A 142,216-nucleotide genomic window follows, 5' to 3' on the forward strand; every position below is an offset into this window, starting at 1 on the left:
ATTTTTTTCTAGATTTTTTTTCTAGATTTTTTTCAAGATTTTTTTTCTAGATTTTTTTTCTAGATTTTTTTCTAGATTTTTTTTCTAGATTTTTTTTCTAGATATTTTTCTAGAATTTTTTTCTAGATTTTTTTCTAGATTTTTTTCTAGATTTTTTGTCTAGATTTTTTTTCTAGATTTTTTTTCTAGATTTTTTTTCTAGATTTTTTTCTAGATTTATTTTATAGATTTTTTTTCTAGATTTTTTTCTAGATTTATTTTATAGATTTTTTTTCTAGATTTTTTTCTAGATTTTTTTTCTAGATTTTTTTTCTAGATTTTTTTCTAGATTTTTTCTAGATTTTTTTCTAGATTTTTTCTAGATTTTTTTCTAGATTATTTGTCTAGATTTTTTTTCTAGATTTTTTTTCTAGATTTTTTTTCTAGATTTTTTTCTAGATTTTTTCTAGATTTTTTGTCTAGATTTTTTTCTAGATTTTTTTTCTAGATTTTTTTTCTAGATATTTTTCTAGATTTTTTTTCTAGTTTTTTTTCTAGATTTTTTTTCTAGATTTTTTTTCTAGATTTTTTTTCTAGATTTTTTCTAGATTTTTTTCTAGATTTTTTCTAGATTTTTTTCTAGATTATTTGTCTAGATTTTTTTCTAGATTTTTTCTAGATTTTTTTTCTAGATTTTTTTCTAGATTTTTTTTCTAGATTTTTTTTCTAGATATTTTTCTAGATTTTTTTTCTAGTTTTTTTTCTAGATTTTTTTTCTATATTTTTTTTCTAGATTTTTTTTCTAGATTTTTTTTCAAGAATTTTTTTCTAGATTTTTTTCTAGATTTTTTTTCTAGATTTTTTTTCTAGATTTTTTTCAAGATTTTTTTTCTAGATTTTATTTCAAGATTTTTTTGCTAGATTTTTTTCTAGATTTTTTTTCTAGATTTTTTGTCTAGATTTTTTTTCTAGATATTTTTCTAGATTTTTTTTCTAGATTTTTTTCTAGATTTTTTTTCTATATTTTTTTTCAAGATTTTTTTTCTAGATTTTTTTTCTAGATTTTTTTTCTAGATTTTTTTCTAGATTTTTTTTCTAGATTTTTTTTCTAGATTTTTTTCTAGATTTTTTTTCTAGATTTTTTTCTAGATTTTTTTTCTAGAATTTTTTTCTAGATTTTTTTTCTAGATTTTTTTTCTAGATTTTTTTTCTAGATTTTTTTCTAGATTTTTTTTCTAGATTTTTTTCAAGATTTTTTTTCTAGATTTTTTTTCTAGATTTTTTTCTAGATTTTTTCTAGATTTTTTTCTAGATTTTTTCTAGATTTTTTTCTAGATTATTTGTCTAGATTTTTTTTCTAGATTTTTTTTCTAGATTTTTTTTCTAGATTTTTTTCTAGATTTTTTCTAGATTTTTTTTCTAGATTTTTTTCTAGATTTTTTTTCTAGATTTTTTTTCTAGATATTTTTCTAGATTTTTTTTCTAGTTTTTTTTCTAGATTTGTTTTCTATATTTTTTTTCTAGATTTTTTTTCTAGATTTTTTTTCAATAATTTTTTTCTAGATTTATTTTCTAGATTTTTTTTCTAGATTTTTTTCTAGATTTTTTTTCTAGATTTTTTTTCTAGATTTTTTTTCTAGATTTTTTTTATAGATTTTTTTCTAGATTTTTTTTTCTAGATTTTTTTTCTAGATTTTTTTTCTAGATTTTTTTCTAGATTTTTTTCTAGATTTTTTTTCTAGATTTTTTTTCTAGATTTTTTTTCTAGATTTTTTTTCTAGATTTTTTTCTAGATTTTTTTTCTAGATTTTTTTTCTAGATTTTTTTCTAGATTTTTTTTCTAGATTTTTTTCTAGATTTTTTTTCTAGAATTTTTTTCTAGATTTTTTTTCTAGATTTTTTTTCTAGATTTTTTTTCTAGATTTTTTTCTAGATTTTTTTTCTAGATTTTTTTCAAGATTTTTTTTCTAGATTTTTTTTCTAGATTTTTTTCTAGATTTTTTTTCTAGATTTTTTTTCTAGATATTTTTCTAGAATTTTTTTCTAGATTTTTTTCTAGATTTTTTTCTAGATTTTTTGTCTAGATTTTTTTTCTAGATTTTTTTTCTAGATTTTTTTTCTAGATTTTTTTCTAGATTTATTTTATAGATTTTTTTTCTAGATTTTTTTCTAGATTTATTTTATAGATTTTTTTTCTAGATTTTTTTCTAGATTTTTTTTCTAGATTTTTTTTCTAGATTTTTTTCTAGATTTTTTCTAGATTTTTTTCTAGATTTTTTCTAGATTTTTTTCTAGATTTTTTTCTAGATTTTTTTTCTAGATTTTTTTTCTAGATATTTTTCTAGATTTTTTTTCTAGTTTTTTTTCTAGATTTTTTTTCTAGATTTTTTTTCTAGATTTTTTTTCTAGATTTTTTTTCAATAATTTTTTTCTAGATTTTTTCTAGATTTTTTTTCTAGTTTTTTTTCTAGATTTTTTTTCTAGATTTTTTTTCTAGATTTTTTTTCTAGATTTTTTTTCAAGAATTTTTTTCTAGATTTATTTTATAGATTTTTTTTCTAGATTTTTTTCTAGATTTTTTTTCTAGATTTTTTTTCTAGATTTTTTTTCTAGATTTTTTTTCTAGATTTTTTTCTAGATTTTTTTTCTAGATTTTTTTTCTAGATTTTTTTTCTAGATTTTTTTCTAGATTTTTCTCTAGATTTTTTTTCTAGATTTTTTTTCTAGATTTTTTTTCTAGATTTTTTTTCTAGATTTTTTTCTAGATTTTTTTTCTAGATTTTTTTTCTAGATTTTTTTCTAGATTTTTTTTCTAGATTTTTTTCTAGATTTTTTTTCTAGAATTTTTTTCTAGATTTTTTTTCTAGATTTTTTTTCTAGATTTTTTTTCTAGATTTTTTTCTAGATTTTTTTTCTAGATTTTTTTCAAGATTTTTTTTCTAGATTTTTTTTCTAGATTTTTTTCTAGATTTTTTTTCTAGATTTTTTTTCTAGATATTTTTCTAGAATTTTTTTCTAGATTTTTTTCTAGATTTTTTTCTAGATTTTTTGTCTAGATTTTTTTTCTAGATTTTTTTTCTAGATTTTTTTTCTAGATTTTTTTCTAGATTTATTTTATAGATTTTTTTTCTAGATTTTTTTCTAGATTTATTTTATAGATTTTTTTTCTAGATTTTTTTCTAGATTTTTTTTCTAGATTTTTTTTCTAGATTTTTTTCTAGATTTTTTCTAGATTTTTTTCTAGATTTTTTCTAGATTTTTTTCTAGATTATTTGTCTAGATTTTTTTTCTAGATTTTTTTTCTAGATTTTTTTTCTAGATTTTTTTCTAGATTTTTTCTAGATTTTTTGTCTAGATTTTTTTCTAGATTTTTTTTCTAGATTTTTTTTCTAGATATTTTTCTAGATTTTTTTTCTAGTTTTTTTTCTAGATTTTTTTTCTAGATTTTTTTTCTAGATTTTTTTTCTAGATTTTTTCTAGATTTTTTTCTAGATTTTTTCTAGATTTTTTTCTAGATTATTTGTCTAGATTTTTTTCTAGATTTTTTCTAGATTTTTTTTCTAGATTTTTTTCTAGATTTTTTTTCTAGATTTTTTTTCTAGATATTTTTCTAGATTTTTTTTCTAGTTTTTTTTCTAGATTTTTTTTCTATATTTTTTTTCTAGATTTTTTTTCTAGATTTTTTTTCAAGAATTTTTTTCTAGATTTTTTTCTAGATTTTTTTTCTAGATTTTTTTTCTAGATTTTTTTCAAGATTTTTTTTCTAGATTTTTTTTCAAGATTTTTTTGCTAGATTTTTTTCTAGATTTTTTTTCTAGATTTTTTGTCTAGATTTTTTTTCTAGATATTTTTCTAGATTTTTTTTCTAGATTTTTTTCTAGATTTTTTTTCTATATTTTTTTTCAAGATTTTTTTTCTAGATTTTTTTTCTAGATTTTTTTTCTAGATTTTTTTCTAGATTTTTTTTCTAGATTTTTTTTCTAGATTTTTTTCTAGATTTTTTTTCTAGATTTTTTTCTAGATTTTTTTTCTAGAATTTTTTTCTAGATTTTTTTTCTAGATTTTTTTTCTAGATTTTTTTTCTAGATTTTTTTCTAGATTTTTTTTCTAGATTTTTTTCAAGATTTTTTTTCTAGATTTTTTTTCTAGATTTTTTTCTAGATTTTTTCTAGATTTTTTTCTAGATTTTTTCTAGATTTTTTTCTAGATTATTTGTCTAGATTTTTTTTCTAGATTTTTTTTCTAGATTTTTTTTCTAGATTTTTTTCTAGATTTTTTCTAGATTTTTTTTCTAGATTTTTTTCTAGATTTTTTTTCTAGATTTTTTTTCTAGATATTTTTCTAGATTTTTTTTCTAGTTTTTTTTCTAGATTTTTTTTCTATATTTTTTTTCTAGATTTTTTTTCTAGATTTTTTTTCAAGAATTTTTTTCTAGATTTTTTTCTAGATTTTTTTTCTAGATTTTTTTTCTAGATTTTTTTCAAGATTTTTTTTCTAGATTTTTTTTCAAGATTTTTTTGCTAGATTTTTTTCTAGATTTTTTTTCTAGATTTTTTTCTAGATTTTTTTTCTAGATTTTTTTCTAGATTTTTTGTCTAGATTTTTTTTCTAGATTTTTTTTCTAGATTTTTTTTCTAGATTTTTTTCTAGATTTTTTTCTAGATTTTTTTTCTAGATTTTTTTTCTAGATTTTTTTTCTAGATTTTTTTCTAGATTTTTTTTCTAGATTTTTTGTCTATATTTTTTTTCTAGATATTTTTCTAGATTTTTTTTCTAGATTTTTTTCTAGATTTTTTTTCTAGATTTTTTTTCTAGATTTTTTTCTAGATTTATTTTATAGATTTTTTTTCTAGATTTTTTTCTAGATTTTTTTTCTAGATTTTTTTTCTAGATTTTTTTTCTAGATTTTTTTTCTAGATTTTTTTTCTAGATTTTTTTTCTAGATTTTTTTCTAGATTTTTTTTCTAGATTTTTTTTCTAGATTTTTTTCTAGATTTATTTTATAGATTTTATTTCTAGATTTTTTTCTAGATTTTTTTTCTAGATTTTTTTTCTAGATTTTTTTTCTAGATTTTTTTTCTAGATTTTTTTCTAGATTTTTTTTCAAGAATTTTTTTCTAGATTTTTTTCTAGATTTTTTTTCTAGATTTTTTTCTAGATTTTTTTTCTAGATTTTTTTTCTAGATTTTTTTCTAGATTTTTTTTCTAGATTTTTTTCTAGATTTTTTTTCTAGATTTTTTTTCTAGATTTTTTTCTAGATTTTTTGTCTAGATTTTTTTTCTAGATTTTTTTTCTAGATTTTTTTTCTAGATTTTTTTCTAGATTTTTTCTAGATTTTTTTTCTAGATTTTTTTCTAGATTTTTTTTCTAGATTTTTTTTCTAGATATTTTTCTAGATTTTTTTTCTAGTTTTTTTTCTAGATTTTTTTTCTATATTTTTTTTCTAGATTTTTTTTCTACATTTTTTTTCAAGAATTTTTTTCTAGATTTTTTTCTAGATTTTTTTCTAGATTTTTTTTCTAGATTTTTTTTCTAGATATTTTTCTAGATTTTTTTTCTAGTTTTTTTTCTAGATTTTTTTTCTATATTTTTTTTCTAGATTTTTTTTCTACATTTTTTTTCAAGATTTTTTTTCTAGATTTTTTTTCTAGATTTTTTTCTAGATTTTTTTCTAGATTTTTTTTCTAGATTTTTTTCAAGATTTTTTTTCTAGATTTTTTTTCTAGATTTTTTTTCTAGATTTTTTTCTAGATTTTTTTTCTAGATTTTTTGTCTAGATTTTTTTTCTAGATATTTTTCTAGATTTTTTTTCTAGATTTTTTTCTAGATTTTTTTTCTAGATTTTTTTTCTAGATTTTTTTCTAGATTTATTTTATAGATTTTTTTTCTAGATTTTTTTCTAGATTTTTTTTCTAGATTTTTTTTCTAGATTTTTTTTCTAGATTTTTTTTCTAGATTTTTTTCTAGATTTTTTTCTAGATTTTTTTTCAAGAATTTTTTTCAAGATTTTTTTTCTAGATTTTTTTTCTAGATTTTTTTCTAGATTTTTTTTCTAGATTTTTTGTCTAGATTTTTTTTCTAGATTTTTTTTCTAGATTTTTTTTCTAGATTTTTTTCTAGATTTTTTTTCTAGATTTTTTTTCTAGATTTTTTTCTAGATTTATTTTATAGATTTTTTTTCTAGATTTTTTTCTAGATTTTTTTTCTAGATTTTTTTTCTAGATTTTTTTTCTAGATTTTTTTTCAAGAATTTTTTTCAAGATTTTTTTTCTAGATATTTTTCTAGATTTTTTTTCTAGATTTTTTTCTAGATTTTTTTTCTATATTTTTTTTCTATATTTTTTTTCAATAATTTTTTTCTAGATTTTTTTTCTAGATTTTTTTTCTAGATTTTTTTTCTAGATTTTTTTCTAGATTTTTTTTGTAGATTTTTTTTCTAGATTTTTTTCTAGATTTATTTTATAGATTTTATTTCTAGATTTTTTTCTAGATTTTTTTTCTAGATTTTTTTTCTAGATTTTTTTTCTAGATTTTTTTTCTAGATTTTTTTCTAGATTTTTTTTCAAGAATTTTTTTCTAGATTTTTTTCTAGATTTTTTTTCTAGATTTTTTTTCTAGATTTTTTTCAAGATTTTTTTTCTAGATTTTTTGTCTAGATTTTTTTTCTAGATTTTTTTTCTAGATTTTTTTTCTAGATTTTTTTTCTAGATTTTTTTCTAGATTTTTTTCTAGATTTTTTTTCTAGATTTTTTTCAAGATTTTTTTTCTAGATTTTTTGTCTAGATTTTTTTCTAGATTTTTTTTCTAGATTTTTTTTCTAGATTTTTTTCTAGATTTATTTTATAGATTTTTTTTCAAGATTTTTTTCTAGATTTTTTTTCTAGATTTTTTTTCTAGATTTTTTTTCTAGATTTTTTTTCTAGATTTTTTTCTAGATTTTTTTCTAGATTTTTTTTCTAGATTTTTTTTCTAGATTTTTTTTCTAGATTTTTTTTCTAGATTTTTTTCTAGATTTTTTTTCTAGATTTTTTTTCTAGATTTTTTTTCTAGATTTTTTTCTAGATTTTTTTTCTAGATTTTTTGTCTAGATTTTTTTTCTCTAGATATTTTTCTAGATTTTTTTTCTAGATTTTTTTCTAGATTTTTTTTCTAGATTTTTTTTCTAGATTTTTTTCTAGATTTATTTTATAGATTTTTTTTCTAGATTTTTTTCTAGATTTATTTTATAGATTTTTTTTCTAGATTTTTTTCTAGATTTATTTTATAGATTTTTTTTCTAGATTTTTTTCTAGATTTTTTTTCTAGATTTTTTTCTAGATTTTTTTTCTAGATTTTTTTTCTAGATATTTTTCTAGAATTTTTTTCTAGATTTTTTTCTAGATTTTTTGTCTAGATTTTTTGTCTAGATTTTTTTTCTAGATTTTTTTTCTAGATTTTTTTCTAGATTTATTTTATAGATTTTTTTTCTAGATTTTTTTCTAGATTTATTTTATAGATTTTTTTTCTAGATTTTTTTCTAGATTTATTTTCTAGATTTTTTTTCTAGATTTTTTTCTAGATTTTTTCTAGATTTTTTTCTAGATTTTTTCTAGATTTTTTTCTAGATTTTTTTTCTAGATTTTTTTTCTAGATTTTTTTTCTAGATTTTTTTTCTAGATTTTTTTCAAGATTTTTTTTCTAGATTTTTTTTCTAGATTTTTTTCTAGATTTTTTTTCTAGATTTTTTTTCTAGATATTTTTCTAGAATTTTTTTCTAGATTTTTTTCTAGATTTTTTGTCTAGATTTTTTGTCTAGATTTTTTTTCTAGATTTTTTTTCTAGATTTTTTTCTAGATTTATTTTATAGATTTTTTTTCTAGATTTTTTTCTAGATTTATTTTATAGATTTTTTTTCTAGATTTTTTTCTAGATTTATTTTCTAGATTTTTTTTCTAGATTTTTTTCTAGATTTTTTCTAGATTTTTTTCTAGATTTTTTCTAGATTTTTTTCTAGATTTTTTTTCTAGATTTTTTTTCTAGATTTTTTTTCTAGATTTTTTTCTAGATTTTTTCTAGATTTTTTTTCTAGATTTTTTTCTAGATTTTTTTTCTAGATTTTTTTTCTAGATATTTTTCTAGATTTTTTTTCTAGTTTTTTTTCTAGATTTTTTTTCTAGATTTTTTTTCTAGATTTTTTTTCTAGATATTTTTCTAGAATTTTTTTCTAGTTTTTTTTCTAGATTTTTTGTCTAGATTTTTTGTCTAGATTTTTTTTCTAGATTTTTTTTCTAGATTTTTTTCTAGATTTATTTTATAGATTTTTTTTCTAGATTTTTTTCTAGATTTATTTTATAGATTTTTTTTCTAGATTTTTTTCTAGATTTATTTTCTAGATTTTTTTCTAGATTTTTTTTCTAGATTTTTTTCTAGATTTTTTTTCTAGATTTTTTTTCTAGATATTTTTCTAGATTTTTTTTCTAGTTTTTTTTCTAGATTTTTTTTCTATATTTTTTTTCTAGATTTTTTTTCTAGATTTTTTTTCAAGAATTTTTTTCTAGATTTTTTTCTAGATTTTTTTCTAGATTTTTTTCTAGATTTATTTTATAGATTTTTTTTCTAGATTTTTTTCTAGATTTTTTTTCTAGATTTTTTTTCTAGATTTTTTTTCTAGATTTTTTTTCAAGAATTTTTTTCAAGATTTTTTTTCTAGATTTTTTTCTAGATTTTTTTTCTAGATTTTTTTCTAGATTTTTTTTCTAGATTTTTTTTCTAGATATTTTTCTAGAATTTTTTTCTAGATTTTTTTCTAGATTTTTTGTCTAGATTTTTTGTCTAGATTTTTTTTCTAGATTTTTTTTCTAGATTTTTTTCTAGATTTATTTTATAGATTTTTTTTCTAGATTTTTTTCTAGATTTATTTTATAGATTTTTTTTCTAGATTTTTTTCTAGATTTATTTTCTAGATTTTTTTTCTAGATTTTTTTCTAGATTTTTTCTAGATTTTTTTCTAGATTTTTTCTAGATTTTTTTCTAGATTTTTTTTCTAGATTTTTTTTCTAGATTTTTTTTCTAGATTTTTTTCTAGATTTTTTCTAGATTTTTTTTCTAGATTTTTTTCTAGATTTTTTTTCTAGATTTTTTTTCTAGATATTTTTCTAGATTTTTTTTCTAGTTTTTTTTCTAGATTTTTTTTCTAGATTTTTTTTCTAGATTTTTTTTCTAGATATTTTTCTAGAATTTTTTTCTAGTTTTTTTTCTAGATTTTTTGTCTAGATTTTTTGTCTAGATTTTTTTTCTAGATTTTTTTTCTAGATTTTTTTCTAGATTTATTTTATAGATTTTTTTTCTAGATTTTTTTCTAGATTTATTTTATAGATTTTTTTTCTAGATTTTTTTCTAGATTTATTTTCTAGATTTTTTTCTAGATTTTTTTTCTAGATTTTTTTCTAGATTTTTTTTCTAGATTTTTTTTCTAGATATTTTTCTAGATTTTTTTTCTAGTTTTTTTTCTAGATTTTTTTTCTATATTTTTTTTCTAGATTTTTTTTCTAGATTTTTTTTCAAGAATTTTTTTCTAGATTTTTTTCTAGATTTTTTTCTAGATTTTTTTCTAGATTTATTTTATAGATTTTTTTTCTAGATTTTTTTCTAGATTTTTTTTCTAGATTTTTTTTCTAGATTTTTTTTCTAGATTTTTTTTCAAGAATTTTTTTCAAGATTTTTTTTCTAGATTTTTTTCTAGATTTTTTTTCTAGATTTTTTGTCTAGATTTTTTTTCTAGATATTTTTCTAGATTTTTTTTCTAGATTTTTTTCTAGATTTTTTTTCTATATTTTTTTTCTATATTTTTTTTCAATAATTTTTTTCTAGATTTTTTTTCTAGATTTTTTTTCTAGATTTTTTTTCTAGATTTTTTTCTAGATTTTTTTTGTAGATTTTTTTTCTAGATTTTTTTCTAGATTTATTTTATAGATTTTATTTCTAGATTTTTTTCTAGATTTTTTTTCTAGATTTTTTTTCTAGATTTTTTTTCTAGATTTTTTTCTAGATTTTTTTTCAAGAATTTTTTTCTAGATTTTTTTCTAGATTTTTTTTCAAGATTTTTTTTCTAGATTTTTTGTCTAGATTTTTTTTCTAGATTTTTTGTCTAGATTTTTTTTCTAGATTTTTTTTCTAGATTTTTTTTCTAGATTTTTTTTCTAGATTTTTTTCTAGATTTTTTTCTAGATTTTTTTTCTAGATTTTTTTCAAGATTTTTTTTCTAGATTTTTTGTCTAGATTTTTTTCTAGATTTTTTTTCTAGATTTTTTTTCTAGATTTTTTTCTAGATTTATTTTATAGATTTTTTTTCAAGATTTTTTTCTAGATTTTTTTTCTAGATTTTTTTTCTAGATTTTTTTCTAGATTTTTTTCTAGATTTTTTTTCTAGATTTTTTTCAAGATTTTTTTTCTAGATTTTTTGTCTAGATTTTTTTCTAGATTTTTTTTCTAGATTTTTTTTCTAGATTTTTTTCTAGATTTATTTTATAGATTTTTTTTCAAGATTTTTTTCTAGATTTTTTTTCTAGATTTTTTTTCTAGATTTTTTTTCTAGATTTTTTTTCTAGATTTTTTTCTAGATTTTTTTCTAGATTTTTTTTCTAGATTTTTTTTCTAGATTTTTTTTCTAGATTTTTTTTCTAGATTTTTTTCTAGATTTTTTTTCTAGATTTTTTTTCTAGATTTTTTTTCTAGATTTTTTTCTAGATTTTTTTTCTAGATTTTTTGTCTAGATTTTTTTTCTCTAGATATTTTTCTAGATTTTTTTTCTAGATTTTTTTCTAGATTTTTTTTCTAGATTTTTTTTCTAGATTTTTTTCTAGATTTATTTTATAGATTTTTTTTCTAGATTTTTTTCTAGATTTATTTTATAGATTTTTTTTCTAGATTTTTTTCTAGATTTATTTTATAGATTTTTTTTCTAGATTTTTTTCTAGATTTTTTTTCTAGATTTTTTTTCTAGATTTTTTTTCTAGATTTTTTTCTAGATTTTTTTCTAGATTTTTTTTCTAGATTTTTTTTCTAGATTTTTTTTCTAGATTTTTTTTCTAGATTTTTTTCTAGATTTTTTTTCTAGATTTTTTTCTAGATTTTTTTCTAGATTTTTTTTCTAGATTTTTTTCTAGATTTTTTTTCTAGAATTTTTTTCTAGATTTTTTTTCTAGATTTTTTTTCTAGATTTTTTTTCTAGATTTTTTTCTAGATTTTTTTTCTAGATTTTTTTCAAGATTTTTTTTCTAGATTTTTTTTCTAGATTTTTTTCTAGATTTTTTTTCTAGATTTTTTTTCTAGATATTTTTCTAGATTTTTTTTCTAGATTTTTTTCTAGATTTTTTCTAGATTTTTTTCTAGATTTTTTCTAGATTTTTTTCTAGATTTTTTTTCTAGATTTTTTTTCTAGATTTTTTTTCTAGATTTTTTTCTAGATTTTTTCTAGATTTTTTTTCTAGATTTTTTTCTAGATTTTTTTTCTAGATTTATTTTCTAGATATTTTTCTAGATTTTTTTTCTAGTTTTTTTTCTAGATTTTTTTTCTAGATTTTTTTCTAGATTTATTTTATAGATTTTTTTTCTAGATTTTTTTCTAGATTTTTTTTCTAGATTTTTTTTCTAGATTTTTTTTCTAGATTTTTTTTCAAGAATTTTTTTCAAGATTTTTTTTCTAGATATTTTTCTAGATTTTTTTTCTAGATTTTTTTCTAGATTTTTTTTCTATATTTTTTTTCTATATTTTTTTTCAATAATTTTTTTCTAGATTTTTTTTCTAGATTTTTTTTCTAGATTTTTTTTCTAGATTTTTTTCTAGATTTTTTTTCTAGATTTTTTTCAAGATTTTTTTTCTAGATTTTTTTTCTAGATTTTTTTCTAGATTTTTTTTCTAGATTTTTTTTCTAGATATTTTTCTAGATTTTTTTTCTAGATTTTTTTCTAGATTTTTTCTAGATTTTTTTCTAGATTTTTTCTAGATTTTTTTCTAGATTTTTTTTCTAGATTTTTTTTCTAGATTTTTTTTCTAGATTTTTTTCTAGATTTTTTCTAGATTTTTTTTCTAGATTTTTTTCTAGATTTTTTTTCTAGATTTATTTTCTAGATATTTTTCTAGATTTTTTTTCTAGTTTTTTTTCTAGATTTTTTTTCTAGATTTTTTTCTAGATTTATTTTATAGATTTTTTTTCTAGATTTTTTTCTAGATTTTTTTTCTAGATTTTTTTTCTAGATTTTTTTTCTAGATTTTTTTTCAAGAATTTTTTTCAAGATTTTTTTTCTAGATATTTTTCTAGATTTTTTTTCTAGATTTTTTTCTAGATTTTTTTTCTATATTTTTTTTCTATATTTTTTTTCAATAATTTTTTTCTAGATTTTTTTTCTAGATTTTTTTTCTAGATTTTTTTTCTAGATTTTTTTCTAGATTTTTTTCTAGATTTTTTTTCTAGATTTTTTTTCTAGATTTTTTTTCTAGATTTTTTTTCAAGAATTTTTTTCAAGATTTTTTTTCTAGATATTTTTCTAGATTTTTTTTCTAGATTTTTTTCTAGATTTTTTTTCTATATTTTTTTTCTATATTTTTTTTCAATAATTTTTTTCTAGATTTTTTTTCTAGATTTTTTTTCTAGATTTTTTTTCTAGATTTTTTTCTAGATTTTTTTTGTAGATTTTTTTTCTAGATTTTTTTCTAGATTTATTTTATAGATTTTATTTCTAGATTTTTTTCTAGATTTTTTTTCTAGATTTTTTTTCTAGATTTTTTTTCTAGATTTTTTTTCTAGATTTTTTTCTAGATTTTTTTTCAAGAATTTTTTTCTAGATTTTTTTCTAGATTTTTTTTCTAGATTTTTTTTCTAGATTTTTTTCAAGATTTTTTTTCTAGATTTTTTGTCTAGATTTTTTTTCTAGATTTTTTTTCTAGATTTTTTTTCTAGATTTTTTTTCTAGATTTTTTTCTAGATTTTTTTCTAGATTTTTTTTCTAGATTTTTTTCAAGATTTTTTTTCTAGATTTTTTGTCTAGATTTTTTTCTAGATTTTTTTTCTAGATTTTTTTTCTAGATTTTTTTCTAGATTTATTTTATAGATTTTTTTTCAAGATTTTTTTCTAGATTTTTTTTCTAGATTTTTTTTCTAGATTTTTTTTCTAGATTTTTTTTCTAGATTTTTTTCTAGATTTTTTTCTAGATTTTTTTTCTAGATTTTTTTTCTAGATTTTTTTTCTAGATTTTTTTTCTAGATTTTTTTCTAGATTTTTTTTCTAGATTTTTTTTCTAGATTTTTTTTCTAGATTTTTTTCTAGATTTTTTTTCTAGATTTTTTGTCTAGATTTTTTTTCTCTAGATATTTTTCTAGATTTTTTTTCTAGATTTTTTTCTAGATTTTTTTTCTAGATTTTTTTTCTAGATTTTTTTCTAGATTTATTTTATAGATTTTTTTTCTAGATTTTTTTCTAGATTTATTTTATAGATTTTTTTTCTAGATTTTTTTCTAGATTTATTTTATAGATTTTTTTTCTAGATTTTTTTCTAGATTTTTTTTCTAGATTTTTTTCTAGATTTTTTTTCTAGATTTTTTTTCTAGATATTTTTCTAGAATTTTTTTCTAGATTTTTTTCTAGATTTTTTGTCTAGATTTTTTGTCTAGATTTTTTTTCTAGATTTTTTTTCTAGATTTTTTTCTAGATTTATTTTATAGATTTTTTTTCTAGATTTTTTTCTAGATTTATTTTATAGATTTTTTTTCTAGATTTTTTTCTAGATTTATTTTCTAGATTTTTTTTCTAGATTTTTTTCTAGATTTTTTCTAGATTTTTTTCTAGATTTTTTCTAGATTTTTTTCTAGATTTTTTTTCTAGATTTTTTTTCTAGATTTTTTTTCTAGATTTTTTTTCTAGATTTTTTTCAAGATTTTTTTTCTAGATTTTTTTTCTAGATTTTTTTCTAGATTTTTTTTCTAGATTTTTTTTCTAGATATTTTTCTAGAATTTTTTTCTAGATTTTTTTCTAGATTTTTTGTCTAGATTTTTTGTCTAGATTTTTTTTCTAGATTTTTTTTCTAGATTTTTTTCTAGATTTATTTTATAGATTTTTTTTCTAGATTTTTTTCTAGATTTATTTTATAGATTTTTTTTCTAGATTTTTTTCTAGATTTATTTTCTAGATTTTTTTTCTAGATTTTTTTCTAGATTTTTTCTAGATTTTTTTCTAGATTTTTTCTAGATTTTTTTCTAGATTTTTTTTCTAGATTTTTTTTCTAGATTTTTTTTCTAGATTTTTTTCTAGATTTTTTCTAGATTTTTTTTCTAGATTTTTTTCTAGATTTTTTTTCTAGATTTTTTTTCTAGATATTTTTCTAGATTTTTTTTCTAGTTTTTTTTCTAGATTTTTTTTCTAGATTTTTTTTCTAGATTTTTTTTCTAGATATTTTTCTAGAATTTTTTTCTAGTTTTTTTTCTAGATTTTTTGTCTAGATTTTTTGTCTAGATTTTTTTTCTAGATTTTTTTTCTAGATTTTTTTCTAGATTTATTTTATAGATTTTTTTTCTAGATTTTTTTCTAGATTTATTTTATAGATTTTTTTTCTAGATTTTTTTCTAGATTTATTTTCTAGATTTTTTTCTAGATTTTTTTTCTAGATTTTTTTCTAGATTTTTTTTCTAGATTTTTTTTCTAGATATTTTTCTAGATTTTTTTTCTAGTTTTTTTTCTAGATTTTTTTTCTATATTTTTTTTCTAGATTTTTTTTCTAGATTTTTTTTCAAGAATTTTTTTCTAGATTTTTTTCTAGATTTTTTTCTAGATTTTTTTCTAGATTTATTTTATAGATTTTTTTTCTAGATTTTTTTCTAGATTTTTTTTCTAGATTTTTTTTCTAGATTTTTTTTCTAGATTTTTTTTCAAGAATTTTTTTCAAGATTTTTTTTCTAGATTTTTTTCTAGATTTTTTTTCTAGATTTTTTGTCTAGATTTTTTTTCTAGATATTTTTCTAGATTTTTTTTCTAGATTTTTTTCTAGATTTTTTTTCTATATTTTTTTTCTATATTTTTTTTCAATAATTTTTTTCTAGATTTTTTTTCTAGATTTTTTTTCTAGATTTTTTTTCTAGATTTTTTTCTAGATTTTTTTTGTAGATTTTTTTTCTAGATTTTTTTCTAGATTTATTTTATAGATTTTATTTCTAGATTTTTTTCTAGATTTTTTTTCTAGATTTTTTTTCTAGATTTTTTTTCTAGATTTTTTTCTAGATTTTTTTTCAAGAATTTTTTTCTAGATTTTTTTCTAGATTTTTTTTCAAGATTTTTTTTCTAGATTTTTTGTCTAGATTTTTTTTCTAGATTTTTTGTCTAGATTTTTTTTCTAGATTTTTTTTCTAGATTTTTTTTCTAGATTTTTTTTCTAGATTTTTTTCTAGATTTTTTTCTAGATTTTTTTTCTAGATTTTTTTCAAGATTTTTTTTCTAGATTTTTTGTCTAGATTTTTTTCTAGATTTTTTTTCTAGATTTTTTTTCTAGATTTTTTTCTAGATTTATTTTATAGATTTTTTTTCAAGATTTTTTTCTAGATTTTTTTTCTAGATTTTTTTTCTAGATTTTTTTCTAGATTTTTTTCTAGATTTTTTTTCTAGATTTTTTTCAAGATTTTTTTTCTAGATTTTTTGTCTAGATTTTTTTCTAGATTTTTTTTCTAGATTTTTTTTCTAGATTTTTTTCTAGATTTATTTTATAGATTTTTTTTCAAGATTTTTTTCTAGATTTTTTTTCTAGATTTTTTTTCTAGATTTTTTTTCTAGATTTTTTTTCTAGATTTTTTTCTAGATTTTTTTCTAGATTTTTTTTCTAGATTTTTTTTCTAGATTTTTTTTCTAGATTTTTTTTCTAGATTTTTTTCTAGATTTTTTTTCTAGATTTTTTTTCTAGATTTTTTTTCTAGATTTTTTTCTAGATTTTTTTTCTAGATTTTTTGTCTAGATTTTTTTTCTCTAGATATTTTTCTAGATTTTTTTTCTAGATTTTTTTCTAGATTTTTTTTCTAGATTTTTTTTCTAGATTTTTTTCTAGATTTATTTTATAGATTTTTTTTCTAGATTTTTTTCTAGATTTATTTTATAGATTTTTTTTCTAGATTTTTTTCTAGATTTATTTTATAGATTTTTTTTCTAGATTTTTTTCTAGATTTTTTTTCTAGATTTTTTTTCTAGATTTTTTTTCTAGATTTTTTTCTAGATTTTTTTCTAGATTTTTTTTCTAGATTTTTTTTCTAGATTTTTTTTCTAGATTTTTTTTCTAGATTTTTTTCTAGATTTTTTTTCTAGATTTTTTTCTAGATTTTTTTCTAGATTTTTTTTCTAGATTTTTTTCTAGATTTTTTTTCTAGAATTTTTTTCTAGATTTTTTTTCTAGATTTTTTTTCTAGATTTTTTTTCTAGATTTTTTTCTAGATTTTTTTTCTAGATTTTTTTCAAGATTTTTTTTCTAGATTTTTTTTCTAGATTTTTTTCTAGATTTTTTTTCTAGATTTTTTTTCTAGATATTTTTCTAGATTTTTTTTCTAGATTTTTTTCTAGATTTTTTCTAGATTTTTTTCTAGATTTTTTCTAGATTTTTTTCTAGATTTTTTTTCTAGATTTTTTTTCTAGATTTTTTTTCTAGATTTTTTTCTAGATTTTTTCTAGATTTTTTTTCTAGATTTTTTTCTAGATTTTTTTTCTAGATTTATTTTCTAGATATTTTTCTAGATTTTTTTTCTAGTTTTTTTTCTAGATTTTTTTTCTATATTTTTTTCTAGATTTTTTTTCTAGATTTTTTTTCAAGAATTTTTTTCTAGATTTTTTTCTAGATTTTTTTTCTAGATTTTTTTTCTAGATTTTTTTCTAGATTTTTTTTCTAGATTTTTTTTCAAGATTTTTTTGCTAGATTTTTTTCTAGATTTTTTTTCTAGATTTTTTGTCTAGATTTTTTTTCTAGATATTTTTCTAGATTTTTTTTCTAGATTTTTTTCTAGATTTTTTTTCTATATTTTTTTTCAAGATTTTTTTTCTAGATTTTTGTCTAGATTTTTTTTCTAGATTTTTTTTCTAGATTTTTTTTCTAGATTTTTTTCTAGATTTTTTTCTAGATTTTTTTTCTAGATTTTTTTCAAGATTTTTTTTCTAGATTTTTTTTCTAGATTTTTTTTCTAGATTTTTTTCTAGATTTTTTTTCTAGATTTTTTGTCTAGATTTTTTTTCTAGATATTTTTCTAGATTTTTTTTCTAGATTTTTTTCTAGATTTTTTTTCTAGATTTTTTTTCTAGATTTTTTTCTAGATTTATTTTATAGATTTTTTTTCTAGATTTTTTTCTAGATTTTTTTTCTAGATTTTTTTCTAGATTTTTTTTCTAGATTTTTTTTCTAGATTTTTTTTCTAGATTTTTTTTCTAGATTTTTTTTCTAGATTTTTTTTCTAGATTTTTTTCTAGATTTTTTTTCTAGATTTTTTGTCTAGATTTTTTTTCTAGATTTTTTTTCTAGATTTTTTTTTCTAGATTTTTTTCTAGATTTTTTTTCTAGATTTTTTTTCTAGATTTTTTTCTAGATTTATTTTATAGATTTTTTTTCTAGATTTTTTTCTAGATTTTTTTTCTAGATTTTTTTTCTAGATTTTTTTTCTAGATTTTTTTTCTAGATTTTTTTTCTAGATTTTTTTTCTAGATTTTTTTTCTAGATTTTTTTCTAGATTTTTTTTCTAGATTTTTTGTCTATATTTTTTTTCTAGATATTTTTCTAGATTTTTTTTCTAGATTTTTTTCTAGATTTTTTTTCTAGATTTTTTTCTAGATTTTTTTTCAAGATTTTTTTCTAGATTTTTTTCTAGATTTTTTTTCAAGATTTTTTTTCTAGATTTTTTTTCTAGATTTTTTTCTAGATTTTTTTCTAGATTTTTTTCTAGATTTTTTTTCTAGATTTTTTTTCTAGATTTTTTTTCTAGATTTTTTTTCTAGATTTTTTTTCTAGATTTTTTTTCTAGATTTTTTTCTAGATTTTTTTTCTAGATTTTTTGTCTATATTTTTTTTCTAGATATTTTTCTAGATTTTTTTTCTAGATTTTTTTCTAGATTTTTTTTCTAGATTTTTTTCTAGATTTTTTTTCAAGATTTTTTTCTAGATTTTTTTCTAGATTTTTTTTCAAGATTTTTTTTCTAGATTTTTTTTCTAGATTTTTTTCTAGATTTTTTTCTAGATTTTTTTCTAGATTTTTTTTCTAGATTTTTTGTCTAGATTTTTTTTCTAGATATTTTTCTAGATTTTTTTTCTAGATTTTTTTCTAGATTTTTTTTCTAGATTTTTTTTCTAGATTTTTTTCTAGATTTATTTTATAGATTTTTTTTCTAGATTTTTTTCTAGATTTATTTTATAGATTTTTTTTCTAGATTTTTTTCTAGATTTATTTTATAGATTTTTTTTCTAGATTTTTTTCTAGATTTTTTTCTAGATTTTTTTTCTAGATTTTTTTTCAAGATTTTTTTGCTAGATTTTTTTCTAGATTTTTTTTCTAGATTTTTTGTCTAGATTTTTTTTCTAGATATTTTTCTAGATTTTTTTTCTAGATTTTTTTCTAGATTTTTTTTCTATATTTTTTTTCTATATTTTTTTTCTAGATTTTTGTCTAGATTTTTTTTCTAGATTTTTTTTCTAGATTTTTTTTCTAGATTTTTTTCTAGATTTTTTTCTAGATTTTTTTTCTAGATTTTTTTCAAGATTTTTTTTCTAGATTTTTTTTCTAGATTTTTTTTCTAGATTTTTTTCTAGATTTTTTTTCTAGATTTTTTGTCTAGATTTTTTTTCTAGATATTTTTCTAGATTTTTTTTCTAGATTTTTTTCTAGATTTTTTTTCTAGATTTTTTTTCTAGATTTTTTTCTAGATTTATTTTATAGATTTTTTTTCTAGATTTTTTTCTAGATTTTTTTTCTAGATTTTTTTCTAGATTTTTTTTCTAGATTTTTTTTCTAGATTTTTTTTCTAGATTTTTTTTCTAGATTTTTTTTCTAGATTTTTTTTCTAGATTTTTTTCTAGATTTTTTTTCTAGATTTTTTGTCTAGATTTTTTTTCTAGATTTTTTTTCTAGATTTTTTTTCTAGATTTTTTTCTAGATTTTTTTTCTAGATTTTTTTTCTAGATTTTTTTCTAGATTTATTTTATAGATTTTTTTTCTAGATTTTTTTCTAGATTTTTTTTCTAGATTTTTTTTCTAGATTTTTTTTCTAGATTTTTTTTCTAGATTTTTTTTCTAGATTTTTTTTCTAGATTTTTTTTCTAGATTTTTTTCTAGATTTTTTTTCTAGATTTTTTGTCTATATTTTTTTTCTAGATATTTTTCTAGATTTTTTTTCTAGATTTTTTTCTAGATTTTTTTTCTAGATTTTTTTCTAGATTTTTTTTCAAGATTTTTTTCTAGATTTGTTTTCTAGATTTTTTTTCTAGATTTTTTTTCTAGATTTTTTTTCTAGATTTTTTTCTAGATTTTTTTCTAGATTTTTTTCTAGATTTTTTTTCTAGATTTTTTTCTAGATTTATTTTATAGATTTTTTTTCTAGATTTTTTTCTAGATTTTTTTTCTAGATTTTTTTTCTAGATTTTTTTTCTAGATTTTTTTCTAGATTTTTTTCTAGATTTTTTTTCTAGATTTTTTTTCTAGATTTTTTTTCTAGATTTTTTTTCTAGATTTTTTTCTAGATTTTTTTTCTAGATTTTTTTCTAGATTTTTTTCTAGATTTTTTTTCTAGATTTTTTTCTAGATTTTTTTTCTAGAATTTTTTTCTAGATTTTTTTTCTAGATTTTTTTTCTAGATTTTTTTTCTAGATTTTTTTCTAGATTTTTTTTCTAGATTTTTTTCAAGATTTTTTTTCTAGATTTTTTTTCTAGATTTTTTTCTAGATTTTTTTTCTAGATTTTTTTTCTAGATATTTTTCTAGAATTTTTTTCTAGATTTTTTTCTAGATTTTTTGTCTAGATTTTTTTTCTAGATTTTTTTTCTAGATTTTTTTCTAGATTTATTTTATAGATTTTTTTTCTAGATTTTTTTCTAGATTTATTTTATAGATTTTTTTTCTAGATTTTTTTCTAGATTTATTTTCTAGATTTTTTTTCTAGATTTTTTTCTAGATTTTTTCTAGATTTTTTTCTAGATTTTTTCTAGATTTTTTTCTAGATTTTTTTTCTAGATTTTTTTTCTAGATTTTTTTTCTAGATTTTTTTCTAGATTTTTTCTAGATTTTTTTTCTAGATTTTTTTCTAGATTTTTTTTCTAGATTTTTTTTCTAGATATTTTTCTAGAATTTTTTTCTAGATTTTTTTCTAGATTTTTTGTCTAGATTTTTTGTCTAGATTTTTTTTCTAGATTTTTTTTCTAGATTTTTTTCTAGATTTATTTTATAGATTTTTTTTCTAGATTTTTTTCTAGATTTATTTTATAGATTTTTTTTCTAGATTTTTTTCTAGATTTTTTTTCTAGATTTTTTTTCTAGATTTTTTTTCTAGATTTTTTTTCTAGATTTTTTTTCTAGATTTTTTTCTAGATTTTTTTTCTAGATTTTTTTTCTAGATTTTTTTCTAGATTTATTTTATAGATTTTATTTCTAGATTTTTTTCTAGATTTTTTTTCTAGATTTTTTTTTCTAGATTTTTTTTCTAGATTTTTTTTCTAGATTTTTTTCTAGATTTTTTTTCAAGAATTTTTTTCTAGATTTTTTTCTAGATTTTTTTTCTAGATTTTTTTTCTAGATTTTTTTCAAGATTTTTTTTCTAGATTTTTTGTCTAGATTTTTTTTCTAGATTTTTTTTCTAGATTTTTTTTCTAGATTTTTTTTCTAGATTTTTTTCTAGATTTTTTTCTAGATTTTTTTTCTAGATTTTTTTCAAGATTTTTTTTCTAGATTTTTTTCTAGATTTTTTTTCTAGATTTTTTTTCTAGATTTTTTTTCTAGATTTTTATTCTAGATTTTTTTTCTAGATTTTTTTCTAGATTTTTTTTCTAGATTTTTTTTCTAGATTTTTTTCTAGATTTATTTTATAGATTTTATTTCTAGATTTTTTTCTAGATTTTTTTTCTAGATTTTTTTTCTAGATTTTTTTTCTAGATTTTTTTTCTAGATTTTTTTCTAGATTTTTTTTCAAGAATTTTTTTATAGATTTTTTTCTAGATTTTTTTTCTAGATTTTTTTTCTAGATTTTTTTCAAGATTTTTTTTCTAGATTTTTTGTCTAGATTTTTTTTCTAGATTTTTTTTCTAGATTTTTTTTCTAGATTTTTTTTCTAGATTTTTTTCTAGATTTTTTTCTAGATTTTTTTTCTAGATTTTTTTCAAGATTTTTTTTCTAGATTTTTTGTCTAGATTTTTTTCTAGATTTTTTTTCTAGATTTTTTTTCTAGATTTTTTTCTAGATTTATTTTATAGATTTTTTTTCAAGATTTTTTTCTAGATTTGTTTTCTAGATTTTTTTTCTAGATTTTTTTTCTAGATTTTTTTTCTAGATTTTTTTCTAGATTTTTTTCTAGATTTTTTTCTAGATTTTTTTTCTAGATTTTTTGTCTAGATTTTTTTTCTAGATATTTTTCTAGATTTTTTTTCTAGATTTTTTTCTAGATTTTTTTTCTAGATTTTTTTTCTAGATTTTTTTCTAGATTTATTTTATAGATTTTTTTTCTAGATTTTTTTCTAGATTTATTTTATAGATTTTTTTTCTAGATTTTTTTCTAGATTTATTTTATAGATTTTTTTTCTAGATTTTTTTCTAGATTTTTTTTCTAGATTTTTTTTCTAGATTTTTTTTCTAGATTTTTTTCTAGATTTTTTTCTAGATTTTTTTTCTAGATTTTTTTTCTAGATTTTTTTTCTAGATTTTTTTTCTAGATTTTTTTCTAGATTTTTTTTCTAGATTTTTTTCTAGATTTTTTTTCTAGAATTTTTTTCTAGATTTTTTTTCTAGATTTTTTTTCTAGATTTTTTTTCTAGATTTTTTTCTAGATTTTTTTTCTAGATTTTTTTCAAGATTTTTTTTCTAGATTTTTTTTCTAGATTTTTTTCTAGATTTTTTTTCTAGATTTTTTTTCTAGATATTTTTCTAGAATTTTTTTCTAGATTTTTTTCTAGATTTTTTGTCTAGATTTTTTGTCTAGATTTTTTTTCTAGATTTTTTTTCTAGATTTTTTTCTAGATTTATTTTATAGATTTTTTTTCTAGATTTTTTTCTAGATTTATTTTATAGATTTTTTTTCTAGATTTTTTTCTAGATTTATTTTCTAGATTTTTTTTCTAGATTTTTTTCTAGATTTTTTCTAGATTTTTTTCTAGATTTTTTCTAGATTTTTTTCTAGATTTTTTTCTAGATTTTTTTTCTAGATTTTTTTTCTAGATTTTTTTCTAGATTTTTTCTAGATTTTTTTTCTAGATTTTTTTCTAGATTTTTTTTCTAGATTTTTTTTCTAGATATTTTTCTAGATTTTTTTTCTAGTTTTTTTTCTAGATTTTTTTTCTATATTTTTTTTCTAGATTTTTTTTCTAGATATTTTTCTAGAATTTTTTTCTAGATTTTTTGTCTAGATTTTTTTTCTAGATTTTTTTTCTAGATTTTTTTCTAGATTTATTTTATAGATTTTTTTTCTAGATTTTTTTCTAGATTTATTTTATAGATTTTTTTTCTAGATTTTTTTCTAGATTTATTTTATAGATTTTTTTTCTAGATTTTTTTCTAGATTTTTTCTAGATTTTTTTCTAGATTTTTTCTAGATTTTTTTCTAGATTTTTTTTCTAGATTTTTTTTCTAGATTTTTTTTCTAGATTTTTTTTCTAGATTTTTTTCTAGATTTATTTTATAGATTTTTTTTCTAGATTTTTTTCTAGATTTATTTTATAGATTTTTTTTCTAGATTTTTTTCTAGATTTATTTTATAGATTTTTTTTCTAGATTTTTTTCTAGATTTTTTTCTAGATTTTTTTTCTAGATTTTTTTCTAGATTTTTTTCTAGATTTTTTTTCTAGATTTTTTTCTAGATTTTTTTTCTAGAATTTTTTTCTAGATTTTTTTTCTAGATTTTTTTTCTAGATTTTTTTTCTAGATTTTTTTCTGGATTTTTTTTCTAGATTTTTTTCAAGATTTTTTTTCTAGATTTTTTTTCTAGATTTTTTTCTAGATTTTTTTTCTAGATTTTTTTTCTAGATATTTTTCTAGATTTTTTTTCTAGATTTTTTTCTAGATTTTTTCTAGATTTTTTTCTAGATTTTTTCTAGATTTTTTTCTAGATTTTTTTTCTAGATTTTTTTTCTAGATTTTTTTTCTAGATTTTTTTCTAGATTTTTTCTAGATTTTTTTTCTAGATTTTTTTCTAGATTTTTTTTCTAGATTTATTTTCTAGATATTTTTCTAGATTTTTTTTCTAGTTTTTTTTCTAGATTTTTTTTCTATATTTTTTTCTAGATTTTTTTTCTAGATTTTTTTTCAAGAATTTTTTTCTAGATTTTTTTCTAGATTTTTTTTCTAGATTTTTTTTCTAGATTTTTTTCTAGATTTTTTTTCTAGATTTTTTTTCAAGATTTTTTTGCTAGATTTTTTTCTAGATTTTTTTTCTAGATTTTTTGTCTAGATTTTTTTTCTAGATATTTTTCTAGATTTTTTTTCTAGATTTTTTTCTAGATTTTTTTTCTATATTTTTTTTCAAGATTTTTTTTCTAGATTTTTGTCTAGATTTTTTTTCTAGATTTTTTTTCTAGATTTTTTTTCTAGATTTTTTTCTAGATTTTTTTCTAGATTTTTTTTCTAGATTTTTTTCAAGATTTTTTTTCTAGATTTTTTTTCTAGATTTTTTTTCTAGATTTTTTTCTAGATTTTTTTTCTAGATTTTTTGTCTAGATTTTTTTTCTAGATATTTTTCTAGATTTTTTTTCTAGATTTTTTTCTAGATTTTTTTTCTAGATTTTTTTTCTAGATTTTTTTCTAGATTTATTTTATAGATTTTTTTTCTAGATTTTTTTCTAGATTTTTTTTCTAGATTTTTTTCTAGATTTTTTTTCTAGATTTTTTTTCTAGATTTTTTTTCTAGATTTTTTTTCTAGATTTTTTTTCTAGATTTTTTTTCTAGATTTTTTTCTAGATTTTTTTTCTAGATTTTTTGTCTAGATTTTTTTTCTAGATTTTTTTTCTAGATTTTTTTTTCTAGATTTTTTTCTAGATTTTTTTTCTAGATTTTTTTTCTAGATTTTTTTCTAGATTTATTTTATAGATTTTTTTTCTAGATTTTTTTCTAGATTTTTTTTCTAGATTTTTTTTCTAGATTTTTTTTCTAGATTTTTTTTCTAGATTTTTTTTCTAGATTTTTTTTCTAGATTTTTTTTCTAGATTTTTTTCTAGATTTTTTTTCTAGATTTTTTGTCTATATTTTTTTTCTAGATATTTTTCTAGATTTTTTTTCTAGATTTTTTTCTAGATTTTTTTTCTAGATTTTTTTCTAGATTTTTTTTCAAGATTTTTTTCTAGATTTTTTTCTAGATTTTTTTTCAAGATTTTTTTTCTAGATTTTTTTTCTAGATTTTTTTCTAGATTTTTTTCTAGATTTTTTTCTAGATTTTTTTTCTAGATTTTTTTTCTAGATTTTTTTTCTAGATTTTTTTTCTAGATTTTTTTTCTAGATTTTTTTTCTAGATTTTTTTCTAGATTTTTTTTCTAGATTTTTTGTCTATATTTTTTTTCTAGATATTTTTCTAGATTTTTTTTCTAGATTTTTTTCTAGATTTTTTTTCTAGATTTTTTTCTAGATTTTTTTTCAAGATTTTTTTCTAGATTTTTTTCTAGATTTTTTTTCAAGATTTTTTTTCTAGATTTTTTTTCTAGATTTTTTTCTAGATTTTTTTCTAGATTTTTTTCTAGATTTTTTTTCTAGATTTTTTGTCTAGATTTTTTTTCTAGATATTTTTCTAGATTTTTTTTCTAGATTTTTTTCTAGATTTTTTTTCTAGATTTTTTTTCTAGATTTTTTTCTAGATTTATTTTATAGATTTTTTTTCTAGATTTTTTTCTAGATTTATTTTATAGATTTTTTTTCTAGATTTTTTTCTAGATTTATTTTATAGATTTTTTTTCTAGATTTTTTTCTAGATTTTTTTCTAGATTTTTTTTCTAGATTTTTTTTCAAGATTTTTTTGCTAGATTTTTTTCTAGATTTTTTTTCTAGATTTTTTGTCTAGATTTTTTTTCTAGATATTTTTCTAGATTTTTTTTCTAGATTTTTTTCTAGATTTTTTTTCTATATTTTTTTTCTATATTTTTTTTCTAGATTTTTGTCTAGATTTTTTTTCTAGATTTTTTTTCTAGATTTTTTTTCTAGATTTTTTTCTAGATTTTTTTCTAGATTTTTTTTCTAGATTTTTTTCAAGATTTTTTTTCTAGATTTTTTTTCTAGATTTTTTTTCTAGATTTTTTTCTAGATTTTTTTTCTAGATTTTTTGTCTAGATTTTTTTTCTAGATATTTTTCTAGATTTTTTTTCTAGATTTTTTTCTAGATTTTTTTTCTAGATTTTTTTTCTAGATTTTTTTCTAGATTTATTTTATAGATTTTTTTTCTAGATTTTTTTCTAGATTTTTTTTCTAGATTTTTTTCTAGATTTTTTTTCTAGATTTTTTTTCTAGATTTTTTTTCTAGATTTTTTTTCTAGATTTTTTTTCTAGATTTTTTTTCTAGATTTTTTTCTAGATTTTTTTTCTAGATTTTTTGTCTAGATTTTTTTTCTAGATTTTTTTTCTAGATTTTTTTTCTAGATTTTTTTCTAGATTTTTTTTCTAGATTTTTTTTCTAGATTTTTTTCTAGATTTATTTTATAGATTTTTTTTCTAGATTTTTTTCTAGATTTTTTTTCTAGATTTTTTTTCTAGATTTTTTTTCTAGATTTTTTTTCTAGATTTTTTTTCTAGATTTTTTTTCTAGATTTTTTTTCTAGATTTTTTTCTAGATTTTTTTTCTAGATTTTTTGTCTATATTTTTTTTCTAGATATTTTTCTAGATTTTTTTTCTAGATTTTTTTCTAGATTTTTTTTCTAGATTTTTTTCTAGATTTTTTTTCAAGATTTTTTTCTAGATTTGTTTTCTAGATTTTTTTTCTAGATTTTTTTTCTAGATTTTTTTTCTAGATTTTTTTCTAGATTTTTTTCTAGATTTTTTTCTAGATTTTTTTTCTAGATTTTTTTCTAGATTTATTTTATAGATTTTTTTTCTAGATTTTTTTCTAGATTTTTTTTCTAGATTTTTTTTCTAGATTTTTTTTCTAGATTTTTTTCTAGATTTTTTTCTAGATTTTTTTTCTAGATTTTTTTTCTAGATTTTTTTTCTAGATTTTTTTTCTAGATTTTTTTCTAGATTTTTTTTCTAGATTTTTTTCTAGATTTTTTTCTAGATTTTTTTTCTAGATTTTTTTCTAGATTTTTTTTCTAGAATTTTTTTCTAGATTTTTTTTCTAGATTTTTTTTCTAGATTTTTTTTCTAGATTTTTTTCTAGATTTTTTTTCTAGATTTTTTTCAAGATTTTTTTTCTAGATTTTTTTTCTAGATTTTTTTCTAGATTTTTTTTCTAGATTTTTTTTCTAGATATTTTTCTAGAATTTTTTTCTAGATTTTTTTCTAGATTTTTTGTCTAGATTTTTTGTCTAGATTTTTTTTCTAGATTTTTTTTCTAGATTTTTTTCTAGATTTATTTTATAGATTTTTTTTCTAGATTTTTTTCTAGATTTATTTTATAGATTTTTTTTCTAGATTTTTTTCTAGATTTATTTTCTAGATTTTTTTTCTAGATTTTTTTCTAGATTTTTTCTAGATTTTTTTCTAGATTTTTTCTAGATTTTTTTCTAGATTTTTTTTCTAGATTTTTTTTCTAGATTTTTTTTCTAGATTTTTTTCTAGATTTTTTCTAGATTTTTTTTCTAGATTTTTTTCTAGATTTTTTTTCTAGATTTTTTTTCTAGATATTTTTCTAGAATTTTTTTCTAGATTTTTTTCTAGATTTTTTGTCTAGATTTTTTGTCTAGATTTTTTTTCTAGATTTTTTTTCTAGATTTTTTTCTAGATTTATTTTATAGATTTTTTTTCTAGATTTTTTTCTAGATTTATTTTATAGATTTTTTTTCTAGATTTTTTTCTAGATTTTTTTTCTAGATTTTTTTTCTAGATTTTTTTTCTAGATTTTTTTTCTAGATTTTTTTTCTAGATTTTTTTCTAGATTTTTTTTCTAGATTTTTTTTCTAGATTTTTTTCTAGATTTATTTTATAGATTTTATTTCTAGATTTTTTTCTAGATTTTTTTTCTAGATTTTTTTTTCTAGATTTTTTTTCTAGATTTTTTTTCTAGATTTTTTTCTAGATTTTTTTTCAAGAATTTTTTTCTAGATTTTTTTCTAGATTTTTTTTCTAGATTTTTTTTCTAGATTTTTTTCAAGATTTTTTTTCTAGATTTTTTGTCTAGATTTTTTTTCTAGATTTTTTTTCTAGATTTTTTTTCTAGATTTTTTTTCTAGATTTTTTTCTAGATTTTTTTCTAGATTTTTTTTCTAGATTTTTTTCAAGATTTTTTTTCTAGATTTTTTTCTAGATTTTTTTTCTAGATTTTTTTTCTAGATTTTTTTTCTAGATTTTTATTCTAGATTTTTTTTCTAGATTTTTTTCTAGATTTTTTTTCTAGATTTTTTTTCTAGATTTTTTTCTAGATTTATTTTATAGATTTTATTTCTAGATTTTTTTCTAGATTTTTTTTCTAGATTTTTTTTCTAGATTTTTTTTCTAGATTTTTTTTCTAGATTTTTTTCTAGATTTTTTTTCAAGAATTTTTTTATAGATTTTTTTCTAGATTTTTTTTCTAGATTTTTTTTCTAGATTTTTTTCAAGATTTTTTTTCTAGATTTTTTGTCTAGATTTTTTTTCTAGATTTTTTTTCTAGATTTTTTTTCTAGATTTTTTTTCTAGATTTTTTTCTAGATTTTTTTCTAGATTTTTTTTCTAGATTTTTTTCAAGATTTTTTTTCTAGATTTTTTGTCTAGATTTTTTTCTAGATTTTTTTTCTAGATTTTTTTTCTAGATTTTTTTCTAGATTTATTTTATAGATTTTTTTTCAAGATTTTTTTCTAGATTTGTTTTCTAGATTTTTTTTCTAGATTTTTTTTCTAGATTTTTTTTCTAGATTTTTTTCTAGATTTTTTTCTAGATTTTTTTCTAGATTTTTTTTCTAGATTTTTTGTCTAGATTTTTTTTCTAGATATTTTTCTAGATTTTTTTTCTAGATTTTTTTCTAGATTTTTTTTCTAGATTTTTTTTCTAGATTTTTTTCTAGATTTATTTTATAGATTTTTTTTCTAGATTTTTTTCTAGATTTATTTTATAGATTTTTTTTCTAGATTTTTTTCTAGATTTATTTTATAGATTTTTTTTCTAGATTTTTTTCTAGATTTTTTTTCTAGATTTTTTTTCTAGATTTTTTTTCTAGATTTTTTTCTAGATTTTTTTCTAGATTTTTTTTCTAGATTTTTTTTCTAGATTTTTTTTCTAGATTTTTTTTCTAGATTTTTTTCTAGATTTTTTTTCTAGATTTTTTTCTAGATTTTTTTTCTAGAATTTTTTTCTAGATTTTTTTTCTAGATTTTTTTTCTAGATTTTTTTTCTAGATTTTTTTCTAGATTTTTTTTCTAGATTTTTTTCAAGATTTTTTTTCTAGATTTTTTTTCTAGATTTTTTTCTAGATTTTTTTTCTAGATTTTTTTTCTAGATATTTTTCTAGAATTTTTTTCTAGATTTTTTTCTAGATTTTTTGTCTAGATTTTTTGTCTAGATTTTTTTTCTAGATTTTTTTTCTAGATTTTTTTCTAGATTTATTTTATAGATTTTTTTTCTAGATTTTTTTCTAGATTTATTTTATAGATTTTTTTTCTAGATTTTTTTCTAGATTTATTTTCTAGATTTTTTTTCTAGATTTTTTTCTAGATTTTTTCTAGATTTTTTTCTAGATTTTTTCTAGATTTTTTTCTAGATTTTTTTTCTAGATTTTTTTTCTAGATTTTTTTTCTAGATTTTTTTCTAGATTTTTTCTAGATTTTTTTTCTAGATTTTTTTCTAGATTTTTTTTCTAGATTTTTTTTCTAGATATTTTTCTAGATTTTTTTTCTAGTTTTTTTTCTAGATTTTTTTTCTATATTTTTTTTCTAGATTTTTTTTCTAGATATTTTTCTAGAATTTTTTTCTAGATTTTTTGTCTAGATTTTTTTTCTAGATTTTTTTTCTAGATTTTTTTCTAGATTTATTTTATAGATTTTTTTTCTAGATTTTTTTCTAGATTTATTTTATAGATTTTTTTTCTAGATTTTTTTCTAGATTTATTTTATAGATTTTTTTTCTAGATTTTTTTCTAGATTTTTTCTAGATTTTTTTCTAGATTTTTTCTAGATTTTTTTCTAGATTTTTTTTCTAGATTTTTTTTCTAGATTTTTTTTCTAGATTTTTTTTCTAGATTTTTTTCTAGATTTATTTTATAGATTTTTTTTCTAGATTTTTTTCTAGATTTATTTTATAGATTTTTTTTCTAGATTTTTTTCTAGATTTATTTTATAGATTTTTTTTCTAGATTTTTTTCTAGATTTTTTTCTAGATTTTTTTTCTAGATTTTTTTTCAAGATTTTTTTGCTAGATTTTTTTCTAGATTTTTTTTCTAGATTTTTTGTCTAGATTTTTTTTCTAGATATTTTTCTAGATTTTTTTTCTATATTTTTTTCTAGATTTTTTTTCTATATTTTTTTTCAAGATTTTTTTTCTAGATTTTTGTCTAGATTTTTTTTCTAGATTTTTTTTCTAGATTTTTTTTCTAGATTTTTTTCTAGATTTTTTTCTAGATTTTTTTTCTAGATTTTTTTCAAGATTTTTTTTCTAGATTTTTTTTCTAGATTTTTTTTCTAGATTTTTTTCTAGATTTTTTTTCTAGATTTTTTGTCTAGATTTTTTTTCTAGATATTTTTCTAGATTTTTTTTCTAGATTTTTTTCTAGATTTTTTTTCTAGATTTTTTTTCTAGATTTTTTTCTAGATTTATTTTATAGATTTTTTTTCTAGATTTTTTTCTAGATTTTTTTTCTAGATTTTTTTCTAGATTTTTTTTCTAGATTTTTTTTCTAGATTTTTTTTCTAGATTTTTTTTCTAGATTTTTTTTCTAGATTTTTTTTCTAGATTTTTTTCTAGATTTTTTTTCTAGATTTTTTGTCTAGATTTTTTTTCTAGATTTTTTTTCTAGATTTTTTTTCTAGATTTTTTTCTAGATTTTTTTTCTAGATTTTTTTTCTAGATTTTTTTCTAGATTTATTTTATAGATTTTTTTTCTAGATTTTTTTCTAGATTTTTTTTCTAGATTTTTTTTCTAGATTTTTTTTCTAGATTTTTTTTCTAGATTTTTTTTCTAGATTTTTTTTCTAGATTTTTTTTCTAGATTTTTTTCTAGATTTTTTTTCTAGATTTTTTGTCTATATTTTTTTTCTAGATATTTTTCTAGATTTTTTTTCTAGATTTTTTTCTAGATTTTTTTTCTAGATTTTTTTCTAGATTTTTTTTCAAGATTTTTTTCTAGATTTGTTTTCTAGATTTTTTTTCTAGATTTTTTTTCTAGATTTTTTTTCTAGATTTTTTTCTAGATTTTTTTCTAGATTTTTTTCTAGATTTTTTTTCTAGATTTTTTGTCTAGATTTTTTTTCTAGATATTTTTCTAGATTTTTTTTCTAGATTTTTTTCTAGATTTTTTTTCTAGATTTTTTTTCTAGATTTTTTTCTAGATTTATTTTATAGATTTTTTTTCTAGATTTTTTTCTAGATTTATTTTATAGATTTTTTTTCTAGATTTTTTTCTAGATTTATTTTATAGATTTTTTTTCTAGATTTTTTTCTAGATTTTTTTTCTAGATTTTTTTTCTAGATTTTTTTTCTAGATTTTTTTCTAGATTTTTTTCTAGATTTTTTTTCTAGATTTTTTTTCTAGATTTTTTTTCTAGATTTTTTTTCTAGATTTTTTTCTAGATTTTTTTTCTAGATTTTTTTCTAGATTTTTTTCTAGATTTTTTTTCTAGATTTTTTTCTAGATTTTTTTTCTAGAATTTTTTTCTAGATTTTTTTTCTAGATTTTTTTTCTAGATTTTTTTTCTAGATTTTTTTCTAGATTTTTTTTCTAGATTTTTTTCAAGATTTTTTTTCTAGATTTTTTTTCTAGATTTTTTTCTAGATTTTTTTTCTAGATTTTTTTTCTAGATATTTTTCTAGAATTTTTTTCTAGATTTTTTTCTAGATTTTTTGTCTAGATTTTTTGTCTAGATTTTTTTTCTAGATTTTTTTTCTAGATTTTTTTCTAGATTTATTTTATAGATTTTTTTTCTAGATTTTTTTCTAGATTTATTTTATAGATTTTTTTTCTAGATTTTTTTCTAGATTTATTTTATAGATTTTTTTTCTAGATTTTTTTCTAGATTTTTTCTAGATTTTTTTCTAGATTTTTTCTAGATTTTTTTCTAGATTTTTTTTCTAGATTTTTTTTCTAGATTTTTTTTCTAGATTTTTTTCTAGATTTTTTCTAGATTTTTTTTCTAGATTTTTTTCTAGATTTTTTTTCTAGATTTTTTTTCTAGATATTTTTCTAGAATTTTTTTCTAGATTTTTTTCTAGATTTTTTGTCTAGATTTTTTGTCTAGATTTTTTTTCTAGATTTTTTTTCTAGATTTTTTTCTAGATTTATTTTATAGATTTTTTTTCTAGATTTTTTTCTAGATTTATTTTATAGATTTTTTTTCTAGATTTTTTTCTAGATTTTTTTTCTAGATTTTTTTTCTAGATTTTTTTTCTAGATTTTTTTTCTAGATTTTTTTTCTAGATTTTTTTCTAGATTTTTTTTCTAGATTTTTTTTCTAGATTTTTTTCTAGATTTATTTTATAGATTTTATTTCTAGATTTTTTTCTAGATTTTTTTTCTAGATTTTTTTTTCTAGATTTTTTTTCTAGATTTTTTTTCTAGATTTTTTTCTAGATTTTTTTTCAAGAATTTTTTTCTAGATTTTTTTCTAGATTTTTTTTCTAGATTTTTTTTCTAGATTTTTTTCAAGATTTTTTTTCTAGATTTTTTGTCTAGATTTTTTTTCTAGATTTTTTTTCTAGATTTTTTTTCTAGATTTTTTTTCTAGATTTTTTTCTAGATTTTTTTCTAGATTTTTTTTCTAGATTTTTTTCAAGATTTTTTTTCTAGATTTTTTTCTAGATTTTTTTTCTAGATTTTTTTTCTAGATTTTTTTTCTAGATTTTTTTCTAGATTTTTTTTCTAGATTTTTTTTCTAGATTTTTTTCTAGATTTATTTTATAGATTTTATTTCTAGATTTTTTTCTAGATTTTTTTTCTAGATTTTTTTTCTAGATTTTTTTTCTAGATTTTTTTTCTAGATTTTTTTCTAGATTTTTTTTCAAGAATTTTTTTATAGATTTTTTTCTAGATTTTTTTTCTAGATTTTTTTTCTAGATTTTTTTCAAGATTTTTTTTCTAGATTTTTTGTCTAGATTTTTTTTCTAGATTTTTTTTCTAGATTTTTTTTCTAGATTTTTTTTCTAGATTTTTTTCTAGATTTTTTTCTAGATTTTTTTTCTAGATTTTTTTCAAGATTTTTTTTCTAGATTTTTTGTCTAGATTTTTTTCTAGATTTTTTTTCTAGATTTTTTTTCTAGATTTTTTTCTAGATTTATTTTATAGATTTTTTTTCAAGATTTTTTTCTAGATTTGTTTTCTAGATTTTTTTTCTAGATTTTTTTTCTAGATTTTTTTTCTAGATTTTTTTCTAGATTTTTTTCTAGATTTTTTTCTAGATTTTTTTTCTAGATTTTTTGTCTAGATTTTTTTTCTAGATATTTTTCTAGATTTTTTTTCTAGATTTTTTTCTAGATTTTTTTTCTAGATTTTTTTTCTAGATTTTTTTTCTAGATTTTTTTTCTAGATTTTTTTTCTAGATTTTTTTCTAGATTTTTTTTCTAGATTTTTTTTCTAGATTTTTTTCTAGATTTATTTTATAGATTTTATTTCTAGATTTTTTTCTAGATTTTTTTTCTAGATTTTTTTTTCTAGATTTTTTTTCTAGATTTTTTTTCTAGATTTTTTTCTAGATTTTTTTTCAAGAATTTTTTTCTAGATTTTTTTCTAGATTTTTTTTCTAGATTTTTTTTCTAGATTTTTTTCAAGATTTTTTTTCTAGATTTTTTGTCTAGATTTTTTTTCTAGATTTTTTTTCTAGATTTTTTTTCTAGATTTTTTTTCTAGATTTTTTTCTAGATTTTTTTCTAGATTTTTTTTCTAGATTTTTTTCAAGATTTTTTTTCTAGATTTTTTTCTAGATTTTTTTTCTAGATTTTTTTTCTAGATTTTTTTTCTAGATTTTTTTCTAGATTTTTTTTCTAGATTTTTTTTCTAGATTTTTTTCTAGATTTATTTTATAGATTTTATTTCTAGATTTTTTTCTAGATTTTTTTTCTAGATTTTTTTTCTAGATTTTTTTTCTAGATTTTTTTTCTAGATTTTTTTCTAGATTTTTTTTCAAGAATTTTTTTATAGATTTTTTTCTAGATTTTTTTTCTAGATTTTTTTTCTAGATTTTTTTCAAGATTTTTTTTCTAGACTTTTTGTCTAGATTTTTTTTCTAGATTTTTTTTCTAGATTTTTTTCTAGATTTTTTTTCAAGAATTTTTTTATAGATTTTTTTCTAGATTTTTTTTCTAGATTTTTTTCTAGATTTTTTTTCTAGATTTTTTTCTAGATTTTTTTCTAGATTTTTTTTCTAGATTTTTTTCTAGATTTTTTTTCTAGAATTTTTTTCTAGATTTTTTTTCTAGATTTTTTTTCTAGATTTTTTTTCTAGATTTTTTTCTAGATTTTTTTTCTAGATTTTTTTCAAGATTTTTTTTCTAGATTTTTTTTCTAGATTTTTTTCTAGATTTTTTTTCTAGATTTTTTTTCTAGATATTTTTCTAGAATTTTTTTCTAGATTTTTTTCTAGATTTTTTGTCTAGATTTTTTGTCTAGATTTTTTTTCTAGATTTTTTTTCTAGATTTTTTTCTAGATTTATTTTATAGATTTTTTTTCTAGATTTTTTTCTAGATTTATTTTATAGATTTTTTTTCTAGATTTTTTTCTAGATTTATTTTCTAGATTTTTTTTCTAGATTTTTTTCTAGATTTTTTCTAGATTTTTTTCTAGATTTTTTCTAGATTTTTTTCTAGATTTTTTTTCTAGATTTTTTTTCTAGATTTTTTTTCTAGATTTTTTTCTAGATTTTTTCTAGATTTTTTTTCTAGATTTTTTTCTAGATTTTTTTTCTAGATTTTTTTTCTAGATATTTTTCTAGAATTTTTTTCTAGATTTTTTTCTAGATTTTTTGTCTAGATTTTTTGTCTAGATTTTTTTTCTAGATTTTTTTTCTAGATTTTTTTCTAGATTTATTTTATAGATTTTTTTTCTAGATTTTTTTCTAGATTTATTTTATAGATTTTTTTTCTAGATTTTTTTCTAGATTTTTTTTCTAGATTTTTTTTCTAGATTTTTTTTCTAGATTTTTTTTCTAGATTTTTTTTCTAGATTTTTTTCTAGATTTTTTTTCTAGATTTTTTTTCTAGATTTTTTTCTAGATTTATTTTATAGATTTTATTTCTAGATTTTTTTCTAGATTTTTTTTCTAGATTTTTTTTTCTAGATTTTTTTTCTAGATTTTTTTTCTAGATTTTTTTCTAGATTTTTTTTCAAGAATTTTTTTCTAGATTTTTTTCTAGATTTTTTTTCTAGATTTTTTTTCTAGATTTTTTTCAAGATTTTTTTTCTAGATTTTTTGTCTAGATTTTTTTTCTAGATTTTTTTTCTAGATTTTTTTTCTAGATTTTTTTTCTAGATTTTTTTCTAGATTTTTTTCTAGATTTTTTTTCTAGATTTTTTTCAAGATTTTTTTTCTAGATTTTTTTCTAGATTTTTTTTCTAGATTTTTTTTCTAGATTTTTTTTCTAGATTTTTTTCTAGATTTTTTTTCTAGATTTTTTTTCTAGATTTTTTTCTAGATTTATTTTATAGATTTTATTTCTAGATTTTTTTCTAGATTTTTTTTCTAGATTTTTTTTCTAGATTTTTTTTCTAGATTTTTTTTCTAGATTTTTTTCTAGATTTTTTTTCAAGAATTTTTTTATAGATTTTTTTCTAGATTTTTTTTCTAGATTTTTTTTCTAGATTTTTTTCAAGATTTTTTTTCTAGATTTTTTGTCTAGATTTTTTTTCTAGATTTTTTTTCTAGATTTTTTTTCTAGATTTTTTTTCTAGATTTTTTTCTAGATTTTTTTCTAGATTTTTTTTCTAGATTTTTTTCAAGATTTTTTTTCTAGATTTTTTGTCTAGATTTTTTTCTAGATTTTTTTTCTAGATTTTTTTTCTAGATTTTTTTCTAGATTTATTTTATAGATTTTTTTTCAAGATTTTTTTCTAGATTTGTTTTCTAGATTTTTTTTCTAGATTTTTTTTCTAGATTTTTTTTCTAGATTTTTTTCTAGATTTTTTTCTAGATTTTTTTCTAGATTTTTTTTCTAGATTTTTTGTCTAGATTTTTTTTCTAGATATTTTTCTAGATTTTTTTTCTAGATTTTTTTCTAGATTTTTTTTCTAGATTTTTTTTCTAGATTTTTTTCTAGATTTATTTTATAGATTTTTTTTCTAGATTTTTTTCTAGATTTATTTTATAGATTTTTTTTCTAGATTTTTTTCTAGATTTATTTTATAGATTTTTTTTCTAGATTTTTTTCTAGATTTTTTTTCTAGATTTTTTTTCTAGATTTTTTTTCTAGATTTTTTTCTAGATTTTTTTCTAGATTTTTTTTCTAGATTTTTTTTCTAGATTTTTTTTCTAGATTTTTTTTCTAGACTTTTTTCTAGATTTTTTTTCTAGATTTTTTTCTAGATTTTTTTTCTAGAATTTTTTTCTAGATTTTTTTTCTAGATTTTTTTTCTAGATTTTTTTTCTAGATTTTTTTCTAGATTTTTTTTCTAGATTTTTTTCAAGATTTTTTTTCTAGATTTTTTTTCTAGATTTTTTTCTAGATTTTTTTTCTAGATTTTTTTTCTAGATATTTTTCTAGAATTTTTTTCTAGATTTTTTTCTAGATTTTTTGTCTAGATTTTTTGTCTAGATTTTTTTTCTAGATTTTTTTTCTAGATTTTTTTCTAGATTTATTTTATAGATTTTTTTTCTAGATTTTTTTCTAGATTTATTTTATAGATTTTTTTTCTAGATTTTTTTCTAGATTTATTTTCTAGATTTTTTTTCTAGATTTTTTTCTAGATTTTTTCTAGATTTTTTTCTAGATTTTTTCTAGATTTTTTTCTAGATTTTTTTTCTAGATTTTTTTTCTAGATTTTTTTTCTAGATTTTTTTCTAGATTTTTTCTAGATTTTTTTTCTAGATTTTTTTCTAGATTTTTTTTCTAGATTTTTTTTCTAGATATTTTTCTAGATTTTTTTTCTAGTTTTTTTTCTAGATTTTTTTTCTATATTTTTTTTCTAGATTTTTTTTCTAGATATTTTTCTAGAATTTTTTTCTAGATTTTTTGTCTAGATTTTTTTTCTAGATTTTTTTTCTAGATTTTTTTCTAGATTTATTTTATAGATTTTTTTTCTAGATTTTTTTCTAGATTTATTTTATAGATTTTTTTTCTAGATTTTTTTCTAGATTTATTTTATAGATTTTTTTTCTAGATTTTTTTCTAGATTTTTTCTAGATTTTTTTCTAGATTTTTTCTAGATTTTTTTCTAGATTTTTTTTCTAGATTTTTTTTCTAGATTTTTTTTCTAGATTTTTTTCTAGATTTTTTCTAGATTTTTTTTCTAGATTTTTTTCTAGATTTTTTTTCTAGATTTTTTTTCTAGATATTTTTCTAGATTTTTTTTCTAGTTTTTTTTCTAGATTTTTTTTCTATATTTTTTTTCTATATTTTTTTTCTAGATTTTTTTTCAAGAATTTTTTTCTAGATTTTTTTCTAGATTTTTTTCTAGATTTTTTTCTAGATTTATTTTATAGATTTTTTTTCTAGATTTTTTTCTAGATTTTTTTTCTAGATTTTTTTTCTAGATTTTTTTTCAAGAATTTTTTTCAAGATTTTTTTTCTAGATTTTTTTCTAGATTTTTTTTCTAGATTTTTTGTCTAGATTTTTTTTCTAGATATTTTTCTAGATTTATTTCTAGATTTATTTTATAGATTTTTTTTCTAGATTTTTTTCTAGATTTTTTCTAGATTTTTTTCTAGATTTTTTCTAGATTTTTTTCTAGATTTTTTTTCTAGATTTTTTTTCTAGATTTTTTTTCTAGATTTTTTTCTAGATTTTTTCTAGATTTTTTTTCTAGATTTTTTTCTAGATTTTTTTTCTAGATTTTTTTTCTAGATATTTTTCTAGATTTTTTTTCTAGTTTTTTTTCTAGATTTTTTTTCTATATTTTTTTTCTATATTTTTTTTCTAGATTTTTTTTCAAGAATTTTTTTCTAGATTTTTTTCTAGATTTTTTTCTAGATTTTTTTCTAGATTTATTTTATAGATTTTTTTTCTAGATTTTTTTCTAGATTTTTTTTCTAGATTTTTTTTCTAGATTTTTTTTCAAGAATTTTTTTCAAGATTTTTTTTCTAGATTTTTTTCTAGATTTTTTTTCTAGATTTTTTGTCTAGATTTTTTTTCTAGATATTTTTCTAGATTTTTTTCTAGATTTTTTTTCTATATTTTTTTTCTATATTTTTTTTCAATAATTTTTTTCTAGATTTTTTTTCTAGATTTTTTTTCTAGATTTTTTTTCTAGATTTTTTTCTAGATTTTTTTTGTAGATTTTTTTTCTAGATTTTTTTCTAGATTTATTTTATAGATTTTATTTCTAGATTTTTTTCTAGATTTTTTTTCTAGATTTTTTTTCTAGATTTTTTTTCTAGATTTTTTTTCTAGATTTTTTTCTAGATTTTTTTTCAAGAATTTTTTTCTAGATTTTTTTCTAGATTTTTTTTCTAGATTTTTTTTCTAGATTTTTTTCAAGATTTTTTTTCTAGATTTTTTGTCTAGATTTTTTTTCTAGATTTTTTTTCTAGATTTTTTTTCTAGATTTTTTTTCTAGATTTTTTTCTAGATTTTTTTCTAGATTTTTTTTCTAGATTTTTTTCAAGATTTTTTTTCTAGATTTTTTGTCTAGATTTTTGTCTAGATTTTTTGTCTAGATTTTTTTTCTAGATTTTTTTTCTAGATTTTTTTCTAGATTTATTTTATAGATTTTTTTTCTAGATTTTTTTCTAGATTTATTTTATAGATTTTTTTTCTAGATTTTTTTCTAGATTTTTTTTCTAGATTTTTTTCTAGATTTTTTCTAGATTTTTTTCTAGATTTTTTCTAGATTTTTTTCTAGATTTTTTTCTAGATTTTTTCTAGATTTTTTTTCTAGATTTTTTTCTAGATTTTTTTTCTAGATTTTTTTTCTAGATATTTTTCTAGATTTTTTTTCTAGTTTTTTTTCTAGATTTTTTTTCTATATTTTTTTTTTAGATTTTTTTTCTAGATTTTTTTTCAAGAATTTTTTTCTAGATTTTTTTCTAGATTTTTTTCTAGATTTTTTTCTAGATTTATTTTATAGATTTTTTTCAAGATTTTTTTTCTAGATTTTTTTCTAGATTTTTTTTCTAGATTTTTTGTCTAGATTTTTTTTCTAGATATTTTTCTAGATTTTTTTTCTAGATTTTTTTCTAGATTTTTTTTCTATATTTTTTTTCTATATTTTTTTTCAATAATTTTTTTCTAGATTTTTTTTCTAGATTTTTTTTCTAGATTTTTTTTCTAGATTTTTTTCTAGATTTTTTTTGTAGATTTTTTTTCTAGATTTTTTTCTAGATTTATTTTATAGATTTTATTTCTAGATTTTTTTCTAGATTTTTTTTCTAGATTTTTTTTCTAGATTTTTTTTCTAGATTTTTTTTCTAGATTTTTTTCTAGATTTTTTTTCAAGAATTTTTTTCTAGATTTTTTTCTAGATTTTTTTTCTAGATTTTTTTTCTAGATTTTTTTCAAGATTTTTTTTCTAGATTTTTTGTCTAGATTTTTTTTCTAGATTTTTTTTCTAGATTTTTTTTCTAGATTTTTTTTCTAGATTTTTTTCTAGATTTTTTTCTAGATTTTTTTTCTAGATTTTTTTCTAGATTTATTTTATAGATTTTTTTTCTAGATTTTTTTTCTAGATTTTTTTTCTAGATTTTTTTCTAGATTTTTTTCTAGATTTTTTTCTAGATTTATTTTATAGATTTTTTTTCTAGATTTTTTTCTAGATTTTTTTTCAAGAATTTTTTTCTAGATTTTTTTCTAGATTTTTTTTCTAGATTTTTTTTCTAGATTTTTTTCAAGATTTTTTTTCTAGATTTTTTGTCTAGATTTTTTTTCTAGATTTTTTTTCTAGATTTTTTTTCTAGATTTTTTTTCTAGATTTTTTTCTAGATTTTTTTCTAGATTTTTTTTCTAGATTTTTTTCAAGATTTTTTTTCTAGATTTTTTGTCTAGATTTTTTTCTAGATTTTTTTTCTAGATTTTTTTCTAGATTTATTTTATAGATTTTTTTTCAAGATTTTTTTCTAGATTTTTTTTCTAGATTTTTTTTCTAGATTTTTTTCTAGATTTTTTTCTAGATTTTTTTTCTAGATTTTTTTTCTAGATTTTTTTTCTAGATTTTTTTCTAGATTTTTTTTCTAGATTTTTTGTCTAGATTTTTTTTCTCTAGATATTTTTCTAGATTTTTTTTCTAGATTTTTTTCTAGATTTTTTTTCTAGATTTTTTTTCTAGATTTTTTTCTAGATTTATTTTATAGATTTTTTTTCTATATTTTTTTCTAGATTTATTTTATAGATTTTTTTTCTAGATTTTTTTCTAGATTTTTTTTCTAGATTTTTTTTCTAGATTTTTTTTCTAGATTTTTTTCTAGATTTTTTTCTAGATTTTTTTTCTAGATTTTTTTTCTAGATTTTTTTTCTAGATTTATTTTATAGATTTTTTTTCTAGATTTTTTTCTAGATTTTTTTTCTAGATTTTTTTTCTAGATTTTTTTTCTAGATTTTTTTCTAGATTTTTTTCTAGATTTTTTTTCTAGATTTTTTTCTAGATTTTTTTCTAGATTTTTTTTCTAGATTTTTTTCTAGATTTTTTTTCTAGAATTTTTTTCTAGATTTTTTTTCTAGATTTTTTTTCTAGATTTTTTTTCTAGATTTTTTTCTAGATTTTTTTTCTAGATTTTTTTCAAGATTTTTTTTCTAGATTTTTTTTCTAGATTTTTTTCTAGATTTTTTTTCTAGATTTTTTTTCTAGATATTTTTCTAGAATTTTTTTCTAGATTTTTTTCTAGATTTTTTGTCTAGATTTTTTGTCTAGATTTTTTTTCTAGATTTTTTTTCTAGATTTTTTTCTAGATTTATTTTATAGATTTTTTTTCTAGATTTTTTTCTAGATTTATATTATAGATTTTTTTTCTAGATTTTTTTCTAGATTTATTTTCTAGATTTTTTTTCTAGATTTTTTTCTAGATTTTTTCTAGATTTTTTTTCTAGATTTTTTTCTAGATTTTTTTTCTAGATTTTTTTTCTAGATATTTTTCTAGATTTTTTTTCTAGTTTTTTTTCTAGATTTTTTTTCTATATTTTTTTTCAAGATTTTTTTTCTAGATTTTTTTTCAAGAATTTTTTTCTAGATTTTTTTCTAGATTTTTTTTCTAGATTTTTTTTCTAGATTTTTTTCTAGATTTTTTTTCTAGATTTTTTTTCAAGATTTTTTTGCTAGATTTTTTTCTAGATTTTTTTTCTAGATTTTTTGTCTAGATTTTTTTTCTAGATATTTTTCTAGATTTTTTTTCTAGATTTTTTTCTAGATTTTTTTTCTATATTTTTTTTCAAGATTTTTTTTCTAGATTTTTGTCTAGATTTTTTTTCTAGATTTTTTTTCTAGATTTTTTTTCTAGATTTTTTTCTAGATTTTTTTCTAGATTTTTTTTCTAGATTTTTTTCAAGATTTTTTTTCTAGATTTTTTTTCTAGATTTTTTTTCTAGATTTTTTTCTAGATTTTTTTTCTAGATTTTTTGTCTAGATTTTTTTTCTAGATTTTTTTCTAGATTTTTTTTCTAGATTTTTTTCTAGATTTTTTTTCTAGATTTTTTTTCTAGATTTTTTTCTAGATTTATTTTATAGATTTTTTTTCTAGATTTTTTTCTAGATTTTTTTTCTAGATTTTTTTCTAGATTTTTTTTCTAGATTTTTTTTCTAGATTTTTTTTCTAGATTTTTTTTCTAGATTTTTTTTCTAGATTTTTTTTCTAGATTTTTTTCTAGATTTTTTTTCTAGATTTTTTGTCTAGATTTTTTTTCTAGATTTTTTTTCTAGATTTTTTTTCTAGATTTTTTTCTAGATTTTTTTTCTAGATTTTTTTTCTAGATTTTTTTCTAGATTTATTTTATAGATTTTTTTTCTAGATTTTTTTCTAGATTTTTTTTCTAGATTTTTTTTCTAGATTTTTTTTCTAGATTTTTTTTCTAGATTTTTTTTCTAGATTTTTTTTCTAGATTTTTTTTCTAGATTTTTTTCTAGATTTTTTTTCTAGATTTTTTGTCTATATTTTTTTTCTAGATATTTTTCTAGATTTTTTTTCTAGATTTTTTTCTAGATTTTTTTTCTAGATTTTTTTTCTAGATTTTTTTCTAGATTTATTTTATAGATTTTTTTTCTAGATTTTTTTCTAGATTTTTTTTCTAGATTTTTTTTCTAGATTTTTTTTCTAGATTTTTTTTCTAGATTTTTTTTCTAGATTTTTTTCTAGATTTTTTTTCTAGATTTTTTTTCTAGATTTTTTTCTAGATTTATTTTATAGATTTTATTTCTAGATTTTTTTCTAGATTTTTTTTCTAGATTTTTTTTCTAGATTTTTTTTCTAGATTTTTTTTCTAGATTTTTTTCTAGATTTTTTTTCAAGAATTTTTTTCTAGATTTTTTTCTAGATTTTTTTTCTAGATTTTTTTTCTAGATTTTTTTCAAGATTTTTTTTCTAGATTTTTTGTCTAGATTTTTTTTCTAGATTTTTTTTCTAGATTTTTTTTCTAGATTTTTTTTCTAGATTTTTTTCTAGATTTTTTTCTAGATTTTTTTTCTAGATTTTTTTCAAGATTTTTTTTCTAGATTTTTTGTCTAGATTTTTTTCTAGATTTATTTTATAGATTTTTTTTCAAGATTTTTTTCTAGATTTGTTTTCTAGATTTTTTTTCTAGATTTTTTTTCAAGATTTTTTTGCTAGATTTTTTTCTAGATTTTTTTTCTAGATTTTTTGTCTAGATTTTTTTTCTAGATATTTTTCTAGATTTTTTTTCTAGATTTTTTTCTAGATTTTTTTTCTATATTTTTTTTCAAGATTTTTTTTCTAGATTTTTGTCTAGATTTTTTTTCTAGATTTTTTTTCTAGATTTTTTTTCTAGATTTTTTTCTAGATTTTTTTCTAGATTTTTTTTCTAGATTTTTTTCAAGATTTTTTTTCTAGATTTTTTTTCTAGATTTTTTTTCTAGATTTTTTTCTAGATTTTTTTTCTAGATTTTTTGTCTAGATTTTTTTTCTAGATTTTTTTCTAGATTTTTTTTCTAGATTTTTTTCTAGATTTTTTTTCTAGATTTTTTTTCTAGATTTTTTTCTAGATTTATTTTATAGATTTTTTTTCTAGATTTTTTTCTAGATTTTTTTTCTAGATTTTTTTCTAGATTTTTTTTCTAGATTTTTTTTCTAGATTTTTTTTCTAGATTTTTTTTCTAGATTTTTTTTCTAGATTTTTTTTCTAGATTTTTTTCTAGATTTTTTTTCTAGATTTTTTGTCTAGATTTTTTTTCTAGATTTTTTTTCTAGATTTTTTTTCTAGATTTTTTTCTAGATTTTTTTTCTAGATTTTTTTTCTAGATTTTTTTCTAGATTTATTTTATAGATTTTTTTTCTAGATTTTTTTCTAGATTTTTTTTCTAGATTTTTTTTCTAGATTTTTTTTCTAGATTTTTTTTCTAGATTTTTTTTCTAGATTTTTTTTCTAGATTTTTTTTCTAGATTTTTTTCTAGATTTTTTTTCTAGATTTTTTGTCTATATTTTTTTTCTAGATATTTTTCTAGATTTTTTTTCTAGATTTTTTTCTAGATTTTTTTTCTAGATTTTTTTTCTAGATTTTTTTCTAGATTTATTTTATAGATTTTTTTTCTAAATTTTTTTCTAGATTTTTTTTCTAGATTTTTTTTCTAGATTTTTTTTCTAGATTTTTTTTCTAGATTTTTTTTCTAGATTTTTTTCTAGATTTTTTTTCTAGATTTTTTTTCTAGATTTTTTTCTAGATTTATTTTATAGATTTTATTTCTAGATTTTTTTCTAGATTTTTTTTCTAGATTTTTTTTCTAGATTTTTTTTCTAGATTTTTTTTCTAGATTTTTTTCTAGATTTTTTTTCAAGAATTTTTTTCTAGATTTTTTTCTAGATTTTTTTTCTAGATTTTTTTTCTAGATTTTTTTCAAGATTTTTTTTCTAGATTTTTTGTCTAGATTTTTTTTCTAGATTTTTTTTCTAGATTTTTTTTCTAGATTTTTTTTCTAGATTTTTTTCTAGATTTTTTTCTAGATTTTTTTTCTAGATTTTTTTCAAGATTTTTTTTCTAGATTTTTTGTCTAGATTTTTTTCTAGATTTATTTTATAGATTTTTTTTCAAGATTTTTTTCTAGATTTGTTTTCTAGATTTTTTTTCTAGATTTTTTTTCTAGATTTTTTTTCTAGATTTTTTTTCTAGATTTTTTTTCTAGATTTTTTTTCTAGATTTTTTTCTAGATTTTTTTCTAGATTTTTTTCTAGATTTTTTTTCTAGATTTTTTGTCTAGATTTTTTTTCTAGATATTTTTCTAGATTTTTTTTCTAGATTTTTTTCTAGATTTTTTTTCTAGATTTTTTTTCTAGATTTTTTTCTAGATTTATTTTATAGATTTTTTTTCTATATTTTTTTCTAGATTTATTTTATAGATTTTTTTTCTAGATTTTTTTCTAGATTTATTTTCTAGATTTTTTTTCTAGATTTTTTTTCTAGATTTTTTTTCTAGATTTTTTTTCTAGATTTTTTTTCTAGATTTTTTTCTAGATTTTTTTTCTAGATTTTTTTTCTAGATTTTTTTCTAGATTTTTTTTCTAGATTTTTTTCTAGATTTTTTTTCTAGAATTTTTTTCTAGATTTTTTTTCTAGATTTTTTTTCTAGATTTTTTTTCTAGATTTTTTTCTAGATTTTTTTTCTAGATTTTTTTCAAGATTTTTTTTCTAGATTTTTTTTCTAGATTTTTTTCTAGATTTTTTTTCTAGATTTTTTTTCTAGATTTTTTTCTAGATTTTTTCTAGATTTTTTTTCTAGATTTTTTTCTAGATTTTTTTTCTAGATATTTTTCTAGATTTTTTTTCTAGTTTTTTTTCTAGATTTTTTTTCTAGATTTTTTTTCTAGATTTTTTTTCAAGAATTTTTTTCAAGATTTTTTTTCTAGATTTTTTTCTAGATTTTTTTTCTAGATTTTTTGTCTAGATTTTTTTTCTAGATATTTTTCTAGATTTTTTTTCTAGATTTTTTTCTAGATTTTTTTTCTAGATTTTTTTTCTATATTTTTTTTCTAGATTTTTTTTCTAGATTTTTTTTCTAGATTTTTTTCTAGATTTTTTTTGTAGATTTTTTTTCTAGATTTTTTTCTAGATTTATTTTATAGATTTTATTTCTAGATTTTTTTCTAGATTTTTTTTCTAGATTTTTTTTCTAGATTTTTTTTCTAGATTTTTTTTCTAGATTTTTTTCTAGATTTTTTTTCAAGAATTTTTTTCTAGATTTTTTTCTAGATTTTTTTTCTAGATTTTTTTTCTAGATTTTTTTCAAGATTTTTTTTCTAGATTTTTTGTCTAGATTTTTTTTCTAGATTTTTTTTCTAGATTTTTTTTCTAGATTTTTTTTCTAGATTTTTTTTCTAGATTTTTTTTCTAGATTTTTTTCTAGATTTATTTTATTGATTTTTTTTCTAGATTTTTTTCTAGATTTATTTTATAGATTTTTTTTCTAGATTTTTTTCTAGATTTATTTTATAGATTTTTTTTCTAGATTTTTTTCTAGATTTTTTTTCTAGATTTTTTTTCTAGATTTTTTTCTAGATTTATTTTATAGATTTTTTTTCTATATTTTTTTCTAGATTTTTTTTCTAGATTTTTTTTCTAGATTTTTTTTCTAGATTTTTTTCTAGATTTTTTTTCTAGATTTTTTTTCTAGATTTTTTTCTAGATTTTTTTTCTAGATTTTTTTCTAGATTTTTTTTCTAGAATTTTTTTCTAGATTTTTTTTCTAGATTTTTTTTCTAGATTTTTTTTCTAGATTTTTTTCTAGATTTTTTTTCTAGATTTTTTTCTAGATTTTTTTTCTAGATTTTTTTTCTAGATTTTTTTCTAGATTTTTTTTCTAGATTTTTTTTCTAGATTTTTTTCTAGATTTTTTCTAGATTTTTTTTCTAGATTTTTTTCTAGATTTTTTTTCTAGATATTTTTCTAGATTTTTTTTCTAGTTTTTTTTCTAGATTTTTTTTCTAGATTTTTTTTCTAGATTTTTTTTCAAGAATTTTTTTCAAGATTTTTTTTCTAGATTTTTTTCTAGATTTTTTTTCTAGATTTTTTGTCTAGATTTTTTTTCTAGATATTTTTCTAGATTTTTTTTCTAGATTTTTTTCTAGATTTTTTTTCTAGATTTTTTTTCTATATTTTTTTTCTAGATTTTTTTTCTAGATTTTTTTTCTAGATTTTTTTCTAGATTTTTTTTGTAGATTTTTTTTCTAGATTTTTTTTCTAGATTTTTTTTCTAGATTTTTTTCTAGATTTTTTTCTAGATTTTTTTTCTAGATTTTTTTCTAGATTTTTTTTCTAGATTTTTTGTCTAGATTTTTTTCTAGATTTTTTTTCTAGATTTTTTTTCTAGATTTTTTTCTAGATTTATTTTATAGATTTTTTTTCAAGATTTTTTTCTAGATTTTTTTCTAGATTTTTTTTCTAGATTTTTTTTCTAGATTTTTTTCAAGATTTTTTTTCTAGATTTTTTGTCTAGATTTTTTTTCTAGATTTTTTTTCTAGATTTTTTTTCTAGATTTTTTTTCTAGATTTTTTTTCTAGATTTTTTTTCTAGATTTTTTTCTAGATTTATTTTATTGATTTTTTTTCTAGATTTTTTTCTAGATTTATTTTATAGATTTTTTTTCTAGATTTTTTTCTAGATTTATTTTATAGATTTTTTTTCTAGATTTTTTTCTAGATTTTTTTTCTAGATTTTTTTTCTAGATTTTTTTCTAGATTTATTTTATAGATTTTTTTTCTATATTTTTTTCTAGATTTTTTTTCTAGATTTTTTTTCTAGATTTTTTTTCTAGATTTTTTTCTAGATTTTTTTTCTAGATTTTTTTTCTAGATTTTTTTCTAGATTTTTTTTCTAGATTTTTTTCTAGATTTTTTTTCTAGAATTTTTTTCTAGATTTTTTTTCTAGATTTTTTTTCTAGATTTTTTTTCTAGATTTTTTTCTAGATTTTTTTTCTAGATTTTTTTCTAGATTTTTTTTCTAGATTTTTTTTCTAGATTTTTTTCTAGATTTTTTTTCTAGATTTTTTTTCTAGATTTTTTTCTAGATTTTTTCTAGATTTTTTTTCTAGATTTTTTTCTAGATTTTTTTTCTAGATATTTTTCTAGATTTTTTTTCTAGTTTTTTTTCTAGATTTTTTTTCTAGATTTTTTTTCTAGATTTTTTTTCAAGAATTTTTTTCAAGATTTTTTTTCTAGATTTTTTTCTAGATTTTTTTTCTAGATTTTTTGTCTAGATTTTTTTTCTAGATATTTTTCTAGATTTTTTTTCTAGATTTTTTTCTAGATTTTTTTTCTAGATTTTTTTTCTATATTTTTTTTCTAGATTTTTTTTCTAGATTTTTTTTCTAGATTTTTTTCTAGATTTTTTTTGTAGATTTTTTTTCTAGATTTTTTTTCTAGATTTTTTTTCTAGATTTTTTTCTAGATTTTTTTCTAGATTTTTTTTCTAGATTTTTTTCTAGATTTTTTTTCTAGATTTTTTGTCTAGATTTTTTTCTAGATTTTTTTTCTAGATTTTTTTTCTAGATTTTTTTCTAGATTTATTTTATAGATTTTTTTTCAAGATTTTTTTCTAGATTTGTTTTCTAGATTTTTTTTCTAGATTTTTTTTCTAGATTTTTTTTCTAGATTTTTTTCTAGATTTTTTTCTAGATTTTTTTCTAGATTTTTTTTCTAGATTTTTTGTCTAGATTTTTTTTCTAGATATTTTTCTAGATTTTTTTTCTAGATTTTTTTCTAGATTTTTTTTCTAGATTTTTTTTCTAGATTTTTTTCTAGATTTATTTTATAGATTTTTTTTCTATATTTTTTTCTAGATTTATTTTATAGATTTTTTTTCTAGATTTTTTTCTAGATTTATTTTATAGATTTTGTTTCTAGATTTTTTTCTAGATTTTTTTTCTAGATTTTTTTTCTAGATTTTTTTTCTAGATTTTTTTCTAGATTTTTTTTCTAGATTTTTTTTCTAGATTTTTTTCTAGATTTTTTTTCTAGAATTTTTTTCTAGATTTTTTTTCTAGATTTTTTTTCTAGGTTTTTTTTCTAGATTTTTTTCTAGATTTTTTTTCTAGATTTTTTTCAAGATTTTTTTTCTAGATTTTTTTTCTAGATTTTTTTCTAGATTTTTTTTCTAGATTTTTTTTCTAGATTTTTTTCTAGATTTTTTCTAGATTTTTTTTCTAGATTTTTTTCTAGATTTTTTTTCTAGATATTTTTCTAGATTTTTTTTCTAGTTTTTTTTCTAGATTTTTTTTCTAGATTTTTTTTCTAGATTTTTTTTCAAGAATTTTTTTCAAGATTTTTTTTCTAGATTTTTTTCTAGATTTTTTTTCTAGATTTTTTGTCTAGATTTTTTTTCTAGATATTTTTCTAGATTTTTTTTCTAGATTTTTTTCTAGATTTTTTTTCTATATTTTTTTTCTATATTTTTTTTCTAGATTTTTTTTCTAGATTTTTTTTCTAGATTTTTTTCTAGATTTTTTTTGTAGATTTTTTTTCTAGATTTTTTTTCTAGATTTTTTTTCTAGATTTTTTTCTAGATTTTTTTCTAGATTTTTTTTCTAGATTTTTTTCAAGATTTTTTTTCTAGATTTTTTGTCTAGATTTTTTTCTAGATTTTTTTTCTAGATTTTTTTTCTAGATTTTTTTCTAGATTTATTTTATAGATTTTTTTTCAAGATTTTTTTCTAGATTTGTTTTCTAGATTTTTTTTCTAGATTTTTTTTCTAGATTTTTTTTCTAGATTTTTTTCTAGATTTTTTTCTAGATTTTTTTCTAGATTTTTTTTCTAGATTTTTTGTCTAGATTTTTTTTCTAGATATTTTTCTAGATTTTTTTTCTAGATTTTTTTCTAGATTTTTTTTCTAGATTTTTTTTCTAGATTTTTTTCTAGATTTATTTTATAGATTTTTTTTCTATATTTTTTTCTAGATTTATTTTATAGATTTTTTTTCTAGATTTTTTTCTAGATTTATTTTATAGATTTTTTTTCTAGATTTTTTTCTAGATTTTTTTTCTAGATTTTTTTTCTAGATTTTTTTTCTAGATTTTTTTCTAGATTTTTTTTCTAGATTTTTTTTCTAGATTTTTTTCTAGATTTTTTTTCTAGATTTTTTTCTAGATTTTTTTTCTAGAATTTTTTTCTAGATTTTTTTTCTAGATTTTTTTTCTAGATTTTTTTTCTAGATTTTTTTCTAGATTTTTTTTCTAGATTTTTTTCAAGATTTTTTTTCTAGATTTTTTTTCTAGATTTTTTTCTAGATTTTTTTTCTAGATTTTTTTTCTAGATTTTTTTCTAGATTTTTTCTAGATTTTTTTTCTAGATTTTTTTCTAGATTTTTTTTCTAGATATTTTTCTAGATTTTTTTTCTAGTTTTTTTTCTAGATTTTTTTTCTAGATTTTTTTTCTAGATTTTTTTTCAAGAATTTTTTTCAAGATTTTTTTTCTAGATTTTTTTCTAGATTTTTTTTCTAGATTTTTTGTCTAGATTTTTTTTCTAGATATTTTTCTAGATTTTTTTTCTAGATTTTTTTCTAGATTTTTTTTCTAGATTTTTTTTCTATATTTTTTTTCTAGATTTTTTTTCTAGATTTTTTTTCTAGATTTTTTTCTAGATTTTTTTTGTAGATTTTTTTTCTAGATTTTTTTCTAGATTTATTTTATAGATTTTATTTCTAGATTTTTTTCTAGATTTTTTTTCTAGATTTTTTTTCTAGATTTTTTTTCTAGATTTTTTTTCTAGATTTTTTTCTAGATTTTTTTTCAAGAATTTTTTTCTAGATTTTTTTCTAGATTTTTTTTCTAGATTTTTTTTCTAGATTTTTTTCAAGATTTTTTTTCTAGATTTTTTTTCTAGATTTTTTTTCTAGATTTTTTTTCTAGATTTTTTTTCTAGATTTTTTTTCTAGATTTTTTTCTAGATTTATTTTATAGATTTTTTTTCTAGATTTTTTTCTAGATTTATTTTATAGATTTTTTTTCTAGATTTTTTTCTAGATTTATTTTATAGATTTTTTTTCTAGATTTTTTTCTAGATTTTTTTTCTAGATTTTTTTTCTAGATTTTTTTTCTAGATTTTTTTTCTAGATTTTTTTCTAGATTTTTTTTCTAGATTTTTTTCTAGATTTTTTTTCTAGATTTTTTTTCTAGATTTTTTTCTAGATTTTTTCTAGATTTTTTTTCTAGATTTTTTTCTAGATTTTTTTTCTAGATATTTTTCTAGATTTTTTTTCTAGTTTTTTTTCTAGATTTTTTTTCTAGATTTTTTTTCTAGATTTTTTTTCAAGAATTTTTTTCAAGATTTTTTTTCTAGATTTTTTTCTAGATTTTTTTTCTAGATTTTTTGTCTAGATTTTTTTTCTAGATATTTTTCTAGATTTTTTTTCTAGATTTTTTTCTAGATTTTTTTTCTATATTTTTTTTCTAGATTTTTTTTCTAGATTTTTTTTCTAGATTTTTTTCTAGATTTTTTTTGTAGATTTTTTTTCTAGATTTTTTTCTAGATTTATTTTATAGATTTTATTTCTAGATTTTTTTCTAGATTTTTTTTCTAGATTTTTTTTCTAGATTTTTTTTCTAGATTTTTTTTCTAGATTTTTTTCTAGATTTTTTTTCAAGAATTTTTTTCTAGATTTTTTTCTAGATTTTTTTTCTAGATTTTTTTTCTAGATTTTTTTCAAGATTTTTTTTCTAGATTTTTTGTCTAGATTTTTTTTCTAGATTTTTTTTCTAGATTTTTTTTCTAGATTTTTTTTCTAGATTTTTTTCTAGATTTTTTCTAGATTTTTTTTCTAGATTTTTTTCTAGATTTTTTTTCTAGATATTTTTCTAGATTTTTTTTCTAGTTTTTTTTCTAGATTTTTTTTCTAGATTTTTTTTCTAGATTTTTTTTCAAGAATTTTTTTCAAGATTTTTTTTCTAGATTTTTTTCTAGATTTTTTTTCTAGATTTTTTGTCTAGATTTTTTTTCTAGATATTTTTCTAGATTTTTTTTCTAGATTTTTTTCTAGATTTTTTTTCTAGATTTTTTTTCTATATTTTTTTTCTAGATTTTTTTTCTAGATTTTTTTTCTAGATTTTTTTCTAGATTTTTTTTGTAGATTTTTTTTCTAGATTTTTTTCTAGATTTATTTTATAGATTTTATTTCTAGATTTTTTTCTAGATTTTTTTTCTAGATTTTTTTTCTAGATTTTTTTTCTAGATTTTTTTTCTAGATTTTTTTCTAGATTTTTTTTCAAGAATTTTTTTCTAGATTTTTTTCTAGATTTTTTTTCTAGATTTTTTTTCTAGATTTTTTTCAAGATTTTTTTTCTAGATTTTTTGTCTAGATTTTTTTTCTAGATTTTTTTTCTAGATTTTTTTTCTAGATTTTTTTTCTAGATTTTTTTTCTAGATTTTTTTCTAGATTTATTTTATAGATTTTTTTTCTAGATTTTTTTCTAGATTTATTTTATAGATTTTTTTTCTAGATTTTTTTCTAGATTTATTTTATAGATTTTTTTTCTAGATTTTTTTCTAGATTTTTTTTCTAGATTTTTTTTCTAGATTTTTTTTCTAGATTTTTTTTCTAGATTTTTTTCTAGATTTTTTTTCTAGATTTTTTTCTAGATTTTTTTTCTAGATTTTTTTTCTAGATTTTTTTCTAGATTTTTTCTAGATTTTTTTTCTAGATTTTTTTCTAGATTTTTTTTCTAGATATTTTTCTAGATTTTTTTTCTAGTTTTTTTTCTAGATTTTTTTTCTAGATTTTTTTTCTAGATTTTTTTTCAAGAATTTTTTTCAAGATTTTTTTTCTAGATTTTTTTCTAGATTTTTTTTCTAGATTTTTTGTCTAGATTTTTTTTCTAGATATTTTTCTAGATTTTTTTTCTAGATTTTTTTCTAGATTTTTTTTCTATATTTTTTTTCTAGATTTTTTTTCTAGATTTTTTTTCTAGATTTTTTTCTAGATTTTTTTTGTAGATTTTTTTTCTAGATTTTTTTCTAGATTTATTTTATAGATTTTATTTCTAGATTTTTTTCTAGATTTTTTTTCTAGATTTTTTTTCTAGATTTTTTTTCTAGATTTTTTTTCTAGATTTTTTTCTAGATTTTTTTTCAATAATTTTTTTCTAGATTTTTTTCTAGATTTTTTTTCTAGATTTTTTTTCTAGATTTTTTTCAAGATTTTTTTTCTAGATTTTTTGTCTAGATTTTTTTTCTAGATTTTTTTTCTAGATTTTTTTTCTAGATTTTTTTTCTAGATTTTTTTTCTAGATTTTTTTTCTAGATTTTTTTCTAGATTTATTTTATAGATTTTTTTTCTAGATTTTTTTCTAGATTTATTTTATAGATTTTTTTTCTAGATTTTTTTCTAGATTTATTTTATAGATTTTTTTTCTAGATTTTTTTCTAGATTTTTTTTCTAGATATTTTTCTAGATTTTTTTTCTAGATTTTTTTCTAGATTTTTTTTCTAGATTTTTTTTCTATATTTTTTTTCTAGATTTTTTTTCTAGATTTTTTTTCTAGATTTTTTTCTAGATTTTTTTTGTAGATTTTTTTTCTAGATTTTTTTCTAGATTTATTTCATAGATTTTATTTCTAGATTTTTTTCTAGATTTTTTTTCTAGATTTTTTTTCTAGATTTTTTTTCTAGATTTTTTTTCTAGATTTTTTTCTAGATTTTTTGTCTAGATTTTTTTTCTAGATATTTTTCTAGATTTTTTTTCTAGATTTTTTTCTAGATTTTTTTTCTATATTTTTTTCTATATTTTTTTTCTAGATTTTTTTTCTAGATTTTTTTTCTAGATTTTTTTCTAGATTTTTTTTGTAGATTTTTTTTCTAGATTTTTTTCTAGATTTATTTTATAGATTTTATTTCTAGATTTTTTTCTAGATTTTTTTTCTAGATTTTTTTTCTAGATTTTTTTTCTAGATTTTTTTTCTAGATTTTTTTCTAGATTTTTTTTCAAGAATTTTTTTCTAGATTTTTTTCTAGATTTTTTTTCTAGATTTTTTTTCTATATTTTTTTCAAGATTTTTTTTCTAGATTTTTTGTCTAGATTTTTTTTCTAGATTTTTTTTCTAGATTTTTTTTCTAGATTTTTTTTCTAGATTTTTTTTCTAGATTTTTTTTCTAGATTTTTTTCTAGATTTATTTTATAGATTTTTTTTCTAGATTTTTTTCTAGATTTATTTTATAGATTTTTTTTCTAGATTTTTTTCTAGATTTTTTTCTAGATTTTTTTTCTAGATTTTTTTCAAGATTTTTTTTCTAGATTTTTTTTCTAGATTTTTTTCTAGATTTTTTTTCTAGATTTTTTTTCTAGATTTTTTTCTAGATTTTTTCTAGATTTTTTTTCTAGATTTTTTTCTAGATTTTTTTTCTAGATATTTTTCTAGATTTTTTTTCTAGTTTTTTTTCTAGATTTTTTTTCTAGATTTTTTTTCTAGATTTTTTTTCAAGAATTTTTTTCAAGATTTTTTTTCTAGATTTTTTTCTAGATTTTTTTTCTAGATTTTTTGTCTAGATTTTTTTTCTAGATATTTTTCTAGATTTTTTTTCTAGATTTTTTTCTAGATTTTTTTTCTATATTTTTTTTCTATATTTTTTTTCTAGATTTTTTTTCTAGATTTTTTTTCTAGATTTTTTTCTAGATTTTTTTTGTAGATTTTTTTTCTAGATTTTTTTTCTAGATTTTTTTTCTAGATTTTTTTCTAGATTTTTTTCTAGATTTTTTTTCTAGATTTTTTTCAAGATTTTTTTTCTAGATTTTTTGTCTAGATTTTTTTCTAGATTTTTTTTCTAGATTTTTTTTCTAGATTTTTTTCTAGATTTATTTTATAGATTTTTTTTCAAGATTTTTTTCTAGATTTGTTTTCTAGATTTTTTTTCTAGATTTTTTTTCTAGATTTTTTTTCTAGATTTTTTTCTAGATTTTTTTCTAGATTTTTTTCTAGATTTTTTTTCTAGATTTTTTGTCTAGATTTTTTTTCTAGATATTTTTCTAGATTTTTTTTCTAGATTTTTTTCTAGATTTTTTTTCTAGATTTTTTTTCTAGATTTTTTTCTAGATTTATTTTATAGATTTTTTTTCTATATTTTTTTCTAGATTTATTTTATAGATTTTTTTTCTAGATTTTTTTCTAGATTTATTTTATAGATTTTTTTTCTAGATTTTTTTCTAGATTTTTTTTCTAGATTTTTTTTCTAGATTTTTTTTCTAGATTTTTTTCTAGATTTTTTTTCTAGATTTTTTTTCTAGATTTTTTTCTAGATTTTTTTTCTAGATTTTTTTCTAGATTTTTTTTCTAGAATTTTTTTCTAGATTTTTTTTCTAGATTTTTTTTCTAGATTTTTTTTCTAGATTTTTTTCTAGATTTTTTTTCTAGATTTTTTTCAAGATTTTTTTTCTAGATTTTTTTTCTAGATTTTTTTCTAGATTTTTTTTCTAGATTTTTTTTCTAGATTTTTTTCTAGATTTTTTCTAGATTTTTTTTCTAGATTTTTTTCTAGATTTTTTTTCTAGATATTTTTCTAGATTTTTTTTCTAGTTTTTTTTCTAGATTTTTTTTCTAGATTTTTTTTCTAGATTTTTTTTCAAGAATTTTTTTCAAGATTTTTTTTCTAGATTTTTTTCTAGATTTTTTTTCTAGATTTTTTGTCTAGATTTTTTTTCTAGATATTTTTCTAGATTTTTTTTCTAGATTTTTTTCTAGATTTTTTTTCTAGATTTTTTTTCTATATTTTTTTTCTAGATTTTTTTTCTAGATTTTTTTTCTAGATTTTTTTCTAGATTTTTTTTGTAGATTTTTTTTCTAGATTTTTTTCTAGATTTATTTTATAGATTTTATTTCTAGATTTTTTTCTAGATTTTTTTTCTAGATTTTTTTTCTAGATTTTTTTTCTAGATTTTTTTTCTAGATTTTTTTCTAGATTTTTTTTCAAGAATTTTTTTCTAGATTTTTTTCTAGATTTTTTTTCTAGATTTTTTTTCTAGATTTTTTTCAAGATTTTTTTTCTAGATTTTTTGTCTAGATTTTTTTTCTAGATTTTTTTTCTAGATTTTTTTTCTAGATTTTTTTTCTAGATTTTTTTTCTAGATTTTTTTCTAGATTTATTTTATAGATTTTTTTTCTAGATTTTTTTCTAGATTTATTTTATAGATTTTTTTTCTAGATTTTTTTCTAGATTTATTTTATAGATTTTTTTTCTAGATTTTTTTCTAGATTTTTTTTCTAGATTTTTTTTCTAGATTTTTTTTCTAGATTTTTTTTCTAGATTTTTTTCTAGATTTTTTTTCTAGATTTTTTTCTAGATTTTTTTTCTAGATTTTTTTTCTAGATTTTTTTCTAGATTTTTTCTAGATTTTTTTTCTAGATTTTTTTCTAGATTTTTTTTCTAGATATTTTTCTAGATTTTTTTTCTAGTTTTTTTTCTAGATTTTTTTTCTAGATTTTTTTTCTAGATTTTTTTTCAAGAATTTTTTTCAAGATTTTTTTTCTAGATTTTTTTCTAGATTTTTTTTCTAGATTTTTTGTCTAGATTTTTTTTCTAGATATTTTTCTAGATTTTTTTTCTAGATTTTTTTCTAGATTTTTTTTCTATATTTTTTTTCTAGATTTTTTTTCTAGATTTTTTTTCTAGATTTTTTTCTAGATTTTTTTTGTAGATTTTTTTTCTAGATTTTTTTCTAGATTTATTTTATAGATTTTATTTCTAGATTTTTTTCTAGATTTTTTTTCTAGATTTTTTTTCTAGATTTTTTTTCTAGATTTTTTTTCTAGATTTTTTTCTAGATTTTTTTTCAAGAATTTTTTTCTAGATTTTTTTCTAGATTTTTTTTCTAGATTTTTTTTCTAGATTTTTTTCAAGATTTTTTTTCTAGATTTTTTGTCTAGATTTTTTTTCTAGATTTTTTTTCTAGATTTTTTTTCTAGATTTTTTTTCTAGATTTTTTTTCTAGATTTTTTTTCTAGATTTTTTTCTAGATTTATTTTATAGATTTTTTTTCTAGATTTTTTTCTAGATTTATTTTATAGATTTTTTTTCTAGATTTTTTTCTAGATTTATTTTATCGATTTTTTTTCTAGATTTTTTTCTAGATTTTTTTTCTAGATTTTTTTTCTAGATTTTTTTTCTAGATTTTTTTTCTAGATTTTTTTCTAGATTTTTTTTCTAGATTTTTTTTCTAGATTTTTTTTCTAGATTTTTTTCTAGATTTTTTTCTAGATTTTTTTTCTAGATTTTTTTTCTAGATTTTTTTTCTAGATTTTTTTTCTAGATTTTTTTCTAGATTTTTTTTCTAGATTTTTTTTCTAGATTTTTTTCTAGATTTTTTTTCTAGATTTTTTTCTAGATTTTTTTTCTAGAATTTTTTTCTAGATTTTTTTTCTAGATTTTTTTTCTAGATTTTTTTTCTAGATTTTTTTCTAGATTTTTTTTCTAGATTTTTTTCAAGATTTTTTTTCTAGATTTTTTTTCTAGATTTTTTTCTAGATTTTTTTTCTAGATTTTTTTTCTAGATATTTTTCTAGAATTTTTTTCTAGATTTTTTTCTAGATTTTTTTCTAGATTTTTTGTCTAGATTTTTTTTCTAGATTTTTTTTCTAGATTTTTTTTCTAGATTTTTTTCTAGATTTATTTTATAGATTTTTTTTCTAGATTTTTTTCTAGATTTATTTTATAGATTTTTTTTCTAGATTTTTTTCTAGATTTTTTTTCTAGATTTTTTTTCTAGATTTTTTTCTAGATTTATTTTATAGATTTTTTTTCTATATTTTTTTCTAGATTTATTTTATAGATTTTTTTTCTAGATTTTTTTCTAGATTTATTTTATAGATTTTTTTTCTAGATTTTTTTCTAGATTTTTTTTCTAGATATTTTTCTAGATTTTTTTTCTAGATTTTTTTCTAGATTTTTTTTCTAGATTTTTTTTCTATATTTTTTTTCTATATTTTTTTTCTAGATTTTTTTTCTAGATTTTTTTCTAGATTTTTTTTGTAGATTTTTTTTCTAGATTTTTTTCTAGATTTATTTTATAGATTTTATTTCTAGATTTTTTTCTAGATTTTTTTTCTAGATTTTTTTTCTAGATTTTTTTTCTAGATTTTTTTTCTAGATTTTTTTCTAGATTTTTTGTCTAGATTTTTTTTCTAGATATTTTTCTAGATTTTTTTTCTAGATTTTTTTCTAGATTTTTTTTCTATATTTTTTTTCTATATTTTTTTTCTAGATTTTTTTTCTAGATTTTTTTTCTAGATTTTTTTCTAGATTTTTTTTGTAGATTTTTTTTCTAGATTTTTTTCTAGATTTATTTTATAGATTTTATTTCTAGATTTTTTTCTAGATTTTTTTTCTAGATTTTTTTTCTAGATTTTTTTTCTAGATTTTTTTTCTAGATTTTTTTCTAGATTTTTTTTCAAGAATTTTTTTCTAGATTTTTTTCTAGATTTTTTTTCTAGATTTTTTTTCTATATTTTTTTCAAGATTTTTTTTCTAGATTTTTTGTCTAGATTTTTTTTCTAGATTTTTTTTCTAGATTTTTTTTCTAGATTTTTTTCTAGATTTATTTTATAGATTTTTTTTCTAGATTTTTTTCTAGATTTATTTTATAGATTTTTTTTCTAGATTTTTTTCTAGATTTTTTTTCTAGATTTTTTTTCTAGATTTTTTTCTAGATTTATTTTATAGATTTTTTTTCTAGATTTTTTTCTAGATTTATTTTATAGATTTTTTTTCTATATTTTTTTCTAGATTTATTTTATAGATTTTTTTTCTAGATTTTTTTCTAGATTTTTTTTCTAGATTTTTTTTCTAGATTTTTTTTCTAGATTTTTTTCTAGATTTTTTCTAGATTTTTTTTCTAGATTTTTTTCTAGATTTTTTTTCTAGATATTTTTCTAGATTTTTTTTCTAGTTTTTTTTCTAGATTTTTTTTCTAGATTTTTTTTCTAGATTTTTTTTCAAGAATTTTTTTCAAGATTTTTTTTCTAGATTTTTTTCTAGATTTTTTTTCTAGATTTTTTGTCTAGATTTTTTTTCTAGATATTTTTCTAGATTTTTTTTCTAGATTTTTTTCTAGATTTTTTTTCTATATTTTTTTTCTATATTTTTTTTCTAGATTTTTTTTCTAGATTTTTTTTCTAGATTTTTTTCTAGATTTTTTTTCTAGATTTTTTTTCTAGATTTTTTTCTAGATTTATTTTATAGATTTTATTTCTAGATTTTTTTCTAGATTTTTTTTCTAGATTTTTTTTCTAGATTTTTTTTCTAGATTTTTTTTCTAGATTTTTTTCTAGATTTTTTTTCAAGAATGTTTTTCTAGATTTTTTTCTAGATTTTTTTTCTAGATTTTTTTTCTAGATTTTTTTCAAGATTTTTTTTCTAGATTTTTTTCTAGATTTTTTTTCAAGAATGTTTTTCTAGATTTTTTTCTAGATTTTTTTTCTAGATTTTTTTTCTAGATTTTTTTCAAGATTTTTTTTCTAGATTTTTTGTCTAGATTTTTTTTCTAGTTTTTTTTCTAGATTTTTTTTCTAGATTTTTTTTCTAGATTTTTTTTCTAGATTTTTTTCTAGATTTATTTTATAGATTTTTTTTCTAGATTTTTTTCTAGATTTATTTTATAGATTTTTTTTCTAGATTTTTTTCTAGATTTATTTTCTAGATTTTTTTTCTAGATTTTTTTCTAGATTTTTTTTCTAGATTTTTTTTCTAGATTTTTTTTCTAGATTTTTTTTCTAGATTTTTTTCTAGATTTTTTTTCTAGATTTTTTTTCTAGATTTTTTTTCTAGATTTTTTTCTAGATTTTTTTCTAGATTTTTTTTCTAGATTTTTTTTCTAGATTTTTTTCTAGATTTTTTTTCTAGATTTTTTTCTAGATTTTTTTTCTAGAATTTTTTTCTAGATTTTTTTTCTAGATTTTTTTTCTAGATTTTTTTTCTAGATTTTTTTCTAGATTTTTTTTCTAGATTTTTTTCAAGATTTTTTTTCTAGATTTTTTTTCTAGATTTTTTTCTAGATTTTTTTTCTAGATTTTTTTTCTAGATTTTTTTCTAGATTTTTTCTAGATTTTTTTTCTAGATTTTTTTCTAGATTTTTTTTCTAGATATTTTTCTAGATTTTTTTTCTAGTTTTTTTTCTAGATTTTTTTTCTAGATTTTTTTTCTAGATTTTTTTTCAAGAATTTTTTTCAAGATTTTTTTTCTAGATTTTTTTCTAGATTTTTTTTCTAGATTTTTTGTCTAGATTTTTTTTCTAGATATTTTTCTAGATTTTTTTTCTAGATTTTTTTCTAGATTTTTTTTCTAGATTTTTTTTCTAGATTTTTTTTCTAGATTTTTTTTCTAGATTTTTTTTCTAGATTTTTTTCTAGATTTTTTTTGTAGATTTTTTTTCTAGATTTTTTTCTAGATTTTTTTTCTAGATTTTTTTTCTAGATTTTTTTCTAGATTTTTTTTCAAGAATTTTTTTCTAGATTTTTTTCTAGATTTTTTTTCTAGATTTTTTTTCTAGATTTTTTTCAAGATTTTTTTTCTAGATTTTTTGTCTAGATTTTTTTTCTAGATTTTTTTTCTAGATTTTTTTTCTAGATTTTTTTTCTAGATTTTTTTTCTAGATTTTTTTTCTAGATTTTTTTCTAGATTTATTTTATAGATTTTTTTTCTAGATTTTTTTCTAGATTTATTTTATAGATTTTTTTTCTAGATTTTTTTCTAGATTTATTTTATAGATTTTTTTTCTAGATTTTTTTCTAGATTTTTTTTCTAGATTTTTTTTCTAGATTTTTTTTCTAGATTTTTTTTCTAGATTTTTTTCTAGATTTTTTTTCTAGATTTTTTTTCTAGATTTTTTTTCTAGATTTTTTTCTAGATTTTTTTCTAGATTTTTTTTCTAGATTTTTTTTCTAGATTTTTTTCTAGATTTTTTTCTAGATTTTTTTTCTAGATTTTTTTTCTAGATTTTTTTCTAGATTTATTTTATAGATTTTTTTTCTAGATTTTTTTCTATATTTATTTTATAGATTTTTTTTCTAGATTTTTTTCTAGATTTATTTTATAGATTTTTTTTCTAGATTTTTTTCTAGATTTTTTTTCTAGATATTTTTCTAGATTTTTTTTCTAGATTTTTTTCTATATTTTTTTTCTATATTTTTTTTCTAGATTTTTTTTCTAGATTTTTTTTCTAGATTTTTTTTCTAGATTTTTTTCTAGATTTTTTTTGTAGATTTTTTTTCTAGATTTTTTTCTAGATTTATTTTATAGATTTTATTTCTAGATTTTTTTCTAGATTTTTTTTCTAGATTTTTTTTCTAGATTTTTTTTCTAGATTTTTTTTCTAGATTTTTTTCTAGATTTTTTTTCAAGAATTTTTTTCTAGATTTTTTTCTAGATTTTTTTTCTAGATTTTTTTTCTAGATTTTTTTCAAGATTTTTTTTCTAGATTTTTTGTCTAGATTTTTTTTCTAGATTTTTTTCTAGATTTTTTTTCTAGATTTTTTTTCTAGATTTTTTTTCTAGATTTTTTTTCTAGATTTTTTTCTAGATTTTTTTTCTAGATTTTTTTTCTAGATTTTTTTCTAGATTTTTTTTCTAGATTTTTTTCTAGATTTTTTTTCTAGAATTTTTTTCTAGATTTTTTTTCTAGATTTTTTTTCTAGATTTTTTTTCTAGATTTTTTTCTAGATTTTTTTTCTAGATTTTTTTCAAGATTTTTTTTCTAGATTTTTTTTCTAGATTTTTTTCTAGATTTTTTTTCTAGATTTTTTTTCTAGATATTTTTCTAGAATTTTTTTCTAGATTTTTTCTAGATTTTTTTCTAGATTTTTTGTCTAGATTTTTTTTCTAGATTTTTTTTCTAGATTTTTTTTCTAGATTTTTTTCTAGATTTATTTTATAGATTTTTTTTCTAGATTTTTTTCTAGATTTATTTTATAGATTTTTTTTCTAGATTTTTTTATAGATTTTTTTTCTAGATTTTTTTTCTAGATTTTTTTCTAGATTTATTTTATAGATTTTTTTTCTATATTTTTTTCTAGATTTATTTTATAGATTTTTTTTCTAGATTTTTTTCTAGATTTATTTTATAGATTTTTTTTCTAGATTTTTTTCTAGATTTTTTTTCTAGATTTTTTTTCTAGATTTTTTTTCTAGATTTTTTTCTAGATTTTTTTTCTAGATTTTTTTTCTAGATTTTTTTCTAGATTTTTTTTCTAGATTTTTTTCTAGATTTTTTTTCTAGAATTTTTTTCTAGATTTTTTTTCTAGATTTTTTTTCTAGATTTTTTTTCTAGATTTTTTTCTAGATTTTTTTTCTAGATTTTTTTCAAGATTTTTTTTCTAGATTTTTTTTCTAGATTTTTTTCTAGATTTTTTTTCTAGATTTTTTTTCTAGATTTTTTTCTAGATTTTTTCTAGATTTTTTTTCTAGATTTTTTTCTAGATTTTTTTTCTAGATATTTTTCTAGATTTTTTTTCTAGTTTTTTTTCTAGATTTTTTTTCTAGATTTTTTTTCTAGATTTTTTTTCAAGAATTTTTTTCAAGATTTTTTTTCTAGATTTTTTTCTAGATTTTTTTTCTAGATTTTTTGTCTAGATTTTTTTTCTAGATATTTTTCTAGATTTTTTTTCTAGATTTTTTTCTAGATTTTTTTTCTAGATTTTTTTTCTATATTTTTTTTCTAGATTTTTTTTCTAGATTTTTTTTCTAGATTTTTTTCTAGATTTTTTTTGTAGATTTTTTTTCTAGATTTTTTTCTAGATTTATTTTATAGATTTTATTTCTAGATTTTTTTCTAGATTTTTTTTCTAGATTTTTTTTCTAGATTTTTTTTCTAGATTTTTTTTCTAGATTTTTTTCTAGATTTTTTTTCAAGAATTTTTTTCTAGATTTTTTTCTAGATTTTTTTTCTAGATTTTTTTTCTAGATTTTTTTCAAGATTTTTTTTCTAGATTTTTTTCTAGATTTATTTTATAGATTTTTTTTCTAGATTTTTTTCTAGATTTATTTTATAGATTTTTTTTCTAGATTTTTTTCTAGATTTTTTTTCTAGATTTTTTTTCTAGATTTTTTTCTAGATTTATTTTATAGATTTTTTTTCTATATTTTTTTCTAGATTTATTTTATAGATTTTTTTTCTAGATTTTTTTCTAGATTTATTTTATAGATTTTTTTTCTAGATTTTTTTCTAGATTTTTTTTCTAGATTTTTTTTCTAGATTTTTTTTCTAGATTTTTTTCTAGATTTTTTTTCTAGATTTTTTTTCTAGATTTTTTTCTAGATTTTTTTTCTAGATTTTTTTTCTAGATTTTTTTTCTAGATTTTTTTTCTAGATTTTTTTCTAGATTTTTTTTCTAGATTTTTTTCAAGATTTTTTTTCTAGATTTTTTTTCTAGATTTTTTTCTAGATTTTTTTTCTAGATTTTTTTTCTAGATTTTTTTTCAAGAATTTTTTTCAAGATTTTTTTTCTAGATTTTTTTCTAGATTTTTTTTCTAGATTTTTTGTCTAGATTTTTTTTCTAGATATTTTTCTAGATTTTTTTTCTAGATTTTTTTCTAGATTTTTTTTCTAGATTTTTTTTCTATATTTTTTTTCTAGATTTTTTTTCTAGATTTTTTTTCTAGATTTTTTTCTAGATTTTTTTTGTAGATTTTTTTTCTAGATTTTTTTCTAGATTTATTTTATAGATTTTATTTCTAGATTTTTTTCTAGATTTTTTTTCTAGATTTTTTTTCTAGATTTTTTTTCTAGATTTTTTTTCTAGATTTTTTTCTAGATTTTTTTTCAAGAATTTTTTTCTAGATTTTTTTCTAGATTTTTTTTCTAGATTTTTTTTCTAGATTTTTTTCAAGATTTTTTTTCTAGATATTTTTCTAGATTTTTTTTCTAGTTTTTTTTCTAGATTTTTTTTCTAGATTTTTTTTCTAGATTTATTTTCAAGAATTTTTTTCTAGATTTTTTTTCTAGATTTTTTTCTAGATTTTTTTTCTAGATTTTTTGTCTAGATTTTTTTTCTAGATATTTTTCTAGATTTTTTTTCTAGATTTTTTTCTAGATTTTTTTTCTAGATTTTTTTTCTATATTTTTTTTCTAGATTTTTTTTCTAGATTTTTTTTCTAGATTTTTTTCTAGATTTTTTTTGTAGATTTTTTTTCTAGATTTTTTTCTAGATTTATTTTATAGATTTTATTTCTAGATTTTTTTCTAGATTTTTTTTCTAGATTTTTTTTCTAGATTTTTTTTCTAGATTTTTTTTCTAGATTTTTTTCTAGATTTTTTTTCTAGATTTTTTTTCTAGATTTTTTTCTAGATTTATTTTATAGATTTTTTTTCTAGATTTTTTTCTAGATTTTTTTTCTAGATTTTTTTTCTAGATTTTTTTTCTAGATTTTTTTCTAGATTTTTTTTCTAGATTTTTTTTCTAGATTTTTTTCTAGATTTTTTTTCTAGATTTTTTTTCTAGATTTTTTTTCTAGATTTTTTTTCTAGATTTTTTTCTAGATTTTTTTTCTAGATTTTTTTCAAGATTTTTTTTCTAGATTTTTTTTCTAGATTTTTTTCTAGATTTTTTTTCTAGATTTTTTTTCTAGATTTTTTTCTAGATTTTTTCTAGATTTTTTTTCTAGATTTTTTTCTAGATTTTTTTTCTAGATATTTTTCTAGATTTTTTTTCTAGTTTTTTTTCTAGATTTTTTTTCTAGATTTTTTTTCTAGATTTTTTTTCAAGAATTTTTTTCTAGATTTTTTTTCTAGATTTTTTTCTAGATTTTTTTTCTAGATTTTTTGTCTAGATTTTTTTTCTAGATATTTTTCTAGATTTTTTTTCTAGATTTTTTTCTAGATTTTTTTTCTAGATTTTTTTTCTATATTTTTTTTCTATATTTTTTTTCTAGATTTTTTTTCTAGATTTTTTTCTAGATTTTTTTTGTAGATTTTTTTTCTAGATTTTTTTCTAGATTTATTTTATAGATTTTATTTCTAGATTTTTTTCTAGATTTTTTTTCTAGATTTTTTTTCTAGATTTTTTTTCTAGATTTTTTTTCTAGATTTTTTTCTAGATTTTTTTTCAAGAATTTTTTTCTAGATTTTTTTCTAGATTTTTTTTCTAGATTTTTTTTCTAGATTTTTTTCAAGATTTTTTTTCTAGATTTTTTGTCTAGATTTTTTTTCTAGATTTTTTTTCTAGATTTTTTTTCTAGATTTTTTTTCTAGATTTTTTTTCTAGATTTTTTTTCTAGATTTTTTTTCTAGATTTTTTTTCTAGATTTTTTTTCTAGATTTTTTTTCTAGATTTTTTTTCTAGATTTTTTTTCTAGATTTTTTGTCTAGATTTTTTTTCTAGATATTTTTCTAGATTTTTTTTCTAGATTTTTTTCTAGATTTTTTTTCTAGATTTTTTTTCTATATTTTTTTTCTAGATTTTTTTTCTAGATTTTTTTTCTAGATTTTTTTCTAGATTTTTTTTGTAGATTTTTTTTCTAGATTTTTTTCTAGATTTATTTTATAGATTTTATTTCTAGATTTTTTTCTAGATTTTTTTTCTAGATTTTTTTTCTAGATTTTTTTTCTAGATTTTTTTTCTAGATTTTTTTCTAGATTTTTTTTCAAGAATTTTTTTCTAGATTTTTTTCTAGATTTTTTTTCTAGATTTTTTTTCTAGATTTTTTTCAAGATTTTTTTTCTAGATTTTTTGTCTAGATTTTTTTTCTAGATTTTTTTTCTAGATTTTTTTTCTAGATTTTTTTTCTAGATTTTTTTTCTAGATTTTTTTTCTAGATTTTTTTTCTAGATTTTTTTTCTAGATTTTTTTTCTAGATTTTTTTTCTAGATTTTTTTTCTAGATTTTTTTCTAGATTTATTTTATAGATTTTTTTTCTAGATTTTTTTCTAGATTTATTTTATAGATTTTTTTTCTAGATTTTTTTCTAGATTTATTTTATAGATTTTTTTTCTAGATTTTTTTCTAGATTTTTTTTCTAGATTTTTTTTCTAGATTTTTTTCTAGATTTATTTTATAGATTTTTTTTCTATATTTTTTTCTAGATTTATTTTATAGATTTTTTTTCTAGATTTTTTTCTAGATTTATTTTATAGATTTTTTTCTAGATTTTTTTCTAGATTTTTTTTCTAGATTTTTTTTCTAGATTTTTTTTCTAGATTTTTTTCTAGATTTTTTTTCTAGATTTTTTTTCTAGATTTTTTTCTAGATTTTTTTTCTAGATTTTTTTCTAGATTTTTTTTCTAGAATTTTTTTCTAGATTTTTTTTCTAGATTTTTTTTCTAGATTTTTTTTCTAGATTTTTTTCTAGATTTTTTTTCAAGAATTTTTTTCTAGATTTTTTTCTAGATTTTTTTTCTAGATTTTTTTTCTAGATTTTTTTCAAGATTTTTTTTCTAGATTTTTTGTCTAGATTTTTTTTCTAGATTTTTTTCTAGATTTTTTTTCTAGATTTTTTTTCTAGATTTTTTTTCTAGATTTTTTTTCTAGATTTTTTTCTAGATTTTTTTTCTAGATTTTTTTCTAGATTTTTTTTCTAGATTTTTTTTCTAGATTTTTTTCTAGATTTTTTTTCTAGATTTTTTTCTAGATTTTTTTTCTAGAATTTTTTTCTAGATTTTTTTTCTAGATTTTTTTTCTAGATTTTTTTTCTAGATTTTTTTCTAGATTTTTTTTCTAGATTTTTTTCAAGATTTTTTTTCTAGATTTTTTTTCTAGATTTTTTTCTAGATTTTTTTTCTAGATTTTTTTTCTAGATATTTTTCTAGAATTTTTTTCTAGATTTTTTCTAGATTTTTTTCTAGATTTTTTGTCTAGATTTTTTTTCTAGATTTTTTTTCTAGATTTTTTTTCTAGATTTTTTTCTAGATTTATTTTATAGATTTTTTTTCTAGATTTTTTTCTAGATTTATTTTATAGATTTTTTTTCTAGATTTTTTTCTAGATTTTTTTTCTAGATTTTTTTTCTAGATTTTTTTCTAGATTTTTTTTCTAGATTTTTTTCAAGATTTTTTTTCTAGATTTTTTTTCTAGATTTTTTTCTAGATTTTTTTTCTAGATTTTTTTTCTAGATTTTTTTCTAGATTTTTTCTAGATTTTTTTTCTAGATTTTTTTCTAGATTTTTTTTCTAGATATTTTTCTAGATTTTTTTTCTAGTTTTTTTTCTAGATTTTTTTTCTAGATTTTTTTTCTAGATTTTTTTTCAAGAATTTTTTTCAAGATTTTTTTTCTAGATTTTTTTCTAGATTTTTTTTCTAGATTTTTTGTCTAGATTTTTTTTCTAGATATTTTTCTAGATTTTTTTTCTAGATTTTTTTCTAGATTTTTTTTCTAGATTTTTTTTCTATATTTTTTTTCTAGATTTTTTTTCTAGATTTTTTTTCTAGATTTTTTTCTAGATTTTTTTTGTAGATTTTTTTTCTAGATTTTTTTCTAGATTTATTTTATAGATTTTATTTCTAGATTTTTTTCTAGATTTTTTTTCTAGATTTTTTTTCTAGATTTTTTTTCTAGATTTTTTTTCTAGATTTTTTTCTAGATTTTTTTTCAAGAATTTTTTTCTAGATTTTTTTCTAGATTTTTTTTCTAGATTTTTTTTCTAGATTTTTTTTCTAGATTTTTTTCTAGATTTTTTCTAGATTTTTTTTCTAGATTTTTTTCTAGATTTTTTTTCTAGATATTTTTCTAGATTTTTTTTCTAGTTTTTTTTCTAGATTTTTTTTCTAGATTTTTTTTCTAGATTTTTTTTCAAGAATTTTTTTCAAGATTTTTTTTCTAGATTTTTTTCTAGATTTTTTTTCTAGATTTTTTGTCTAGATTTTTTTTCTAGATATTTTTCTAGATTTTTTTTCTAGATTTTTTTCTAGATTTTTTTTCTAGATTTTTTTTCTATATTTTTTTTCTAGATTTTTTTTCTAGATTTTTTTTCTAGATTTTTTTCTAGATTTTTTTTGTAGATTTTTTTTCTAGATTTTTTTCTAGATTTATTTTATAGATTTTATTTCTAGATTTTTTTCTAGATTTTTTTTCTAGATTTTTTTTCTAGATTTTTTTTCTAGATTTTTTTTCTAGATTTTTTTCTAGATTTTTTTTCAAGAATTTTTTTCTAGATTTTTTTCTAGATTTTTTTTCTAGATTTTTTTCTAGATTTTTTTTCTAGATTTTTTTTCTAGATTTTTTTCTAGATTTTTTTTCTAGATTTTTTTCTAGATTTTTTTTCTAGAATTTTTTTCTAGATTTTTTTTCTAGATTTTTTTTCTAGATTTTTTTTCTAGATTTTTTTCTAGATTTTTTTTCTAGATTTTTTTCAAGATTTTTTTTCTAGATTTTTTTTCTAGATTTTTTTCTAGATTTTTTTTCTAGATTTTTTTTCTAGATATTTTTCTAGAATTTTTTTCTAGATTTTTTCTAGATTTTTTTCTAGATTTTTTGTCTAGATTTTTTTTCTAGATTTTTTTTCTAGATTTTTTTTCTAGATTTTTTTCTAGATTTATTTTATAGATTTTTTTTCTAGATTTTTTTCTAGATTTATTTTATAGATTTTTTTTCTAGATTTTTTTCTAGATTTTTTTTCTAGATTTTTTTTCTAGATTTTTTTCTAGATTTTTTTTCTAGATTTTTTTCAAGATTTTTTTTCTAGATTTTTTTTCTAGATTTTTTTCTAGATTTTTTTTCTAGATTTTTTTTCTAGATTTTTTTCTAGATTTTTTCTAGATTTTTTTTCTAGATTTTTTTCTAGATTTTTTTTCTAGATATTTTTCTAGATTTTTTTTCTAGTTTTTTTTCTAGATTTTTTTTCTAGATTTTTTTTCTAGATTTTTTTTCAAGAATTTTTTTCAAGATTTTTTTTCTAGATTTTTTTCTAGATTTTTTTTCTAGATTTTTTGTCTAGATTTTTTTTCTAGATATTTTTCTAGATTTTTTTTCTAGATTTTTTTCTAGATTTTTTTTCTAGATTTTTTTTCTATATTTTTTTTCTAGATTTTTTTTCTAGATTTTTTTTCTAGATTTTTTTCTAGATTTTTTTTGTAGATTTTTTTTCTAGATTTTTTTCTAGATTTATTTTATAGATTTTATTTCTAGATTTTTTTCTAGATTTTTTTTCTAGATTTTTTTTCTAGATTTTTTTTCTAGATTTTTTTTCTAGATTTTTTTCTAGATTTTTTTTCAAGAATTTTTTTCTAGATTTTTTTCTAGATTTTTTTTCTAGATTTTTTTTCTAGATTTTTTTCAAGATTTTTTTTCTAGATTTTTTTCTAGATTTATTTTATAGATTTTTTTTCTAGATTTTTTTCTAGATTTATTTTATAGATTTTTTTTCTAGATTTTTTTCTAGATTTTTTTTCTAGATTTTTTTTCTAGATTTTTTTCTAGATTTATTTTATAGATTTTTTTTCTATATTTTTTTCTAGATTTATTTTATAGATTTTTTTTCTAGATTTTTTTCTAGATTTATTTTATAGATTTTTTTTCTAGATTTTTTTCTAGATTTTTTTTCTAGATTTTTTTTCTAGATTTTTTTTCTAGATTTTTTTCAAGATTTTTTTTCTAGATTTTTTTTCTAGATTTTTTTCTAGATTTTTTTTCTAGATTTTTTTTCTAGATTTTTTTCTAGATTTTTTCTAGATTTTTTTTCTAGATTTTTTTCTAGATTTTTTTTCTAGATATTTTTCTAGATTTTTTTTCTAGTTTTTTTTCTAGATTTTTTTTCTAGATTTTTTTTCTAGATTTTTTTTCAAGAATTTTTTTCAAGATTTTTTTTCTAGATTTTTTTCTAGATTTTTTTTCTAGATTTTTTGTCTAGATTTTTTTTCTAGATATTTTTCTAGATTTTTTTTCTAGATTTTTTTCTAGATTTTTTTTCTAGATTTTTTTTCTAGATTTTTTTTCTAGATTTTTTTTCTAGATTTTTTTTCTAGATTTTTTTCTAGATTTTTTTTGTAGATTTTTTTTCTAGATTTTTTTCTAGATTTATTTTATAGATTTTATTTCTAGATTTTTTTCTAGATTTTTTTTCTAGATTTTTTTTCTAGATTTTTTTTCTAGATTTTTTTTCTAGATTTTTTTCTAGATTTTTTTTCAAGAATTTTTTTCTAGATTTTTTTCTAGATTTTTTTTCTAGATTTTTTTTCTAGATTTTTTTCAAGATTTTTTTTCTAGATTTTTTGTCTAGATTTTTTTTCTAGATTTTTTTTCTAGATTTTTTTTCTAGATTTTTTTTCTAGATTTTTTTTCTAGATTTTTTTTCTAGATTTTTTTTCTAGATTTTTTTTCTAGATTTTTTTTCTAGATTTTTTTTCTAGATTTTTTGTCTAGATTTTTTTTCTAGATATTTTTCTAGATTTTTTTTCTAGATTTTTTTCTAGATTTTTTTTCTAGATTTTTTTTCTATATTTTTTTTCTAGATTTTTTTTCTAGATTTTTTTTCTAGATTTTTTTCTAGATTTTTTTTCTAGATTTTTTTTCTAGATTTTTTTCTAGATTTATTTTATAGATTTTTTTTCTATATTTTTTTCTAGATTTATTTTATAGATTTTTTTTCTAGATTTTTTTCTAGATTTATTTTATAGATTTTTTTTCTAGATTTTTTTCTAGATTTTTTTTCTAGATTTTTTTTCTAGATTTTTTTTCTAGATTTTTTTCAAGATTTTTTTTCTAGATTTTTTTTCTAGATTTTTTTCTAGATTTTTTTTCTAGATTTTTTTTCTAGATTTTTTTCTAGATTTTTTCTAGATTTTTTTTCTAGATTTTTTTCTAGATTTTTTTTCTAGATATTTTTCTAGATTTTTTTTCTAGTTTTTTTTCTAGATTTTTTTTCTAGATTTTTTTTCTAGATTTTTTTTCAAGAATTTTTTTCAAGATTTTTTTTCTAGATTTTTTTCTAGATTTTTTTTCTAGATTTTTTGTCTAGATTTTTTTTCTAGATATTTTTCTAGATTTTTTTTCTAGATTTTTTTCTAGATTTTTTTTCTAGATTTTTTTTCTAGATTTTTTTTCTAGATTTTTTTTCTAGATTTTTTTCTAGATTTTTTTTGTAGATTTTTTTTCTAGATTTTTTTCTAGATTTATTTTATAGATTTTATTTCTAGATTTTTTTCTAGATTTTTTTTCTAGATTTTTTTTCTAGATTTTTTTTCTAGATTTTTTTTCTAGATTTTTTTCTAGATTTTTTTTCAAGAATTTTTTTCTAGATTTTTTTCTAGATTTTTTTTCTAGATTTTTTTTCTAGATTTTTTTCAAGATTTTTTTTCTAGATTTTTTGTCTAGATTTTTTTTCTAGATTTTTTTTCTAGATTTTTTTTCTAGATTTTTTTTCTAGATTTTTTTTCTAGATTTTTTTTCTAGATTTTTTTTCTAGATTTTTTTTCTAGATTTTTTTTCTAGATTTTTTTTCTAGATTTTTTGTCTAGATTTTTTTTCTAGATATTTTTCTAGATTTTTTTTCTAGATTTTTTTCTAGATTTTTTTTCTAGATTTTTTTTCTATATTTTTTTTCTAGATTTTTTTTCTAGATTTTTTTTCTAGATTTTTTTCTAGATTTTTTTTGTAGATTTTTTTTCTAGATTTTTTTCTAGATTTTTTTTCTAGATTTTATTTCTAGATTTTTTTCTAGATTTTTTTTCTAGATTTTTTTTCTAGATTTTTTTTCTAGATTTTTTTTCTAGATTTTTTTCTAGATTTTTTTTCAAGAATTTTTTTCTAGATTTTTTTCTAGATTTTTTTTCTAGATTTTTTTTCTAGATTTTTTTCAAGATTTTTTTTCTAGATTTTTTGTCTAGATTTTTTTTCTAGATTTTTTTTCTAGATTTTTTTTCTAGATTTTTTTTCTAGATTTTTTTTCTAGATTTTTTTTCTAGATTTTTTTTCTAGATTTTTTTTCTAGATTTTTTTTCTAGATTTTTTTCTAGATTTATTTTATAGCTTTTTTTTCTAGATTTTTTTCTAGATTTATTTTATAGATTTTTTTTCTAGATTTTTTTCTAGATTTATTTTATAGATTTTTTTTCTAGATTTTTTTCTAGATTTTTTTTCTAGATTTTTTTTCTAGATTTTTTTCTAGATTTATTTTATAGATTTTTTTTCTATATTTTTTTCTAGATTTATTTTATAGATTTTTTTTCTAGATTTTTTTCTAGATTTATTTTATAGATTTTTTTTCTAGATTTTTTTCTAGATTTTTTTTCTAGATTTTTTTTCTAGATTTTTTTTCTAGATTTTTTTCTAGATTTTTTTTCTAGATTTTTTTTCTAGATTTTTTTCTAGATTTTTTTTCTAGATTTTTTTCTAGATTTTTTTTCTAGAATTTTTTTCTAGATTTTTTTTCTAGATTTTTTTTCTAGATTTTTTTTCTAGATTTTTTTCTAGATTTTTTTTCAAGAATTTTTTTCTAGATTTTTTTCTAGATTTTTTTTCTAGATTTTTTTTCTAGATTTTTTTCAAGATTTTTTTTCTAGATTTTTTGTCTAGATTTTTTTTCTAGATTTTTTTCTAGATTTTTTTTCTAGATTTTTTTTCTAGATTTTTTTTCTAGATTTTTTTTCTAGATTTTTTTCTAGATTTTTTTTCTAGATTTTTTTCTAGATTTTTTTTCTAGATTTTTTTTCTAGATTTTTTTCTAGATTTTTTTTCTAGATTTTTTTCTAGATTTTTTTCTAGAATTTTTTTCTAGATTTTTTTTCTAGATTTTTTTTCTAGATTTTTTTTCTAGATTTTTTTCTAGATTTTTTTTCTAGATTTTTTTCAAGATTTTTTTTCTAGATTTTTTTTCTAGATTTTTTTCTAGATTTTTTTTCTAGATTTTTTTTCTAGATATTTTTCTAGAATTTTTTTCTAGATTTTTTCTAGATTTTTTTCTAGATTTTTTGTCTAGATTTTTTTTCTAGATTTTTTTTCTAGATTTTTTTTCTAGATTTTTTTCTAGATTTATTTTATAGATTTTTTTTCTAGATTTTTTTCTAGATTTATTTTATAGATTTTTTTTCTAGATTTTTTTCTAGATTTTTTTTCTAGATTTTTTTTCTAGATTTTTTTCTAGATTTATTTTATAGATTTTTTTTCTATATTTTTTTCTAGATTTATTTTATAGATTTTTTTTCTAGATTTTTTTCTAGATTTATTTTATAGATTTTTTTTCTAGATTTTTTTCTAGATTTTTTTTCTAGATTTTTTTTCTAGATTTTTTTTCTAGATTTTTTTCTAGATTTTTTTTCTAGATTTTTTTTCTAGATTTTTTTCTAGATTTTTTTTCTAGATTTTTTTCTAGATTTTTTTTCTAGAATTTTTTTCTAGATTTTTTTTCTAGATTTTTTTTCTAGATTTTTTTTCTAGATTTTTTTCTAGATTTTTTTTCTAGATTTTTTTCAAGATTTTTTTTCTAGATTTTTTTTCTAGATTTTTTTCTAGATTTTTTTTCTAGATTTTTTTTCTAGATTTTTTTCTAGATTTTTTCTAGATTTTTTTTCTAGATTCTTTTCTAGATTTTTTTTCTAGATATTTTTCTAGATTTTTTTTCTAGTTTTTTTTCTAGATTTTTTTTCTAGATTTTTTTTCTAGATTTTTTTTCAAGAATTTTTTTCAAGATTTTTTTTCTAGATTTTTTTCAAGATTTTTTTTCTAGATTTTTTGTCTAGATTTTTTTTCTAGATATTTTTCTAGATTTTTTTTCTAGATTTTTTTTCTATATTTTTTTTCTAGATTTTTTTTCTAGATTTTTTTTCTAGATTTTTTTTCTAGATTTTTTTTCTAGATTTTTTTCTAGATTTTTTTTGTAGATTTTTTTTCTAGATTTTTTTCTAGATTTATTTTATAGATTTTATTTCTAGATTTTTTTCTAGATTTTTTTTCTAGATTTTTTTTCTAGATTTTTTTTCTAGATTTTTTTTCTAGATTTTTTTCTAGATTTTTTTTCAAGAATTTTTTTCTAGATTTTTTTCTAGATTTTTTTTCTAGATTTTTTTTCTAGATTTTTTTCAAGATTTTTTTTCTAGATTTTTTGTCTAGATTTTTTTTCTAGATTTTTTTTCTAGATTTTTTTTCTAGATTTTTTTTCTAGATTTTTTTTCTAGATTTTTTTTCTAGATTTTTTTCTAGATTTATTTTATAGATTTTTTTTCTAGATTTTTTTCTAGATTTATTTTATAGATTTTTTTTCTAGATTTTTTTCTAGATTTATTTTATAGATTTTTTTTCTAGATTTTTTTCTAGATTTTTTTTCTAGATTTTTTTTCTAGATTTTTTTCTAGATTTATTTTATAGATTTTTTTTCTATATTTTTTTCTAGATTTATTTTATAGATTTTTTTTCTAGATTTTTTTCTAGATTTATTTTATAGATTTTTTTTCTAGATTTTTTTCTAGATTTTTTTTCTAGATTTTTTTTCTAGATTTTTTTTCTAGATTTTTTTCTAGATTTTTTTTCTAGATTTTTTTTCTAGATTTTTTTCTAGATTTTTTTTCTAGATTTTTTTCTAGATTTTTTTTCTAGAATTTTTTTCTAGATTTTTTTTCTAGATTTTTTTTCTAGATTTTTTTTCTAGATTTTTTTCTAGATTTTTTTTCTAGATTTTTTTCAAGATTTTTTTTCTAGATTTTTTTTCTAGATTTTTTTCTAGATTTTTTTTCTAGATTTTTTTTCTAGAATTTTTTTCTAGATTTTTTCTAGATTTTTTTCTAGATTTTTTGTCTAGATTTTTTTTCTAGATTTTTTTTCTAGATTTTTTTCTAGATTTATTTTATAGATTTTTTTTCTATATTTTTTTCTAGATTTATTTTATAGATTTTTTTTCTAGATTTTTTTCTAGATTTATTTTATAGATTTTTTTTCTAGATTTTTTTCTAGATTTTTTTTCTAGATTTTTTTTCTAGATTTTTTTTCTAGATTTTTTTCTAGATTTTTTTTCTAGATTTTTTTTCTAGATTTTTTTCTAGATTTTTTTTCTAGATTTTTTTCTAGATTTTTTTTCTAGAATTTTTTTCTAGATTTTTTTTCTAGATTTTTTTTCTAGATTTTTTTTCTAGATTTTTTTCTAGATTTTTTTTCTAGATTTTTTTCAAGATTTTTTTTCTAGATTTTTTTTCTAGATTTTTTTCTAGATTTTTTTTCTAGATTTTTTTTCTAGATTTTTTTCTAGATTTTTTTTCTAGATTTTTTTTCTAGATTTTTTTCTAGATTTTTTTTCTAGATTTTTTTCTAGATTTTTTTTCTAGAATTTTTTTCTAGATTTTTTTTCTAGATTTTTTTTCTAGATTTTTTTTCTAGATTTTTTTCTAGATTTTTTTTCTAGATTTTTTTCAAGATTTTTTTTCTAGATTTTTTTTCTAGATTTTTTTCTAGATTTTTTTTCTAGATTTTTTTTCTAGATTTTTTTCTAGATTTTTTCTAGATTTTTTTTCTAGATTTTTTTCTAGATTTTTTTTCTAGATTTTTTTCAAGATTTTTTTTCTAGATTTTTTTTCTAGATTTTTTTCTAGATTTTTTTTCTAGATTTTTTTTCTAGATTTTTTTCTAGATTTTTTCTAGATTTTTTTTCTAGATTTTTTTCTAGATTTTTTTTCTAGATATTTTTCTAGATTTTTTTTCTAGTTTTTTTTCTAGATTTTTTTTCTAGATTTTTTTTCTAGATTTATTTTCAAGAATTTTTTTCTAGATTTTTTTTCTAGATTTTTTTCTAGATTTTTTTTCTAGATTTTTTGTCTAGATTTTTTTTCTAGATATTTTTCTAGATTTTTTTTCTAGATTTTTTTCTAGATTTTTTTTCTAGATTTTTTTTCTAGATTTTTTTTCTAGATTTTTTTTCTAGATTTTTTTTCTAGATTTTTTTCTAGATTTTTTTTCTAGATTTTTTTTCTAGATATTTTTCTAGAATTTTTTTCTAGATTTTTTCTAGATTTTTTTCTAGATTTTTTGTCTAGATTTTTTTTCTAGATTTTTTTTCTAGATTTTTTTTCTAGATTTTTTTCTAGATTTATTTTATAGATTTTTTTTCTAGATTTTTTTCTAGATTTATTTTATAGATTTTTTTTCTAGATTTTTTTCTAGATTTTTTTTCTAGATTTTTTTTCTAGATTTTTTTCTAGATTTATTTTATAGATTTTTTTTCTATATTTTTTTCTAGATTTATTTTATAGATTTTTTTTCTAGATTTTTTTCTAGATTTATTTTATAGATTTTTTTTCTAGATTTTTTTCTAGATTTTTTTTCTAGATTTTTTTTCTAGATTTTTTTTCTAGATTTTTTTCTAGATTTTTTTTCTAGATTTTTTTTCTAGATTTTTTTCTAGATTTTTTTCTAGATTTTTTCTAGATTTTTTTTCTAGATTTTTTTTCTAGATTTTTTTCTAGATTTTTTTCTAGATTTTTTCTAGATTTTTTTTCTAGATTCTTTTCTAGATTTTTTTTCTAGATATTTTTCCTAGATTTTTTTTCTAGTTTTTTTTCTAGATTTTTTTTCTAGATTTTTTTTCTAGATTTTTTTTCAAGAATTTTTTTCAAGATTTTTTTTCTAGATTTTTTTCTAGATTTTTTTTCTAGATGTTTTGTCTAGATTTTTTTTCTAGATATTTTTCTAGATTTTTTTTCTAGATTTTTTTCTAGATTTTTTTTCTAGATTTTTTTTCTAGATTTTTTTTCTAGATTTTTTTTCTAGATTTTTTTTCTAGATTTTTTTCTAGATTTTTTTTGTAGATTTTTTTTCTAGATTTTTTTCTAGATTTATTTTATAGATTTTATTTCTAGATTTTTTTCTAGATTTTTTTTCTAGATTTTTTTTCTAGATTTTTTTTCTAGATTTTTTTTCTAGATTTTTTTCTAGATTTTTTTTCAAGAATTTTTTTCTAGATTTTTTTCTAGATTTTTTTTCTAGATTTTTTTTCTAGATTTTTTTCAAGATTTTTTTTCTAGATTTTTTGTCTAGATTTTTTTTCTAGATTTTTTTTCTAGATTTTTTTTCTAGATTTTTTTTCTAGATTTTTTTTCTAGATTTTTTTTCTAGATTTTTTTCTAGATTTATTTTATAGATTTTTTTTCTAGATTTTTTTCTAGATTTATTTTATAGATTTTTTTTCTAGATTTTTTTCTAGATTTATTTTATAGATTTTTTTTCTAGATTTTTTTCTAGATTTTTTTTCTAGATTTTTTTTCTAGATTTTTTTCTAGATTTATTTTATAGATTTTTTTTCTATATTTTTTTCTAGATTTATTTTATAGATTTTTTTTCTAGATGTTTTGTCTAGATTTTTTTTCTAGATATTTTTCTAGATTTTTTTTCTAGATTTTTTTTCTAGATTTTTTTTCTAGATTTTTTTCTAGATTTATTTTATAGATTTTTTTTCTAGATTTTTTTCTAGATTTTTTTTCTAGATTTTTTTTCTAGATTTTTTTCTAGATTTATTTTATAGATTTTTTTTCTATATTTTTTTCTAGATTTATTTTATAGATTTTTTTTCTAGATGTTTTGTCTAGATTTTTTTTCTAGATTTTTTTCTAGATTTTTTTTCTAGATTTTTTTTCTAGATTTTTTTTCTAGATTTTTTTTCTAGATTTTTTTCTAGATTTTTTTTCAAGAATTTTTTTCTAGATTTTTTTCTAGATTTTTTTTCTAGATTTTTTTTCTAGATTTTTTTCAAGATTTTTTTTCTAGATTTTTTGTCTAGATTTTTTTTCTAGATTTTTTTTCTAGATTTTTTTTCTAGATTTTTTTTCTAGATTTTTTTTCTAGATTTTTTTTCTAGATTTTTTTCTAGATTTATTTTATAGATTTTTTTTCTAGATTTTTTTCTAGATTTATTTTATAGATTTTTTTTCTAGATTTTTTTCTAGATTTATTTTATAGATTTTTTTTCTAGATTTTTTTCTAGATTTTTTTTCTAGATTTTTTTTCTAGATTTTTTTCTAGATTTATTTTATAGATTTTTTTTCTATATTTTTTTCTAGATTTATTTTATAGATTTTTTTTCTAGATTTTTTTTCTAGATTTTTTTCTAGATTTTTTTTCTAGAATTTTTTTCTAGATTTTTTTTCTAGATTTTTTTTCTAGATTTTTTTTCTAGATTTTTTTCTAGATTTTTTTTCTAGATTTTTTTCAAGATTTTTTTTCTAGATTTTTTTTCTAGATTTTTTTCTAGATTTTTTTTCTAGATTTTTTTTCTAGAATTTTTTTCTAGATTTTTTCTAGATTTTTTTCTAGATTTTTTGTCTAGATTTTTTTTCTAGATTTTTTTTCTAGATTTTTTTCTAGATTTATTTTATAGATTTTTTTTCTATATTTTTTTCTAGATTTATTTTATAGATTTTTTTTCTAGATTTTTTTCTAGATTTATTTTATAGATTTTTTTTCTAGATTTTTTTCTAGATTTTTTTTCTAGATTTTTTTTCTAGATTTTTTTTCTAGATTTTTTTCTAGATTTTTTTTCTAGATTTTTTTTCTAGATTTTTTTCTAGATTTTTTTTCTAGATTTTTTTCTAGATTTTTTTTCTAGAATTTTTTTCTAGATTTTTTTTCTAGATTTTTTTTCTAGATTTTTTTTCTAGATTTTTTTCTAGATTTTTTTTCTAGATTTTTTTCAAGATTTTTTTTCTAGATTTTTTTTCTAGATTTTTTTCTAGATTTTTTTTCTAGATTTTTTTTCTAGATTTTTTTCTAGATTTTTTCTAGATTTTTTTTCTAGATTTTTTTCTAGATTTTTTTTCTAGATATTTTTCTAGATTTTTTTTCTAGTTTTTTTTCTAGATTTTTTTTCTAGATTTTTTTTCTAGATTTATTTTCAAGAATTTTTTTCTAGATTTTTTTTCTAGATTTTTTTCTAGATTTTTTTTCTAGATTTTTTGTCTAGATTTTTTTTCTAGATATTTTTCTAGATTTTTTTTCTAGATTTTTTTCTAGATTTTTTTTCTAGATTTTTTTTCTATATTTTTTTTCTAGATTTTTTTTCTAGATTTTTTTTCTAGATTTTTTTCTAGATTTTTTTTGTAGATTTTTTTTCTAGATTTTTTCTAGATTTATTTTATAGATTTTATTTCTAGATTTTTTTCTAGATTTTTTTTCTAGATTTTTTTTCTAGATTTTTTTTCTAGATTTTTTTTCTAGATTTTTTTCTAGATTTTTTTTCAAGAATTTTTTTCTAGATTTTTTTCTAGATTTTTTTTCTAGATTTTTTTTCTAGATTTTTTTCAAGATTTTTTTTCTAGATTTTTTGTCTAGATTTTTTTTCTAGATTTTTTTTCTAGATTTTTTTTCTAGATTTTTTTTCTAGATTTTTTTTCTAGATTTTTTTTCTAGATTTTTTTCTAGATTTATTTTATAGATTTTTTTTCTAGATTTTTTTCTAGATTTATTTTATAGATTTTTTTTCTAGATTTTTTTCTAGATTTATTTTATAGATTTTTTTTCTAGATTTTTTTCTAGATTTTTTTTCTAGATTTTTTTTCTAGATTTTTTTCTAGATTTATTTTATAGATTTTTTTTCTAGATTTTTTTCTAGATTTATTTTATAGATTTTTTTTCTAGATTTTTTTCTAGATTTATTTTATAGATTTTTTTTCTAGATTTTTTTCTAGATTTTTTTTCTAGATTTTTTTTCTAGATTTTTTTTCTAGATTTTTTTCTAGATTTTTTTTCTAGATTTTTTTTCTAGATTTTTTTCTAGATTTTTTTTCTAGATTTTTTTCTAGATTTTTTTTCTAGAATTTTTTTCTAGATTTTTTTTCTAGATTTTTTTTCTAGATTTTTTTTCTAGATTTTTTTCTAGATTTTTTTTCTAGATTTTTTTCAAGATTTTTTTTCTAGATTTTTTTTCTAGATTTTTTTCTAGATTTTTTTTCTAGATTTTTTTTCTAGATTTTTTTCTAGATTTTTTCTAGATTTTTTTTCTAGATTTTTTTCTAGATTTTTTTTCTAGATATTTTTCTAGATTTTTTTTCTAGTTTTTTTTCTAGATTTTTTTTCTAGATTTTTTTTCTAGATTTTTTTTCAAGAATTTCTTTCAAGATTTTTTTTCTAGATTTTTTTCTAGATTTTTTTTCTAGATTTTTTGTCTAGATTTTTTTTCTAGATATTTTTCTAGATTTTTTTTCTAGATTTTTTTCTAGATTTTTTTTCTAGATTTTTTTTCTAGATTTTTTTTCTAGATTTTTTTTCTAGATTTTTTTTCTAGATTTTTTTCTAGATTTTTTTTGTAGATTTTTTTTCTAGATTTTTTTCTAGATTTATTTTATAGATTTTATTTCTAGATTTTTTTCTAGATTTGTTTTCTAGATTTTTTTTCTAGATTTTTTTTCTAGATTTTTTTTCTAGATTTTTTTCTAGATTGTTTTTCAAGAATTTTTTTCTAGATTTTTTTCTAGATTTTTTTTCTAGATTTTTTTCAAGATTTTTTTTCTAGATTTTTTGTCTAGATTTTTTTTCTAGATTTTTTTTCTAGATTTATTTTATAGATTTTTTTTCTAGATTTTTTTCTAGATTTATTTTATAGATTTTTTTTCTAGATTTTTTTCTAGATTTATTTTATAGATTTTTTTTCTAGATTTTTTTCTAGATATTTTTTCTAGATTTTTTTTCTAGATTTTTTTTCTAGATTTTTTTTCTAGATTTTTTTCTAGATTTTTTTTCTAGATTTTTTTTCTAGATTTTTTTTCTAGAATTTTTTTCTAGATTTTTTTCTAGATTTTTTTCTAGATTTTTTGTCTAGATTTTTTTTCTAGATTTTTTTTCTAGATTTTTTTTCTAGATTTTTTTCTAGATTTATTTTATAGATTTTTTTTCTAGATTTTTTTCTAGATTTATTTTATAGATTTTTTTTCTAGATTTTTTTCTAGATTTTTTTTCTAGATTTTTTTTCTAGATTTTTTTTCTAGATTTTTTTTCTAGATTTTTTTCTAGATTTTTTTTCTAGATTTTTTTTCTAGATTTTTTTTCTAGATTTTTTTCTAGATTTTTTTCTAGATTTTTTTTCTAGATTTTTTTTCTAGATTTTTTTCTAGATTTTTTTTCTATATTTTTTTTCTAGATTTTTTTTCTAGATTTTTTTTCTAGATTTTTTTTCTAGATTTTTTTCTAGATTTTTTTTGTAGATTTTTTTTCTAGATTTTTTTCTAGATTTATTTTATAGATTTTATTTCTAGATTTTTTTCTAGATTTTTTTTCTAGATTTTTTTTCTAGATTTTTTTTCTAGATTTTTTTTCTAGATTTTTTTCTAGATTTTTTTTCAAGAATTTTTTTCTAGATTTTTTTCTAGATTTTTTTTCTAGATTTTTTTTCTAGATTTTTTTCAAGATTTTTTTTCTAGATTTTTTGTCTAGATTTTTTTTCTAGATTTTTTTTCTAGATTTTTTTTCTAGATTTTTTTTCTAGATTTTTTTTCTAGATTTTTTTTCTAGATTTTTTTCTAGATTTATTTTATAGATTTTTTTTCTAGATTTTTTTCTAGATTTATTTTATAGATTTTTTTTCTAGATTTTTTTCTAGATTTATTTTATAGATTTTTTTTCTAGATTTTTTTCTAGATTTTTTTTCTAGATTTTTTTTCTAGATTTTTTTCTAGATTTATTTTATAGATTTTTTTTCTATATTTTTTTCTAGATTTATTTTATAGATTTTTTTTCTAGATTTTTTTCTAGATTTATTTTATAGATTTTTTTTCTAGATTTTTTTCTAGATTTTTTTTCTAGATTTTTTTTCTAGATTTTTTTTCTAGATTTTTTTTCTAGATTTTTTTCTAGATTTTTTTTCAAGAATTTTTTTCTAGATTTTTTTCTAGATTTTTTTTCTAGATTTTTTTTCTAGATTTTTTTCAAGATTTTTTTTCTAGATTTTTTGTCTAGATTTTTTTTCTAGATTTTTTTTCTATATTTTTTTTCTAGATTTTTTTTCTAGATTTTTTTTCTAGATTTTTTTCTAGATTTATTTTATAGATTTTTTTTCTAGATTTTTTTCTAGATTTATTTTATAGATTTTTTTTCTAGATTTTTTTCTAGATTTATTTTATAGATTTTTTTTCTAGATTTTTTTCTAGATTTTTTTTCTAGATTTTTTTTCTAGATTTTTTTCTAGATTTATTTTATAGATTTTTTTTCTATATTTTTTTCTAGATTTATTTTATAGATTTTTTTTCTAGATTTTTTTCTAGATTTATTTTATAGATTTTTTTTCTAGATTTTTTTCTAGATTTTTTTTCTAGATTTTTTTTCTAGATTTTTTTTCTAGATTTTTTTCTAGATTTTTTTTCTAGATTTTTTTTCTAGATTTTTTTCTAGATTTTTTTTCTAGATTTTTTTCTAGATTTTTTTTCTAGAATTTTTTTCTAGATTTTTTTTCTAGATTTTTTTTCTAGATTTTTTTTCTAGATTTTTTTCTAGATTTTTTTTCTAGATTTTTTTCAAGATTTTTTTTCTAGATTTTTTTTCTAGATTTTTTTCTAGATTTTTTTTCTAGATTTTTTTTCTAGATTTTTTTCTAGATTTTTTCTAGATTTTTTTTCTAGATTTTTTTCTAGATTTTTTTTCTAGATATTTTTCTAGATTTTTTTTCTAGTTTTTTTTCTAGATTTTTTTTCTAGATTTTTTTTCTAGATTTTTTTTCAAGAATTTTTTTCAAGATTTTTTTTCTAGATTTTTTTCTAGATTTTTTTTCTAGATTTTTTGTCTAGATTTTTTTTCTAGATATTTTTCTAGATTTTTTTTCTAGATTTTTTTCTAGATTTTTTTTCTAGATTTTTTTTCTAGATTTTTTTTCTAGATTTTTTTCTAGATTTTTTTTCTAGATTTTTTTTCTAGATTTATTTTATAGATTTTTTTTCTAGATTTTTTTCTAGATTTTTTTTCTAGATTTTTTTTCTAGATTTTTTTTCTAGATTTTTTTTCTAGATTTTTTTCTAGATTTTTTTTCTAGATTTTTTTTCTAGATTTTTTTTCTAGATTTTTTTTCTAGATTTTTTTCTAGATTTTTTTTCTAGATTTTTTTCTAGATTTTTTTTCTAGATTTTTTTTCTAGATTTTTTTTCTAGATTTTTTTCTAGATTTTTTTCTAGATTTTTTTTCTAGATTTTTTTTCTAGATTTTTTTTCTAGATATTTTTCTAGAATTTTTTTCTAGATTTTTTTCTAGATTTTTTTCTAGATTTTTTGTCTAGATTTTTTTTCTAGATTTTTTGTCTAGATTTTTTTTCTAGATTTTTTTCTAGATTTATTTTATAGATTTTTTTTCTAGATTTTTTTCTAGATTTTTTTTCTAGATTTTTTTTCTAGATTTTTTTCTAGATTTTTTTTCTAGATTTTTTTTCTAGATTTTTTTCTAGATTTATTTTATAGATTTTTTTTCTATATTTTTTTCTAGATTTTTTTTCTAGATTTCTTTTCTAGATTTTTTTCTAGATTTTTTTCTAGATTTTTTTTCTAGATTTTTTTTCTAGATTTTTTTTCTAGATATTTTTCTAGAATTTTTTTCTAGATTTTTTTCTAGATTTTTTTCTAGATTTTTTGTCTAGATTTTTTTTCTAGATTTTTTTTCTAGATTTTTTTTCTAGATTTTTTTTCTAGATTTTTTTTCTAGATTTTTTTTCTAGATTTTTTTCTAGATTTTTTTTCAAGAATTTTTTTCTAGATTTTTTTCTAGATTTTTTTTCTAGATTTTTTTTCTAGATTTTTTTCAAGATTTTTTTTCTAGATTTTTTGTCTAGATTTTTTTTCTAGATTTTTTTTCTATATTTTTTTTCTAGATTTTTTTTCTAGATTTTTTTTCTAGATTTTTTTCTAGATTTATTTTATAGATTTTTTTTCTAGATTTTTTTCTAGATTTATTTTATAGATTTTTTTTCTAGATTTTTTTCTAGATTTATTTTATAGATTTTTTTTCTAGATTTTTTTCTAGATTTTTTTTCTAGATTTTTTTTCTAGATTTTTTTCTAGATTTATTTTATAGATTTTTTTTCTATATTTTTTTCTAGATTTATTTTATAGATTTTTTTTCTAGATTTTTTTCTAGATTTATTTTATAGATTTTTTTTCTAGATTTTTTTCTAGATTTTTTTTCAAGATTTTTTTTCTAGATTTTTTGTCTAGATTTTTTTTCTAGATTTTTTTTCTATATTTTTTTTCTAGATTTTTTTTCTAGATTTTTTTTCTAGATTTTTTTCTAGATTTATTTTATAGATTTTTTTTCTAGATTTTTTTCTAGATTTATTTTATAGATTTTTTTTCTAGATTTTTTTCTAGATTTATTTTATAGATTTTTTTTCTAGATTTTTTTCTAGATTTTTTTTCTAGATTTTTTTTCTAGATTTTTTTCTAGATTTATTTTATAGATTTTTTTTCTATATTTTTTTCTAGATTTATTTTATAGATTTTTTTTCTAGATTTTTTTCTAGATTTTTTTTCTAGATTTTTTTTCTAGATTTTTTTTCTAGATTTTTTTCTAGATTTTTTTTCTAGATTTTTTTTCTAGATTTTTTTCTAGATTTTTTTTCTAGATTTTTTTCTAGATTTTTTTTCTAGAATTTTTTTCTAGATTTTTTTTCTAGATTTTTTTTCTAGATTTTTTTTCTAGATTTTTTTCTAGATTTTTTTTCTAGATTTTTTTCAAGATTTTTTTTCTAGATTTTTTTTCTAGATTTTTTTCTAGATTTTTTTTCTAGATTTTTTTTCTAGATTTTTTTCTAGATTTTTTCTAGATTTTTTTTTCTAGATTTTTTTCTAGATTTTTTTTCTAGATATTTTTCTAGATTTTTTTTCTAGTTTTTTTTCTAGATTTTTTTTCTAGATTTTTTTTCTAGATTTTTTTTCAAGAATTTTTTTCAAGATTTTTTTTCTAGATTTTTTTCTAGATTTTTTTTCTAGATTTTTTGTCTAGATTTTTTTTCTAGATATTTTTCTAGATTTTTTTTCTAGATTTTTTTCTAGATTTTTTTTCTAGATTTTTTTTCTAGATTTTTTTTCTAGATTTTTTTTCTAGATTTTTTTTCTAGATTTTTTTTCTAGATTTTTTTTCTAGATTTTTTTCTAGATTTTTTTTCAAGAATTTTTTTCTAGATTTTTTTCTAGATTTTTTTTCTAGATTTTTTTTCTAGATTTTTTTCAAGATTTTTTTTCTAGATTTTTTGTCTAGATTTTTTTTCTAGATTTTTTTTCTAGATTTTTTTTCTAGATTTTTTTTCTAGATTTTTTTTCTAGATTTTTTTTCTAGATTTTTTTCTAGATTTATTTTATAGATTTTTTTTCTAGATTTTTTTCTAGATTTATTTTATAGATTTTTTTTCTAGATTTTTTTCTAGATTTATTTTATAGATTTTTTTTCTAGATTTTTTTCTAGATTTTTTTTCTAGATTTTTTTTCTAGATTTTTTTTCTAGATTTTTTTTCTAGATTTTTTTCTAGATTTTTTTTCTAGATTTTTTTTCTAGATTTTTTTTCTAGATTTTTTTCTAGATTTTTTTCTAGATTTTTTTTCTAGATTTTTTTCTAGATTTTTTTTCTAGATTTTTTTTCTAGATTTTTTTTCTAGATTTTTTTCTAGATTTTTTTCTAGATTTTTTTTCTAGATTTTTTTTCTAGATTTTTTTTCTAGATATTTTTCTAGAATTTTTTTCTAGATTTTTTTCTAGATTTTTTTCTAGATTTTTTGTCTAGATTTTTTTTCTAGATTTTTTTTCTAGATTTTTTTTCTAGATTTTTTTCTAGATTTATTTTATAGATTTTTTTTCTAGATTTTTTTCTAGATTTATTTTATAGATTTTTTTTCTAGATTTTTTTCTAGATTTTTTTTCTAGATTTTTTTTCTAGATTTTTTTCTAGATTTATTTTATAGATTTTTTTTCTATATTTTTTTCTAGATTTTTTTTCTAGATTTCTTTTCTAGATTTTTTTCTAGATTTTTTTCTAGATTTTTTTTCTAGATTTTTTTTCTAGATTTTTTTTCTAGATATTTTTCTAGAATTTTTTTCTAGATTTTTTTCTAGATTTTTTTCTAGATTTTTTGTCTAGATTTTTTTTCTAGATTTTTTTTCTAGATTTTTTTTCTAGATTTTTTTTCTAGATTTTTTTTCTAGATTTTTTTTCTAGATTTTTTTCTAGATTTTTTTTCAAGAATTTTTTTCTAGATTTTTTTCTAGATTTTTTTTCTAGATTTTTTTTCTAGATTTTTTTCAAGATTTTTTTTCTAGATTTTTTGTCTAGATTTTTTTTCTAGATTTTTTTTCTAGATTTTTTTTCTAGATTTTTTTTCTAGATTTTTTTTCTAGATTTTTTTTCTAGATTTTTTTCTAGATTTATTTTATATATTTTTTTTCTAGATTTTTTTCTAGATTTATTTTATAGATTTTTTTTCTAGATTTTTTTCTAGATTTATTTTATAGATTTTTTTTCTAGATTTTTTTCTAGATTTTTTTTCTAGATTTTTTTTCTAGATTTTTTTCTAGATTTATTTTATAGATTTTTTTTCTATATTTTTTTCTAGATTTATTTTATAGATTTTTTTTCTAGATTTTTTTCTAGATTTATTTTATAGATTTTTTTTCTAGATTTTTTTCTAGATTTTTTTTCTAGATTTTTTTTCTAGATTTTTTTTCTAGATTTTTTTTCTAGATTTTTTTCTAGATTTTTTTTCAAGAATTTTTTTCTAGATTTTTTTCTAGATTTTTTTTCTAGATTTTTTTTCTAGATTTTTTTCAAGATTTTTTTTCTAGATTTTTTGTCTAGATTTTTTTTCTAGATTTTTTTTCTAGATTTTTTTTCTAGATTTTTTTTCTAGATTTTTTTTCTAGATTTTTTTTCTAGATTTTTTTCTAGATTTATTTTATAGATTTTTTTTCTAGATTTTTTTCTAGATTTATTTTATAGATTTTTTTTCTAGATTTTTTTTCTAGATTTTTTTTCTAGATTTTTTTTCTAGATTTTTTTTCTAGATTTTTTTCTAGATTTATTTTATATATTTTTTTTCTAGATTTTTTTCTAGATTTATTTTATAGATTTTTTTTCTAGATTTTTTTCTAGATTTATTTTATAGATTTTTTTTCTAGATTTTTTTCTAGATTTTTTTTCTAGATTTTTTTTCTAGATTTTTTTCTAGATTTATTTTATAGATTTTTTTTCTATATTTTTTTCTAGATTTATTTTATAGATTTTTTTTCTAGATTTTTTTCTAGATTTATTTTATAGATTTTTTTTCTAGATTTTTTTCTAGATTTTTTTTCTAGATTTTTTTTCTAGATTTTTTTTCTAGATTTTTTTTCTAGATTTTTTTCTAGATTTTTTTTCAAGAATTTTTTTCTAGATTTTTTTCTAGATTTTTTTTCTAGATTTTTTTCAAGATTTTTTTTCTAGATTTTTTGTCTAGATTTTTTTTCTAGATTTTTTTTCTAGATTTTTTTTCTAGATTTTTTTTCTAGATTTTTTTTCTAGATTTTTTTTCTAGATTTTTTTCTAGATTTATTTTATAGATTTTTTTTCTAGATTTTTTTCTAGATTTATTTTATAGATTTTTTTTCTAGATTTTTTTCTAGATTTATTTTATAGATTTTTTTTCTAGATTTTTTTCTAGATTTTTTTTCTAGATTTTTTTTCTAGATTTTTTTCTAGATTTATTTTATAGATTTTTTTTCTATATTTTTTTCTAGATTTATTTTATAGATTTTTTTTCTAGATTTTTTTCTAGATTTATTTTATAGATTTTTTTTCTAGATTTTTTTCTAGATTTTTTTTCTAGATTTTTTTTCTAGATTTTTTTTCTAGATTTTTTTCTAGATTTTTTTTCTAGATTTTTTTCTAGATTTTTTTTCTAGAATTTTTTTCTAGATTTTTTTTCTAGATTTTTTTTCTAGATTTTTTTTCTAGATTTTTTTCTAGATTTTTTTTCTAGATTTTTTTCAAGATTTTTTTTCTAGATTTTTTTTCTAGATTTTTTTCTAGATTTTTTTTCTAGATTTTTTTTCTAGATTTTTTTCTAGATTTTTTTTCTAGATTTTTTTCAAGATTTTTTTTCTAGATTTTTTTTCTAGATTTTTTTCTAGATTTTTTTTCTAGATTTTTTTTCTAGATTTTTTTCTAGATTTTTTCTAGATTTTTTTTCTAGATTTTTTTCTAGATTTTTTTTCTAGATATTTTTCTAGATTTTTTTTCTAGTTTTTTTTCTAGATTTTTTTTCTAGATTTTTTTTCTAGATTTTTTTTCAAGAATTTTTTTCTAGATTTTTTTTCTAGATTTTTTTTCTAGATTTTTTTCTAGATTTTTTTTCTAGATTTTTTTCTAGATTTTTTTTCTAGATTTTTTTTCTAGATTTTTTTTCTAGATTTTTTTTCTAGATTTTTTTTCTAGATTTTTTTTCTAGATTTTTTTCTAGATTTATTTTATAGATTTTTTTTCTAGATTTTTTTCTAGATTTATTTTATAGATTTTTTTTCTAGATTTTTTTCTAGATTTATTTTATAGATTTTTTTTCTAGATTTTTTTCTAGATTTTTTTTCTAGATTTTTTTTCTAGATTTTTTTTCTAGATTTTTTTTCTAGATTTTTTTCTAGATTTTTTTTCTAGATTTTTTTTCTAGATTTTTTTTCTAGATTTTTTTCTAGATTTTTTTCTAGATTTTTTTTCTAGATTTTTTTCTAGATTTTTTTTCTAGATTTTTTTTCTAGATTTTTTTTCTAGATTTTTTTCTAGATTTTTTTCTAGATTTTTTTTCTAGATTTTTTTTCTAGATTTTTTTTCTAGATATTTTTCTAGAATTTTTTTCTAGATTTTTTTCTAGATTTTTTTCTAGATTTTTTGTCTAGATTTTTTTTCTAGATTTTTTTTCTAGATTTTTTTTCTAGATTTTTTTCTAGATTTATTTTATAGATTTTTTTTCTAGATTTTTTTCTAGATTTATTTTATAGATTTTTTTTCTAGATTTTTTTCTAGATTTTTTTTCTAGATTTTTTTTCTAGATTTTTTTCTAGATTTATTTTATAGATTTTTTTTCTATATTTTTTTCTAGATTTTTTTTCTAGATTTCTTTTCTAGATTTTTTTCTAGATTTTTTTCTAGATTTTTTTTCTAGATTTTTTTTCTAGATTTTTTTTCTAGATATTTTTCTAGAATTTTTTTCTAGATTTTTTTCTAGATTTTTTTCTAGATTTTTTGTCTAGATTTTTTTTCTAGATTTTTTTTCTAGATTTTTTTTCTAGATTTTTTTTCTAGATTTTTTTTCTAGATTTTTTTCTAGATTTTTTTTCAAGAATTTTTTTCTAGATTTTTTTCTAGATTTTTTTTCTAGATTTTTTTTCTAGATTTTTTTCAAGATTTTTTTTCTAGATTTTTTGTCTAGATTTTTTTTCTAGATTTTTTTTCTAGATTTTTTTTCTAGATTTTTTTTCTAGATTTTTTTTCTAGATTTTTTTTCTAGATTTTTTTCTAGATTTATTTTATATATTTTTTTTCTAGATTTTTTTCTAGATTTATTTTATAGATTTTTTTTCTAGATTTTTTTCTAGATTTATTTTATAGATTTTTTTTCTAGATTTTTTTCTAGATTTTTTTTCTAGATTTTTTTTCTAGATTTTTTTCTAGATTTATTTTATAGATTTTTTTTCTATATTTTTTTCTAGATTTATTTTATAGATTTTTTTTCTAGATTTTTTTCTAGATTTATTTTATAGATTTTTTTTCTAGATTTTTTTCTAGATTTTTTTTCTAGATTTTTTTTCTAGATTTTTTTTCTAGATTTTTTTCTAGATTTTTTTTCAAGAATTTTTTTCTAGATTTTTTTCTAGATTTTTTTTCTAGATTTTTTTTCTAGATTTTTTTCAAGATTTTTTTTCTAGATTTTTTGTCTAGATTTTTTTTCTAGATTTTTTTTCTAGATTTTTTTTCTAGATTTTTTTTCTAGATTTTTTTTCTAGATTTTTTTTCTAGATTTTTTTCTAGATTTATTTTATAGATTTTTTTTCTAGATTTTTTTCTAGATTTATTTTATAGATTTTTTTTCTAGATTTTTTTCTAGATTTATTTTATAGATTTTTTTTCTAGATTTTTTTCTAGATTTTTTTTCTAGATTTTTTTTCTAGATTTTTTTCTAGATTTATTTTATAGATTTTTTTTCTATATTTTTTTCTAGATTTATTTTATAGATTTTTTTTCTAGATTTTTTTCTAGATTTATTTTATAGATTTTTTTTCTAGATTTTTTTCTAGATTTTTTTTCTAGATTTTTTTTCTAGATTTTTTTTCTAGATTTTTTTCTAGATTTTTTTTCTAGATTTTTTTCTAGATTTTTTTTCTAGAATTTTTTTCTAGATTTTTTTTCTAGATTTTTTTTCTAGATTTTTTTTCTAGATTTTTTTCTAGATTTTTTTTCTAGATTTTTTTCAAGATTTTTTTTCTAGATTTTTTTTCTAGATTTTTTTCTAGATTTTTTTTCTAGATTTTTTTTCTAGATTTTTTTCTAGATTTTTTCTAGATTTTTTTTCTAGATTTTTTTCTAGATTTTTTTTCTAGATATTTTTCTAGATTTTTTTTCTAGTTTTTTTTCTAGATTTTTTTTCTAGATTTTTTTTCTAGATTTTTTTTCAAGAATTTTTTTCTAGATTTTTTTTCTAGATTTTTTTCTAGATTTTTTTTCTAGATATTTTTCTAGATTTTTTTTCTAGTTTTTTTTCTAGATTTTTTTTCTAGATTTTTTTTCTAGATTTTTTTTCAAGAATTTTTTTCTAGATTTTTTTTCTAGATATTTTTCTAGATTTTTTTTCTAGATTTTTTTCTAGATTTTTTTTCTAGATTTATTTTATAGATTTTTTTTCTAGATTTTTTTCTAGATTTATTTTATAGATTTTTTTTCTAGATTTTTTTCTAGATTTTTTTTCTAGATTTTTTTTCTAGATTTTTTTCTAGATTTATTTTATAGATTTTTTTTCTATATTTTTTTCTAGATTTATTTTATAGATTTTTTTTCTAGATTTTTTTCTAGATTTATTTTATAGATTTTTTTTCTAGATTTTTTTCTAGATTTTTTTTCTAGATTTTTTTTCTAGATTTTTTTTCTAGATTTTTTTCTAGATTTTTTTTCTAGATTTTTTTCTAGATTTTTTTTCTAGAATTTTTTTCTAGATTTTTTTTCTAGATTTTTTTTCTAGATTTTTTTTCTAGATTTTTTTCTAGATTTTTTTTCTAGATTTTTTTCAAGATTTTTTTTCTAGATTTTTTTTCTAGATTTTTTTCTAGATTTTTTTTCTAGATTTTTTTTCTAGATTTTTTTCTAGATTTTTTCTAGATTTTTTTTCTAGATTTTTTTCTAGATTTTTTTTCTAGATATTTTTCTAGATTTTTTTTCTAGTTTTTTTTCTAGATTTTTTTTCTAGATTTTTTTTCTAGATTTTTTTTCAAGAATTTTTTTCTAGATTTTTTTTCTAGATTTTTTTCTAGATTTTTTTTCTAGATATTTTTCTAGATTTTTTTTCTAGTTTTTTTTCTAGATTTTTTTTCTAGATTTTTTTTCTAGATTTTTTTTCAAGAATTTTTTTCTAGATTTTTTTTCTAGATATTTTTCTAGATTTTTTTTCTAGATTTTTTTCTAGATTTTTTTTCTAGATTTTTTTTCTAGATTTTTTTTCTAGATTTTTTTTCTAGATTTTTTTTCTAGATTTTTTTCTAGATTTTTTTTGTAGATTTTTTTTCTAGATTTTTTTCTAGATTTATTTTATAGATTTTATTTCTAGATTTTTTTCTAGATTTTTTTTCTAGATTTTTTTTCTAGATTTTTTTTCTAGATTTTTTTTCTAGATTTTTTTCTAGATTTTTTTTCAAGAATTTTTTTCTAGATTTGTTTCTAGATTTTTTTTCTAGATTTTTTTTCTAGATTTTTTTTCTAGATTTTTTTCTAGATTTTTTCTAGATTTTTTTTCTAGATTTTTTTTCTAGATTTTTTTCTAGATTTTTTTTCTAGATTTTTTTTCTAGATTTTTTTCTAGATTTTTTCTAGATTTTTTTTCTAGATTTTTTTCTAGATTTTTTTTCTAGATATTTTTCTAGATTTTTTTTCTAGTTTTTTTTCTAGATTTTTTTTCTAGATTTTTTTTCTAGATTTTTTTTCAAGAATTTTTTTCTAGATTTTTTTTCTAGATTTTTTTCTAGATTTTTTTTCTAGATTTTTTGTCTAGATTTTTTTTCTAGATATTTTTCTAGATTTTTTTTCTAGATTTTTTTCTAGATTTTTTTTCTAGATTTTTTTTCTAGATTTTTTTTCTAGATTTTTTTTCTAGATTTTTTTTCTAGATTTTTTTCTAGATTTTTTTTGTAGATTTTTTTTCTAGATTTTTTTCTAGATTTATTTTATAGATTTTATTTCTAGATTTTTTTCTAGATTTTTTTTCTAGATTTTTTTTCTAGATTTTTTTTCTAGATTTTTTTTCTAGATTTTTTTCTAGATTTTTTTTCAAGAATTTTTTTCTAGATTTGTTTCTAGATTTTTTTTCTAGATTTTTTTTCTAGATTTTTTTTCTAGATTTTTTTTCTAGATTTTTTTTCTAGATTTTTTTCTAGATTTTTTTCTAGATTTTTTTTCTAGATTTTTTTTCTAGATTTTTTTTCTAGATTTTTTTTCTAGATTTTTTTCTAGATTTTTTTTCTAGATTTTTTTTCTAGATTTTTTTCTAGATTTTTTTTCTAGATTTTTTTCTAGATTTTTTTTCTAGAATTTTTTTCTAGATTTTTTTTCTAGATTTTTTTTCTAGATTTTTTTTCTAGATTTTTTTCTAGAATTTTTTTCTAGATTTTTTTCTAGATTTTTTTTCTAGATTTTTTTTCTAGATTTTTTTCTAGATTTTTTTTCTAGATTTTTTTTCTAGATATTTTTCTAGAATTTTTTTCTAGATTTTTTTCTAGATTTTTTTCTAGATTTTTTGTCTAGATTTTTTTTCTAGATTTTTTTTCTAGATTTTTTTTCTAGATTTTTTTCTAGATTTATTTTATAGATTTTTTTTCTAGATTTTTTTCTAGATTTTTTTTCTAGATTTTTTTTCTAGATTTTTTTCTAGATTTTTTTTCTAGATTTTTTTTCTAGATTTTTTTTCTAGATTTTTTTTCTAGATTTTTTTCTAGATTTTTTTTCTAGATTTTTTTTCTAGATTTTTTTTCTAGATTTTTTTCTAGATTTTTTTCTAGATTTTTTTTCTAGATTTTTTCTAGATTTTTTTTCTAGATTTTTTTCTAGATTTTTTTTCTAGAATTTTTTTCTAGATTTTTTTTCTAGAATTTTTTTCTAGATTTTTTTTCTAGATTTTTTTTCTAGAATTTTTTTCTAGATTTTTTTTCTAGATTTTTTTCTAGATTTTTTTTCTAGATTTTTTTCTAGATTTTTTTTCTAGATTTTTTTTCTAGATTTTTTTCTAGATTTTTTCTAGATTTTTTTTCTAGATTTTTTTCTAGATTTTTTTTCTAGATTTTTTTTCTAGATATTTTTCTAGATTTTTTTTCTAGTTTTTTTTCTAGATTTTTTTTCTAGATTTTTTTTCTAGATTTTTTTCTAGATTTTTTTTCAATAATTTTTTTCTAGATTTTTTTCTAGATTTTTTTTCTAGATTTTTTTTCTAGATTTTTTTCAAGATTTTTTTTCTAGATTTTTTTTCAAGATTTTTTTTCTAGATTTTTTTTCTAGATATTTTTCTAGAATTTTTTTCTAGATTTTTTTCTAGATTTTTTTCTAGATTTTTTGTCTAGATTTTTTTTCTAGATTTTTTTTCTAGATTTTTTTTCTAGATTTTTTTCTAGATTTTTTCTAGATTTTTTTTCTAGATTTTTTTCTAGATTTTTTTTCTAGATTTTTTTTCTAGATATTTTTCTAGATTTTTTTTCTAGTTTTTTTTCTAGATTTTTTTTCTAGATTTTTTTTCTAGATTTTTTTCTAGATTTTTTTTCTAGATTTTTTTCAAGATTTTTTTTCTAGATTTTTTTTCTAGATTTTTTTCTAGATTTTTTTTCTAGATTTTTTTTCTAGATTTTTTTCTAGATTTTTTCTAGATTTTTTTTCTAGATTTTTTTCTAGATTTTTTTTCTAGATATTTTTCTAGATTTTTTTTCTAGTTTTTTTTCTAGATTTTTTTTCTAGATTTTTTTTCTAGATTTTTTTTCAAGAATTTTTTTCTAGATTTTTTTTCTAGATTTTTTTCTAGATTTTTTTTCTAGATTTTTTGTCTAGATTTTTTTTCTAGATATTTTTCTAGATTTTTTTTCTAGATTTTTTTCTAGATTTTTTTTCTAGATTTTTTTTCTAGATTTTTTTTCTAGATTTTTTTTCTAGATTTTTTTCTAGATTTTTTTTGTAGATTTTTTTTCTAGATTTTTTTCTAGATTTATTTTATAGATTTTATTTCTAGATTTTTTTCTAGATTTTTTTTCTAGATTTTTTTTCTAGATTTTTTTTCTAGATTTTTTTTCTAGATTTTTTTCTAGATTTTTTTTCAAGAATTTTTTTCTAGATTTGTTTCTAGATTTTTTTTCTAGATTTTTTTTCTAGATTTTTTTTCTAGATTTTTTTTCTAGATTTTTTTTCTAGATTTTTTTCTAGATTTTTTTTCTAGATTTTTTTTCTAGATTTTTTTTCTAGATTTTTTTTCTAGATTTTTTTCTAGATTTTTTTTCTAGATTTTTTTTCTAGATTTTTTTCTAGATTTTTTCTAGATTTTTTTTTCTAGATTTTTTTCTAGATTTTTTTTCTAGATATTTTTCTAGATTTTTTTTCTAGTTTTTTTTCTAGATTTTTTTTCTAGATTTTTTTTCTAGATTTTTTTTCAAGAATTTTTTTCAAGATTTTTTTTCTAGATTTTTTTCTAGATTTTTTTTCTAGATTTTTTGTCTAGATTTTTTTTCTAGATATTTTTCTAGATTTTTTTTCTAGATTTTTTTCTAGATTTTTTTTCTATATTTTTTTTCTAGATTTTTTTTCTAGATTTTTTTTCTAGATTTTTTTTCTAGATTTTTTTTCTAGATTTTTTTTCTAGATTTTTTTCTAGATTTTTTTTCAAGAATTTTTTTCTAGATTTTTTTCAAGATTTTTTTTCTAGATTTTTTTTCTAGATTTTTTTCAAGATTTTTTTTCTAGATTTTTTGTCTAGATTTTTTTTCTAGATTTTTTTTCTAGATTTTTTTTCTAGATTTTTTTTCTAGATTTTTTTTCTAGATTTTTTTCTAGATTTTTTTCTAGATTTTTTTTCTAGATTTTTTTTCTAGATTTTTTTTCTAGATATTTTTCTAGAATTTTTTTCTAGATTTTTTTCTAGATTTTTTTCTAGATTTTTTGTCTAGATTTTTTTTCTAGATTTTTTTTCTAGATTTTTTTTCTAGATTTTTTTCTAGATTTATTTTATAGATTTTTTTTCTAGATTTTTTTCTAGATTTATTTTATAGATTTTTTTTCTAGATTTTTTTCTAGATTTTTTTTCTAGATTTTTTTTCTAGATTTTTTTCTAGATTTATTTTATAGATTTTTTTTCTATATTTTTTTCTAGATTTTTTTTCTAGATTTCTTTTCTAGATTTTTTTCTAGATTTTTTTCTAGATTTTTTTTCTAGATTTTTTTTCTAGATTTTTTTTCTAGATATTTTTCTAGAATTTTTTTCTAGATTTTTTTCTAGATTTTTTTCTAGATTTTTTGTCTAGATTTTTTTTCTAGATTTTTTTTCTAGATTTTTTTCTAGATTTTTTCTAGATTTTTTTTCTAGATTTTTTTCTAGATTTTTTTTCTAGATTTTTTTTCTAGATATTTTTCTAGATTTTTTTTCTAGTTTTTTTTCTAGATTTTTTTTCTAGATTTTTTTTCTAGATTTTTTTCTAGATTTTTTTTCTAGATTTTTTTCAAGATTTTTTTTCTAGATTTTTTTTCTAGATTTTTTTCTAGATTTTTTTTCTAGATTTTTTTTCTAGATTTTTTTCTAGATTTTTTCTAGATTTTTTTTCTAGATTTTTTTCTAGATTTTTTTTCTAGATATTTTTCTAGATTTTTTTTCTAGTTTTTTTTCTAGATTTTTTTTCTAGATTTTTTTTCTAGATTTTTTTTCAAGAATTTTTTTCTAGATTTTTTTTCTAGATTTTTTTCTAGATTTTTTTTCTAGATTTTTTGTCTAGATTTTTTTTCTAGATATTTTTCTAGATTTTTTTTCTAGATTTTTTTCTAGATTTTTTTTCTAGATTTTTTTTCTAGATTTTTTTTCTAGATTTTTTTTCTAGATTTTTTTCTAGATTTTTTTTGTAGATTTTTTTTCTAGATTTTTTTCTAGATTTATTTTATAGATTTTATTTCTAGATTTTTTTCTAGATTTTTTTTCTAGATTTTTTTTCTAGATTTTTTTTCTAGATTTTTTTTCTAGATTTTTTTCTAGATTTTTTTTCTAGATTTTTTTTCTAGATTTTTTTTCTAGATTTTTTTTCTAGATTTTTTTCTAGATTTTTTTTCTAGATTTTTTTTCTAGATTTTTTTCTAGATTTTTTCTAGATTTTTTTTTCTAGATTTTTTTCTAGATTTTTTTTCTAGATATTTTTCTAGATTTTTTTTCTAGTTTTTTTTCTAGATTTTTTTTCTAGATTTTTTTTCTAGATTTTTTTTCAAGAATTTTTTTCAAGATTTTTTTTCTAGATTTTTTTCTAGATTTTTTTTCTAGATTTTTTGTCTAGATTTTTTTTCTAGATATTTTTCTAGATTTTTTTTCTAGATTTTTTTCTAGATTTTTTTTCTATATTTTTTTTCTAGATTTTTTTTCTAGATTTTTTTTCTAGATTTTTTTTCTAGATTTTTTTTCTAGATTTTTTTTCTAGATTTTTTTCTAGATTTTTTTTCAAGAATTTTTTTCTAGATTTTTTTCAAGATTTTTTTTCTAGATTTTTTTTCTAGATTTTTTTCAAGATTTTTTTTCTAGATTTTTTGTCTAGATTTTTTTTCTAGATTTTTTTTCTAGATTTTTTTTCTAGATTTTTTTTCTAGATTTTTTTTCTAGATTTTTTTCTAGATTTTTTTCTAGATTTTTTTTCTAGATTTTTTTTCTAGATTTTTTTTCTAGATATTTTTCTAGAATTTTTTTCTAGATTTTTTTCTAGATTTTTTTCTAGATTTTTTGTCTAGATTTTTTTTCTAGATTTTTTTTCTAGATTTTTTTTCTAGATTTTTTTCTAGATTTATTTTATAGATTTTTTTTCTAGATTTTTTTCTAGATTTATTTTATAGATTTTTTTTCTAGATTTTTTTCTAGATTTTTTTTCTAGATTTTTTTTCTAGATTTTTTTCTAGATTTATTTTATAGATTTTTTTTCTATATTTTTTTCTAGATTTTTTTTCTAGATTTCTTTTCTAGATTTTTTTCTAGATTTTTTTCTAGATTTTTTTTCTAGATTTTTTTTCTAGATTTTTTTTCTAGATATTTTTCTAGAATTTTTTTCTAGATTTTTTTCTAGATTTTTTTCTAGATTTTTTGTCTAGATTTTTTTTCTAGATTTTTTTTCTAGATTTTTTTTCTAGATTTTTTTTCTAGATTTTTTTTCTAGATTTTTTTTCTAGATTTTTTTCTAGATTTTTTTTCAAGAATTTTTTTCTAGATTTTTTTCTAGATTTTTTTTCTAGATTTTTTTTCTAGATTTTTTTCAAGATTTTTTTTCTAGATTTTTTGTCTAGATTTTTTTTCTAGATTTTTTTTCTAGATTTTTTTTCTAGATTTTTTTTCTAGATTTTTTTTCTAGATTTTTTTTCTAGATTTTTTTCTAGATTTATTTTATATATTTTTTTTCTAGATTTTTTTCTAGATTTATTTTATAGATTTTTTTTCTAGATTTTTTTCTAGATTTATTTTATAGATTTTTTTTCTAGATTTTTTTCTAGATTTTTTTTCTAGATTTTTTTTCTAGATTTTTTTCTAGATTTATTTTATAGATTTTTTTTCTATATTTTTTTCTAGATTTATTTTATAGATTTTTTTTCTAGATTTTTTTCTAGATTTATTTTATAGATTTTTTTTCTAGATTTTTTTCTAGATTTTTTTTCTAGATTTTTTTTCTAGATTTTTTTTCTAGATTTTTTTTCTAGATTTTTTTCTAGATTTTTTTTCAAGAATTTTTTTCTAGATTTTTTTCTAGATTTTTTTTCTAGATTTTTTTTCTAGATTTTTTTCAAGATTTTTTTTCTAGATTTTTTGTCTAGATTTTTTTTCTAGATTTTTTTTCTAGATTTTTTTTCTAGATTTTTTTTCTAGATTTTTTTTCTAGATTTTTTTCTAGATTTATTTTATAGATTTTTTTTCTAGATTTTTTTCTAGATTTTTTTTCTAGATTTTTTTTCTAGATTTTTTTCTAGATTTATTTTATAGATTTTTTTTCTATATTTTTTTCTAGATTTATTTTATAGATTTTTTTTCTAGATTTTTTTCTAGATTTATTTTATAGATTTTTTTTCTAGATTTTTTTCTAGATTTTTTTTCTAGATTTTTTTTCTAGATTTTTTTTCTAGATTTTTTTTCTAGATTTTTTTCTAGATTTTTTTTCAAGAATTTTTTTCTAGATTTTTTTCTAGATTTTTTTTCTAGATTTTTTTTCTAGATTTTTTTCAAGATTTTTTTTCTAGATTTTTTGTCTAGATTTTTTTTCTAGATTTTTTTTCTAGATTTTTTTTCTAGATTTTTTTTCTAGATTTTTTTTCTAGATTTTTTTCTAGATTTATTTTATAGATTTTTTTTCTAGATTTTTTTCTAGATTTATTTTATAGATTTTTTTTCTAGATTTTTTTCTAGATTTTTTTTCTAGATTTTTTTTCTAGATTTTTTTCTAGATTTATTTTATAGATTTTTTTTCTAGATTTTTTTCTAGATTTATTTTATAGATTTTTTTTCTAGATTTTTTTCTAGATTTATTTTATAGATTTTTTTTCTAGATTTTTTTCTAGATTTTTTTTCTAGATTTTTTTTCTAGATTTTTTTTCTAGATTTTTTTTCTAGATTTTTTTCTAGATTTTTTTTCAAGAATTTTTTTCTAGATTTTTTTCTAGATTTTTTTTCTAGATTTTTTTTCTAGATTTTTTTCAAGATTTTTTTTCTAGATTTTTTGTCTAGATTTTTTTTCTAGATTTTTTTTCTATATTTTTTTTCTATATTTTTTTTCTAGATTTTTTTTCTAGATTTTTTTTCTAGATTTTTTTCTAGATTTATTTTATAGATTTTTTTTCTAGATTTTTTTCTAGATTTATTTTATAGATTTTTTTTCTAGATTTTTTTCTAGATTTATTTTATAGATTTTTTTTCTAGATTTTTTTCTAGATTTTTTTTCTAGATTTTTTTTCTAGATTTTTTTCTAGATTTATTTTCTAGATTTTTTTTCTATATTTTTTTCTAGATTTATTTTATAGATTTTTTTTCTAGATTTTTTTCTAGATTTATTTTATAGATTTTTTTTCTAGATTTTTTTCTAGATTTTTTTTCTAGATTTTTTTTCTAGATTTTTTTTCTAGATTTTTTTCTAGATTTTTTTTCTAGATTTTTTTTCTAGATTTTTTTCTAGATTTTTTTTCTAGATTTTTTTCTAGATTTTTTTTCTAGAATTTTTTTCTAGATTTTTTTTCTAGATTTTTTTTCTAGATTTTTTTTCTAGATTTTTTTCTAGATTTTTTTTCTAGATTTTTTTCAAGATTTTTTTTCTAGATTTTTTTTCTAGATTTTTTTCTAGATTTTTTTTCTAGATTTTTTTTCTAGATTTTTTTCTAGATTTTTTCTAGATTTTTTTTCTAGATTTTTTTCTAGATTTTTTTTCTAGATATTTTTCTAGATTTTTTTTCTAGTTTTTTTTCTAGATTTTTTTTCTAGATTTTTTTTCTAGATTTTTTTTCAAGAATTTTTTTCAAGATTTTTTTTCTAGATTTTTTTCTAGATTTTTTTTCTAGATTTTTTGTCTAGATTTTTTTTCTAGATATTTTTCTAGATTTTTTTTCTAGATTTTTTTCTAGATTTTTTTTCTATATTTTTTTTCTAGATTTTTTTTCTAGATTTTTTTTCTAGATTTTTTTTCTAGATTTTTTTTCTAGATTTTTTTTCTAGATTTTTTTCTAGATTTTTTTTCAAGAATTTTTTTCTAGATTTTTTTCTAGATTTTTTTTCTAGATTTTTTTTCTAGATTTTTTTCAAGATTTTTTTTCTAGATTTTTTGTCTAGATTTTTTTTCTAGATTTTTTTTCTAGATTTTTTTTCTAGATTTTTTTTCTAGATTTTTTTTCTAGATTTTTTTTCTAGATTTTTTTCTAGATTTATTTTATAGATTTTTTTTCTAGATTTTTTTCTAGATTTATTTTATAGATTTTTTTTCTAGATTTTTTTCTAGATTTATTTTATAGATTTTTTTTCTAGATTTTTTTCTAGATTTTTTTTCTAGATTTTTTTTCTAGATTTTTTTTCTAGATTTTTTTTCTAGATTTTTTTTCTAGATTTTTTTCTAGATTTATTTTATAGATTTTTTTTCTAGATTTTTTTCTAGATTTTTTTTCTAGATTTTTTTTCTAGATTTTTTTCTAGATTTATTTTATAGATTTTTTTTCTATATTTTTTTCTAGATTTATTTTATAGATTTTTTTTCTAGATTTTTTTCTAGATTTATTTTATAGATTTTTTTTCTAGATTTTTTTCTAGATTTTTTTTCTAGATTTTTTTTCTAGATTTTTTTTCTAGATTTTTTTTCTAGATTTTTTTCTAGATTTTTTTTCAAGAATTTTTTTCTAGATTTTTTTCTAGATTTTTTTTCTAGATTTTTTTTCTAGATTTTTTTCAAGATTTTTTTTCTAGATTTTTTGTCTAGATTTTTTTTCTAGATTTTTTTTCTAGATTTTTTTTCTAGATTTTTTTTCTAGATTTTTTTTCTAGATTTTTTTCTAGATTTATTTTATAGATTTTTTTTCTAGATTTTTTTCTAGATTTATTTTATAGATTTTTTTTCTAGATTTTTTTCTAGATTTTTTTTCTAGATTTTTTTTCTAGATTTTTTTCTAGATTTATTTTATAGATTTTTTTTCTAGATTTTTTTCTAGATTTATTTTATAGATTTTTTTTCTAGATTTTTTTCTAGATTTATTTTATAGATTTTTTTTCTAGATTTTTTTCTAGATTTTTTTTCTAGATTTTTTTTCTAGATTTTTTTTCTAGATTTTTTTTCTAGATTTTTTTCTAGATTTTTTTTCAAGAATTTTTTTCTAGATTTTTTTCTAGATTTTTTTTCTAGATTTTTTTTCTAGATTTTTTTCAAGATTTTTTTTCTAGATTTTTTGTCTAGATTTTTTTTCTAGATTTTTTTTCTATATTTTTTTTCTATATTTTTTTTCTAGATTTTTTTTCTAGATTTTTTTTCTAGATTTTTTTCTAGATTTATTTTATAGATTTTTTTTCTAGATTTTTTTCTAGATTTATTTTATAGATTTTTTTTCTAGATTTTTTTCTAGATTTATTTTATAGATTTTTTTTCTAGATTTTTTTCTAGATTTTTTTTCTAGATTTTTTTTCTAGATTTTTTTCTAGATTTATTTTCTAGATTTTTTTTCTATATTTTTTTCTAGATTTATTTTATAGATTTTTTTTCTAGATTTTTTTCTAGATTTATTTTATAGATTTTTTTTCTAGATTTTTTTCTAGATTTTTTTTCTAGATTTTTTTTCTAGATTTTTTTTCTAGATTTTTTTCTAGATTTTTTTTCTAGATTTTTTTTCTAGATTTTTTTCTAGATTTTTTTTCTAGATTTTTTTCTAGATTTTTTTTCTAGAATTTTTTTCTAGATTTTTTTTCTAGATTTTTTTTCTAGATTTTTTTTCTAGATTTTTTTCTAGATTTTTTTTCTAGATTTTTTTCAAGATTTTTTTTCTAGATTTTTTTTCTAGATTTTTTTCTAGATTTTTTTTCTAGATTTTTTTTCTAGATTTTTTTCTAGATTTTTTCTAGATTTTTTTTCTAGATTTTTTTCTAGATTTTTTTTCTAGATATTTTTCTAGATTTTTTTTCTAGTTTTTTTTCTAGATTTTTTTTCTAGATTTTTTTTCTAGATTTTTTTTCAAGAATTTTTTTCAAGATTTTTTTTCTAGATTTTTTTCTAGATTTTTTTTCTAGATTTTTTGTCTAGATTTTTTTTCTAGATATTTTTCTAGATTTTTTTTCTAGATTTTTTTCTAGATTTTTTTTCTATATTTTTTTTCTAGATTTTTTTTCTAGATTTTTTTTCTAGATTTTTTTTCTAGATTTTTTTTCTAGATTTTTTTTCTAGATTTTTTTCTAGATTTTTTTTCAAGAATTTTTTTCTAGATTTTTTTCTAGATTTTTTTTCTAGATTTTTTTTCTAGATTTTTTTTCTAGATTTTTTTCTAGATTTTTTTTCTAGATTTTTTTCAAGATTTTTTTTCTAGATTTTTTTTCTAGATTTTTTTCTAGATTTTTTTTCTAGATTTTTTTTCTAGATTTTTTTCTAGATTTTTTCTAGATTTTTTTTTCTAGATTTTTTTCTAGATTTTTTTTCTAGATATTTTTCTAGATTTTTTTTCTAGTTTTTTTTCTAGATTTTTTTTCTAGATTTTTTTTCTAGATTTTTTTTCAAGAATTTTTTTCAAGATTTTTTTTCTAGATTTTTTTCTAGATTTTTTTTCTAGATTTTTTGTCTAGATTTTTTTTCTAGATATTTTTCTAGATTTTTTTTCTAGATTTTTTTCTAGATTTTTTTTCTAGATTTTTTTTCTAGATTTTTTTTCTAGATTTTTTTTCTAGATTTTTTTTCTAGATTTTTTTTCTAGATTTTTTTCTAGATTTTTTTTCAAGAATTTTTTTCTAGATTTTTTTCTAGATTTTTTTTCTAGATTTTTTTTCTAGATTTTTTTCAAGATTTTTTTTCTAGATTTTTTGTCTAGATTTTTTTTCTAGATTTTTTTTCTAGATTTTTTTTCTAGATTTTTTTTCTAGATTTTTTTTCTAGATTTTTTTTCTAGATTTTTTTCTAGATTTATTTTATAGATTTTTTTTCTAGATTTTTTTCTAGATTTATTTTATAGATTTTTTTTCTAGATTTTTTTCTAGATTTATTTTATAGATTTTTTTTCTAGATTTTTTTCTAGATTTTTTTTCTAGATTTTTTTTCTAGATTTTTTTCTAGATTTATTTTATAGATTTTTTTTCTATATTTTTTTCTAGATTTTTTTCTAGATTTTTTTTCTAGATTTTTTTTCTAGATTTTTTTCAAGATTTTTTTTCTAGATTTTTTGTCTAGATTTTTTTTCTAGATTTTTTTTCTAGATTTTTTTTCTAGATTTTTTTTCTAGATTTTTTTTCTAGATTTTTTTTCTAGATTTTTTTCTAGATTTATTTTATAGATTTTTTTTCTAGATTTTTTTCTAGATTTATTTTATAGATTTTTTTTCTAGATTTTTTTCTAGATTTTTTTTCTAGATTTTTTTTCTAGATTTTTTTTCTAGATTTTTTTCTAGATTTTTTTTCTAGATTTTTTTTCTAGATTTTTTTCTAGATTTTTTTTCTAGATTTTTTTCTAGATTTTTTTTCTAGAATTTTTTTCTAGATTTTTTTTCTAGATTTTTTTTCTAGATTTTTTTTCTAGATTTTTTTCTAGATTTTTTTTCTAGATTTTTTTCAAGATTTTTTTTCTAGATTTTTTTTCTAGATTTTTTTCTAGATTTTTTTTCTAGATTTTTTTTCTAGATTTTTTTCTAGATTTTTTCTAGATTTTTTTTCTAGATTTTTTTCTAGATTTTTTTTCTAGATTTTTTGTCTAGATTTTTTTTCTAGATATTTTTCTAGATTTTTTTTCTAGATTTTTTTCTAGATTTTTTTTCTATATTTTTTTTCTAGATTTTTTTTCTATATTTTTTTTCTAGATTTTTTTTCTAGATTTTTTTTCTAGATTTTTTTTCTAGATTTTTTTTCAAGAATTTTTTTCTAGATTTTTTTCTAGATTTTTTTTCTAGATTTTTTTTCTAGATTTTTTTTCTAGATTTTTTTCTAGATTTTTTTTCTAGATTTTTTTCAAGATTTTTTTTCTAGATTTTTTTTCTAGATTTTTTTCTAGATTTTTTTTCTAGATTTTTTTTCTAGATTTTTTTCTAGATTTTTTCTAGATTTTTTTTTCTAGATTTTTTTCTAGATTTTTTTTCTAGATATTTTTCTAGATTTTTTTTCTAGTTTTTTTTCTAGATTTTTTTTCTAGATTTTTTTTCTAGATTTTTTTTCAAGAATTTTTTTCAAGATTTTTTTTCTAGATTTTTTTCTAGATTTTTTTTCTAGATTTTTTGTCTAGATTTTTTTTCTAGATATTTTTCTAGATTTTTTTTCTAGATTTTTTTCTAGATTTTTTTTCTAGATTTTTTTTCTAGATTTTTTTTCTAGATTTTTTTTCTAGATTTTTTTTCTAGATTTTTTTTCTAGATTTTTTTTCTAGATTTTTTTCTAGATTTTTTTTCAAGAATTTTTTTCTAGATTTTTTTCTAGATTTTTTTTCTAGATTTTTTTTCTAGATTTTTTTCAAGATTTTTTTTCTAGATTTCTTGTCTAGATTTTTTTTCTAGATTTTTTTTCTAGATTTTTTTTCTAGATTTTTTTTCTAGATTTTTTTTCTAGATTTTTTTTCTAGATTTTTTTCTAGATTTATTTTATAGATTTTTTTTCTAGATTTTTTTCTAGATTTATTTTATAGATTTTTTTTCTAGATTTTTTTCTAGATTTATTTTATAGATTTTTTTTCTAGATTTTTTTCTAGATTTTTTTTCTAGATTTTTTTTCTAGATTTTTTTTCTAGATTTTTTTTCTAGATTTTTTTCTAGATTTTTTTTCTAGATTTTTTTTCTAGATTTTTTTTCTAGATTTTTTTCTAGATTTTTTTCTAGATTTTTTTTCTAGATTTTTTTCTAGATTTTTTTTCTAGATTTTTTTTCTAGATTTTTTTTCTAGATTTTTTTCTAGATTTTTTTCTAGATTTTTTTTCTAGATTTTTTTTCTAGATTTTTTTTCTAGATATTTTTCTAGAATTTTTTTCTAGATTTTTTTCTAGATTTTTTTCTAGATTTTTTGTCTAGATTTTTTTTCTAGATTTTTTTTCTAGATTTTTTTTCTAGATTTTTTTCTAGATTTATTTTATAGATTTTTTTTCTAGATTTTTTTCTAGATTTATTTTATAGATTTTTTTTCTAGATTTTTTTCTAGATTTTTTTTCTAGATTTTTTTTCTAGATTTTTTTCTAGATTTATTTTATAGATTTTTTTTCTATATTTTTTTCTAGATTTTTTTTCTAGATTTCTTTTCTAGATTTTTTTCTAGATTTTTTTCTAGATTTTTTTTCTAGATTTTTTTTCTAGATTTTTTTTCTAGATATTTTTCTAGAATTTTTTTCTAGATTTTTTTCTAGATTTTTTTCTAGATTTTTTGTCTAGATTTTTTTTCTAGATTTTTTTTCTAGATTTTTTTTCTAGATTTTTTTTCTAGATTTTTTTTCTAGATTTTTTTCTAGATTTTTTTTCAAGAATTTTTTTCTAGATTTTTTTCTAGATTTTTTTTCTAGATTTTTTTTCTAGATTTTTTTCAAGATTTTTTTTCTAGATTTTTTGTCTAGATTTTTTTTCTAGATTTTTTTTCTAGATTTTTTTTCTAGATTTTTTTTCTAGATTTTTTTTCTAGATTTTTTTCTAGATTTATTTTATAGATTTTTTTTCTAGATTTTTTTCTAGATTTATTTTATAGATTTTTTTTCTAGATTTTTTTCTAGATTTATTTTATAGATTTTTTTTCTAGATTTTTTTCTAGATTTTTTTTCTAGATTTTTTTCTAGATTTTTTTTCTAGATTTTTTTTCTAGATTTTTTTCTAGATTTTTTTTCTAGAATTTTTTTCTAGATTTTTTTCTAGATTTTTTTTCTAGATTTTTTTTCTAGATTTTTTTCAAGATTTTTTTTCTAGATTTTTTGTCTAGATTTTTTTTCTAGATTTTTTTTCTAGATTTTTTTTCTAGATTTTTTTTCTAGATTTTTTTTCTAGATTTTTTTCTAGATTTATTTTATAGATTTTTTTTCTAGATTTTTTTCTAGATTTATTTTATAGATTTTTTTTCTAGATTTTTTTCTAGATTTATTTTATAGATTTTTTTTCTAGATTTTTTTCTAGATTTTTTTTCTAGATTTTTTTTCTAGATTTTTTTTCTAGATATTTTTCTAGAATTTTTTTCTAGATTTTTTTCTAGATTTTTTTCTAGATTTTTTGTCTAGATTTTTTTTCTAGATTTTTTTTCTAGATTTTTTTTCTAGATTTTTTTTCTAGATTTTTTTTCTAGATTTTTTTCTAGATTTTTTTTCAAGAATTTTTTTCTAGATTTTTTTCTAGATTTTTTTTCTAGATTTTTTTTCTAGATTTTTTTCAAGATTTTTTTTCTAGATTTTTTGTCTAGATTTTTTTTCTAGATTTTTTTTCTAGATTTTTTTTCTAGATTTTTTTTCTAGATTTTTTTTCTAGATTTTTTTCTAGATTTATTTTATAGATTTTTTTTCTAGATTTTTTTCTAGATTTATTTTATAGATTTTTTTTCTAGATTTTTTTCTAGATTTATTTTATAGATTTTTTTTCTAGATTTTTTTCTAGATTTTTTTTCTAGATTTTTTTTCTAGATTTTTTTCTAGATTTATTTTATAGATTTTTTTTCTATATTTTTTTCTAGATTTATTTTATAGATTTTTTTTCTAGATTTTTTTCTAGATTTATTTTATAGATTTTTTTTCTAGATTTTTTTCTAGATTTTTTTTCTAGATTTTTTTTCTAGATTTTTTTTCTAGATTTTTTTCTAGATTTTTTTTCTAGATTTTTTTTCTAGATTTTTTTCTAGATTTTTTTTCTAGATTTTTTTCTAGATTTTTTTTCTAGAATTTTTTTCTAGATTTTTTTTCTAGATTTTTTGTCTAGATTTTTTTTCTAGATATTTTTCTAGATTTTTTTTCTAGATTTTTTTCTAGATTTTTTTTCTAGATTTTTTTTCTAGATTTTTTTTCTAGATTTTTTTTCTAGATTTTTTTTCTAGATTTTTTTTCTAGATTTTTTTTCTAGATTTTTTTCTAGATTTTTTTTCAAGAATTTTTTTCTAGATTTTTTTCTAGATTTTTTTTCTAGATTTTTTTTCTAGATTTTTTTCAAGATTTTTTTTCTAGATTTTTTGTCTAGATTTTTTTTCTAGATTTTTTTTCTAGATTTTTTTTCTAGATTTATTTTATAGATTTTTTTTCTAGATTTTTTTCTAGATTTTTTTTCTAGATTTTTTTTCTAGATTTTTTTCTAGATTTATTTTATAGATTTTTTTTCTATATTTTTTTCTAGATTTATTTTATAGATTTTTTTTCTAGATTTTTTTCTAGATTTATTTTATAGATTTTTTTTCTAGATTTTTTTCTAGATTTTTTTTCTAGATTTTTTTTCTAGATTTTTTTTCTAGATTTTTTTTCTAGATTTTTTTCTAGATTTTTTTTCAAGAATTTTTTTCTAGATTTTTTTCTAGATTTTTTTTCTAGATTTTTTTTCTAGATTTTTTTCAAGATTTTTTTTCTAGATTTTTTGTCTAGATTTTTTTTCTAGATTTTTTTTCTAGATTTTTTTTCTATATTTTTTTTCTAGATTTTTTTTCTAGATTTTTTTTCTAGATTTTTTTCTAGATTTATTTTATAGATTTTTTTTCTAGATTTTTTTCTAGATTTATTTTATAGATTTTTTTCTAGATTTTTTTCTAGATTTATTTTATAGATTTTTTTTCTAGATTTTTTTCTAGATTTTTTTTCTAGATTTTTTTTCTAGATTTTTTTCTAGATTTATTTTATAGATTTTTTTTCTATATTTTTTTCTAGATTTATTTTATAGATTTTTTTTCTAGATTTTTTTCTAGATTTATTTTATAGATTTTTTTTCTAGATTTTTTTCTAGATTTTTTTTCTAGATTTTTTTTCTAGATTTTTTTTCTAGATTTTTTTCTAGATTTTTTTTCTAGATTTTTTTTCTAGATTTTTTTCTAGATTTTTTTTCTAGATTTTTTTCTAGATTTTTTTTCTAGAATTTTTTTCTAGATTTTTTTTCTAGATTTTTTTTCTAGATTTTTTTCTAGATTTTTTTTCTAGATTTTTTTCAAGATTTTTTTTCTAGATTTTTTTTCTAGATTTTTTTCTAGATTTTTTTTCTAGATTTTTTTTCTAGATTTTTTTCTAGATTTTTTCTAGATTTTTTTTCTAGATTTTTTTCTAGATTTTTTTTCTAGATATTTTTCTAGATTTTTTTTCTAGTTTTTTTTCTAGATTTTTTTTCTAGATTTTTTTTCTAGATTTTTTTTCAAGAATTTTTTTCAAGATTTTTTTTCTAGATTTTTTTCTAGATTTTTTTTCTAGATTTTTTGTCTAGATTTTTTTTCTAGATATTTTTCTAGATTTTTTTTCTAGATTTTTTTCTAGATTTTTTTTCTAGATTTTTTTTCTAGATTTTTTTTCTAGATTTTTTTTCTAGATTTTTTTTCTAGATTTTTTTTCTAGATTTTTTTTCTAGATTTTTTTCTAGATTTTTTTTCAAGAATTTTTTTCTAGATTTTTTTCTAGATTTTTTTTCTAGATTTTTTTTCTAGATTTTTTTTCTAGATTTTTTTCTAGATTTTTTTTCTAGATTTTTTTCAAGATTTTTTTTCTAGATTTTTTTTCTAGATTTTTTTCTAGATTTTTTTTCTAGATTTTTTTTCTAGATTTTTTTCTAGATTTTTTCTAGATTTTTTTTTCTAGATTTTTTTCTAGATTTTTTTTCTAGATATTTTTCTAGATTTTTTTTCTAGTTTTTTTTCTAGATTTTTTTTCTAGATTTTTTTTCTAGATTTTTTTTCAAGAATTTTTTTCAAGATTTTTTTTCTAGATTTTTTTCTAGATTTTTTTTCTAGATTTTTTGTCTAGATTTTTTTTCTAGATATTTTTCTAGATTTTTTTTCTAGATTTTTTTCTAGATTTTTTTTCTAGATTTTTTTTCTAGATTTTTTTTCTAGATTTTTTTTCTAGATTTTTTTTCTAGATTTTTTTTCTAGATTTTTTTTCTAGATTTTTTTCTAGATTTTTTTTCAAGAATTTTTTTCTAGATTTTTTTCTAGATTTTTTTTCTAGATTTTTTTTCTAGATTTTTTTCAAGATTTTTTTTCTAGATTTTTTGTCTAGATTTTTTTTCTAGATTTTTTTTCTAGATTTTTTTTCTAGATTTTTTTTCTAGATTTTTTTTCTAGATTTTTTTTCTAGATTTTTTTCTAGATTTATTTTATAGATTTTTTTTCTAGATTTTTTTCTAGATTTATTTTATAGATTTTTTTTCTAGATTTTTTTCTAGATTTATTTTATAGATTTTTTTTCTAGATTTTTTTCTAGATTTTTTTTCTAGATTTTTTTTCTAGATTTTTTTTCTAGATTTTTTTTCTAGATTTTTTTCTAGATTTTTTTTCTAGATTTTTTTTCTAGATTTTTTTTCTAGATTTTTTTCTAGATTTTTTTCTAGATTTTTTTTCTAGATTTTTTTCTAGATTTTTTTTCTAGATTTTTTTTCTAGATTTTTTTTCTAGATTTTTTTCTAGATTTTTTTCTAGATTTTTTTTCTAGATTTTTTTTCTAGATTTTTTTTCTAGATATTTTTCTAGAATTTTTTTCTAGATTTTTTTCTAGATTTTTTTCTAGATTTTTTGTCTAGATTTTTTTTCTAGATTTTTTTTCTAGATTTTTTTTCTAGATTTTTTTCTAGATTTATTTTATAGATTTTTTTTCTAGATTTTTTTCTAGATTTATTTTATAGATTTTTTTTCTAGATTTTTTTCTAGATTTTTTTTCTAGATTTTTTTTCTAGATTTTTTTCTAGATTTATTTTATAGATTTTTTTTCTATATTTTTTTCTAGATTTTTTTTCTAGATTTCTTTTCTAGATTTTTTTCTAGATTTTTTTCTAGATTTTTTTTCTAGATTTTTTTTCTAGATTTTTTTTCTAGATATTTTTCTAGAATTTTTTTCTAGATTTTTTTCTAGATTTTTTTCTAGATTTTTTGTCTAGATTTTTTTTCTAGATTTTTTTTCTAGATTTTTTTTCTAGATTTTTTTTCTAGATTTTTTTTCTAGATTTTTTTTCTAGATTTTTTTCTAGATTTTTTTTCAAGAATTTTTTTCTAGATTTTTTTCTAGATTTTTTTTCTAGATTTTTTTTCTAGATTTTTTTCAAGATTTTTTTTCTAGATTTTTTGTCTAGATTTTTTTTCTAGATTTTTTTTCTAGATTTTTTTTCTAGATTTTTTTTCTAGATTTTTTTTCTAGATTTTTTTCTAGATTTATTTTATAGATTTTTTTTCTAGATTTTTTTCTAGATTTATTTTATAGATTTTTTTTCTAGATTTTTTTCTAGATTTATTTTATAGATTTTTTTTCTAGATTTTTTTCTAGATTTTTTTTCTAGATTTTTTTTCTAGATTTTTTTCTAGATTTATTTTATAGATTTTTTTTCTATATTTTTTTCTAGATTTATTTTATAGATTTTTTTTCTAGATTTTTTTCTAGATTTATTTTATAGATTTTTTTTCTAGATTTTTTTCTAGATTTTTTTTCTAGATTTTTTTTCTAGATTTTTTTTCTAGATTTTTTTCTAGATTTTTTTTCTAGATTTTTTTTCTAGATTTTTTTCTAGATTTTTTTTCTAGATTTTTTTCAAGATTTTTTTTCTAGATTTTTTGTCTAGATTTTTTTTCTAGATTTTTTTTCTAGATTTTTTTTCTAGATTTTTTTTCTAGATTTTTTTTCTAGATTTTTTTTCTAGATTTTTTTCTAGATTTATTTTATAGATTTTTTTTCTAGATTTTTTTCTAGATTTATTTTATAGATTTTTTTTCTAGATTTTTTTCTAGATTTATTTTATAGATTTTTTTTCTAGATTTTTTTCTAGATTTTTTTTCTAGATTTTTTTTCTAGATTTTTTTTCTAGATTTTTTTTCTAGATTTTTTTCTAGATTTTTTTTCTAGATTTTTTTTCTAGATTTTTTTTCTAGATTTTTTTCTAGATTTTTTTCTAGATTTTTTTTCTAGATTTTTTTCTAGATTTTTTTTCTAGATTTTTTTTCTAGATTTTTTTTCTAGATTTTTTTCTAGATTTTTTTCTAGATTTTTTTTCTAGATTTTTTTTCTAGATTTTTTTTCTAGATATTTTTCTAGAATTTTTTTCTAGATTTTTTTCTAGATTTTTTTCTAGATTTTTTGTCTAGATTTTTTTTCTAGATTTTTTTTCTAGATTTTTTTTCTAGATTTTTTTCTAGATTTATTTTATAGATTTTTTTTCTAGATTTTTTTCTAGATTTATTTTATAGATTTTTTTTCTAGATTTTTTTCTAGATTTTTTTTCTAGATTTTTTTTCTAGATTTTTTTCTAGATTTATTTTATAGATTTTTTTTCTATATTTTTTTCTAGATTTTTTTTCTAGATTTCTTTTCTAGATTTTTTTCTAGATTTTTTTCTAGATTTTTTTTCTAGATTTTTTTTCTAGATTTTTTTTCTAGATATTTTTCTAGAATTTTTTTCTAGATTTTTTTCTAGATTTTTTTCTAGATTTTTTGTCTAGATTTTTTTTCTAGATTTTTTTTCTAGATTTTTTTTCTAGATTTTTTTTCTAGATTTTTTTTCTAGATTTTTTTTCTAGATTTTTTTCTAGATTTTTTTTCAAGAATTTTTTTCTAGATTTTTTTCTAGATTTTTTTTCTAGATTTTTTTTCTAGATTTTTTTCAAGATTTTTTTTCTAGATTTTTTGTCTAGATTTTTTTTCTAGATTTTTTTTCTAGATTTTTTTTCTAGATTTTTTTTCTAGATTTTTTTTCTAGATTTTTTTCTAGATTTATTTTATAGATTTTTTTTCTAGATTTTTTTCTAGATTTATTTTATAGATTTTTTTTCTAGATTTTTTTCTAGATTTATTTTATAGATTTTTTTTCTAGATTTTTTTCTAGATTTTTTTTCTAGATTTTTTTTCTAGATTTTTTTCTAGATTTATTTTATAGATTTTTTTTCTATATTTTTTTCTAGATTTATTTTATAGATTTTTTTTCTAGATTTTTTTCTAGATTTATTTTATAGATTTTTTTTCTAGATTTTTTTCTAGATTTTTTTTCTAGATTTTTTTTCTAGATTTTTTTTCTAGATTTTTTTTCTAGATTTTTTTTCTAGATTTTTTTCTAGATTTTTTTTCTAGATTTTTTTCTAGATTTTTTTTCTAGAATTTTTTTCTAGATTTTTTTTCTAGATTTTTTGTCTAGATTTTTTTTCTAGATATTTTTCTAGATTTTTTTTCTAGATTTTTTTCTAGATTTTTTTTCTAGATTTTTTTTCTAGATTTTTTTTCTAGATTTTTTTTCTAGATTTTTTTTCTAGATTTTTTTTCTAGATTTTTTTTCTAGATTTTTTTCTAGATTTTTTTTCAAGAATTTTTTTCTAGATTTTTTTCTAGATTTTTTTTCTAGATTTTTTTTCTAGATTTTTTTCAAGATTTTTTTTCTAGATTTTTTGTCTAGATTTTTTTTCTAGATTTTTTTTCTAGATTTTTTTTCTAGATTTTTTTTCTAGATTTTTTTTCTAGATTTTTTTTCTAGATTTTTTTCTAGATTTATTTTATAGATTTTTTTTCTAGATTTTTTTCTAGATTTATTTTATAGATTTTTTTTCTAGATTTTTTTCTAGATTTATTTTATAGATTTTTTTTCTAGATTTTTTTTCTAGATTTTTTTTCTAGATTTTTTTCTAGATTTTTTTTCTAGATTTTTTTTCTAGATTTTTTTTCTAGATTTTTTTCTAGATTTTTTTCTAGATTTTTTTTCTAGATTTTTTTCTAGATTTTTTTTCTAGATTTTTTTTCTAGATTTTTTTTCTAGATTTTTTTCTAGATTTTTTTTCTAGATTTTTTTTCTAGATATCTTTCTAGAATTTTTTTCTAGATTTTTTTCTAGATTTTTTTCTAGATTTTTTGTCTAGATTTTTTTTCTAGATTTTTTTTCTAGATTTTTTTTCTAGATTTTTTTCTAGATTTATTTTATAGATTTTTTTTCTAGATTTTTTTCTAGATTTATTTTATAGATTTTTTTTCTAGATTTTTTTCTAGATTTTTTTTCTAGATTTTTTTTCTAGATTTTTTTCTAGATTTATTTTATAGATTTTTTTTCTAGATTTTTTTCTAGATTTTTTTTCTAGATTTCTTTTCTAGATTTTTTTCTAGATTTTTTTCTAGATTTTTTTTCTAGATTTTTTTTCTAGATTTTTTTTCTAGATATTTTTCTAGAATTTTTTTCTAGATTTTTTTCTAGATTTTTTTCTAGATTTTTTGTCTAGATTTTTTTTCTAGATTTTTTTTCTAGATTTTTTTTCTAGATTTTTTTTCTAGATTTTTTTCTAGATTTATTTTATAGATTTTTTTTCTAGATTTTTTTCTAGATTTATTTTATAGATTTTTTTTCTAGATTTTTTTCTAGATTTATTTTATAGATTTTTTTTCTAGATTTTTTTCTAGATTTATTTTATAGATTTTTTTTCTAGATTTTTTTTCTAGATTTTTTTCTAGATTTATTTTATAGATTTTTTTTCTATATTTTTTTCTAGATTTATTTTATAGATTTTTTTTCTAGATTTTTTTCTAGATTTATTTTATAGATTTTTTTTCTAGATTTTTTTCTAGATTTTTTTTCTAGATTTTTTTTCTAGATTTTTTTTCTAGATTTTTTTTCTAGATTTTTTTCTAGATTTTTTTTCAAGAATTTTTTTCTAGATTTTTTTCTAGATTTTTTTTCTAGATTTTTTTTCTAGATTTTTTTCAAGATTTTTTTTCTAGATTTTTTGTCTAGATTTTTTTTCTAGATTTTTTTTCTAGATTTTTTTTCTAGATTTTTTTTCTAGATTTTTTTTCTAGATTTTTTTTCTAGATTTTTTTCTAGATTTATTTTATAGATTTTTTTTCTAGATTTTTTTCTAGATTTATTTTATAGATTTTTTTTCTAGATTTTTTTCTAGATTTATTTTATAGATTTTTTTTCTAGATTTTTTTCTAGATTTTTTTTCTAGATTTTTTTTCTAGATTTTTTTCTAGATTTATTTTATAGATTTTTTTTCTATATTTTTTTCTAGATTTATTTTCTAGATTTTTTTTCTAGATTTTTTTCTAGATTTATTTTATAGATTTTTTTTCTAGATTTTTTTCTAGATTTTTTTTCTAGATTTTTTTTCTAGATTTTTTTTCTAGATTTTTTTCTAGATTTTTTTTCTAGATTTTTTTCTAGATTTTTTTTCTAGAATTTTTTTCTAGATTTTTTTTCTAGATTTTTTTTCTAGATTTTTTTTCTAGATTTTTTTCTAGATTTTTTTTCTAGATTTTTTTCAAGATTTTTTTTCTAGATTTTTTTTCTAGATTTTTTTCTAGATTTTTTTTCTAGATTTTTTTTCTAGATTTTTTTCTAGATTTTTTCTAGATTTTTTTTCTAGATTTTTTTCTAGATTTTTTTTCTAGATATTTTTCTAGATTTTTTTTCTAGTTTTTTTTCTAGATTTTTTTTCTAGATTTTTTTTCTAGATTTTTTTTCAAGAATTTTTTTCTAGATTTTTTTTCTAGATTTTTTTCTAGATTTTTTTTCTAGATTTTTTGTCTAGATTTTTTTTCTAGATATTTTTCTAGATTTTTTTTCTAGATTTTTTTCTAGATTTTTTTTCTAGATTTTTTTTCTAGATTTTTTTTCTAGATTTTTTTTCTAGATTTTTTTTCTAGATTTTTTTCTAGATTTTTTTTGTAGATTTTTTTTCTAGATTTTTTTCTAGATTTATTTTATAGATTTTATTTCTAGATTTTTTTCTAGATTTTTTTTCTAGATTTTTTTTCTAGATTTTTTTTCTAGATTTTTTTTCTAGATTTTTTCTAGATTTTTTTTCAAGAATTTTTTTCTAGATTTGTTTCTAGATTTTTTTTCTAGATTTTTTTTCTAGATTTTTTTTCTAGATTTTTTTTCTAGATTTTTTTTCTAGATTTTTTTCTAGATTTTTTTCTAGATTTTTTTTCTAGATTTTTTTTCTAGATTTTTTTTCTAGATTTTTTTTCTAGATTTTTTTCTAGATTTTTTTTCTAGATTTTTTTTCTAGATTTTTTTCTAGATTTTTTTTCTAGATTTTTTTCTAGATTTTTTTTCTAGAATTTTTTTCTAGATTTTTTTTCTAGATTTTTTTTCTAGATTTTTTTTCTAGATTTTTTTCTAGATTTTTTTTCTAGATTTTTTTCAAGATTTTTTTTCTAGATTTTTTTTCTAGATTTTTTTCTAGATTTTTTTTCTAGATTTTTTTTCTAGATATTTTTCTAGAATTTTTTTCTAGATTTTTTTCTAGATTTTTTTCTAGATTTTTTGTCTAGATTTTTTTTCTAGATTTTTTTTCTAGATTTTTTTTCTAGATTTTTTTCTAGATTTATTTTATAGATTTTTTTTCTAGATTTTTTTCTAGATTTATTTTATAGATTTTTTTTCTAGATTTTTTTCTAGATTTTTTTTCTAGATTTTTTTTCTAGATTTTTTTTCTAGATTTTTTTTCTAGATTTTTTTCTAGATTTTTTTTCTAGATTTTTTTTCTAGATTTTTTTTCTAGATTTTTTTCTAGATTTTTTTCTAGATTTTTTTTCTAGATTTTTTTTCTAGATTTTTTTTCTAGATTTTTTTTCTAGATTTTTTCTAGATTTTTTTTCTAGATTTTTTTCTAGATTTTTTTTCTAGAATTTTTTTCTAGATTTTTTTTCTAGAATTTTTTTCTAGATTTTTTTTCTAGATTTTTTTCTAGATTTTTTTTCTAGATTTTTTTCAAGATTTTTTTTCTAGATTTTTTTTCTAGATTTTTTTCTAGATTTTTTCTAGATTTTTTTTCTAGATTTTTTTCTAGATTTTTTTTCTAGATTTTTTTTCTAGATATTTTTCTAGATTTTTTTTCTAGTTTTTTTTCTAGATTTTTTTTCTAGATTTTTTTTCTAGATTTTTTTCTAGATTTTTTTTCAATAATTTTTTTCTAGATTTTTTTCTAGATTTTTTTTCTAGATTTTTTTTCTAGATTTTTTTCAAGATTTTTTTTCTAGATTTTTTTTCAAGATTTTTTTTCTAGATTTTTTTTCTAGATATTTTTCTAGAATTTTTTTCTAGATTTTTTTCTAGATTTTTTTCTAGATTTTTTGTCTAGATTTTTTTTCTAGATTTTTTTTCTAGATTTTTTTTCTAGATTTTTTTCTAGATTTTTTCTAGATTTTTTTTCTAGATTTTTTTCTAGATTTTTTTTCTAGATTTTTTTTCTAGATATTTTTCTAGATTTTTTTTCTAGTTTTTTTTCTAGATTTTTTTTCTAGATTTTTTTTCTAGATTTTTTTCTAGATTTTTTTTCTAGATTTTTTTTCTAGATTTTTTTCTAGATTTTTTTTCTAGATTTTTTGTCTAGATTTTTTTTCTAGATATTTTTCTAGATTTTTTTTCTAGATTTTTTTCTAGATTTTTTTTCTAGATTTTTTTTCTAGATTTTTTTTCTAGATTTTTTTTCTAGATTTTTTTCTAGATTTTTTTTGTAGATTTTTTTTCTAGATTTTTTTCTAGATTTATTTTATAGATTTTATTTCTAGATTTTTTTCTAGATTTTTTTTCTAGATTTTTTTTCTAGATTTTTTTTCTAGATTTTTTTTCTAGATTTTTTTCTAGATTTTTTTTCAAGAATTTTTTTCTAGATTTGTTTCTAGATTTTTTTTCTAGATTTTTTTTCTAGATTTTTTTTCTAGATTTTTTTTCTAGATTTTTTTTCTAGATTTTTTTCTAGATTTTTTTTCTAGATTTTTTTTCTAGATTTTTTTTCTAGATTTTTTTTCTAGATTTTTTTCTAGATTTTTTTTCTAGATTTTTTTTCTAGATTTTTTTCTAGATTTTTTCTAGATTTTTTTTTCTAGATTTTTTTCTAGATTTTTTTTCTAGATATTTTTCTAGATTTTTTTTCTAGTTTTTTTTCTAGATTTTTTTTCTAGATTTTTTTTCTAGATTTTTTTTCTAGATATTTTTCTAGATTTTTTTTCTAGATTTTTTTCTAGATTTTTTTTCTATATTTTTTTTCTAGATTTTTTTTCTAGATTTTTTTTCTAGATTTTTTTTCTAGATTTTTTTTCTAGATTTTTTTTCTAGATTTTTTTCTAGATTTTTTTTCAAGAATTTTTTTCTAGATTTTTTTCTAGATTTTTTTTCTAGATTTTTTTTCTAGATTTTTTTCAAGATTTTTTTTCTAGATTTTTTGTCTAGATTTTTTTTCTAGATTTTTTTTCTAGATTTTTTTTCTAGATTTTTTTTCTAGATTTTTTTTCTAGATTTTTTTTCTAGATTTTTTTCTAGATTTATTTTATAGATTTTTTTTCTAGATTTTTTTCTAGATTTATTTTATAGATTTTTTTTCTAGATTTTTTTCTAGATTTATTTTATAGATTTTTTTTCTAGATTTTTTTCTAGATTTTTTTTCTAGATTTTTTTTCTAGATTTTTTTTCTAGATTTTTTTTCTAGATTTTTTTCTAGATTTTTTTTCTAGATTTTTTTTCTAGATTTTTTTTCTAGATTTTTTTCTAGATTTTTTTCTAGATTTTTTTTCTAGATTTTTTTCTAGATTTTTTTTCTAGATTTTTTTTCTAGATTTTTTTTCTAGATTTTTTTCTAGATTTTTTTCTAGATTTTTTTTCTAGATTTTTTTTCTAGATTTTTTTTCTAGATATTTTTCTAGAATTTTTTTCTAGATTTTTTTCTAGATTTTTTTCTAGATTTTTTGTCTAGATTTTTTTTCTAGATTTTTTTTCTAGATTTTTTTTCTAGATTTTTTTCTAGATTTATTTTATAGATTTTTTTTCTAGATTTTTTTCTAGATTTATTTTATAGATTTTTTTTCTAGATTTTTTTCTAGATTTTTTTTCTAGATTTTTTTTCTAGATTTTTTTCTAGATTTATTTTATAGATTTTTTTTCTATATTTTTTTCTAGATTTTTTTTCTAGATTTCTTTTCTAGATTTTTTTCTAGATTTTTTTCTAGATTTTTTTTCTAGATTTTTTTTCTAGATTTTTTTTCTAGATATTTTTCTAGAATTTTTTTCTAGATTTTTTTCTAGATTTTTTTCTAGATTTTTTGTCTAGATTTTTTTTCTAGATTTTTTTTCTAGATTTTTTTTCTAGATTTTTTTTCTAGATTTTTTTTCTAGATTTTTTTTCTAGATTTTTTTCTAGATTTTTTTTCAAGAATTTTTTTCTAGATTTTTTTCGAGATTTTTTTTCGAGATTTTTTTTCTAGATTTTTTTCAAGATTTTTTTTCTAGATTTTTTGTCTAGATTTTTTTTCTAGATTTTTTTTCTAGATTTTTTTTCTAGATTTTTTTTCTAGATTTTTTTTCTAGATTTTTTTTCTAGATTTTTTTCTAGATTTATTTTATATATTTTTTTTCTAGATTTTTTTCTAGATTTATTTTACAGATTTTTTTTCTAGATTTTTTTCTAGATTTATTTTATAGATTTTTTTTCTAGATTTTTTTCTAGATTTTTTTTCTAGATTTTTTTTCTAGATTTTTTTCTAGATTTATTTTCAAGAATTTTTTTCTAGATTTTTTTCTAGATTTTTTTTCTAGATTTTTTTTCTAGATTTTTTTCAAGATTTTTTTTCTAGATTTTTTGTCTAGATTTTTTTTCTAGATTTTTTTTCTATATTTTTTTTCTATATTTTTTTTCTAGATTTTTTTTCTAGATTTTTTTTCTAGATTTTTTTTCTAGATTTTTTTCTAGATTTTTTTTCAAGAATTTTTTTCTAGATTTGTTTCTAGATTTTTTTTCTAGATTTTTTTTCTAGATTTTTTTTCTAGATTTTTTTTCTAGATTTTTTTTCTAGATTTTTTTCTAGATTTTTTTTCTAGATTTTTTTTCTAGATTTTTTTTCTAGATTTTTTTTCTAGATTTTTTTCTAGATTTTTTTTCTAGATTTTTTTTCTAGATTTTTTTCTAGATTTTTTCTAGATTTTTTTTTCTAGATTTTTTTCTAGATTTTTTTTCTAGATATTTTTCTAGATTTTTTTTCTAGTTTTTTTTCTAGATTTTTTTTCTAGATTTTTTTTCTAGATTTTTTTTCTAGATATTTTTCTAGATTTTTTTTCTAGATTTTTTTCTAGATTTTTTTTCTATATTTTTTTTCTAGATTTTTTTTCTAGATTTTTTTTCTAGATTTTTTTTCTAGATTTTTTTTCTAGATTTTTTTTCTAGATTTTTTTCTAGATTTTTTTTCAAGAATTTTTTTCTAGATTTTTTTCTAGATTTTTTTTCTAGATTTTTTTTCTAGATTTTTTTCAAGATTTTTTTTCTAGATTTTTTGTCTAGATTTTTTTTCTAGATTTTTTTTCTAGATTTTTTTTCTAGATTTTTTTTCTAGATTTTTTTTCTAGATTTTTTTTCTAGATTTTTTTCTAGATTTATTTTATAGATTTTTTTTCTAGATTTTTTTCTAGATTTATTTTATAGATTTTTTTTCTAGATTTTTTTCTAGATTTATTTTATAGATTTTTTTTCTAGATTTTTTTCTAGATTTTTTTTCTAGATTTTTTTTCTAGATTTTTTTTCTAGATTTTTTTTCTAGATTTTTTTCTAGATTTTTTTTCTAGATTTTTTTTCTAGATTTTTTTTCTAGATTTTTTTCTAGATTTTTTTCTAGATTTTTTTTCTAGATTTTTTTCTAGATTTTTTTTCTAGATTTTTTTTCTAGATTTTTTTTCTAGATTTTTTTCTAGATTTTTTTCTAGATTTTTTTTCTAGATTTTTTTTCTAGATTTTTTTTCTAGATATTTTTCTAGAATTTTTTTCTAGATTTTTTTCTAGATTTTTTTCTAGATTTTTTGTCTAGATTTTTTTTCTAGATTTTTTTTCTAGATTTTTTTTCTAGATTTTTTTCTAGATTTATTTTATAGATTTTTTTTCTAGATTTTTTTCTAGATTTATTTTATAGATTTTTTTTCTAGATTTTTTTCTAGATTTTTTTTCTAGATTTTTTTTCTAGATTTTTTTCTAGATTTATTTTATAGATTTTTTTTCTATATTTTTTTCTAGATTTTTTTTCTAGATTTCTTTTCTAGATTTTTTTCTAGATTTTTTTCTAGATTTTTTTTCTAGATTTTTTTTCTAGATTTTTTTTCTAGATATTTTTCTAGAATTTTTTTCTAGATTTTTTTCTAGATTTTTTTCTAGATTTTTTGTCTAGATTTTTTTTCTAGATTTTTTTTCTAGATTTTTTTTCTAGATTTTTTTTCTAGATTTTTTTTCTAGATTTTTTTTCTAGATTTTTTTCTAGATTTTTTTTCAAGAATTTTTTTCTAGATTTTTTTCGAGATTTTTTTTCTAGATTTTTTTTCTAGATTTTTTTCAAGATTTTTTTTCTAGATTTTTTGTCTAGATTTTTTTTCTAGATTTTTTTTCTAGATTTTTTTTCTAGATTTTTTTTCTAGATTTTTTTTCTAGATTTTTTTTCTAGATTTTTTTCTAGATTTATTTTATATATTTTTTTTCTAGATTTTTTTCTAGATTTATTTTACAGATTTTTTTTCTAGATTTTTTTCTAGATTTATTTTATAGATTTTTTTTCTAGATTTTTTTCTAGATTTTTTTTCTAGATTTTTTTTCTAGATTTTTTTCTAGATTTATTTTCAAGAATTTTTTTCTAGATTTTTTTCTAGATTTTTTTTCTAGATTTTTTTTCTAGATTTTTTTCAAGATTTTTTTTCTAGATTTTTTGTCTAGATTTTTTTTCTAGATTTTTTTTCTATATTTTTTTTCTATATTTTTTTTCTAGATTTTTTTTCTAGATTTTTTTTCTAGATTTTTTTCTAGATTTATTTTATAGATTTTTTTTCTAGATTTTTTTCTAGATTTATTTTATAGATTTTTTTTCTAGATTTTTTTCTAGATTTATTTTATAGATTTTTTTTCTAGATTTTTTTCTAGATTTTTTTTCTAGATTTTTTTTCTAGATTTTTTTCTAGATTTATTTTCTAGATTTTTTTTCTATATTTTTTTCTAGATTTATTTTATAGATTTTTTTTCTAGATTTTTTTCTAGATTTATTTTATAGATTTTTTTTCTAGATTTTTTTCTAGATTTTTTTTCTAGATTTTTTTTCTAGATTTTTTTTCTAGATTTTTTTTCTAGATTTTTTTCTAGATTTTTTTTCAAGAATTTTTTTCTAGATTTTTTTCTAGATTTTTTTTCTAGATTTTTTTTCTAGATTTTTTTCAAGATTTTTTTTCTAGATTTTTTGTCTAGATTTTTTTTCTAGATTTTTTTTCTAGATTTTTTTCTAGATTTATTTTATAGATTTTTTTTCTAGATTTTTTTCTAGATTTTTTTTCTAGATTTTTTTTCTAGATTTTTTTCTAGATTTATTTTATAGATTTTTTTTCTAGATTTTTTTCTAGATTTATTTTATAGATTTTTTTTCTAGATTTTTTTCTAGATTTATTTTATAGATTTTTTTTCTAGATTTTTTTCTAGATTTTTTTTCTAGATTTTTTTTCTAGATTTTTTTTCTAGATTTTTTTCTAGATTTTTTTTCTAGATTTTTTTCTAGATTTTTTTTCTAGAATTTTTTTCTAGATTTTTTTTCTAGATTTTTTTTCTAGATTTTTTTTCTAGATTTTTTTCTAGATTTTTTTTCTAGATTTTTTTCAAGATTTTTTTTCTAGATTTTTTTTCTAGATTTTTTTCTAGATTTTTTTTCTAGATTTTTTTTCTAGATTTTTTTCTAGATTTTTTCTAGATTTTTTTTCTAGATTTTTTTCTAGATTTTTTTTCTAGATATTTTTCTAGATTTTTTTTCTAGTTTTTTTTCTAGATTTTTTTTCTAGATTTTTTTTCTAGATTTTTTTTCAAGAATTTTTTTCTAGATTTTTTTTCTAGATTTTTTTCTAGATTTTTTTTCTAGATTTTTTGTCTAGATTTTTTTTCTAGATATTTTTCTAGATTTTTTTTCTAGATTTTTTTCTAGATTTTTTTTCTAGATTTTTTTTCTAGATTTTTTTTCTAGATTTTTTTTCTAGATTTTTTTTCTAGATTTTTTTCTAGATTTTTTTTGTAGATTTTTTTTCTAGATTTTTTTCTAGATTTATTTTATAGATTTTATTTCTAGATTTTTTTCTAGATTTTTTTTCTAGATTTTTTTTCTAGATTTTTTTTCTAGATTTTTTTTCTAGATTTTTTTCTAGATTTTTTTTCAAGAATTTTTTTCTAGATTTGTTTCTAGATTTTTTTTCTAGATTTTTTTTCTAGATTTTTTTTCTAGATTTTTTTTCTAGATTTTTTTTCTAGATTTTTTTCTAGATTTTTTTCTAGATTTTTTTTCTAGATTTTTTTTCTAGATTTTTTTTCTAGATTTTTTTTCTAGATTTTTTTCTAGATTTTTTTTCTAGATTTTTTTTCTAGATTTTTTTCTAGATTTTTTTTCTAGATTTTTTTCTAGATTTTTTTTCTAGAATTTTTTTCTAGATTTTTTTTCTAGATTTTTTTTCTAGATTTTTTTTCTAGATTTTTTTCTAGATTTTTTTTCTAGATTTTTTTCAAGATTTTTTTTCTAGATTTTTTTTCTAGATTTTTTTCTAGATTTTTTTTCTAGATTTTTTTTCTAGATATTTTTCTAGAATTTTTTTCTAGATTTTTTTCTAGATTTTTTTCTAGATTTTTTGTCTAGATTTTTTTTCTAGATTTTTTTTCTAGATTTTTTTTCTAGATTTTTTTCTAGATTTATTTTATAGATTTTTTTTCTAGATTTTTTTCTAGATTTATTTTATAGATTTTTTTTCTAGATTTTTTTCTAGATTTTTTTTCTAGATTTTTTTTCTAGATTTTTTTTCTAGATTTTTTTTCTAGATTTTTTTCTAGATTTATTTTATAGATTTTTTTTCTAGATTTTTTTTCTAGATTTTTTTTCTAGATTTTTTTCTAGATTTTTTTTCTAGATTTTTTTTCTAGATTTTTTTTCTAGATTTTTTTTCTAGATTTTTTCTAGATTTTTTTTCTAGATTTTTTTCTAGATTTTTTTTCTAGAATTTTTTTCTAGATTTTTTTTCTAGAATTTTTTTCTAGATTTTTTTTCTAGATTTTTTTCTAGATTTTTTTTCTAGATTTTTTTCAAGATTTTTTTTCTAGATTTTTTTTCTAGATTTTTTTCTAGATTTTTTCTAGATTTTTTTTCTAGATTTTTTTCTAGATTTTTTTTCTAGATTTTTTTTCTAGATATTTTTCTAGATTTTTTTTCTAGTTTTTTTTCTAGATTTTTTTTCTAGATTTTTTTTCTAGATTTTTTTCTAGATTTTTTTTCAATAATTTTTTTCTAGATTTTTTTCTAGATTTTTTTTCTAGATTTTTTTTCTAGATTTTTTTCAAGATTTTTTTTCTAGATTTTTTTTCAAGATTTTTTTTCTAGATTTTTTTTCTAGATATTTTTCTAGAATTTTTTTCTAGATTTTTTTCTAGATTTTTTTCTAGATTTTTTGTCTAGATTTTTTTTCTAGATTTTTTTTCTAGATTTTTTTTCTAGATTTTTTTCTAGATTTTTTCTAGATTTTTTTTCTAGATTTTTTTCTAGATTTTTTTTCTAGATTTTTTTTCTAGATATTTTTCTAGATTTTTTTTCTAGTTTTTTTTCTAGATTTTTTTTCTAGATTTTTTTTCTAGATTTTTTTCTAGATTTTTTTTCTAGATTTTTTTCAAGATTTTTTTTCTAGATTTTTTTTCTAGATTTTTTTCTAGATTTTTTTTCTAGATTTTTTTTCTAGATTTTTTTCTAGATTTTTTCTAGATTTTTTTTCTAGATTTTTTTCTAGATTTTTTTTCTAGATATTTTTCTAGATTTTTTTTCTAGTTTTTTTTCTAGATTTTTTTTCTAGATTTTTTTTCTAGATTTTTTTTCAAGAATTTTTTTCTAGATTTTTTTTCTAGATTTTTTTCTAGATTTTTTTTCTAGATTTTTTGTCTAGATTTTTTTTCTAGATATTTTTCTAGATTTTTTTTCTAGATTTTTTTCTAGATTTTTTTTCTAGATTTTTTTTCTAGATTTTTTTTCTAGATTTTTTTTCTAGATTTTTTTCTAGATTTTTTTTGTAGATTTTTTTTCTAGATTTTTTTCTAGATTTATTTTATAGATTTTATTTCTAGATTTTTTTCTAGATTTTTTTTCTAGATTTTTTTTCTAGATTTTTTTTCTAGATTTTTTTTCTAGATTTTTTTCTAGATTTTTTTTCAAGAATTTTTTTCTAGATTTGTTTCTAGATTTTTTTTCTAGATTTTTTTTCTAGATTTTTTTTCTAGATTTTTTTTCTAGATTTTTTTTCTAGATTTTTTTCTAGATTTTTTTCTAGATTTTTTTTCTAGATTTTTTTTCTAGATTTTTTTTCTAGATTTTTTTTCTAGATTTTTTTCTAGATTTTTTTTCTAGATTTTTTTTCTAGATTTTTTTCTAGATTTTTTTTCTAGATTTTTTTCTAGATTTTTTTTCTAGATTTTTTTTCTAGATTTTTTTCTAGATTTTTTTTCTAGATTTTTTTCAAGATTTTTTTTCTAGATTTTTTTTCTAGATTTTTTTCTAGATTTTTTTTCTAGATTTTTTTTCTAGATATTTTTCTAGAATTTTTTTCTAGATTTTTTTCTAGATTTTTTTCTAGATTTTTTGTCTAGATTTTTTTTCTAGATTTTTTTTCTAGATTTTTTTTCTAGATTTTTTTCTAGATTTATTTTATAGATTTTTTTTCTAGATTTTTTTCTAGATTTTTTTTCTAGATTTTTTTTCTAGATTTTTTTCTAGATTTTTTTTCTAGATTTTTTTTCTAGATTTTTTTTCTAGATTTTTTTTCTAGATTTTTTTCTAGATTTTTTTTCTAGATTTTTTTTCTAGATTTTTTTTCTAGATTTTTTTCTAGATTTTTTTCTAGATTTTTTTTCTAGATTTTTTTTCTAGATTTTTTTTCTAGATTTTTTTTCTAGATTTTTTTCTAGATTTTTTTTCTAGATTTTTTTTCTAGATTTTTTCTAGATTTTTTTTCTAGATTTTTTTCTAGATTTTTTTTCTAGAATTTTTTTCTAGATTTTTTTTCTAGAATTTTTTTCTAGATTTTTTTTCTAGATTTTTTTCTAGATTTTTTTTCTAGATTTTTTTCAAGATTTTTTTTCTAGATTTTTTTTCTAGATTTTTTTCTAGATTTTTTCTAGATTTTTTTTCTAGATTTTTTTCTAGATTTTTTTTCTAGATTTTTTTTCTAGATATTTTTCTAGATTTTTTTTCTAGTTTTTTTTCTAGATTTTTTTTCTAGATTTTTTTTCTAGATTTTTTTCTAGATTTTTTTTCAATAATTTTTTTCTAGATTTTTTTCTAGATTTTTTTTCTAGATTTTTTTTCTAGATTTTTTTCAAGATTTTTTTTCTAGATTTTTTTTCAAGATTTTTTTTCTAGATTTTTTTTCTAGATATTTTTCTAGAATTTTTTTCTAGATTTTTTTCTAGATATTTTTCTAGATTTTTTTTCTAGATTTTTTTTCTAGATTTTTTTCTAGATTTTTTTTCTAGATTTTTTTTCTAGATTTTTTTCTAGATTTTTTCTAGATTTTTTTTCTAGATTTTTTTCTAGATTTTTTTTCTAGATATTTTTCTAGATTTTTTTTCTAGTTTTTTTTCTAGATTTTTTTTCTAGATTTTTTTTCTAGATTTTTTTTCAAGAATTTTTTTCTAGATTTTTTTTCTAGATTTTTTTCTAGATTTTTTTTCTAGATTTTTTGTCTAGATTTTTTTTCTAGATATTTTTCTAGATTTTTTTTCTAGATTTTTTTCTAGATTTTTTTTCTAGATTTTTTTTCTAGATTTTTTTTCTAGATTTTTTTTCTAGATTTTTTTCTAGATTTTTTTTGTAGATTTTTTTTCTAGATTTTTTTCTAGATTTATTTTATAGATTTTATTTCTAGATTTTTTTCTAGATTTTTTTTCTAGATTTTTTTTCTAGATTTTTTTTCTAGATTTTTTTTCTAGATTTTTTTCTAGATTTTTTTTCAAGAATTTTTTTCTAGATTTGTTTCTAGATTTTTTTTCTAGATTTTTTTTCTAGATTTTTTTTCTAGATTTTTTTTCTAGATTTTTTTTCTAGATTTTTTTCTAGATTTTTTTCTAGATTTTTTTTCTAGATTTTTTTTCTAGATTTTTTTTCTAGATTTTTTTTCTAGATTTTTTTCTAGATTTTTTTTCTAGATTTTTTTTCTAGATTTTTTTCTAGATTTTTTTTCTAGATTTTTTTCTAGATTTTTTTTCTAGATTTTTTTTCTAGATTTTTTTCTAGATTTTTTTTCTAGATTTTTTTCAAGATTTTTTTTCTAGATTTTTTTTCTAGATTTTTTTCTAGATTTTTTTTCTAGATTTTTTTTCTAGATATTTTTCTAGAATTTTTTTCTAGATTTTTTTCTAGATTTTTTTCTAGATTTTTTGTCTAGATTTTTTTTCTAGATTTTTTTTCTAGATTTTTTTTCTAGATTTTTTTCTAGATTTATTTTATAGATTTTTTTTCTAGATTTTTTTCTAGATTTTTTTTCTAGATTTTTTTTCTAGATTTTTTTCTAGATTTTTTTTCTAGATTTTTTTTCTAGATTTTTTTTCTAGATTTTTTTTCTAGATTTTTTTCTAGATTTTTTTTCTAGATTTTTTTTCTAGATTTTTTTTCTAGATTTTTTTCTAGATTTTTTTCTAGATTTTTTTTCTAGATTTTTTTTCTAGATTTTTTTTCTAGATTTTTTTTCTAGATTTTTTTCTAGATTTTTTTTCTAGATTTTTTTTCTAGATTTTTTCTAGATTTTTTTTCTAGATTTTTTTCTAGATTTTTTTTCTAGAATTTTTTTCTAGATTTTTTTTCTAGAATTTTTTTCTAGATTTTTTTTCTAGATTTTTTTCTAGATTTTTTTTCTAGATTTTTTTCAAGATTTTTTTTCTAGATTTTTTTTCTAGATTTTTTTCTAGATTTTTTCTAGATTTTTTTTCTAGATTTTTTTCTAGATTTTTTTTCTAGATTTTTTTTCTAGATATTTTTCTAGATTTTTTTTCTAGTTTTTTTTCTAGATTTTTTTTCTAGATTTTTTTTCTAGATTTTTTTCTAGATTTTTTTTCAATAATTTTTTTCTAGATTTTTTTCTAGATTTTTTTTCTAGATTTTTTTTCTAGATTTTTTTCAAGATTTTTTTTCTAGATTTTTTTTCAAGATTTTTTTTCTAGATTTTTTTTCTAGATATTTTTCTAGAATTTTTTTCTAGATTTTTTTCTAGATTTTTTTCTAGATTTTTTGTCTAGATTTTTTTTCTAGATTTTTTTTCTAGATTTTTTTTCTAGATTTTTTTCTAGATTTTTTCTAGATTTTTTTTCTAGATTTTTTTCTAGATTTTTTTTCTAGATTTTTTTTCTAGATATTTTTCTAGATTTTTTTTCTAGTTTTTTTTCTAGATTTTTTTTCTAGATTTTTTTTCTAGATTTTTTTCTAGATTTTTTTTCAAGAATTTTTTTCTAGATTTTTTTCTAGATTTTTTTTCTAGATTTTTTTTCTAGATTTTTTTCAAGATTTTTTTTCTAGATATTTTTCTAGATTTTTTTTCTAGATTTTTTTCTAGATTTTTTTTCTAGATTTTTTTTCTAGATTTTTTTCTAGATTTTTTTTCTAGATTTTTTTCTAGATTTTTTTTCTAGAATTTTTTTCTAGAATTTTTTTCTAGATTTTTTTTCTAGATTTTTTTTCTAGATTTTTTTCTAGATTTTTTTTCTAGATTTTTTTCAAGATTTTTTTTCTAGATTTTTTTTCTAGATTTTTTTCTAGATTTTTTTTCTAGATTTTTTTTCTAGATATTTTTCTAGAATTTTTTTCTAGATTTTTTTCTAGATTTTTTTCTAGATTTTTTGTCTAGATTTTTTTTCTAGATTTTTTTTCTAGATTTTTTTTCTAGATTTTTTTCTAGATTTATTTTATAGATTTTTTTTCTAGATTTTTTTCTAGATTTATTTTATAGATTTTTTTTCTAGATTTTTTTCTAGATTTTTTTTCTAGATTTTTTTTCTAGATTTTTTTTCTAGATTTTTTTTCTAGATTTTTTTCTAGATTTTTTTTCTAGATTTTTTTTCTAGATTTTTTTTCTAGATTTTTTTCTAGATTTTTTTCTAGATTTTTTTTCTAGATTTTTTTTCTAGATTTTTTTTCTAGATTTTTTTTCTAGATTTTTTCTAGATTTTTTTTCTAGATTTTTTTCTAGATTTTTTTTCTAGAATTTTTTTCTAGATTTTTTTTCTAGAATTTTTTTCTAGATTTTTTTTCTAGATTTTTTTCTAGATTTTTTTTCTAGATTTTTTTCAAGATTTTTTTTCTAGATTTTTTTTCTAGATTTTTTTCTAGATTTTTTCTAGATTTTTTTTCTAGATTTTTTTCTAGATTTTTTTTCTAGATTTTTTTTCTAGATATTTTTCTAGATTTTTTTTCTAGTTTTTTTTCTAGATTTTTTTTCTAGATTTTTTTTCTAGATTTTTTTCTAGATTTTTTTTCAATAATTTTTTTCTAGATTTTTTTCTAGATTTTTTTTCTAGATTTTTTTTCTAGATTTTTTTCAAGATTTTTTTTCTAGATTTTTTTTCAAGATTTTTTTTCTAGATTTTTTTTCTAGATATTTTTCTAGAATTTTTTTCTAGATTTTTTTCTAGATTTTTTTCTAGATTTTTTGTCTAGATTTTTTTTCTAGATTTTTTTTCTAGATTTTTTTTCTAGATTTTTTTCTAGATTTTTTCTAGATTTTTTTTCTAGATTTTTTTTCTAGATTTTTTTCTAGATTTTTTTTCTAGATTTTTTTCTAGATTTTTTTTCTAGAATTTTTTTCTAGATTTTTTTTCTAGATTTTTTTTCTAGATTTTTTTTCTAGATTTTTTTCTAGATTTTTTTTCTAGATTTTTTTCAAGATTTTTTTTCTAGATTTTTTTTCTAGATTTTTTTCTAGATTTTTTTTCTAGATTTTTTTTCTAGATATTTTTCTAGAATTTTTTTCTAGATTTTTTTCTAGATTTTTTTCTAGATTTTTTGTCTAGATTTTTTTTCTAGATTTTTTTTCTAGATTTTTTTTCTAGATTTTTTTCTAGATTTATTTTATAGATTTTTTTTCTAGATTTTTTTCTAGATTTATTTTCTAGATTTTTTTTCTAGATTTTTTTCTAGATTTTTTTTCTAGATTTTTTTTCTAGATTTTTTTTCTAGATTTTTTTTCTAGATTTTTTTCTAGATTTTTTTTCTAGATTTTTTTTCTAGATTTTTTTTCTAGATTTTTTTCTAGATTTTTTTCTAGATTTTTTTTCTAGATTTTTTTTCTAGATTTTTTTTCTAGATTTTTTTTCTAGATTTTTTTCTAGATTTTTTTTCTAGATTTTTTTTCTAGATTTTTTCTAGATTTTTTTTCTAGATTTTTTTCTAGATTTTTTTTCTAGAATTTTTTTCTAGATTTTTTTTCTAGAATTTTTTTCTAGATTTTTTTTCTAGATTTTTTTCTAGATTTTTTTTCTAGATTTTTTTCAAGATTTTTTTTCTAGATTTTTTTTCTAGATTTTTTTCTAGATTTTTTCTAGATTTTTTTTCTAGATTTTTTTCTAGATTTTTTTTCTAGATTTTTTTTCTAGATATTTTTCTAGATTTTTTTTCTAGTTTTTTTTCTAGATTTTTTTTCTAGATTTTTTTTCTAGATTTTTTTCTAGATTTTTTTTCAATAATTTTTTTCTAGATTTTTTTCTAGATTTTTTTTCTAGATTTTTTTTCTAGATTTTTTTCAAGATTTTTTTTCTAGATTTTTTTTCAAGATTTTTTTTCTAGATTTTTTTTCTAGATATTTTTCTAGAATTTTTTTCTAGATTTTTTTCTAGATTTTTTTCTAGATTTTTTGTCTAGATTTTTTTTCTAGATTTTTTTTCTAGATTTTTTTTCTAGATTTTTTTCTAGATTTTTTCTAGATTTTTTTTCTAGATTTTTTTCTAGATTTTTTTTCTAGATTTTTTTTCTAGATATTTTTCTAGATTTTTTTTCTAGTTTTTTTTCTAGATTTTTTTTCTAGATTTTTTTTCTAGATTTTTTTCTAGATTTTTTTTCAAGAATTTTTTTCTAGATTTTTTTCTAGATTTTTTTTCTAGATTTTTTTTCTAGATTTTTTTCAAGATTTTTTTTCTAGATTTTTTTTAAAGATTTTTTTTCTAGATTTTTTTCTAGATTTTTTTTCTAGATTTTTTGTCTAGATTTTTTTTCTAGATATTTTTCTAGATTTTTTTTCTAGATTTTTTTCTAGATTTTTTTTCTATATTTTTTTTCAAGATTTTTTTTCTAGATTTTTTGTCTAGATTTTTTTTCTAGATTTTTTTTCTAGATTTTTTTCTAGATTTTTTTCTAGATTTTTTTTCTAGATTTTTTTCAAGATTTTTTTTCTAGATTTTTTTTCTAGATTTTTTTTCTAGATTTTTTTCTAGATTTTTTTTCTAGATTTTTTGTCTAGATTTTTTTTCTAGATATTTTTCTAGATTTTTTTTCTAGATTTATTTTATAGATTTTTTTTCTAGATTTTTTTCTAGATTTTTTTTCTAGATTTTTTTTCTAGATTTTTTTTCTAGATTTTTTTCCTAGATTTTTTTCTAGATTTTTTTTCTAGATTTTTTTTCTAGATTTTTTTTCTAGATTTTTTTCTAGATTTTTTTTCTAGATTTTTTGTCTAGATTTTTTTTCTAGATTTTTTTTCTAGATTTTTTTTCTAGATTTTTTTCTAGATTTTTTTTCTAGATTTTTTTTCTAGATTTTTTTCTAGATTTATTTTATAGATTTTTTTTCTAGATTTTTTTCTAGATTTTTTTTCTAGATTTTTTTTCTAGATTTTTTTTCTAGATATTTTTCTAGATTTTTTTTCTAGTTTTTTTTCTAGATTTTTTTTCTAGATTTTTTTTCTAGATTTTTTTCTAGATTTTTTTTCAAGAATTTTTTTCTAGATTTTTTTCTAGATTTTTTTTCTAGATTTTTTTTCTAGATTTTTTTCAAGATTTTTTTTCTAGATTTTTTTTAAAGATTTTTTTTCTAGATTTTTTTCTAGATTTTTTTTCTAGATTTTTTGTCTAGATTTTTTTTCTAGATATTTTTCTAGATTTTTTTTCTAGATTTTTTTCTAGATTTTTTTTCTATATTTTTTTTCAAGATTTTTTTTCTAGATTTTTTGTCTAGATTTTTTTTCTAGATTTTTTTTCTAGATTTTTTTCTAGATTTTTTTCTAGATTTTTTTTCTAGATTTTTTTCAAGATTTTTTTTCTAGATTTTTTTTCTAGATTTTTTTTCTAGATTTTTTTTCTAGATTTTTTTTCTAGATTTTTTTCTAGATTTTTTTTCTAGATTTTTTTTCTAGATTTTTTTCAAGATTTTTTTTCTAGATTTTTTTTAAAGATTTTTTTTCTAGATTTTTTTCTAGATTTTTTTTCTAGATTTTTTGTCTAGATTTTTTTTCTAGATATTTTTCTAGATTTTTTTTCTAGATTTTTTTCTAGATTTTTTTTCTATATTTTTTTTCAAGATTTTTTTTCTAGATTTTTTGTCTAGATTTTTTTTCTAGATTTTTTTTCTAGATTTTTTTCTAGATTTTTTTCTAGATTTTTTTTCTAGATTTTTTTCAAGATTTTTTTTCTAGATTTTTTTTCTAGATTTTTTTTCTAGATTTTTTTCTAGATTTTTTTTCTAGATTTTTTGTCTAGATTTTTTTTCTAGATATTTTTCTAGATTTTTTTTCTAGATTTATTTTATAGATTTTTTTTCTAGATTTTTTTCTAGATTTTTTTTCTAGATTTTTTTTCTAGATTTTTTTTCTAGATTTTTTTCCTAGATTTTTTTCTAGATTTTTTTTCTAGATTTTTTTTCTAGATTTTTTTTCTAGATTTTTTTCTAGATTTTTTTTCTAGATTTTTTGTCTAGATTTTTTTTCTAGATTTTTTTTCTAGATTTTTTTTCTAGATTTTTTTCTAGATTTTTTTTCTAGATTTTTTTTCTAGATTTTTTTCTAGATTTATTTTATAGATTTTTTTTCTAGATTTTTTTCTAGATTTTTTTTCTAGATTTTTTTTCTAGATTTTTTTTCTAGATTTTTTTTCTAGATTTTTTTCTAGATTTTTTTCTAGATTTTTTTTCTAGATTTTTTTTCTAGATTTTTTTTCTAGATTTTTTTTCTAGATTTTTTTCTAGATTTTTTTTCTAGATTTTTTGTCTAGATTTTTTTTCTAGATTTTTTTTCTAGATTTTTTTTCTAGATTTTTTTTCTAGATTTTTTTTCTAGATATTTTTCTAGATTTTTTTTCTAGTTTTTTTTCTAGATTTTTTTTCTAGATTTTTTTTCTAGATTTTTTTCTAGATTTTTTTTCAAGAATTTTTTTCTAGATTTTTTTCTAGATTTTTTTTCTAGATTTTTTTTCTAGATTTTTTTCAAGATTTTTTTTCTAGATTTTTTTTAAAGATTTTTTTTCTAGATTTTTTTCTAGATTTTTTTTCTAGATTTTTTGTCTAGATTTTTTTTCTAGATATTTTTCTAGATTTTTTTTCTAGATTTTTTTCTAGATTTTTTTTCTATATTTTTTTTCAAGATTTTTTTTCTAGATTTTTTGTCTAGATTTTTTTTCTAGATTTTTTTTCTAGATTTTTTTCTAGATTTTTTTCTAGATTTTTTTTCTAGATTTTTTTCAAGATTTTTTTTCTAGATTTTTTTTCTAGATTTTTTTTCTAGATTTTTTTCTAGATTTTTTTTCTAGATTTTTTGTCTAGATTTTTTTTCTAGATATTTTTCTAGATTTTTTTTCTAGATTTATTTTATAGATTTTTTTTCTAGATTTTTTTCTAGATTTTTTTTCTAGATTTTTTTTCTAGATTTTTTTTCTAGATTTTTTTCCTAGATTTTTTTCTAGATTTTTTTTCTAGATTTTTTTTCTAGATTTTTTTTCTAGATTTTTTTCTAGATTTTTTTTCTAGATTTTTTGTCTAGATTTTTTTTCTAGATTTTTTTTCTAGATTTTTTTTCTAGATTTTTTTCTAGATTTTTTTTCTAGATTTTTTTTCTAGATTTTTTTCTAGATTTATTTTATAGATTTTTTTTCTAGATTTTTTTCTAGATTTTTTTTCTAGATTTTTTTTCTAGATTTTTTTTCTAGATTTTTTTTCTAGATTTTTTTCTAGATTTTTTTCTAGATTTTTTTTCTAGATTTTTTTTCTAGATTTTTTTTCTAGATTTTTTTTCTAGATTTTTTTCTAGATTTTTTTTCTAGATTTTTTGTCTAGATTTTTTTTCTAGATTTTTTTTCTAGATTTTTTTTCTAGATTTTTTTTCTAGATTTTTTTTCTAGATATTTTTCTAGATTTTTTTTCTAGTTTTTTTTCTAGATTTTTTTTCTAGATTTTTTTTCTAGATTTTTTTCTAGATTTTTTTTCAAGAATTTTTTTCTAGATTTTTTTCTAGATTTTTTTTCTAGATTTTTTTTCTAGATTTTTTTCAAGATTTTTTTTCTAGATTTTTTTTAAAGATTTTTTTTCTAGATTTTTTTCTAGATTTTTTTTCTAGATTTTTTGTCTAGATTTTTTTTCTAGATATTTTTCTAGATTTTTTTTCTAGATTTTTTTCTAGATTTTTTTTCTATATTTTTTTTCAAGATTTTTTTTCTAGATTTTTTGTCTAGATTTTTTTTCTAGATTTTTTTTCTAGATTTTTTTTCTAGATTTTTTTCTAGATTTTTTTCTAGATTTTTTTTCTAGATTTTTTTCAAGATTTTTTTTCTAGATTTTTTTTCTAGATTTTTTTTCTAGATTTTTTTCTAGATTTTTTTTCTAGATTTTTTGTCTAGATTTTTTTTCTAGATATTTTTCTAGATTTTTTTTCTAGATTTATTTTATAGATTTTTTTTCTAGATTTTTTTTCTAGATTTTTTTTCTAGATTTTTTTTCTAGATTTTTTTTCTAGATTTTTTTTCTAGATTTTTTTTCTAGATTTTTTTTCTAGATTTTTTTCTAGATTTTTTTCTAGATTTTTTTTCTAGATTTTTTTTCTAGATTTTTTTTCTAGATTTTTTTCTAGATTTTTTTTCTAGATTTTTTTTCTAGATTCTTTTCGAGATTTATTTTCTAATTTTTTTTTCTAGATTTTTTTTCAAGAATTTTTTTCTAGATTTTTTTTCTAGATTTTTTTCTAGATTTTTTTTCAAGATTTTTTTTCTAGATTTTTTTCAAGATTTTTTTTCTAGATTTTTTTTCTAGATTTTTTTTCTATATTTTTTTTCTAGATATTTTTCTAGATTTTTTTTCTAGATTCTTTTCGAGATTTATTTTCTAAATTTTTTTTCTAGATTTTTTTTCAAGAATTTTTTTCTAGATTTTTTTTCTAGATTTTTTTCTAGATTTTTTTTCTAGATTTTTTTTCTAGATTTTTTGTCTAGATTTTTTTTCTAGATTTTTTTTCTAGATTTTTTTTCTAGATTTTTTTCTAGATTTATTTTCTAGATTTTTTTTCTAGATTTTTTTCTAGATTTTTTTTCTAGATTTTTTTTCTAGATTTTTTTTCTAGATTTTTTTTCTAGATTTTTTTCTAGATTTTTTTTCTAGATTTTTTTTCTAGATTTTTTTCTAGATTTTTTTTCTAGATTTTTTTTCTAGATTTTTTTTCTAGATTTTTTTCTAGATTTTTTTTCTAGATTTTTTTTCTAGATTCTTTTCGAGATTTATTTTCTAAATTTTTTTTCTAGATTTTTTTTCAAGATTTTTTTTCTAGATTTTTTTTCTAGATTTTTTTTCTAGATTTTTTTCAAGATTTTTTGTCTAGATTTTTTTTCTAGATTTTTTTTCTAGATTTTTTTTCTAGATTTTTTTCTAGATTTTTTTCTAGATTTTTTTTCTAGATTTTTTTTCTAGATTTTTTTTCTAGATTTTTTTTCTAGATTTTTTTCTAGATTTTTTTCTAGATTTTTTTTCTAGATTTTTTTTCTAGATTTTTTTTCTAGATTTTTTTCTAGATTTATTTTCTAGATTTTTTTTCTAGATTTTTTTCTAGATTTTTTTTCTAGATTTTTTTTCTAGATTTTTTTTCTAGATTTTTTTTCTAGATTTTTTTCTAGATTTTTTTTCTAGATTTTTTTTCTAGATTTTTTTCTAGATTTTTTTTCTAGATTTTTTTTCTAGATTTTTTTTCTAGATTTTTTTCTAGATTTTTTTTCTAGATTTTTTTTCTAGATTCTTTTCGAGATTTATTTTCTAAATTTTTTTTCTAGATTTTTTTTCAAGATTTTTTTTCTAGATTTTTTTTCTAGATTTTTTTTCTAGATTTTTTTCAAGATTTTTTGTCTAGATTTTTTTTCTAGATTTTTTTTCTAGATTTTTTTTCTAGATTTTTTTCTAGATTTTTTTCTAGATTTTTTTTCTAGATTTTTTTTCTAGATTTTTTTTCTAGATTTTTTTTCTAGATTTTTTTCTAGATTTTTTTCTAGATTTTTTTTCTAGATTTTTTTTCTAGATTTTTTTTCTAGATTTTTTTTCTAGATTTTTTTCTAGATTTTTTTTCTAGATTTTTTGTCTAGATTTTTTTTCTAGATTTTTTTTCTAGATTTTTTTTCTAGATTTTTTTTCTAGATTTTTTTTCTATATTTTTTTTCTAGATTTTTTTTCTAGATTTTTTTTCTAGATTTTTTTTCTAGATTTTTTTTCTAGATTTTTTTCTAGATTTTTTTCTAGATTTTTTTTCTAGATTTTTTTTCTAGATTTTTTTTCTAGATTTTTTTCTAGATTTTTTTTCTAGATTTTTTTTCTAGATTCTTTTCGAGATTTATTTTCTAATTTTTTTTTCTAGATTTTTTTTCAAGAATTTTTTTCTAGATTTTTTTTCTAGATTTTTTTCTAGATTTTTTTTCTAGATTTTTTTTCTAGATTTTTTTCAAGATTTTTTTTCTAGATTTTTTTTCTAGATTTTTTTTCTAGATTTTTTTTCTAGATTTTTTTCTAGATTTTTTTTCTAGATTTTTTTTCTAGATTCTTTTCGAGATTTATTTTCTAAATTTTTTTTCTAGATTTTTTTTCAAGATTTTTTTTCTAGATTTTTTTTCTAGATTTTTTTTCTAGATTTTTTTTCTAGATTTTTTTCAAGATTTTTTGTCTAGATTTTTTTTCTAGATTTTTTTTCTAGATTTTTTTTCTAGATTTTTTTCTAGATTTTTTTCTAGATTTTTTATCTAGATTTCTTTCAAGATTTTTTTTCTAGATTTTTTTCTAGATTTTTTTTCTAGATTTTTTTTCTAGATTTTTTTCTAGATTTTTTTCTAGATTTTTTTTCTAGATTTTTTTTCTAGATTTTTTTCTAGATTTTTTGTCTAGATTTTTTTTCTAGATTTTTTTTCTAGATTTTTTTTCTAGATTTTTTTCTAGATTTTTTCTAGATTTTTTTTCTAGATTTTTTTCTAGATTTTTTTTCTAGATTTTTTTTCTAGATTTTTTTTCTAGATTTTTTTTCTAGATTTTTTTCTAGATTTTTTTCTAGATTTTTTTTCTAGATTTTTTTTCTAGATTTTTTTCTAGATTTTTTTTCTAGATTTTTTTTCTAGATTTTTTTCTAGATTTTTTTCTAGATTTTTTGTCTAGATTTTTTTTCTAGATTTTTTTTCTAGATTTTTTTTCTAGATTTTTTTCTAGATTTTTTTTCTAGATTTTTTTTCTAGATTTTTTTCTAGATTTATTTTATAGATTTTTTTTCTAGATTTTTTTCTAGATTTTTTTTCTAGATTTTTTTTCTAGATTTTTTTTCTAGATTTTTTTTCTAGATTTTTTTCTAGATTTTTTTCTAGATTTTTTTTCTAGATTTTTTTTCTAGATTTTTTTTCTAGATTTTTTTTCTAGATTTTTTTCTAGATTTTTTTTCTAGATTTTTTGTCTAGATTTTTTTTCTAGATTTTTTTTCTAGATTTTTTTTCTAGATTTTTTTTCTAGATTTTTTTTCTATATTTTTTTTCTAGATTTTTTTTCTAGATTTTTTTTCTAGATTTTTTTTCTAGATTTTTTTTCTAGATTTTTTTCTAGATTTTTTTCTAGATTTTTTTTCTAGATTTTTTTTCTAGATTTTTTTTCTAGATTTTTTTCTAGATTTTTTTTCTAGATTTTTTTTCTAGATTCTTTTCGAGATTTATTTTCTAATTTTTTTTTCTAGATTTTTTTTCAAGAATTTTTTTCTAGATTTTTTTTCTAGATTTTTTTCAAGATTTTTTTTCTAGATTTTTTTTCTAGATTTTTTTTCTAGATATTTTTCTAGATTTTTTTTCTAGATTCTTTTCGAGATTTATTTTCTAAATTTTTTTTCTAGATTTTTTTTCAAGAATTTTTTTCTAGATTTTTTTTCTAGATTTTTTTCTAGATTTTTTTTCTAGATTTTTTTTCTAGATTTTTTGTCTAGATTTTTTTTCTAGATTTTTTTTCTAGATTTTTTTTCTAGATTTTTTTCTAGATTTATTTTCTAGATTTTTTTTCTAGATTTTTTTCTAGATTTTTTTTCTAGATTTTTTTTCTAGATTTTTTTTCTAGATTTTTTTTCTAGATTTTTTTCTAGATTTTTTTTCTAGATTTTTTTTCTAGATTTTTTTTCTAGATTTTTTTCTAGATTTTTTTTCTAGATTTTTTTTCTAGATTCTTTTCGAGATGTATTTTCTAAATTTTTTTTCTAGATTTTTTTTCAAGATTTTTTTTCTAGATTTTTTTTCTAGATTTTTTTCAAGATTTTTTTTCTAGATTTTTTTTCTAGATTTTTTTTCTATATTTTTTTTCTAGATATTTTTCTAGATTTTTTTTCTAGATTCTTTTCGAGATTTATTTTCTAAATTTTTTTTCTAGATTTTTTTTCAAGAATTTTTTTCTAGATTTTTTTTCTAGATTTTTTTCTAGATTTTTTTTCTAGATTTTTTTTCTAGATTTTTTGTCTAGATTTTTTTTCTAGATTTTTTTTCTAGATTTTTTTTCTAGATTTTTTTCTAGATTTATTTTCTAGATTTTTTTTCTAGATTTTTTTCTAGATTTTTTTTCTAGATTTTTTTTCTAGATTTTTTTTCTAGATTTTTTTTCTAGATTTTTTTCTAGATTTTTTTTCTAGATTTTTTTTCTAGATTTTTTTTCTAGATTTTTTTCTAGATTTTTTTTCTAGATTTTTTTTCTAGATTCTTTTCGAGATTTATTTTCTAAATTTTTTTTCTAGATTTTTTTTCAAGATTTTTTTTCTAGATTTTTTTTCTAGATTTTTTTCTAGATTTTTTTTCTAGATTTTTTTTCTAGATTCTTTTCGAGATTTATTTTCTAATTTTTTTTTCTAGATTTTTTTTCAAGAATTTTTTTCTAGATTTTTTTTCTAGATTTTTTTCTAGATTTTTTTTCTAGATTCTTTTCGAGATTTATTTTCTAATTTTTTTTTCTAGATTTTTTTTCAAGAATTTTTTTCTAGATTTTTTTTCTAGATTTTTTTCAAGATTTTTTTTCTAGATTTTTTTTCTAGATTTTTTTCAAGATTTTTTTTCTAGATTTTTTTTCTAGATTTTTTTTCTATATTTTTTTTCTAGATATTTTTCTAGATTTTTTTTCTAGATTCTTTTCGAGATTTATTTTCTAAATTTTTTTTCTAGATTTTTTTTCAAGAATTTTTTTCTAGATTTTTTTTCTAGATTTTTTTCTAGATTTTTTTTCTAGATTCTTTTCGAGATTTATTTTCTAATTTTTTTTTCTAGATTTTTTTTCAAGAATTTTTTTCTAGATTTTTTTTCTAGATTTTTTTCAAGATTTTTTTTCTAGATTTTTTTTCTAGATTTTTTTCAAGATTTTTTTTCTAGATTTTTTTTCTAGATTTTTTTTCTATATTTTTTTTCTAGATATTTTTCTAGATTTTTTTTCTAGATTCTTTTCGAGATTTATTTTCTAAATTTTTTTTCTAGATTTTTTTTCAAGAATTTTTTTCTAGATTTTTTTTCTAGATTTTTTTCTAGATTTTTTTTCTAGATTTTTTTTCTAGATTTTTTGTCTAGATTTTTTTTCTAGATTTTTTTTCTAGATTTTTTTTCTAGATTTTTTTCTAGATTTATTTTCTAGATTTTTTTTCTAGATTTTTTTCTAGATTTTTTTTCTAGATTTTTTTTCTAGATTTTTTTTCTAGATTTTTTTTCTAGATTTTTTTCTAGATTTTTTTTCTAGATTTTTTTTCTAGATTTTTTTTCTAGATTTTTTTCTAGATTTTTTTTCTAGATTTTTTTTCTAGATTCTTTTCGAGATTTATTTTCTAAATTTTTTTTCTAGATTTTTTTTCAAGATTTTTTTTCTAGATTTTTTTTCTAGATTTTTTTCTAGATTTTTTTTCTAGATTTTTTTTCTAGATTCTTTTCGAGATTTATTTTCTAATTTTTTTTTCTAGATTTTTTTTCAAGAATTTTTTTCTAGATTTTTTTTCTAGATTTTTTTCTAGATTTTTTTTCTAGATTTTTTTTCTAGATTTTTTTCAAGATTTTTTTTCTAGATTTTTTTTCTAGATTTTTTTTCTATATTTTTTTTCTAGATATTTTTCTAGATTTTTTTTCTAGATTCTTTTCGAGATTTATTTTCTAAATTTTTTTTCTAGATTTTTTTTCAATAATTTTTTTCTAGATTTTTTTTCTAGATTTTTTTCTAGATTTTTTTTCTAGATTTTTTTTCTAGATTTTTTGTCTAGATTTTTTTTCTAGATTTTTTTTCTAGATTTTTTTTCTAGATTTTTTTCTAGATTTATTTTCTAGATTTTTTTTCTAGATTTTTTTCTAGATTTTTTTTCTAGATTTTTTTTCTAGATTTTTTTTCTAGATTTTTTTTCTAGATTTTTTTCTAGATTTTTTTTCTAGATTTTTTTTCTAGATTTTTTTTCTAGATTTATTTCTAGATTTTTTTTCTAGATTTTTTTTCTAGATTCTTTTCGAGATTTATTTTCTAAATTTTTTTTCTAGATTTTTTTTCAAGATTTTTTTTCTAGATTTTTTTTCTAGATTTTTTTTCTAGATTTTTTTTCTAGATTTTTTTTCTAGATTTTTTTCAAGATTTTTTGTCTAGATTTTTTTTCTAGATTTTTTTTCTAGATTTTTTTTCTAGATTTTTTTTCTAGATTTTTTTTCTATATTTTTTTTCTAGATTTTTTTTCTAGATTTTTTTTCTAGATTTTTTTTCTAGATTTTTTTTCTAGATTTTTTTCTAGATTTTTTTCTAGATTTTTTTTCTAGATTTTTTTTCTAGATTTTTTTTCTAGATTTTTTTCTAGATTTTTTTTCTAGATTTTTTTTCTAGATTCTTTTCGAGATTTATTTTCTAATTTTTTTTTCTAGATTTTTTTTCAAGAATTTTTTTCTAGATTTTTTTTCTAGATTTTTTTCTAGATTTTTTTTCTAGATTTTTTTTCTAGATTTTTTTCAAGATTTTTTTTCTAGATTTTTTTTCTAGATTTTTTTTCTAGATTTTTTTTCTAGATTTTTTTCTAGATTTTTTTTCTAGATTTTTTTTCTAGATTCTTTTCGAGATTTATTTTCTAAATTTTTTTTCTAGATTTTTTTTCAAGATTTTTTTTCTAGATTTTTTTTCTAGATTTTTTTTCTAGATTTTTTTTCTAGATTTTTTTTCTAGATTTTTTTCAAGATTTTTTGTCTAGATTTTTTTTCTAGATTTTTTTTCTAGATTTTTTTTCTAGATTTTTTTCTAGATTTTTTTCTAGATTTTTTATCTAGATTTCTTTCAAGATTTTTTTTCTAGATTTTTTTCTAGATTTTTTTTCTAGATTTTTTTTCTAGATTTTTTTCTAGATTTTTTTCTAGATTTTTTTTCTAGATTTTTTTTCTAGATTTTTTTCTAGATTTTTTGTCTAGATTTTTTTTCTAGATTTTTTTTCTAGATTTTTTTTCTAGATTTTTTTCTAGATTTTTTCTAGATTTTTTTTCTAGATTTTTTTCTAGATTTTTTTTCTAGATTTTTTTTCTAGATTTTTTTTCTAGATTTTTTTTCTAGATTTTTTTCTAGATTTTTTTCTAGATTTTTTTTCTAGATTTTTTTTCTAGATTTTTTTCTAGATTTTTTTTCTAGATTTTTTTTCTAGATTTTTTTCTAGATTTTTTTCTAGATTTTTTGTCTAGATTTTTTTTCTAGATTTTTTTTCTAGATTTTTTTTCTAGATTTTTTTCTAGATTTTTTTTCTAGATTTTTTTTCTAGATTTTTTTCTAGATTTATTTTATAGATTTTTTTTCTAGATTTTTTTCTAGATTTTTTTTCTAGATTTTTTTTCTAGATTTTTTTTCTAGATTTTTTTTCTAGATTTTTTTCTAGATTTTTTTCTAGATTTTTTTCTAGATTTTTTTTCTAGATTTTTTTTCTAGATTTTTTTTCTAGATTTTTTTCTAGATTTTTTTTCTAGATTTTTTGTCTAGATTTTTTTTCTAGATTTTTTTTCTAGATTTTTTTTCTAGATTTTTTTTCTAGATTTTTTTTCTATATTTTTTTTCTAGATTTTTTTTCTAGATTTTTTTTCTAGATTTTTTTTCTAGATTTTTTTTCTAGATTTTTTTCTAGATTTTTTTCTAGATTTTTTTTCTAGATTTTTTTTCTAGATTTTTTTTCTAGATTTTTTTCTAGATTTTTTTTCTAGATTTTTTTTCTAGATATTTTTCTAGATTTTTTTTCTAGATTCTTTTCGAGATTTATTTTCTAAATTTTTTTTCTAGATTTTTTTTCAAGAATTTTTTTCTAGATTTTTTTTCTAGATTTTTTTCTAGATTTTTTTTCTAGATTTTTTTTCTAGATTTTTTGTCTAGATTTTTTTTCTAGATTTTTTTTCTAGATTTTTTTTCTAGATTTTTTTCTAGATTTATTTTCTAGATTTTTTTTCTAGATTTTTTTCTAGATTTTTTTTCTAGATTTTTTTTCTAGATTTTTTTTCTAGATTTTTTTTCTAGATTTTTTTCTAGATTTTTTTTCTAGATTTTTTTTCTAGATTTTTTTTCTAGATTTTTTTCTAGATTTTTTTTCTAGATTTTTTTTCTAGATTCTTTTCGAGATTTATTTTCTAAATTTTTTTTCTAGATTTTTTTTCAAGATTTTTTTTCTAGATTTTTTTTCTAGATTTTTTTCAAGATTTTTTTTCTAGATTTTTTTTCTAGATTTTTTTTCTATATTTTTTTTCTAGATATTTTTCTAGATTTTTTTTCTAGATTCTTTTCGAGATTTATTTTCTAAATTTTTTTTCTAGATTTTTTTTCAAGAATTTTTTTCTAGATTTTTTTTCTAGATTTTTTTCTAGATTTTTTTTCTAGATTTTTTTTCTAGATTTTTTGTCTAGATTTTTTTTCTAGATTTTTTTTCTAGATTTTTTTTCTAGATTTTTTTCTAGATTTATTTTCTAGATTTTTTTTCTAGATTTTTTTCTAGATTTTTTTTCTAGATTTTTTTTCTAGATTTTTTTTCTAGATTTTTTTTCTAGATTTTTTTCTAGATTTTTTTTCTAGATTTTTTTTCTAGATTTTTTTTCTAGATTTTTTTCTAGATTTTTTTTCTAGATTTTTTTTCTAGATTCTTTTCGAGATTTATTTTCTAAATTTTTTTTCTAGATTTTTTTTCAAGATTTTTTTTCTAGATTTTTTTTCTAGATTTTTTTCTAGATTTTTTTTCTAGATTTTTTTTCTAGATTCTTTTCGAGATTTATTTTCTAATTTTTTTTTCTAGATTTTTTTTCAAGAATTTTTTTCTAGATTTTTTTTCTAGATTTTTTTCTAGATTTTTTTTCTAGATTCTTTTCGAGATTTATTTTCTAATTTTTTTTTCTAGATTTTTTTTCAAGAATTTTTTTCTAGATTTTTTTTCTAGATTTTTTTCAAGATTTTTTTTCTAGATTTTTTTTCTAGATTTTTTTCAAGATTTTTTTTCTAGATTTTTTTTCTAGATTTTTTTTCTATATTTTTTTTCTAGATATTTTTCTAGATTTTTTTTCTAGATTCTTTTCGAGATTTATTTTCTAAATTTTTTTTCTAGATTTTTTTTCAAGAATTTTTTTCTAGATTTTTTTTCTAGATTTTTTTCTAGATTTTTTTTCTAGATTTTTTTTCTAGATTTTTTTCTAGATTTTTTTTCTAGATTTTTTTTCTAGATTTTTTTTCTAGATTTTTTTCTAGATTTTTTTTCTAGATTTTTTTTCTAGATTCTTTTCGAGATTTATTTTCTAAATTTTTTTTCTAGATTTTTTTTCAAGATTTTTTTTCTAGATTTTTTTTCTAGATTTTTTTCTAGATTTTTTTTCTAGATTTTTTTTCTGGATTCTTTTCGAGATTTATTTTCTAATTTTTTTTTCTAGATTTTTTTTCAAGAATTTTTTTCTAGATTTTTTTTCTAGATTTTTTTCTAGATTTTTTTTCT

The sequence above is a fragment of the Oncorhynchus mykiss genome, chromosome 12 (assembly GCF_057628025.1).
Source record: "Oncorhynchus mykiss isolate SJ-2025 chromosome 12, ASM5762802v1, whole genome shotgun sequence".
Lineage (NCBI taxonomy): Eukaryota > Metazoa > Chordata > Actinopteri > Salmoniformes > Salmonidae > Oncorhynchus > Oncorhynchus mykiss.